This window comes from Pseudorca crassidens, chromosome 19, assembly GCF_039906515.1.
Source record: "Pseudorca crassidens isolate mPseCra1 chromosome 19, mPseCra1.hap1, whole genome shotgun sequence".
In the NCBI taxonomy this organism is placed as follows: domain Eukaryota; kingdom Metazoa; phylum Chordata; class Mammalia; order Artiodactyla; family Delphinidae; genus Pseudorca; species Pseudorca crassidens.
In genome coordinates this window covers 57,711,217-57,845,695 of record NC_090314.1, presented here as the reverse complement: position 1 = coordinate 57,845,695, position 134,479 = coordinate 57,711,217, and the positions used below count along the sequence as shown (strand labels likewise).

Sequence of the window (134,479 nt, the reverse complement as noted above, 5' to 3'; positions counted from 1 at the left end):
TAAACTCAGCAGGCTCCACCCGACGCCATTCACCCGCACTGACCCAGACTGGCCCCGAGGGCAGGCCAGTTCAAGGTGGGAGGCAGCCTTCTCTGTCTCGTTCCCTGCCGAGGCACTGGAGCCTCGTGCCATCGCGCCAGCGGCTCCTGGCTGTTCCCTCACCTGAGGCCAGAGAGATGACTGCGGGCTTATGGATGGGACAGATGGCGGGTGACAGGCCGGGAGGCACTGCCGAGTGGTGGGAGGTGGGCAGCGGGCACCTCGCCAGGCCCTCAGACACACACCTGTTCCCGCCAGATGGGGGCCAGGAGCGGCCTCAGCAATGGGAAGAGGCTACAGTCAGAGTGGGGGTGGGGCAGGGGCTGCCCCTACCTCATGGGGAACCAGCCCAGGGGAAGAGCCTGGTTGTGTGTGACACTGAGCCAGCGAAGGCTGAGGCCGTGCCTGTCTAGGGACCGGATCCCTGATCAGGGCTGACACCCGGCTCTTGCGCAACCAGCATCCAGAGCTGCACGAGGGAGCTTCACGATCCCTTCTCCCCGGGGCCTGGGGCTCACGGTGTCGATTGGAGAAAGGGGAAAGTGACATCTACTAGTGCCTGGTGTATGCGGGCACAGTGCTGGGCAGTTTCCACGTGGACCTTGGTGGCATAACTCGCGGGTTAAGAGCGTAGACCGAGAAGTCGGACTTGCCACTTGCAGGCAGCAAACCCCGTGCTCTCTCCTCCTGTCCTTTGTAACATGGGGAGGATAGCACCTGCATCACTGACCTGTATGGGGCTAAAGTCCTGAGTACCTGACACAGAAGTGTTCAATAAAGCTCTCAGGTACTGATGCCCAGCTCCCTTGTCCCTTGCCAGCCATACTGCACGTGTACCACATACCTCTAGACTGGTTGAAGACCCCTGGTTTGGGTCCTCACGCACCTAACCGGTTTCATAGCCTCCTGATGAGTCAAGTGGCTTCTTCTTAGCAACTGCCTGCCACAGTTCAGAAGTGGGAAATGGACTTGAATTCTTTAGGGCTTTGGGGAGGGGGTGGTCTCTGGTTCCCCAACATGCCCAGGAAACTGAAGGACAGCCTTCCTCCGTCACAGAGCCAGACTCAGGCCAGGCTGGGGAGTTTTGGAGCCAAGACTGAAGCTCAAGTATTGTAAGTGAGGGCATCGTGCCCCCTCCCCACACACGGGTGGTGTGGACCATGAACTCAGTAAAGACAGAGGAAGAAACACAGCGATGGCAGCAGTAGGAGGGAACGGGGAAAGACAGTAGGAATTTCTACTGCTGAGATGTGACCAAAGGCCTCTCCCTGTGTCCCACAAAAAAAAACCCAGCATTTGGGTGTCTGGTGTCTGGGTTCAGCTGGCTGTGCTACACTGTCACGCCCTTGTGTGTGATGACTGAACATCTGTGGCTTCACTCTCCCACACAGCTGGCTCCCTCCTCCCCTGCCAGGCTTTCTGTCCTCCCCTTGATAATGCAGGACCCTTCCTCGGTCCTCCCGCAGAGGGGCAGGAAGCATCCTTCCTGCCCCCACTCCCCATGGGACTCACTTCTCCTCAGAATACATTCTTAGAGAAGGAGCAAGGCGGCCAGGAGCCCGGCCCCAGGAGCAGGATTGGCCCCTTGTCAGAGCCAGTCAGAAGCAGGCTCAGCTCCACATGTGGTTCTTAATTATCTTTCCAGTTCTTGGTTATTAATGATCTTGGAGAGCGAGCAGAGAGCAGCCTGGCCCTCGCAACTCCTCCAGGCGTCACCTGCTGCAGCCTTCCGCCCAGCGCTGCGCACAGACCCTGACCCAGGGAGCTCAGGTCCAGGGGCTGGTGGCCAGCGGTTAACCCTCTCACCTCCAGTGGCTGCAACCAAGGTCAAGCTCCCTTCCGCGGCACTGGCCTCTAGCACCCCCCTTAGACTCACACTCACAACCTGTTTTTGAGCGCCCCCCCCCCATCCTGGACCTGGATCCGTGAAAATCCATGGGGCAGAGAATGTGAAATTGACTATAATGGGCTGGGGGGGCACACATTCTTGCGGTTGTCAGGCCCTCCAGCCAGGAACGGAGGGGTATTGGCAATTTCCGCCACTCTACCATTTCAGCGGCTCTCACCCCTAAAACTAAACAAAAAAACTTCCAGTTTTCATGGCTCCAGCCCCAGCAGTAGAATATTTGGAGACTGGAGAGGGGACCCAGCCTGCTGGGAGCCAACAAGGAGCCATGTGGGTAAGGGCACTGGGCCGTGGCCGCACGTGGTACTGGCATCCAGCACTGCCCTCCCCAGCCCCCTCCCTACTACATGGAGTTAAGTTTCTGCCCTGCTTCACCCAAATTGCCGGGGACAACAAGGCCTTGGACTTCACAGGCTCACAGTTAGAAAAGGCTCTAACGGCACCAATTATGCTCACCGTGTTTGCGGAATGGATGGAAGGAGGGCTGGCTTGCTTTAGTCATTGTGGGGCTAAATGTAACCACAGAGGTGAAAGCACTGAAAATGGTATGCAAGAGCCATCTTTTTAGATGGTTCACAGCCAGTGACATGTGACAGAGGAAGGAGGTGGGGCTGAGAGCCCCAGAGGGAGGACAGAGAACTGAGATGTGGGACAGATTCTCTGACCTGGAGGTCTTTCCCTCCCAAGGCTGAGCCGTGCCTGACCCCGGAAGCCACCCATGCCAGGCTTCCAGAGCCAGCAGGCAGTCCGAGCCCTGCACAGCCACCGCGGGGCGAACACAGCTGGCCAGGGCCCAAGAGAGCCCAGCAGGTTCCCCACAACAGACCTCCCTGCGTTTCCACCATAACATTGTCAGGCTCCCATGGGGGCCCCTGGCGGGGCAGAACCCCCAGAGCCCCTAGCACGAGCCCTTCTTTTCAAGGAGATTGAAGGATGAGCTCCATCCATCACCACCAGAGCCCCCGTGCTGAGCACATTTGTCTCATTTGGCACCAGAGCGGGCGGGAGCTGGCACTGAATACCAAGTGGCTTCTGCTGCCTGGAGCCCTCTCTCAGCCTTGCCTCCCGGATACTCCACAAAGGGAGCTGCCCACCTGCTCTAGGCAGACACCCCATCTGGGATACTCCCATGATGCTCCTGTTGCCTACCAGCTCTGGTGTGCCCCCTCCAGGGATGCAGAATGAGGCAGCCAGGACCAGTGGGCTGTAAAAGGTTTGTTTAATGTCCCAGCACTCTGAGGAGAAGAAACTCCAGCCAGCTGGAGCCAGGAGCAGGACCACCCTGCCCCAACACCGAGCTCCAGCCTCCATGCTCCCACACCAAGCCCCCAGAAGCCACGACCAGGGACTGGCTCACAGCAGGGCAGGGAGACCCCACTGCTCCCTGTGACTCCAGGCCAGGTGGGAAGGGATTTGCATAAGAAGATAGCAAAAGCCCAGCCCACACCAGGACCTGAGGCTGCTGAGGTCGCTGAGCTGACCATGGAAGACATCATCTGTCACTGGGTTCCCATGGCCAGGATTTCATGGCAGAAGCCAGAAAAGCCTGAGCCCACCTACCCCCCAACGCTGGCAGTGCCAGGCAGAGAGTCCAGCTGAGCAGAATAGCTGACACGTCACACTTCCGATTCCAAGCTGGAGATCCGCCTCCAGTTGCACGGTCGGGGGAAGCCGTGCATCCCACAGGCCACCCTACTGACCTCTTCCAGCCCCCCAGTGTCCCTGTATTCTGTGCTCAGCCCCAGAGTCCTGCCCCTGTGCCCCGGAGGCCCCCAAGCCCCAGGAAGCCAGGGGCCGTGGCTGACACAGGGTGGGAGGTGAGGGCAGACAGCCCCCCAGCAAAGCGGCAGGTGGGCATGGGCGTGGAGGCAGGCGTGCTGTCCATGCGGCCAGGGGGGGGCTCCTGCCCACACCCGCTCCTGGCAGGCCTCCCGGTAGGACGGCAGCCGCATCGACTGCGCCTGCGTCCAGCGCCCGCAGGCCGGGCGGGCACACCGGGAGGGCTCCGAGCTGGGCCGGGCGAAGGCCTCGGTCACCGAGCTGGGCAGGGAAGCGTGGCGCGGGCGCGAACCTCGGGCCCAGGCCGCGCGCAGGAGAGCCTCCCGCCGGGCCAGCTGCTCCGGCCCGAGCAGCGGCAGGTCCTCGGGCTCGGGGGTCTCCGGGAAGAGCGGAAGGAAGGGGCACCCTGACCGGTCGGCTCGAGGGAAGGAGCTGTAGTGACAGCGCTCGGGCGACTGAGGGCGCTCCGGGAGCGCGCGCCGCTCGGAGGCCGAGAGGTGCCGCCCGCCGCGCCCGGTCAGCGACGGCCACCGCGCCTCCCAGGCCGGCCGGCCGGACACCTGGGAGACGTCGGGTAGGGAGGACCCGGGCGTCGGGGGGCGGCCCGGGGGCTGCGGGGCCCTACGCCCTAGCGCGGTGCGGCCCCCGCCCGGCGGCCCGCAGCCCGTGGGGCTCGGCTCGGGGGTCGGGCCGGGGGTGGGCGGCCGCGGACTGGGGCAGGCGGGCGGCGGGGGCGCACGGCGGCCGCCGCCCCAGCTCTCGATGGTGCGCGTGGCGCGGTCCAGGGAGCTGCTCACGCCCGCCGTGGTCACGATGTCGCGCGCCGCCTGCAGCATCTTGAGCACGCTGACCTGGGCCGAGCCGGCGGTGAGGTCCGGGCTGGGCGGCCGCGCGGGGCTGGCCAGGCTCTGCACCCCGCTAAAGCAGCTGTAGATGCCCTGGGCGGGAGGCAGGAGACCGACACGGCGTGAGCGGTGCCCACCCTTCCGGGACTGCCCCACGCCCCACGCCCCACGCCCAGGTGGGAAGCATCAGCCCAGGTGTCTCTAAGTCCCAGGAAGTAACTAACATTTGTTAAGCTCCTACTGTGTGCTGCTGGGAGAGCTTACAGTGGAGCTCTCCGAGGCACCAAGAGGGTAACTCCTTCTCCTAAAGTCACACAGCTTGTAAATGGCAGTGAGGACTCGAACCCCGGTCAGCCCGGCTCCAAAGTCCTGCCCTGCCTGCTGGAAAAGGGCTCTGCTTCTCACCTGCTGTGTGATGCTGGCAGGCCATGCCACCTCTCCAGACCTCAGTTTTTACATCTGTAAATGGGGCCATGGCCAGCTCTGACTTAGCTGGGTTGCTGCCCCTGGAGCTGGGGCCTGTCTAGGGTGGAGTGGGCACCCACCCTGCTGAAGGCCAGCAGGAAGTCCAGCCGGGACGCGTTGGGCACCGAGTGGCGCAGCTTCCGGTAGACCAGATGCTCCCAGGCGAAGACCAGCAGGGCCAGCCCCATGGCCACGAGCAGCATGTAGAAGACGCCGGCCATGTTATCGATGTCTAGCTTGCTGCTCATCACCTCGTTCTTCTCGTTCTGGCAGATCCCCGAGAGCCACACCGTCTCCAGCTTCTGGGTCTCCCCTGGTGGGGGCGAGGCACACCTGGCTCAGGAAGGACCCTTCCAGTGCTCACCCAAGCCTGGAGTGAGGAGGGGTCTGGGGCCAGGGTACCACCCCCCTGTAGGACCACACGGGGATCCAGCCCGGCAGGGGAGGATGGGGGGAGGGGGTGTCAATGAGCAGGAAGGAAGGAGAGCAGAGTGGGAGCTGGGGGGGGATGCCAGCCTCTGACATGCCCACCTCCCACAAGCCCACACTCCACATGCCCAGCAAAGGCTTGTCGACTGCATAAATTTTATCATTCATTTATTCATGAAACACTTATTGACCACCTACACGCCAGGCATGGAGCTGGGCCCACAGAGACAAAAGGCCTCGGCCCCCAAGGAGGCTGCAGGCACCTTCATGTTATCACTCGCATTATTCTACGGCACTGATGGAAAACCAGACAGTTCTTTATCTCATACGGTTGGGACTCTAAATTCAAAGCTCTCTCTGGGTGTTGGGGCAGCCCAGCCGGACCGCTCGCACATGTGAGCCCCCGGGGTACCAAGGCACACCTGGGTTCTGGCTCTGGGATTAGGCAGGCTGTTGGCACTACCCCAGGTCATCTCAAGATGGCAATGGAGGGGAGGGGTCTTGGGGAAAAGTAAAGGAGTTCAGATGCCCCCAACCTCCACCGTGTGGCCTGAGCTCCTTCCTGTCTTCCCATCCTGCAAGGGCTCCCCAGCTAGTTCCTGCTCCCTCCCGGCAAACCAACCCCTCCCCACGTCTCCATCCAGCTGCTCCTAATACCCGCCACCCAGCCACTGCACCCACCTCTCACCCCCAGAGACCTCTCTCCATGCCCGCGGGCCCTGGGCACTCAGAGGACAGTGGTGGAGATGTTGACCAGCCGTCGGGCAGCTGTCCCGACCACGGGCTCTGTGGCCCACCTGGGACCCACCCCAGCCCCCATCAGCGGCTGCACCCACCGTCCCCCAGGAACTGCAGGAGCGCCAGGTCTATGGCCCGCTTCCAGTGGGAGTCCTTCTGCATGGCGATGCCGTAGCCAGTGGTGGCAAAGACCTTGCCAGAGCCAATGGTGACCAGCTTGCAGCCCTCGTCCTTGCCCGCCATGTAGTTGAGGACAGCAGCGTCATAGATGAAGGCATCCAGCTTCCTGGGGACAGGCTGAGCCCTCAGGCCAGGGATCAAGTGGGGTTCAGGGCACCAAACCTGGGGCCTGACAGGGGTCTGGGCCACGTGGGCCCACTGACCACCACCCAGGAGGGATGGATGGGCAGAGCCTTCTCTAGTTGTCTGGGGTCCTGGTGCAGAGAAGCCCCCTCCCGCAGCTTCAGAACCCTACCTACCCTCCTCCTCAGAGAGGCCAGGGGACACTCTGCTTCCAGAGGACACACCCTCTCTGCCCTCCAGGCCCCTAAAGATCCTAAGAAGGCGACAACCAACACCTGAGGGCACGGCTGAACCTTGGTCAATACCACAGCTGCGTCTCTGGGCTCTGGTGGGCGTCCTCAAGCTGCACTCTGCCCCAGGGCCTCCTCACCCCGTCCCCGGGGGTCCTACATGGCAACCCAGTCTCACCGTCCCACCTTGGGTCTCTCGGGGAGACACGTGGGTAGAGACAGTCAGGGGGTGGGTGCAGGACTGCGGACCCACCCCATCTTGAGGCTGCTAAGCGCGTCCTCCACTGAGCGCTGGTTGAACTTGACCATGTGGGTGTGCATGTCGCGGTAGTTGCTGCGAATGTTCCGCTCCGTGCTGCCGTTGGGCACGGTGCCGAAGCGGAAGGGCGGGTACTGATCCTGAGGCCGCTGGAACTGCGCGCAGAGGGCAGCGCCATTCATAACCCCTCCTCCGACCCTCCAGCCGACCCGGCCCCGACCCCATCCCCCCAGTCTGGACTTGAATAGCGAGCGCAGCATGGTCTTAGGGACTGTCCAGCCCACGCCTGTGTTTTACAAACGGGGAAACTGAGGCCGGGACAGGGAGAGACTTACTCAAGGCCACTTAGTCAGTGGACCTGAGCCGTCTCTCCCTGTCCCCGTCCCCAGCCCCCTCCTCCCCAGGCTCCCCCCCTTCTGCCTGCTCCCGCCTCCAGTTCAAATTCCACTGATTCCAACTGTCCTGTGTCCCACCCAAGGCCTGCCCCTGGCTGCGGCATCCCCCCCACCCTCCAACAGCACCCTCTGGGGCTCCAGAACCTTCTTGTCACTGAGGCCAGACACAGTGTCGATGTACTGCTCCTGAATCATGAAGGCGGCCAGGTTGGCGGTGTAGCTGGCGAGGAAGATGACGGCGAAGAAAGCCCAGACCAGGACCATGATCTTGCTGGTGGTGCCCCGGGGGTTCTCGATGGGCACCGAGTTGTTGAAGACCAGTGCCCAGAGAAGCCACACAGACTTGCCGATGGTGAAGGACGGGCCCCCAGACTCTGGGGGTGAAAGGGGGGACACTGGTGCTCCTCTTGCCCGGCACAGAGGGGGTCAGGTTCAACCCACCCAACTCCACGGCTCCCGTCTCTGCTCTGTCCTGGGTGGAGACCCCATCCCTGGCTGACCCCACCCCAGGGCACATCAACTCACCTTGCTTCTCTCTCTCTCTCATGTATCTGATTGGCCCCCTGCATATTGTCGGAAGGTCAGGGACCTCCCCCATGGGGCATTCTCTGAAGGGCCCCTCTGGCCCTGAGCCCACCCCTCCTGGGAGTGCCAGCCCTGCCCCTGCCCCCGGGCCCAGGTGGGAGCTGACTCTTGCCGCTGGTGAGGTTCTGGTTGTAGCTGACGGGGCTGAAGTACTCGAACATGAAGACGGTTATGGCCACCACGGTGAGGCACATGACAAACATCATTACCCACACAGCAGGGCTGTAGGGCTCTGGGGACAGAGGCAGGAGGTTCAGAGGAGGCGGCGCTGTGTCTCCCCCCAACAGCTCAGGCGTTCTGGGTGCAGACAGGTGGGTCCATGTGGTCATATCAGCCCCGTGGACTGAGCTCAGGGGTCTCTGACTCTCAGAGCAGTGGAGCCCCAGGAGAGACGCCATCCCCCAGGGAGGTCAGGCTCCCCAGCATTCTTGGTCTCTCCCCTCCATCTGCCCTGGGCCAGGGTCCCATCACCCATCACCCACCCTAGGAAACCTCCCTTTGATTCCACATCTCCCCTGGCTCTCATTCTCCCTCTTCCCCCCACTTCCTTTCACAAAAGAGGGCCAGCACCCCATGCTCTTTCCCTTTCCCCTCCCATCCCCCCGCCCCTGCCTGCAACCTCTTCCACCCCTCAGCCCCTGAGGGTGGCCCCTCAAAGCCACAGGAGCAATCTCAGGGAACTCCCTCTGCTTTCCTCCTCTCCTTCCTCGCCACCAGCACCGCTGCCCACGCTCCTGGGTCTGGAACTCCACCCCCGCCACACACACACCCCGGGCCCAGCGTGGGTGAGCTGCTTGGAATCAGAGCTCTGAAGCCAAGCCTTACCCCTCATCCTACTGACACAGAAACCGAGGCCTGAGGGGCTGGGGAGACCGACCTGAGGTTTCTGACAAAATCACTTCAGTCTCCCTGAGTGAGAAGTCATTACTACCCAAATCATTTGCTCCTTCGATACAATGCCCATCCTATGAAGTGGAGTTTGTTGCCTTCCCTGTGGCTGAGGAACCCTGCTCAGAGAGGTTCAGTGACTTGCCCAAGGTCACACAGCAGGAAGAGGCAGACCTGGGATTCTCTCTTCTGCTCCTGGTCGAGAGGCTCAGCTGTCCTCAGGGCTCTTTGAACCATCCCACACTGCAAGTCCCACCTGAACTTCTGACTAGGCGCTCTGGGCAGGCCAGGACTATGGCCAGATCCCAGCACCTGGCACAGGACCCGGCACAAGGGAGCTGCCCAAGAAATGCTGAATTTCTAATCAAGTCAGAAACTAGCCCGGCTTCCCGTGCTCTGGGTTGGCTCCTCCAACCCCCCCATGAATCTTCTCCCTTTGTCCCAACGGCCCAGCCCAGGAGTTCCCTGGCGGTCCAGTGGTTGGGACTCTGCGCTTTCACCGCTGAGGGTGCGGGTTCAATCCCTGCTCAGGGAACTAAGATCCCGCAAGCCACGAGGCCAAAAAATGAAACAAAAACCAATGTCGCAGCCCACGAGGCACCTCCTGAAGGCAGCCTGCCTCGCTGGTTGTCCTGTCCTTCACAATGGTGCCACCTTTTACCCCGCTCTCCCCATCCCCCGCCCTTACCGAGCACCCAGGCTCAGGACTGAACCTGGACGTCACCTCTTCCCTCTCCGTTCTACCCACCTATTATAGCTCAGGCCTCTGGCTAACCTCCAAGGACCCAAGGCTGCAGTGCTGCTCTCTGAGGGTGCACCCCAAGCTCCCCATCTCCACCCACGCTCCACACGTCCACTGCACTATCCCTGCCCACCCCGAGCCGCACCCAGGAAGGCCGAGGGGGAGACGGTGCCGTTGCTGCGAGCCACCATCACACTGATGCCCGTCTCCACGAAGGGCACAGAGAAGTCCACGATCTCGGAGCGCTCCTCATTGATGGTGAGGGAGCCAATGGCCATGTCTGCCCGCTTGTAGTACACCTGGGGGTCAGGCCCGGATCAGAGGAGGGGCTCCCGCAGGCTGGAGGACTCCCCCACTCCTCTCCCAGCCCCGCATCCAGCACCCACCAGCTGAGTCAGTTGTTCCCACTTGGGTCCTCAGAGCTCCACTTTCAGTACTGACCCGAGGGGTCATCATTGGTGCCAGCACAGTGCCCCTGCCAGTTCGGAGACCCTTAGGAGCTGGGCCTGGGTCCCACCCTGACTGATCCCCAGACCAGGAGGAAACACCTAAGGAATATCCGGGGGTGGCTGACGGATGGATGGGGCCCAGGGCAGCAGGCGGGCAGGTGGGCGGGCTCAGGTGGCCTGGGGGCGGGCCTACCTCCCCGATCATGCCGTTCCACACGCCGCGCACCCTCTTGCCATGCTTGCCGTTGGTCACCAGGTACAGGTCGTAGGAGAACTTGACCACCTTGGCCAGCTTCTTGAGGATGTCGATGCAGAAGCCCTTACAGCAAAGCTTGGTGTAGGGGGCCGTGTCACCACTGCTGCCACCAAGAGACCAGCAGGGGTCAGAGCCAGCGGCTCCTCCCAGCCTGGCTGGTGGACGCCCACCCCTATACCCAAGCATAAGGCACACACAACGCCCGCCGTCGCACGGCGGCACACGGCTCACACCGGGCCTCCCGGGTGTTCTCGCGGACCTGAAGGTGTGGTTGCCATGCCGGCGGCAGGGCACAGTGTTGGGCACGCAGCCGCCTGTGCCAGGGTCGGGGCTCTCCACGATGACAAAGGGTCGCTCTTCCAGCGTGGCCACCGTCAGGTGCCGGCTGTCCACCACGGGCTGCAGGGAAGCACTGTAGCGAGGCCACACCGGGTACTTCATGTGGAGGACACCATGGTCCCAGCGCCCCACCTGCAGAGGATGACCGGCCTCAGCCCGGGACCCTCAGCCCCACTAAGCCCACGCTATAGGTGGGGCCTCTGGGCGAGGCCTGCAGGACCAAGAATCCTCCCACCACACCTAAGGTCACTCGGGGCAGGACGAAGCAGGGCCTGGGGCGGGAGCACCTGGAGAACAGGAGAGTCGGGGCAAGGGGCTGGCCAAGGAGAGGGCTCCCTGCAGCCTCCCCGGCTTCTGGTCCCCCACTTTCCAGTCCAGCCTCCACACTGCTGCTGGCTCACGGCCTCTTCCTAAAGCCCAGACCTGAGCCTGTCACACCGCACTCATTCCCCCAAGCTTCACATAAAGTCCTTAGCCCAGCACTCAAGACCCTTCACAGGTCCAATTTATCTCCATCACCCTACCCTTCTTCCCCAGTCCCCACACCTCCAAACGCATCACTTAAAAATGCTCCAGGGGAATTCCCTGGCAGTCCAGTGGTTAAGACTCGGCACCTTCACTGCCATGGGCCCTGGTTCAATCCCTGGTCAGGGAACTAAGATCCCACAAGCTGCGTGGCATGGCAAAAACCAAAACCAAAACCAAAATAAAACAAAAAAACTCTAAACCCTCCTTCCCCTCAGTCTATACCAGGCTACTATCCCTTCCCGATGGGCTCCTACTCAACCATCCATAGCCCAGCCCAAATATCCCAACTTCTGTGAAGCCTTCCCCAGTTTCCTCCTTTGAAGGCAGAACTAATTTCTGCCCCTCCTCTCTATTCCCATAGTGCTTTGCAAACATTGTTTCTTAAGCACTGACCACCCCAAATTCTAGTTGTTTACATGTCCGTCTAGCCAGCATAGCTGTGGGTTACTCCTTCAGGGGCAGGACTGTGTAATAAGAGTGCTTGATAAGTTCTATAGTGAAGGGTGTTGTGGGAGCCCCGAGCAGGGCTGCCTCAGACCCCCGGGAGACCTGGAAGGCTTCTCAGTGGAAATGTTTCAGCTGAGACCTGAAGGATGAGGGGCTGGATGAGGGACAGAAGGGACTCTGCTCAGCTGTGGGACAAGAGGGGGGGATAAAATGAAAGGACACCGAGGGCCCCTGGGCTCACCCCCTTCTCACCATCTCCCAGAGGCGGTGCCGGTTGAGGGCGATCACCACCATGGTGGGCTGGACCAGGTACCCACCAGGACTGAAGGAGAAGTCCCGGCCCTCCCAGGTGACATTCAGTAGGTGCCTGCGAGGGGGGAGAAGCCAGGGTCCTCTTAGCCCTGACCAGGACCAGCTGTGCCCTCCCCCACCTTCTGCCTCATCACCGCCACCAACAGGTAGCATTTGTGTAATTATTGTTCTGTTTCCCTGTGTTGACCCCCGAGATCCTCACCACACCCTCACACCCTGCTCTTTTCTCAGATGAAGAAACAATGGCCCAGAGAAGTGAGGTCACTTGGCCCCAGGCACACACCTAGTGGGAGGTGTGATCAGTGAGCCCAAACTCATGGCCACTCGTGGCCATCCTATGCCCTGGGCAGGTGCCCACCTGTAGAAGGCCTTCCGGGCAGGGCTGACAGGCCCAGGGTGGCCGCGGCACTCCCCAGCCGGGGCGGGCAGGGTGCCGTGCTGGCGCCGGTAGCCGTGGGCGCCGAGGGCCAGGATGGCCACGCCGTCGCGGACTTTCTGGCGCAGGCTGAGGCGCCAGCTCTCGGTGACGACGCTGATGAGGCCCACGGGGAAGGCGGCGGGGGGCGCGTCGGTGCTGCCTAGCGCCAGGTTGGGCACCAGCCACACGTGACCGGGCCCCACCAGGCCGGCCTGGGCCGCCTCGGCAAAGAGCACCTCGGCCTCCTCGCGCGAGCAGTAGGCCACCAGCACCGGGGCGTCGATCTGGCGCAGCAGGCGCTGGGTGTGGGCGCGCGTCCCGCCGGGGCCCAGCTCCAGCGTGAGCACGTCCAGCAGCCGCCAGCCCACGTAGTTGGCGTCGGCGACGGCGCGCACGCTCTTGAGGAAGAGCGTGTGGCCCGGGTGCAGGCTGGTGATCACGGCGAACGCGCTCCAGTCGTACTCCTCCAGCACCTTGAACAGCACCTGCAGCTGCTGCTCCAGGGACACGCCCAGCTGCAGGAAGGCGGAGCCCGGCTCCTAGGGGGAGGGGTGGGGCCTGAGCGGGGGGTGGGGCGAGCCGAGTCCCGCCCCGCCCCAACTTCCACTCCCTCCGTCAACTCCCACACACCCTTGCGTCGGAAGGTGCTGAGTGTCCCGGGAGCCCTAGTCTCGCGATAACCTCCTTCCCGCCCGCGCGCCCCGCACGTGGTTCCCAGCCCCTGCCGCCCATTAGAATGCCCTGGAGAGATTTTTTTAAATATTCGTGCCTGACCAAGGCTGGACCGCAAACCAGCAGAAGCGTCAGCTGGGAGCTTGTAGGAAATGCAGATTCTCGGGCTCAGTGCTCACCTGCTGGATCAGAATCCCTGAGGATGGCGCCCGGGAATCTGTATTTCAACAAGCTCTTTAGGTGACTCTTGAGCCCGCTAGTCCAGACCAACTGAATGGGAATCTTAGACATGGTACACTGGGTGTCTGTATTTTTCTAAAGCACTGTGTGGGTGGAGAACCACTGTGCTGAGAGCTAATGTCAGGCCCACAGGTAACTGGGAAAGCACCATCCTCTATGCAGCCCTGGGGATGAGAATGTTCTTCCTCTCTACTGCCTCTGCCACCACAAACGCCCAGGACACTGCAAGATCGAGCCTGGGCTAGCGCAAGCCTCTCCTAGCTGTGGGTTCCCTGCTGCCACTGCAGCCCCTCCAAGATTTCACCACACTGCGACTGTCCCAATCTTTTAAAAAAGCAACTCCGAGAAAACTCTACAGGACAAGTAACCCAGTTCCTTCAACAAACAAATTTGCAAGGAAAAAAGAGAGAGATGGAGGAGGAGCCTTGAGAGGGAAGACTCGTAAGTCATCCCAGCCAATCGCCACGTGGGAACCTAATTTGGTTCCTGATTCAAGTCAACAGACATAAAAATAAACATTTATGAGACAACGCGGAAGATTTGAACACTGCCTGGATTCTTTATGATGTTAAGGAATTTTTATTATTTTTTAGATGTGATGATGTATGGTGGTTTTATTATTTTGTAAAGTCCTATCATCTAGAGATGTGTATTGAAGTATTTATGGATGGAATAAATATTGTGTCTGGGCCTTGCTTCAAAATAAAACAGAAGAGAAGTGGGTGGGGGTAAGGCTGAGGCACGGTTGGCCTGGGGTGGATAGGGGATACATGGGGTCATTATACTCTTCTACTTTTATGTATGCTCAAAATTCCCCATAGGGCTTCCCTGGTGGCGCAGTGGTTGAGAGTCCGCCTGCCGATGCAGGGGACGCGGGTTCGTGTCCCGGTCTGGGAGGATCCCACATGCCGCAGAGTGGCTGGGCCCATGAGCCATGGCTGCTGAGCCTGCGCGTCCGGAGCCTGCGCTCCGCAACGGGAGAGGCCACAACAGTGAGAGGCCCGCGTACAGCAAAAAACAAAACAAAACAAAAAAATTCCGCATAATAAAAATATAATCATAAAAGAAAGGCAAATCAGATCAGTCTTCCCTCAACACCTTCTTCAGCTCCTCACTTACTTAGAGTAAAACCCAAGTGTCCTCCCGTGTGGCTGGGACCTCGCCTCCCTCTCCAGGCTCCTCTCTGTTCCTCAGAAACTCTGTGCTTCTTCTCACCTCTGGGTGTTCACACCACCTGCTCCCTCCGCCTGGAACACTCTCCCCCAGTCCACCCCACACACACACCTTGTCACCCCCCCTCATCCTCCAGGTCCCGGCTTAGGTGTCATTTCTTAGGAGACCTTCTCTGATCAACCCCAGACCCAGAAGGGGTCCCACTGGACTCCCTCGGGGCATCCTGTGTTTTTCCTTCAGGACTAGGACCCCAGCTGTGATTGCTGGTGAATGTGTGTTTAGCGCTTTCTCCCCACAGGACAGCAAGGGCATGACCTGCCCTTGGATGTTCTCCACTGCAGGCCAGCTACATCAGATCCCACACCCAGCCTGGCCCTGCACCTCTGGGTCTGGAGCCTGACCACGGAAGGCCAGAAAACCAGGGAGAAGGTGGGCGAGCGCTGCCCCAGAACCAGAGGTGGGTTAGGTACCTGCCCATCCCTCATCCAAACACAAGTGTGAAAGCAGCTCAGAAAGCTTATCTTCTAGAACACAGGCGCATCATTCCCACAGCCTTCTCCTCCCTCACCCAGGCCTCCCTCCGCCCTCACCCCCTTGCTGGGCCCACCCAATCCCAGGTTCCCAGGACCTAAGTGTCTCCCTGGCCCAGACTCAGCCCCTCTCCCCCAGCCCCAGCCGGCTCCAGGCTCATGGGATGTAGGGACATGACTTTGAATGGGCACCTTGGGGGTGAGGACCACAGCAGAGCCCCCACTGATGCTGAGGATAGGCACGTGGGTCTGGAAGGAGATGAAGTCGAGGATCTGGGCCACGGCCTCGGTGTCCACGTTGTCCTCAAAGACGATGCCGTGGACTCGGGCAGTGCCCAGGAGCCCGCAGATCTGGGTGAGAAGGCTGCTGGGGTTGGTGTTGTTGACACCCACGGTGAGTGGCTGGATCTCCAGGGGCAGGTCCAGGAAGCTCTGGGGGGTGAGGCGGATACGGGCCTGGGCCTCCAGTGGCCCCGAGCTGCCAAACACCACGGCCACCGTCACAGCCTGCTCGCCCTGCCCCGGGCCCAGCCCTGCCCAGGCACCGAGGAGTGAGGTGAGTAGCAGGACCGGCCCCAGGGCCCCACCCATGTCCACTGGAGGGTCCTGCGGAGAGACCACGATAGGCACAGGGAGGGGACAGAGGCACGGAGAGAAAAGATGAATGACAGAGAGGAGGCAAAGGCCAGAGTCAGAGGGACACACACCCAGAGGATGAAAGAGAAGAGGGAGAAACCTCCCTCCACAAAGAGAGGCAGAGAGAGGGGGAGACAGACAGACACAGAGAGACAAAGAGAAAGAGACAGAGAAGTTAGCTGAGCGTCCAAGCGCAGCCCAGAGGGCAGGACCCGGGAAGAACGTGACCAGAATAGGTGCTCACTACTTCCATTCTACTGTTGAACATCAGGCTTGGCTAGAAAGGCCAGACCTTTGGAAACTCATCCATCTGGGTTCTGCCCCAGGAAGGTTCACAGCAAATGCTAATCTGGTGGGACTTCCCTGGTGGCGCAGTGCTTGGGAGTCTGCCTGCCAATGCAGGGGACACAGGTTCAAGCCCTGGTCAGGGAAGATCCCACATGCCGCAGAGCAACTAAGCCCGTGCACCACAACTACTGAGCCTGCGCTCTAGAGCCTGTGAGCCACAACTTCTGAGCCCACGTGCCACAACTACTGAAGCCCATGCGCCTAGAGCCTGTGCTCCGCAACAAGAGAAGCCACCGCAATGAGAAGCCCGCGCACTGCAACAAAGAGTAGCCCCCGCTCACCACAACTAGAGAAAGCCCGGGTGCAGCAACAAAGACCCAATTCAGCCAAAAATAAATAAATAAATTTATTTTTTTAAAAAATGCTAACCTGGTACCAAGTGCATGGATATGAGTCAGAGAGACCTGAGTTCAAGTCCCAGTTCTGCCACTTACTAACTGTGTGATCTTGGGGAAGTTGCTTAGTCTCTCTGAGCCATGATTTCTTGCCTGCAGTAATCACAGGACCTACTTCACAGCAGTGGGAGGGCTACCCACTGTTATCAGTATCCTCATCCTATAGGTGACAGCCCCACAGCCAGGTAAAGGAAGGCAGCTCTTGTAACACACACACACACACACACACACACACACACACACCCCTTCTCCATCCTAAACTGAATCTAACATCCTCAAGGGCCCTGCTCTTCATAATCCTACTTGGCACAAAGTCCCCTCCTCCTGGGCACTGGATATCCCTACTCTACCCTCTGTGGCCTCAATTAGTAGCAGCTCTTCCACAGCAGGAGTGTGTCACCACTGATTCGTTCAGGGCTCGGGGTATCTCACACATGACCTGCCACCCTAGGCCATCACTGGTGTGAGGGATTTTTTAACCTACCCCAAGGGCCTGACGTGTATCCCTGCGAAACAAACATCATTGCTCTTGGACAAACAGCCACACCGGTGAGTGGTGCCCACGGATACAGCTCTCCCTCCCAGCCGGCCATCGGCCACAGCTTTGCCACCCTCTCCATCTCCATGACATCCCCAGTGAAACTTCTGAACAGGGGAGAGCCAAATGGTGACCAGGCTGGGCTTGGTTTCATTTCAAAATGAGAAGACAGGATTTGGGGCAGGGGAGGGCACACTGTGCTCATTTTTGTGCCCTTGAAATCTCCCCCCGTGTATGGTTTCCCAGTACACTGACTTAGAACATCAGCCTGGAGGCGTGTGATTCTAGGGTGGGAACCTAAGCGTGCCGTGCCCACCATTACCTCCAATGAGGGATTTCAAATCACACCTGCAAAGAGCACTGTCGGGCTCATTTCTTCCTTTGCAATTCCTCTCTGTGCTCATCTCTGCCCACCTCTGTAGGTTCCCCATCCTCTGGGAAGCCCGAAGCTTCCCCCACTTATGCCTCCCAGCTCTGAGCTCTAGAACCGCGCCGTCAAATACGGCAGCCACCAGTCACGTATGACTACTGGGCACTTAAATGTGGCTTGTCCAACCTGAGGTATGCTGTGAAGTGTAATATGCACGCTGGAGAGTGAAGACTTTGTATTACAAAAAGAAAATCTCTCACTAATATTTTTATATGGATTACACGTTGAAGAAATATTTTAGCTACATTGAGTTAAACAATATAGTGTTAGAATTCATTTCACTTTTCTTTTTCCTTTTTCTAATGTGCCTACGTGTGGCTCTCATTTTGTTTCTTTTGGACCACGTGACTCTAGATGAAGGACCCAGGTCCTCCCTCAGCTCTGAGGGGGGACTGCCCCTAGAAACTCTCTGTGCTGGGAAGGTGTCCTACAGGACTGGAGATGAGGAGGGATTGCCGAATGCTCCTGGAGGGAGGGGCCCCAATCAGGCCAGTCTCTGAGCTTCAAACAGCAATGGGCAGATCCAGGCTCCAGAGTCCCAGCACCACGAGGCATCCAGCCTCCCCCGCAAGGCAGGAGGTCATCCCCGAGCCCTGGCCTCGTCCAATTTCCCACTTGCCTCCCCCTGGCCTCCCACCTCTCCGCCTCCCATCCACCCACCCCCGCCTGCCCCACTGGCCTGAAACAGTCCTCTGGCCACTGCACCCCTCCTCTAAGAGCACAGCTGCTCCCTGGTGCCCACAAATGAAGTCCAGACACCTGGGTCCCATGGACAGAGCCCCACGCACCCCAACTGTCCTCCCCTCCGTGCACCCCACACTCCCTCCGGTCTGGTGGCCAGACAGCTCCTGCTGTCATCATCTCCAGGCCTTTGCTCTGCTGTTCCCTCAGGTTACAATGTCCTCTTCCCACTGCCTCTCTCTTGTCTACAGGACAAATTCCAGAATTTTCAGAGCCCCACCTAAATCCCTCTCCCACAGAGCACCTGCCTTAGTGCCTGGCGGCTCTGGAAACACGGGTGAGAAGACAGAGGGTCTGGGTCTGGCTGTAAGCCAGCTGCCCTTCTCCCCCGCCCCCAGCACCCCCCCCCCAGGTTGGGGAGCTCCTGGCTATGCCTCTGCGATGTCTCCCTCATCATTTTGCCCCCTGTTGCAGGAATTTGCCCACTCCATGCTGCCCCTGCCCCATACTGGACTGCGGTCTTAAGGACCTCTGCCCACCCACTTGCCGTCCGCACCTTTCACAAACGTGCTGTTAATATTTGATGAACTCCCGGACCCCCCAAAAGCCCGGCGGAGAGTGGCAATGGTGACACTTCCGGGACACTCAGCATCACCTTGAACGGCCTGAGCACCTCCACGAGCTTAGGGCTCTTCTCTTCCCCCTGCTCCCCCAATCCCAGGCAGGCTCCCGCACACGGACGTGCACGCGCACTCACACCCCAGACATCTGATGGCCGCCCACCAACCGCGCTGTTTCCCGGGCGCCCAGGGACCCCGGCTGCGCGGCTCCTCTGGATCCACTGCCCTCCGAGTGAGCGGCCTCAGCTTTGCCGTCGGGTTTCCCTCCCTCCATTTTGCAGAGCTAAGACCTGAACCCAGGCGCCAGGGGAGAAGACCACCCCTCCACCTTGCCCCCACTGGCGCGGTCACCGAGGTCTCCCTCCTCCAAGACGAACCCGCCCCCCCCCCCAGCTGATTCCTCCCGGAACCCCCGGGGGAATCTCTTACACTCGGGCTGTGAAGTTCTGGGTATTTTTAGGCCAGCGATAAATAATTCATAGGGAACGTGGCATCGGGCTCCCCCCGCGGGAGGAGGGGGCGCGAGCGGCGAGGGCCACCGTCACCCGCGGCTCAAGGACACTCGCGATGCGGCGGCAGCAGCGGCGGCAACTCCGGGCGCGGGGACCCGCGCCACGCCTCCTGGCGGCCAAACTGGGCACCACGCACTCCGCGCCCCCCGCCTCACTGCCACCCTCTGAGGGGGTCCCAGCTCCCAGGTCCCCATCCCCACTGCCCCAAGCTGGGTCGCCACCCCAAGCCCCGCGGGTGGGGGGCGCCGAGTTCGCCTGGCAGGCGGGGCTGTAGGCGGGTACCAGCCCAGCCCTGCCCTAGCGAGAACCCAGGAGTCCGGTTCCCGACCTACCCAGTCCCCTTCACGCTCCTCTTCGAATTCCTAACGGGGTTTAGGAGCAGGTTGGAAACGGACTGGCGCAGCCAGAAACTAGACGGGCTCTGAGACTGAGCAGACGAGCTCCCGCCGCCCAAGTTCCTTTCCTCAGTTTCTCCATAGCCCGGGTCGGATCGAGCCGGGGCAGTGCCACTGTCAGAGGACTGGGGACTGGGCCCCAAGTCCCGACGGGTGAGCAGTAGGACAAGTGGGGTGAGCCTCAGGGCCCCGCGGGAATTCCCCCTTCGCTCACCCAGCAGGACCTTGGGATGGGTCGTGGGACGTACCCTTGGCGATTTTCTGGCCACTGGGTGCTTTTGCCTTCGTTTGGACCTCGTCCTGCCCACCTAGGCCTGGCACGAACCGCCTTCTGCCGCAGGAGGCTCAGTGGCTCCCCTTCCCCGCCGTCGGGGATCCTGGTCGAAGCCCCGGGGGACCAGAGCAACACGTTGGTGGGGCAGCCAGGGCCCAGCGCACCCAGGCTCTCGGCTCTCCCAGGTCCTCTTCGCCCACCCTTCCTTTCCCCTCCTCGGAGCCTGGGTCCGCCGGGCGCGGGTCCAGCATTTGGGAAGAGCCCACCACCCGGTGAAGACCACGCTGATTTCCTGAGGTCAGAGGAGGGAGCGCTCTACCGAAGGAAGAGCTGGGAGGGGAGGACCTGGGGGACTTACAGCCGGTGAAGGGGCGGGAGTGTGAAGGCAGATGCGCGCGGTAGGTGCTCAGCAGACCTCCGGGAGCAGGGGGCCGGGCTCCTGGAGCCACCGACAGCCCCCTTTCGTCCTCTCTGCTCCGTGCCCTCTCCAGCCCCCTCCGCTCTGGCCGAACCCAGCCACGGCCCCAGCTCCCAGCCCCGCTCCCCAGCCCCGCTCCCCAGCCCCCGCCCGGCTTCCAGCAGCAACAGTTGTGGGGCCCGCAGCCTAGACTCCCACGTCCCCACACCGCACCCTCCCCTGCGGTGCCGCGGTGCCGGGCGAAAGACCTGGAGGGCTCGGCGACCCAGGAGACGAACGTCTTGGGCGCCTCGCCCGCGCCCTTCCCTCGCGCCCGCCGCGCGCCTGTCACCTCGGCCTCTTCCTCACCTCTTCTCCGCCCGCCCGGGTCCAAACCCCAGGCCCGGTCCCCGAGGGTCCCGGTCCCCCGGCGCCCCCTTCCTGGGGTTCCCTGCGTCCACCAGACTCTCCCCGGTGCCGCGCCATCTGTCTCCGCTGTCCTTGCCCGCGCGGCGCCTGAGCCCAGCCCCAAGTTGGCGGCGAAGTTGGCGCCCCCGGCCCGGCGCCCGCCACTCACCGGGGGGAAGGGGCGCTGCGCCCGCGCCCAGAGCCCGCGCCGGCCGCCTCCCGCGCGCTGCATGTCCCCGCGCCTCGGTTCAGCGCGCTGGCGCGTGCTGTCCTAGCCCGGCGGGCGCCTGAGCTAGGGCGCCGCGGGGCCGGTGCCCGTGGCGCGGCCTGGCGCGCTGGACCGGGCCCGCCCCCCGGGCCCCTCTAGTGGCCCGCTCGGCGCCCGGCTCCGTCCCGGGCTGGGCAGCGCGCCGCGCCCAGGCTTCCAGGGTTCGGCGACCGGCTGTGGCGGAGCGCTTGCCGCCGCCGCCACCCGCGCGGGCCCGCCCCACCGGGGCCCGCAGCCTCCGCCCCGCCCCGGCCCGCCCCGGCCGGCCCTCCCCGCCGCCCGCTCCCGTGCTGTTCTAGGACTCTTGTTGCCCGCCCTCGCGTCCCTTCTCCCCTCTCCACGGCTGTGTCCCCAGACCCGACAGGACACTCGGGACCAAGTGCAACCTCGGAGAAAACAGCCTGCCCGGAACCCCGGGTTCGAGCCCGAAGCTCACTGGGTGTGTGACCTTGGGCCGGTTAATTCCGAGAAGCCCCCTGTCTATAAAGTGAGGCCAGCATCTTGGGGCCTGGTGTAAAAGACGGAGAACAGGCTACGGACATTGAGGTACTATTTTTTCAAGTCTTGTCAGTCTGGCTGGAAACCAACAAAGGCGGGAAGGACAGAGTGGGGGACCCGCCCCAGACAGAGGGGCCACAGGGAGCAGATGGGGCAAGCTGCTGCCCAGCTCTCTCTGTTCTTGTTTGGGTCATACTGGGGACTAACCAGGGAGGGGACCCAGCAGTAGGGCCAGCAGAGCAGGCAAGGTGCCTGCCGTGTGGGCAGAAGGCAGGTCGGCTGCCGCAGCAGGACCAAGCTGAGAAAAAGACGGTGGGTGCCAGCACTGGCTGCCAAAACCCCTCAAGCCCCCAGGAGGCCCCTGAACAGGGAGCTGGCTCTGCAGCGCCACCTGGTGACTGGAGGGGAGCTGCAGCTGGAAGGTGACCCCGGGCCCCAGAAGAAGTCGCACATCAACCACCGTCCCTCGGTTGCAGGTGTTTTATTTCCAGCATATTTCCGACCTGGTGACCCTCCAAAGTCCAGCAGGAGATAGGCAGGAGGGAGGAAGGTCAGCCTGCACCTGCACCCATCCCTAACTAAGGTTATCTCCTTGCTGAGAGTTACCCACAGTGGCAAGAGCGACTTTCTGGCACGAGGAAGTGCTCAGAGGCCCCTGGCAAAGGGGCAGCCGAGGCCCCACGCCAGGACGGCCAGGCGATGCAGCTGTGGTGCAGAGTCCTGCTCAGACTGACCCCGATCCCTCTCCCCCGCACAGCACTCCTCCCCTCCGTGCCTGCCTGGGATCTGGTCTCAGCGTCCCAGCAGCCGCAGCATCTCCTGAGGATCCAGCAGCTTCTCCCTGGGCTTCCCCGCACCCTGGCCCCGGGACACCTCCTCAGCGTCCAGCTTCTCCCAGTCCGAGAAAGAAACAGGCCAGACCCCTGCGGCAGAGGGAAGACGGGTCACTGCTTTCACCTCCTCCTCTCCCCCAGCCCAGAGCAGCCCCCTTCCAGACAGTGAAGGGCCCAGGGACCCCCCCACCCCACCTCCCAGGAGCTCACACGGGGCCCAGACCTCGGCAGCCGAGCAGGGCCTTGATGGCCGCATAGCCAGGCCTGGGGCCAGACGGCAGCAGCCCCGCTTTCAGGTCCTGCAGCAGAATCTGGCCGGTGACGAAGCTGTCAGTCATGGTAGTGGTGATGACACCTGTGGGCCCGCGCTTCACCCAGCCGCTGCAGTAGAGGCCTTGGAGAGGGGTAACAAAGGGGTAAGGAATGGGGAGTTGGCCGGACACCCCTGGCAAGCCTGGGCCTCAGCACACACACATGTACGCACGCCTCCATACACCCCACGGCCTCCCAGCATCCATCAGCTGGGCCCACTCTGGCCGCTGGCCCACTGCCCTCAATGCTTCCCAACCTGTATTTACCACGCCATCCCCCTTACACCTCAGTGTCCCTGTAGACCAGGAGCTCCCTGTAGGAGCTGGGTCCTGCCCACCTTGTTTCAACAGGCTCTCAGTAAACACTGAACGAATTAATGAATGACTAGACAGGTCTGTGGATATTAAATCAGGCTGGAAGCTCGCTGAGGCCAAGGGGCTGCTGCTTCGTCTCCAGTCCCAGCACTAGGCCTAGCCCAGAGCAGGCCTCAGTAAACTGAATGACTTAATAACCAGACATATGTGTGGGCATCTCAGCTAGACTGGGAGCTTCCTCTAGGGCCAATAGGAGGCTGAGGCAGGGCCAGGGTCTTGGGACAGGGCCTGGCTCAGAGCAGGTTCTCAATGCATGTCACCAGATGAATGAATGAATGTGAATGGCCCCGGGAGACACCAGCCTCCCTGCCCCCCACTGCACCCTCTCACCTGGCACATCCACAACCCGGCCCTCCATATTGGGGATGACCCCGAGTTTGGGGTCAAAGGGCACACTGGGGTCGATGGGGCGGCTCTTATAACCAATGCTGCTCAGTACCAGCCCACAGGGGAGGTCCTCCACGGCTCCAGTGGGCACTGCCCGGGTGGCCTCACCAACACCCTGTGGGGAGAGGGTGGGAAGCGCCAGGCTGGGGCTGGGGAGATTTGAGAATGGGGGTGTCTTTGGGTAACAGGAGACTCACCTCCAGTCTGGTGACTGCCAGGCGGATGCCTGCCGCTCGCCGCCCATCTGGCGAGGGCAGCACCTGCTGAGGGCTTCGGAAGAAGCGGAGGCCCCAGGCGCGGGAGGCCGATGCCCGGCGGGCAGCCTCTGCCACCCCTGGCTTCTCCGTGGCTGCTTGAAGCAGTAGTTCCGTCAGCCGCTTCCTCGGGCGAGGGACCTCTGTTAGCAACACAGAACATCTCAGGGCGGCGTCCGGGTTACAGCCCTCTCCCCTAATGCCCTCTCCCGAGCCCTCTCTGACCTAGACCATCCCCTCCCTAGTGAGCCGGGGGGCCGGGCCAGGGCCCCTCACCCTTGATTCTGTCCTGAAGGCCCAAGAAATCCGCAGGATCCAAAATGGGCCGAGTTCCTGGTAACTGAATCATCTCCCGAAGTTCCTTGGCGGTGTGGGCGGGGAGTGGGGGAGGAGTCAGGCCCAGAGCACTGTCCACTCCTGAGCCCACCCCAGAGCCCAGCCCAGGTGGGAGACATCACCAGCTCCCACCAGCACACAAGGCACTGGGCCCCAGGGGGGGCCCTGCCTGGCTCTCCCTCTTCCACCCCAGGCAGCTCTGCCCTGCCACACCCCCCAAGGAGCAGACCATCTACTTGGGACCCTGGCCCCTCTCCCTCAGGCCCCAGCACCTTAATGGTGAAGGCCACTTGCAGGGGTCCACGTCGGCCCACTATCCACACCGTCTTCACCTGACTCTGTCTCAGTGCCCCCAGGGCAGCCTCCGTGATATCCGTTTTCTGGCACAAAAGGAGGACCTTAAAGTCGTTGGACACTGACAGCAGAAGGGGGACCTCTCCATTGGCTGGGCGGTGAGAAGGTTGGCAGCCTGAAGTGGCACCGCTGCCCATCCCCCCGGTGGCCGGATGGAGCACTGCTGCCAATTCTGCGAATGGCTCCAATTAGTAGCAAACCAGGCCCACGCTCTTCATTCAACAAGTGTTTACTGAGTGTTTACCACGTGCCAGGCACTGTGCAAAGGGCATGGATGGGGGGTGTCAATGTTGAGCAAAAGAGACGTGGTACTGGCCTTCACAGAGCTTCTGATCTGGTGGAGAGAGAGACTTATCGAATATTCAATAAAAAGTATAAAATCGCAGTGGTGACAACATGCTTTGAAACAGAAGTAGCCAAGTCTATGGGAGGAGAGTATTACAGGGAAATGGACCTATTCAGGTCTATGGAGGCTTCCTGGAGGAAGGGAGAACTGAACCAAGAACTAAAAGATGCAAACAGGTTAACGGGCAGGAGGGGAGCTGAGAGGGTTCTGAGCAAGAGGAATGGTGTGTGTATACTGAAAACTTGTTTTAAAAAAGCCTATGGGGGCTTCCCTGGTGGCGCAGTGGTTGAGAGTCCTCCTGCCGATGCAGGGGACGCGGGTTCGTGCCCCGGTCCGGGAAGATCCCACATGCCGCGGAGTGGCTGGGCCCGTGAGCCATGGCCGCTGAGCCTGCGCGTCCAGAGCCTGTGCTCCGCAACGGGAGAGGCCACGACAGTGAGAGGCCCGCGTACAGCGGAAAAAAAAAAAAAAGCCTATGTAGCTGCAGAATGTGAAGGGGGAAATGGTATGAGACGAAGCTCACGGGCTGCCTTCTAGAAGGCCTCTGCCCAGCACCAAGGGGAAACAGAGGCTCAGCGTGGAGGCACGAGGCCCAAACCCTGCAGGCAGGGGCACCCTCTCCTTGGTGTGACCCCCGCTCCACCCCTCCGGCCCTTGACCTACCCACTCACCTCCAGGTACTCAGGTGGCGTCAGCAGGATCCGGGCCACATCCAGAGCCACATTCCCCTGCCCCAGAACCACGGCCGTGTCACAGCTCAGGTCCGGCGCCAGCTGGAGGACAGAGGTCTGGATAGGGGTCCCCTAACTTCGGCCCCAGTCAGGCTAATCTCAGCCTCACGCCCAGTCCCCGGCCGCACCCTCAGGCTCCCCTACTCTCGGAAAGTCCACCCGCCCAGAGCTTCAGCTCAGGTCCCTCCACCCCGACCCGGCGCCCCCTCTTCCCAGGGGCCTCGCCCCTCGGCCAGCCTGATGTTTCACATCTCATCTCACTGCGCGCTTCCCAGGCCTGTGGCTTCCTCTTCCCCGAGCTGCGGCAGCCAAGAGCTGCCCCTGGCCCCGGTGGAGGAGTGGGGAGGAAGAGGCCAGGGGAGCGCTCCCCAAACTCACCTTCCGGTTCTCAGGAAGCCCATTGTACCAGCCCACAAAGGCCCGGGCTGAGAGCACGCCCGGCAGCTCCTCTCCGGGGATCTCCAGACCCCGATGGTCCTCCGCCCCGTAGCTCTGAGGAAAGACCCAGAGGCCTCAGCAGCGGCTAAGGGGCCAGGCAGCCCCCGCCGGGCTCCCAGCGGCCTCCTTCCGGCTCCTCCTCCACAGCCTCCGCCATGGCCCTCACCCCTAGGTCTTCCACCCGCTGCCACCAACCACTGCAGCGGCCCTGCCCCCTCCCCGTCTGCGCTCACCAGCACCACGGCGTGGTAGGCGTCCCGCAGCTCCTGCACGGTCACATCCCTGCCCACCACCACGTTGCCGTGGAAGGCACAGCGGTCAGAGTGGGCCGTCCGGGTAAAAGTGTTGATGACATTCTGCCGGGGCCCGGAGTGGGAGGGGTTAGAGGGTGGGGCAGCTCCAGGGCCCGTGGCTATGCCACCCTCACCCCACAATGTCCCGCATGGCATCCCCCCAGAGGGCCTGGGGTCAAGTCTCCAAAGCCCTGCTCTGAGCCCAGAGAGACCCACCTTCACCTCGGGGTGGTCGGGCGCCACGCCAAAGCGCACCAGGCCGAAGGGCACCAGCTGCTTCTCGTAGATGTCCACGTGGGCCCGGGAGTGGTGCTGGGGGAGAAGGCAATGGCTGTGGGGCCGAGGGGGGCCCCTGTGGGTCCTGCCCTTCCCAGGACAAAGCAGGAGAGCCCAGTTCAGTGGGCTAACAAGGTGGCCTTGACCCTCTGCAAGGAGAGAGAAAGGCCCACGACTCCCCACCTGCCTAGAGAGCCGGGCTACAGGAGTGGGCAGCACAGGGCCAGGCAGCCAAGGCCAGACTTCAAGGACTGCCAGCCCACTGAGATGGCGAGAACTCTGGCCAACCAAGGAAGATGGCAGCTTTCCCTCCACTGGAGTCGTATCAGGGGAGCTTCTTCGTCTACTTGGGTCAGACGTGACACACAGCCCTGCCCTAGAACCCGCGGACACTTCTAGAAATGCCCAGCCCACAGATGACCTGAGAACCACCCTTGGAAACTCACACCTGCTTTAGCTCTAGCGTCCGAGACCATCCTGTTGGAAAGCGGACCAGCAGGACAGAGACTTAGAGGCACAGCTGCGGCATGAGGGGAGCAGAGGGGATGGAAGTGGCCCTACTCCTAGTCTTAGAAAAAACAATCTCACTCGTATGTCGGTTCCACATTGCCTGCCTCCCACCCCGGGGCACCCAGAGGGGCCGTGGGGAAGGCTCAGGTTTGGGGGTCGGGCAGACAAGTGTGGTGTAGCTCTGCCACCAAACAGCGCATGGCCCCGGCAAGTCCCAGCGTCCGCCTGGGTCTCAGTCTCTTCCTCTGTAAACCAGGACAGATGACACGCCCCTCAGGGTTGTTGGGAAACATCCCGGAGGCCAGGACGGTGAGACTCTGGGCCACAAGCAGGTTCAGGGTCAAGCAGCTGGGGCTCCCATGGGTGACACTACCCTGCCTCGTGCCCGATCAGGCTGTGGCGCGATTCCACACTCCCGATTCAGTGGGACTCGAGGCAAATGAGCTCCTGCCCTCCAGCAGCCCTCAGCCCAACAAAGCCTCCCGCTCAGCTCCTTGCCTCTGTCCACATCCCACTGCCTGCACCCAAGTCCCAGCCCCCCACGCGCCCATCGTGCCTCCCGACTCTCCCCACCCCCCTCAAGCCCCGCTGACGTCGCTGTGCCCTTGAAGAGCTGCAGCTCTGAAGTCAACAGCCGCGGGGCCAACCCAGCCCCACCGCTATCTGACTCTGTGCCGCCGGAATGTTCCTTACTGGACCACAGAACATTCCTTCCGGCGTGGGCTTCTGGATGAAATGAGCAAAGCCTACACCCTTAGCCCAGGGAGTGACCTGCTGTGGGTGTTCAATCAAAAGCTGTCATTACCGTCACACCACCTTGCTCACAAACCTTCCCTGGCTGTCCTGCCACGGGACAAAGTTCAAACTGCTGAGCCTGGAGGTCAATACCGGACGCTATCCACCTTTCCATCTTATCTTCCCTTCTTTCCAGCTGTGGAGCCTTCCCTCCAGCTCACAGCGCTCTCTCCAAGGCCACCTCCATAAGGCTCAACCCGCTGGACCTATTTACTGGTTCTCTCACAGGACTGGCCTCATCTTCCAGGATGCCCCTCCTCCCTAGCTCTCACAGGTCCCTGGCTGTCCCTCTGGCTGTTCTTTTCCAGGCCCCTATTTCTCCGTCCCCCGTCTAACAAGAATATTCTCTGAGGTTCTTCCAATCTGAGACACCCCCCTTCCCTTGCCCCCGCACACATTCCCTGGGGAATTGTCATCCGCTCCCTCCTGTGACCTCAAATTCCCGTGGACTTACTGATGACATTCTACTCTCTCTCTTCTGCCCAGACCCCCCACCAAGCCTGAGACCCCTGAACAGCTCACCCCTGACACCTCACACCCATTGGGATGAAAGTCAGTCCTCCCCTCCCCCAAACCTCTCCCCCTCTGCTCCGGGGTCGGAAGCTGGGGCTCCTCCCTGACTCCCCTCTACCCTGTCCAATCAGACCCCCATCCTCCCCACCGCTCTTTCGGCCACTAGCCCTGCCTCTCGCTCTGCAGGCAGAGAGAGGGCACCAGATCAAAAACGGGGTGCTTTCAGTCCCTTGCCTAAAACCCTTCACTGAAGCCAACCACCTATAGCAGCAGGCAGGGGGTTGTTTTCAAATGTTGATTCCTGGGCCCCAGACACAGTTTGATTAGGTGGGAACTAGGCTCAGAAATGTGTATTTTCACAAGTCCCCCAGAGGTCTCTGATGGAGGGAAGGGGGGGACAGCACCAAGAGAAACTGCATGAGTCCAAGCTGGTCAGTGGCTTCCCAGCCACAAGGATCTGGGCCCGCCTACCTCCTCCAGCCTCTGCTCTCACCCCTCCACCCTCACTGCACACGCCCACCTTCCTGAACTCAACGGTCCCCAAACCCGCATTCTCTTTCCTCTGGGTCTTTGTCACACGGTTCTCTGTGCCTGGGGCCCTCTGGCCTCTTACTCATTCCCCTGCCCCACCGGGCTTGTCCTTCTGTCCTTGAGACAGTAATCTGGACGTCACCTCCTCCAGGCTGGGTTAGGTACCCCTCCTGTACACGCGCCCCCCCCCCACATCAGAGCCCTAGAATACCGCATAAACCCTCTTCCCACCACTCCACAACCCCCCACAGTAGACTGTCAGGTCCTTGAGCATGGGGACCACGTCTGTCCTGCTCGCACCCATGTTCCCAGTGCCAAGCTGTGCCTGGATCATGTCAGTGTCCAGTGGTTGGTTACTGAATGGCCCAGCGTGGAGCTTAAGAGTGGGCTCTGCCATCGGAGTGCCCACGCTCAGAACCCAGGCCTTCCCTGCTTAGAGGTGGGGCCTTGGGCAGCCTCGCTCAGTTCTCATCTGTGAAGCAACAGTCATGCCACCTGCTTCGCAACTTGTCTTGGGGATGCGATGAGATGCTGTACACACGGTGCCTGACTCGGCTAAGTGCCACTGTCCCAAGTGTGCTGCGCGTGTCCCTGCCGCGGGAGCACAGCCAGTCGCTTGGAGCTCCCAGTGGGCCAGGACCAGCCTGTAACTGGCCTCGGTGCCCATCCCCCAGCACCTTCCCCAGGGAAAGTATGTGCAGGCCAGAGCCTTTGTTCACACTGGGGACATTGAGAATCCTGCCTGGGAGGCCTACCCTCCTCCCTCTCCAAACTTCAGGCTCCGCTCGCACAGTGCCCCTTACACAGAGCCCTCCAGGACCTCCCCAGCCCCTGGGAGATCCCTGGTCTTCCTGCCAGCGCCCGTGCGGGAGGCCCTCTCCAGAGCCTGAGACCTCCTTCAACGCACTTCTCCAGGAAGCACTTTCTGACTGACCCCACCCAACTGGGCTCACGCTGGTCACTTCATCGTAATTAGCTCTTTCCCCTGTGCTGCTTGGAAGCCGTGCTCAGGTCACTTTTTGGCAGGGTGACCGACTCATCCTGGCCTCCCCAAGACCCTCCCAGTTTAACACTGAAAGCCTTACATCCTGGGCAAGCTGAGGAGGTTGATCGCCCTACTTTTTAAGTATTAATATCTGCATATGTGTGTGTGTGTGTGTGCATGTAATTAGTATATTCATCCTTTCTCCTCTCTCTCCACAGCAAGGTCATCGTCCTATGTCTCAGTCAGCCTAGGTCTCCCGCACGCCTCCCCCACCCCAGCCCACCGCCACCAACTCACGCCAACCCATGATTCTCCCTCCCTCCTCCCTCCCGCCAAGGTCTGCCGAGGTTTCAAGGGTGACCAGCAACCTTGGGGCCCTGCCCACCAAGGCTAATACTATAAACCTTGAGACCCCGGCCATGGGGTGGGGGGAAGGCGTGGAATGGAGGGTGGAGAGCATGCTGGAAGACCAGCATGGCAAGGGGAGGGCTGGAGCTATTGGCGAGGAGAGTGCAGCGAGGGGCCTAAAGTTACAGAAATCCCTGAGCAGAGGGCGTGGCCTCAAGATGCAGGATGTTCGGGACAGAGTGGAGACAGAGGAGAAAGAAGGGAAGACGAGGGGCAGAACAAAGTCATCACGCAGGTCTGCATAAGCTCCCTGGAGTACTTGGCCAAGAAGGCATAGCCGACCGTCTGCCACAGACCCCTGACCATCACCCATGAGGCAAACACACTTCTCTTCTAGCTGAGAACCTAGAGTGGGGAACCCCAGGTGACAAAGCATGCAGGAAATGTCCCGTCTAGATGGGCTGGGAGCCCCTTCCCCTTCAGGGACCCAGGAGTGCTTTTAAAACCCGAAGGAGTGGAGCTTGCCCTTAAGATTGGAGCAGCAGGTGAATCATGGGAAAAGGAACCAGGAGGAAGCGGCTTACCTTTAGCAGGTGTTGGGCGGTGTAAAAGCCAGCTGGGCCACTGCCCACCACACAGATCTGGGGGGTCTGCTCCTGTGTGGAGAACTGCTGGTGGAAGCCTAGGGCAGGGGGGACCGGGGAGGAAGGTCAGTTCAAGACTCCCTCCCGGGACTTCCCTGGTGGTACAGTGGTTAAGAATCCGCCTGCCAATGCAGGGGACGCGGGTTCGAGCCCTGGTCTGGGAAGATCCCACATGCTGCAGAGCAACTAAGCCTGTGCGCCACAACTACTGAGCCTGCGCTCTACAGCCCGCGAGCCACAACTACTGATGCCCACGGGCCACAGCTACTGAAGCCTGTGCTCCTAGAGCCCGTGCTCCGCAACAAGAGAAGCCCCAGCAATAAGAAGCCCGCGCACCGCAGTGAAGAGTAGCCCCCACCAGCCGCGACTTAGAGAAAGCCTGCGCTCAGCAACGAAGACCCAACACAGCCATAAATAAATAAAATAAAATAAAATAAATAAAATTTAAAAAATTAAAAAAAAAGACTCCCTCCCCATCCCAAGCCCCAACTTCAGTGTCCAACAGAAAACGGGGTTTCCCAGGCTTCACCCTCATCTGCGCACTCCTTCTCTTTTTCCTCAAAGCTTTGGCGTTTGCAGGGTCCCTTACTTCATCTGAATTCCCAAAGGCTGTGTCTCCATCCAGAGCCCTCATCTCACCCATGAACTTACTATGACGCTGAAGATGGCCTACTCGACAATCCCCATCACCCCTGAAGCTTCCCTGCTCAGCACTTCTTAATTTTTCTCACCGGGTTCCCAACCCACCCAGCTAGAATACCACATCCTTCCAACAGACCCCATATCGCCACTGTGGATCTCCCCACAAGGCCCCATTTTACCTCTTCTTACCTCTCTCTCCACAGAGCCCTCTATTGCCCATAGAGGCCCCTGTTTCGCCTCAGACTTCCCTCTCGCCCCACAGACCTCCTTATCACCCCGCATTCACTCCTTCTCACTTCTGTGGACATCATGGTCTCCCCTTCTCACTTTTGTTGACCCCTGTCTCACCCCAGGAGCCTCACATATTACCGCACAGGCCGCCACCTGCCCCTGTACACCACCCCCATCTCATCTGCATGAGTGGACCCGTCCAGTCTAGCCCCTGGTCCCCTCTCTCTGCCCTCTCCAGCCCTGAACCAGCTCGGCTCTTACTCCTATACTTAGCGCTCGCAGGCCTCCCCGCGCTCCCATTCAGCCCTACAGGTGCCCTGCTCCTACTCTGGGTGCTTTCGGAAGGAGGCGGCCGGGTCCGAGGCCATGCCGTCCAGGGCCACCAGCGCCAACAGCGCGGAGCCATGCCTGGAAAAAGCAACTAGACAGCGGACCCGACCCCGCCCTGATCTCCCGCGCCGGCTCCGGCCCCGCCCTCGTCCTTCTTGGGACCCCGCCCACAATTGCGGCCCCGCCCCAAATCCCGCCTCCCACGCTCCAGGAAAGCACAGCGTGGCGGCTCCACCCCCACACACGAAAGAATCCCGCCGCCCTAATGAAAAGCCCGCCCCCCTGGTCCACCCCTTTCCGCTGAGGGCCCGCCCCCCAGGACTCCCGGACCGTATGTGACTCAATAAATTGCTCCGTAATCTTTACCCTCCCTCCAATTATCTGGAGCCTAGAGTTGGAGGAGAGCAAATCCCCACTGCTGTTTCAATCCCGCCTGAAAGAAGGAACCAATTAGAAAGGAACTTACTTTACTTACCCACCCCCGGAAGCTGTCGTCGCTTGCTGATGACGCGACGCCTGTCCCATTTGATAACGTACCCCGGCTCGTTTCCATATCAGCCAATCACAAGCCAAGTTCAAGCGAGCCTCCCCGCTCATTGGGTAATAACCACAGAGTCCGGAAGTCTGGAAAAAGGGTCTCCAGGCAGGACTTCGGGCATTCCTTTCACCGGCGCCGGGCGTTACACAGGTTTGACCCCGATAAGTAAGATGCTGTCCAGGTTGGGCCAGGGAGAATTTTAAACCTTGGAGATCTTGTTGCTTAATCGTCCTCCCCTTTACAAAGGTGAGGGAACAGAGAGGAGCGTCTTGCCCTCTGTACCAAGGGCAGAGCCAGATCTCCCACCCTTGTCCAGCAGGCTGGAATAGGATGAGGCGAATGAGGCAATGGCCTGGAGTACAAAATTTAAGGGGGCGCCAAAAACCTCAGTAATCAAAGTAATAATCTTGTAATGCAGTGTTTCAGAAGATCAAAATTAAGGCAAAAAAATCCACAAGCAACAAGATGTATTTTTTAATTTATTTTTTATACGGCAGGTTCTTATTAGTTATCTATTTTATACATATCAGTGTATATATGTCAATCCCAATCTCTCAATTCATCCCACCACCACCACTATCCCCCCCCCCCGACTTTCCCCCCTTGGTGTTTGTTCTCCACATCTGTGTCTCTATTTCTGCCTCGCAAACTGGTTCACCTATACCATTTTTCTAGATTCCACATACATGCGTTAATATACGATATTTGTTTTTCTCTTTCTGACTTACTTCACTCTGTATGACAGTGTCTAGGTCCATCCACGACTCTACAAATGACCCAATTTTGTTCCTTTTTATGGCTGAGTAATATTCCATTGTATATATGTATCACACCTTCTTTATCCATTCGTCTGTTAGTGGGCATTTAGGTTGCTTCCGAGACCTGGCTATTGTAAATAGTGCTGCAGTGAACGTTGGGGTGCATGTGTCTTTTTGAATTATGGTTTTCTCTGGGTATATGCCCAGTAGTGGGATTGCTGGATCATAACGAGATGTATTTTTAAATGACAGGTCCGTAGTCACATCTGACCCAGTGATTCTGATGCTGCCTCCCCCACCCTTCCCCCAAGGGCCTTCTTGTGAAGCACATCCTTGGAGAAGCCTTTCCTGACCCATCCTCTCCCAAGCTGGGTTAGGGCCCCTTTTTGTCCCTGCAGCACTCCAGCCCATCATTACCTATTACACTGCTTTATCATTCTTTTTTTTTTAATAAATTTTTAAATTTTTAATTATTTATTTATTTTTGGCTGCATTGGGTCTTCGTTGCTGCACGCGGGCTTTCTCTAGTTGTGGCAAGCAGGGGCTACTATTCGTTGCGGTGCACGGGCTTCTCATTGCAGTGGCTTCTCTTGTTGCGGTGTACGGGCTCTAGGCACGTGGGCTTCAGTAGTTGTGGCTCACGGGCTCAGAAGTTGTGGCTCGCGGGCTCTAGAGCTCAGACTCAGTAGTTGTGGCGCACGGGCTTAGTTGCTCCGCGGCATGTGGGATCTTCCCAGACCAGGGCTCGAACCCGTGTCCCCTTCATTGGCAGGCGGATTCTTAACCACTGCACCACCAGGGAAGTCCCTATCATTCTTGAATTATTTTTTTTATTGAAGTTGTCGACTAAAAGAAAAATGCACAATGTACACATTGTGAGTTCAGTTTTATTCCGGGACCTTACTGAAGACTGTAGCCTAGGAGACAGCCTCTCAGATTACTCTGAGAAACTACTCCAAAGAGGTAGGGGAGGAGCCAGGATATATATGAACTTTTTTTGCTGGGAAAAACATGTAGTCAAGCAAAAAAAGAGTATTGCTCATCACAAAGAACAGACATCTCGAGTTAATGCTTTTACTGCTTTTCCATGTAAGATGCAAGAATATGGGGTCACTGAAATTTTTCCTTAGATATATAAATGAACTATCTAGGGACCAGTATATCCAAAGCACAGAATGCTTCCTGGTTTTCCCCATCCTGAATTCCCCTTTGGGATCATTGCCAGTGGGTGACTGCAGTAGCTAATGGCTTGATTCTTGTAGAACTGGAATGGCAGGCAACATTTTTTTCTTTACAAAGTACAATGAACAGAAAAGTGCACAAACCATAAGTGTACTATTTGATGAGTCACCACGAAATATAACCATGTAACCACCACTCAGATCAAGTAGAACGTGGCCAGCACCCCCAGGAATTCCTTGTGCCCCTTCTAGTCACTTCCCCTCCCTGGTACTCAGAGGTAAATACTGCTCTGATTTCTAATAAGTCATTGTGTTTTGTGCTCATCCCACTAGACCAGGAGTAGGCAAACTACTGTTTGCAGCCCAAATCCTGCCCACCACCTGTTTTTGTATTTGTATTTTTTGTATTTTTTTTGTATTTTTGTTTTGTATTTGTTTTGTATTTTGTAAGTTCATGGCTGTTACATTCTTAAATAGTTTTTCTAAAACTGTAAAGAATAATGTTCTGTGACATGTGAAAACTACATAAAATAAAAAAAAAATTCTTTTAAGGACCTCCCTGGCGGGCCAGTGGTTAGGACTCAGCGCTTCCACTGCCGGGGCCCGGGTTCGATCCTTGGTTGGGGAGCTAAGATCCTGCAAGCCTCGCGGCATGGCCAAAAATATATATATTATATTAGAACACAGTGATGCTTATTTCTTTACATATTGTCTCTGGCTGTTTTTGCACTTTGACGGCACAGTTGAGTAGTTGTGACAGAGACCATATCATCCACAAAGCCCAAAATATTTACCATTTTGCCTTTTACTGAAAAAGTTTGTCAATTCCTGCACTAGACGGTAAGCTCCAGGAGATTGGGGCCCAATCTCATTCACTCTTTTATCCCCAGAGCTTTGCACAGTGCCTGGCACATAATGGATGTTCGTAAAGAGTTTGTCTTAATGATCCGTTTATTAAGACGGCAGGAAGAGAAGGACATTCAGGATCTGACACCCCAGCAAGCCCTATAGGGCTCCCTACCCAGAGGTAGTATGTCTGGTGGTTAAGAGCAGGAATTCTGGAGTTGGACACACCAGGTTTGAATCTTTCTTCCTCCACTTGCTAGCTATATGATATTGATAAGTTTAATCTCTTTAAGGCTTATCTTCACAATATGTAACGTGAGGGGAAAATAGTACCAATTTCTTGTAAAGATTAAAGTTAGATAGCATAGGGGAAAATGTGCTGTAAGTTCTGAATTGATGTTAGCTATCATCATCATCATTGTAAACATTATCACCTCCGATACACCTCTGTTAATTAGACCATAGGTGTCTGCAGAGCCCTAGAGGGGCTTCATTCACTCCTGTCATCTCCCCTCATTTCTCAAGCCCCACGCAAACCCAGCCACAATCCCAGTGCAACAGAAAATCAAGCTTCAAAGTGATGGAGTGTTCTTGGGTGCTTCTTGTACAGCCAAGTCTGGTACCAGGGCCTCCAGCTGCAGCGCATTCCCCACTCAGGCCCAGATCAATAACAATGAGTCACTGATTGTATTAGGATGGTTTTATTTTTATTTTTTTAATAAATTTATTTATTTAGTTTTTGGCTGCATTGGGTCTTCGCTGCTGCACACAGGTTTTCTCTAGTTGCTGAGAGCTGAGGCTACTCTTTGTTGCGGTGCACAGGCTTCTCATTGCGGTGGCTTCTCGTTGCAGAGCACGGGCTCTAGGCGCGCGGGCTTCAGTAGTTGTGGCTCGCGGGCTCTAGAGCGCAGGCTTAGTCGTTGTGGCGCACGGGCTTAGTTGCTCAGTGGCATGTGGGATCTTCCCAGACCAGGGCTCGAACCCGTGTCCCCTGCGTTGGCAGGCGGATTCTTAACCACTGCGCCACCAGGGAAGCGCTAGGATGGTTTTAATCATTAGCCAGGACTGTGCAATGGGGCCTTTTCTGATGTTGCATTTTTCTTGTGGAGAATAAGCAGTTTGATTAATCGCATTCCCAGTCCTTAAGGCCTCATCTGAGTCGCTAATGCATTTCAAAAGAGCAGCGATAACATATAGCAAAGCAGTAAGGGGGGGGGGGGTGCTGCCAAGCCTGCCTCGTTCCAAGAGGGCTGCTTGGATCCAAACCTCTGCTCTATCAGTCAGCCTCCCAGCAGGAAACAGACAGTGTGCTCAGAGGGGCTGACTGAAGAGAGTTTAATGAAGGAACTCTGTGCAGAGGTGTAGCAGGATGCAGGGTGTGGTGAAGTCCCTCCAGGGCTAGCAATAGCTGGAAGCCACTACCAGCCCAGGCCCGGAAGGAGCAAAAGGAGGGACTGTTTCAGAAGTAGTGAGAGCTGGAGCTGTAGGAGAGGGCGCCGGACAGGAGGTGTGGGCTTCGGGACAGGAGCACAGGGTGGAGGAGAAGGTAATGGCTCTGGACGGGCAAGTGGCAGCTGCCCAGCAGAGCCACCTAAGGCCACACCAGAGCTAGGCTCCCTAATAGGACCCGGCTTAGAGAATGCCTTCACCTGCCCTCTGACCCCTCAGCGCATCCCATTTGCTGGCATTCAGCCTCCCCATCTTCAGGGTCACCACACCCTTCACCTGGTCCAAGGACTTCACTGAAAAACAAGGCAATTGTGTGCTCAGAATAGACTTGCGTGTCCTCGACCAGAGATGATTTCTGCCCCCAGGGGACATTTGGCAGTGCCTGCAGATATTTTTGATGGTCACAACTTGGGTTCCTGGAACCTAGTGGACAGAAGCTGGGGATGCTGCTAAACACCTACAATGCACAGGACAGGCCCCCAGCGACGGCACTATCTGGCCAAAACGTCATGGTGCTGAGGTGAGAAACCGTATTTTAAACTAACTGCTCTGGCTCCTGTCACAGGCTGGGCCTCCCTCTCTGTTCCTCCATCAGCCTCCAGCTGGGCCCTTCCTCCCACCCCTAATCCAGCCTCCAGCCAGGGCAGCTCCCAGCCCTCTCGCAAATCAAGGCTGCGCGCTTTGGGCTGAATCTCAGTGGTGTCCCCATACCTGGACCTCTTCCTGCGGCTGGCACCAGTAGTTCTCTTATATTCCCATCTCGCTCCCAGGCTGCAGACCATCCTTTCACAGCCGAGCCGAGCCCTGGACCCCCAGCTCGTGTATCCGCACCCCCCACACACTCTCCTTCCCCTCCTTCCTCTCCTCTCTAAGGCCATCTGACCTCCAGACCCTGTTCCCGGAACCCCTCTCCAGCCTCAGCGACCCTCCCAGTAATTTTCTCTCTCTTCCAATTGAGAATTCTTCCACCCCTTGTAAACATGGAACAAAGCAGACTTCTAGAGCTAGCCAAGGTCACGCTCAAAGCTATTCATACCCTTTCTCCCCTTATTTCGCCGGGAGTGCCCTCCCCACAAAACACACACTCTGATCTCACAGATGCTGTGGGTCTCGGGAGCTGCTGAGCCACTGTCTTGCACAGGCTTCCGGGCTGAAAGCTTAGGAAGGTCTCTGCCAAAGGTAACCTCTCCTCGTGGTCCCTGGGGAGAGGGCTCCATAGGGGCCAGAATCTCAAGGGCACAGGAAGCAGCAGTGGCCAAGTGTGGGGCTCCCTGGCACCAGGGAGTGGACCCTTCTCTCCCGGTGTCCCCGCCTAGCCCGCCCCCTCCATAGGGCCCCTCCTTACCCCCGTCCTGTAACCCTACCAAGGCTCAGAGTGAGCAGGGGAGGAATCCGGCTGTTCAGTCCTGAGATGAAGTTGGCTGAGGTCCAGACTGACCGGAATGCCCAGCCACCTTTATTCCTTCCCTCAAGGTATTCCTCAAAACCCGGAAAAGCAAGCAGGGCAGGTGGCCCCCGGGCCCCCAGCATGAGCTCCCCGTCTCACTGCCCACCCCAGGCAACCTAGCCGCACCCACTGGGCAAGGGCCCGCGCCCTCCCAGCCCCGGGGGTGGGCCCGGAAGGGAGAGCGGGGTGACTGCGCCGGCCCGCCCCTCACTGCAGCCCCACCAGCTCTGTGATGGGGGGGGTCTGCACCATGAGCTCCTCGTAGTGGTGGAGAAACAGCCAGAAGCGAGCCAGGTAGGAGTCCTCGTTGTACGGCAGCTGCTTCTCACGGAGGAACTGGGACACCACGGGCTTCACCTGCCAGAAGGTGGGCGGGAGGAGGGGCCGCTGAGCCGGGGTTGTGGGCAGGCCCATCCCCACTGGGACCCTTCCTCTGCCCAGCCCCCACCCCCACCCCCCGCCCCCCGCTCCTGTCTGTTTTGTCCCATGATGCTCCGGAGGAGCTGAGGGGCTTGGAGAATTACCGCCTCCCATTTCCAGCAGGCAAGGGAAAGGGAGGGCTTCTCCCCAGCACCCTTCTCTGGAGCTCCCGAATCTGTGACAGTCCTCCTTTGCGTAGGGGGATAAACCACAACTCCTTTTCACCAAACACCTACGGAGGGCCCAACATTTCAGATCCATTTCTTCATTTCATCCTCAAAGCCTGTCAGCGTAAGCACTACTTAGTCCCATTTTACAGATGAGGAAGCCGAGGCTCAGAGACATTCAGTTAACTTGCCCAGAGCCACACGGCTAGTAAGAAAACCAGGTGTCTCTGGTCAGAAACCCACACTGCTGCCTGTACCTAGGACTGACCTTCCTGGGAACCTCTGACCAGGCCAGTTGGTTAGAGAACCCCGAAGGTGACTCCCCCTCCACCCTGAGATAGTTTCTTCATCCAAGCGTCCCCAGCCCGACCCTCATCTACCTTCAGGCACATGTTGTCGGAGAGCCTGGGGAAGAGGTGGTGCTCCACGTGGCAGCTGATGAGGGAGTGGCCGAACGCCCAGTCCAGCACGGGCAGCCGGGGCAGGTTAAGCACCCCCAGGCTCATCATGTGAATCCGTTGTGGCTTCTTGTCCCGGGAGAACATGGGCAGCCCGATGTGCTGTGACAGACACAAGCGTCACGCCCTGGGGCTGGGCTGGGCAGCCCTGTGCCTCCCCACCCTGCCTCAGGCATCCTCAGCTAGCATCCGGGGACCCGTGGGTCCTGCCGCCTTCCTCACCTCCCACTCCAGCAGGACCCAGTAGAGGCGTGAGGAAGCTGAGGTCCTCCACCCAGCTGCGATGCGACCCTGTCTGTGCCCCTCGCTGAGTCTCACCCGTCTCTGGGTCCCTCTCCTTATCTGTGCAATGAAGGGCTTGGCCTGGGTGCCTCTCGGATCTCGTGGTCCTCTAAGCCCACGACTGCCCACCGACGTCCCTCATGTCCCTGTGCCTGCATCCCAAAGAGACCCTTCTCTGCTTTTTTTCACCAAAATCCTGCTCATGGTTCAAGATCAAGTTTGCGCATCCTTGTGTATTTTGTCATTCAACAAGGATGTATAGGGCTTCCCTGGTGGCACAGTGGTTAAGAATCCGCCTGCCAACGCAGGAGACACAGGTTTGAGCCCTGGTCCGGGATGATCCCACATGCTGCGGAGCAACTAAGCCCGTGAGCCACAACTACTGAGCCCGCGTGCCTAGAGCTCGTGCTACAACAAGAGAAGCCACCACAATGAGAAGCCGGTGCACCACAACAAAGAGTAGCCCCCTCTCGCCGCAACTAGAGAAAGCCCGTGCGCAGCAACAAGGACCCAACGCAGCCAAAAATAAATAAATAAATAAATGCATTTTTTTTAAAAAAACAAAGATGTATAAACGCCTGCTCTGCCAGGCACTGTCCTCGGTCTAGAGGATGTGGAAGTGAACGGGAGCTTCTGCTCTAGCAGGACAAGCAGATGGGACACAACTATGGGATTATGTCATGGGATTCAGTCATTAATGGCAGCGTGGTAAGTGCTGGGATGGTCATATGCAGGAGGCTCTAACCTGGGGTCTTCACTTGTCCCGGGAGCAGGGAGCTGACCATCCCTGGAAATGGCCCAGAAATGAGTGCTGAGCTGCTGGCCCCCCACGAAGACCTTCGTCTCCAGCTCCTGCATCCGCCTGCCTCGACACGTGTGTGCTGGGACCTCTGCGATGGCCCTTGGGCTTATCACAGTAAGAGCCCTGGAGGCAGGAGCTGGGGTCCTATTCACTTGTGTCCCCACAGAGCTTAGTCTAGTAACCTACACATAGAAGCTTCTTAATAAATCTCTGATCTGTGTGTGAAGGGCAGCCGGTGTTGAAGAGAAGCTCCTTACCTGGGACCAAAACTCTCTGTGATGACCCACAGAGAGAAAGGAAGAGAGAGGGTGGGCAGGGGAGGTGGAGGGATGCTTCCTCAGGTGGCCTCTCTCTCCCCCCGGAACCTAGGGTCCAGCCTGCGCCAGGCACCCTGGAGAGTGATCCCTGTAGCCCCCCAGCACTCAGGGTAGGGGAGGCCTCACCTGGAAGATGTTGACATGAAGGTAAGGGTGGGCCAGCAGGGATCTGGTGATGAGCATGCAGACCAGGGCTGAGCTGGGGCTCTGGAAGCCAGACACATTCAGCAGCAGCCAGTAGTGAGAATAAAGGCCCAGGGAAATCAGGCCAAGCGTCCGCAGGGCTGTCCCGAGCTCCACCTCTCTCAGCCGTTCTGCCAGAAGGGGCAAGAGATAGAGGGAGGGGTCGGCGAGGTTCCGATCCGACGTGAGTTGGCTCCCTGGTGGCTCAATAGTGCCAACTAGGGTGACCTAGGTGTTCAGCTCATCCATACACAGCCCTGAAAAGTAGGTTCGCCCATTTTCTTTTCTTTTCTTTTTTTTTTTTTTTTGGCCGCGCGGCTTGCAGGATTCTTAGTTCCCTGACCAGGGATCAAACTCGGGCCCCAGCAGTGAAAGCACCGAGTCCTAACCACTGGGCCTCCAGGGAATTCCCTTTTGTATTTTTGTTGTTGTTGTTCTCACCCATTTAATGGATGAGAAAACGGAGCAGTAAGCAACCTGACCAAGGTCAGTCTGATAGTAAGTGGTGGCCTGGGACTTGAGCCCAGGTCTGGCTGTCCCCTCGCCCCTGCTCTTTCCACCGTATGATATTGCTCCTGTGATACTAAAAATTATAACATGCAATAGAGTGTGAGGCATTTAGAAAGCATTTTTATATCTATGACCTCATTATGCTTTCACACCATCCTTTTTTTTTTTTTTTAGAAAAAAAGATATTTAGTAAACAATAACACAAGTGAATGTTTATAACATGATCAGGGATTATTAAATAGACAACAAGATGATGGTAAATGAGGCTTGTATATCAAATATAAAGAGTAAAGGTTATTCATTTATTTATTTAGGCATTTGATGCCTTCCCATGCAACTTTCTAGTCTTCTCAGATAGCTACAGCGTTTTTTAAATTTTTATTTTATTTTACTGTGGTAAGAACACTTAACATGAGATTTATCCTCATAGGTTTTAAAGTGTGCGGTACAGTACTGTTGTCTCTGGGCACAGTGTTAGACAGCAAATCTCTGGAATTTATTCATTTTGCAAACCTGAAACTTCACGCTCATTGAACAGGGACTTTCCATTTTCCCCTCCCCTCAGCCCCTGGTGCCACCATTCTATTCTTTGCTTCAATGAGTTTGACTACTTTAGATCCCTCATATAATACGTGGAATTGTTTCACACCCTCTTTGAGGAGCAGGTAAGAACCTGAGGTTCAGAGAGGTTAGGTTACCTGCCTGTGGTCACCAGCCAGTAAGTGGCAGAGCCAGACTTGGCCCCAGGACCAAGGTTCTCTCCACCCTGCCTGGCTGTCTCAGAAAGTTTCTGTCTGGTCTTAACTCAGGGCTTCTCACTTCTTCCATGAAGCCAGGAGAGGAAGGAAGGAAAGGGGGAACCAGATCTTTGCAGGGCCCAGCCCTGGCATACTCACCAACAGCCACCAGTGGGGTTATGATGGGGATCAAGAGAGGAGCGAGGAACATGTAGACGTAGCGGTTGAGGCAAGGCAGCCTCCATGTGCTTGAGTCCCCCAGGCCCAGCACGTTGGTGTAGCCATGGTGCATCTTGACGTGTCCGTACTTGGCGTGCTCTGCAGTGAAGGACGTGCATACCTAGAGGAGGGAGCCAGAAAGGGCGCTGGGGTCTGTATCAGGCACAGGCGAGCAAAGCAGGATCTTCGGAGCCTTGAAAACACCCTCCCTCCCCAGACCACGCATTTCCAGGGCCTTCCTGCCTTCCACCCACAGCTCATCAGCCTTGAACATCAACTCTCAGGGATCCACGACCACAGAGTGGCAGCCAGTCAAAGCAACTGCGTCCACTTGGCGTGCAAATCAGTTGGCGTGCACAGCCCCCCGTGACTGCAGCCTGCAAGCCTGAGGATCGGACACACTGCAGGTAAAACTCCTGGCATGTGTTGCCATTTATTTTGTGAGGGTTTATCTTTGAAATGTCTGTACCTTCATAACACTGCTTTGCATTCGGGGCCCACAGCAGTGGGGGCAGGAGTGGCCTGGGGGCGAAGAAAGGCCATCTTCTGAACTGTCCATGAGGGTGCCCCGGTGAGGACCAAGAGTTCACTTCTTCCTAGGGGTGACTCTTCCCTGGCGTGACCCACTGTGGGATTCTCTGAAGCTGGCAGTGAGCGGCAGCAGCTCAGACTCCAAGAGCAGTCATTCTGAATGTAAAAGAGGCGCTAAGGTGTTTCTTATGCAAATATATGCAAATGAACATGCAGCCATCAGCCTCTTCCAGTATTTTATCCAAGCCAGAAGATGTTGCTAATTTTATTGAAGATGCTGCCTGCCTGTTTCCAGGAGGACGTGAAGGGTTTCCCAATGCCAGTCACTGTGAGCCCCATACAGACAGCAGAACACACTCAGTTGAGTGTTCAGCATTCTGCACATTACACATGTAACTCATTAATCTTAAGCCTGGCAGGGTGTGGGGGGGTTATTATTATTATTATTATTATCAGTGCTGTTATTATTCACAGCTGACAGAAGCAGAAACTGAGATAGAGGCCACATGCCCACCCCAGCTCACTCAGCTAAGTAGGTGGCAGAAGTGGGATTTGAACCCTGGTTCCATCCAAGATAAGGCATAAAACCCCTGGGGTGAGTCACTGCAACAGAGCATGAACCCAGGCTTAGAGTCCAGGCAGAAGAGACAAAACTGCGAGAAGACAGATAAGGAACGACACTGTCTTCCCACTGTCTGCAGAGACTCTCTCCCTTGGAACGAAATGAAGCCGAAAAGTAGGATATGATGTCACAACAGCAGTTCCATAACAGACAGGGGAAGACAGTCAAAGCAACACAGTACGGGCCCCTCTCAAGGCAGAGGACGTGAAGGTAAATGCTGATTCAGCGGCGGTGTGGAGTTCACAAAAACAGGAGAGGCGCTTTGCTCCCAGATGATGGAACCCGCAGAGGGGTGGGTTTTATCTCTGGTTTCGGAACCTTGCAAAGGGACAGAACCTGGGGGAGGCTGCAGAAGGTGGGCAGGTAGCCTGTCAGTTAAAGTGATGTCTCTTCCAGGCCTGCTGGTCTGGAAGGACCTGCTGCTCAAGAGGGCCAGGCAGTTGGTTCAACAAAGGGGCCTCCGCTGGGGTCTGCCAGGACCTCATCAGAGGCCAGCCTGCCTCTCTCCAAGGCCTGCAAGTGTGTTTTGAATCTCACGGTTCTGTAACCAGAAGAAGCGACTGTTTTTAACTGCTCCTTCCTCATACTTCTGCTCTGAGGGCCGATCCTGTCTGCTTCTTTCTTCAAGAAATGTCAGCTGAATGCAGCGATCTGCTCTCCCCTCTGGCCCAAGCTCCACATCTCCTCGTTGACCGCACTTTGAGTAGCAAGGCCAGAAACGACCTGGGGCCTGAACCCTACCAAGCCTGGTAAGAACTTGACCCTCAGGGGCCTGGTAGGGCCAGGTGCTCAGCCACGTGCCCAGACCTGGGAATGGGGTCCGGGGCGGGGATGGGCCACCTGTGTGGTCTGACGTAACACATGATTTGTGACTCAGCACAGGCTTCCAGAGTCTGTGTGCTTTGCCTTTTTATATAACTAAGAAGAGATCTGAGGCTGTTTCTGTGAGACTGGAATTCTCCCTCCCATCTAGATGTTCTTTCCAGAAGAAGAAGGAACGCGGTGGGTTTGGGAGAAGGAGAGATTGGACACGGACTGCGGTGTGTCTCACTTGCACCCATCAAGGGACGGGAGGAGGTAGCCACGGGCCACAGATGATCCCGCCGCACAGGATTATTCACAGGTCTCACCCACGAGGATTTCCCATCCAGACCCAGAGAAAGTTCCAGAAGCTTCTTGATATTGCTACCCTCTGTACCCTCAGGAAGACTTAAGAGCCTAGACCTCTTAGCCGCACTCAGGCTCTGCAAGTGGCCAGAGTGTGTGCGGGGCGGATGTCGGTATGATGCCTCTGGACATCCCCTCTCAGCTAAAATCAGAGGCCCAGGCCTCTCATTCACTCATTTAGTTGTTTTTTCACTTAAGCATCCTCAGACCTCTGCCAGCAGCCAAAGGTCGTTATCTAATATTCTCCTCTTTTATCTTTTACACAAACAATACTTTGCAGGATTAAAAACCATCATTATAAGATTATGACACAAACTTGGGTTTCAAATAGGTCACTTTACTGGATTGGAAGGGGAGGGGCAGGACGAGGCAGGTGACGGCCGGAGGCTGTAGGTGTGGCCACTGGGGGAGGTGAGGAGTGGGCGGAGGAGGAGGCATCAACACAAGGGCCAAGCTTCCAGCTCAAGGCCCGGCGCAGGGTGGGGTCACTCCAGAGATGGGGCAGGAGAAGAGGGCCACAGGCATGGACCAGCTGAGAAAGAGGGGCTGGGGGTCGTCACAGCGGCAGCATCCCTCAGGCAGGAGGGACTCCAGGTTGGAGTCTGCCCAGCTTCCATCCCTCCCTCCAGACCCTCTCTCACTGATCCCAGGGCTGAGCAACCCCTTCACACTGGCTTCAGAGTTTGCGGGGTCGTGGGGTGCTTCTGAGGCTCCACAGGCCTCAGCGATTGGTTGGTCAGATAAAGTATAGGGCACCCACATAAATTAGAATCTCAGATAAACAACCAATCATTTTTTATAGACATATATCCCAAACACTGCCTGCATTTCTTGTTTATCTGAAGACTAAAGTTCACTGGGCATCCTGGATTTTTTTTTTTTTTTTTTGACTGTGTTGGGTCTTCATGGCTGTGCACGGGCTTTATGTAGTTGTGGCGAATGGGGGCTACTCTTTGTTGAGGTGCACGGGCTTCTCATTGTGGTGGCTTCTCTTTGTTGCACAGCATGGGCTCTAGGCACACAGGCTTCAGTAGTTGTGGCACACGGGCTCAGTAGTTGTGGCTCGCGGGCTCAGTAGTTGTGGCTCGCGGGCTCAGTAGTTGTAGCTCGTGGGCACAGTAGTTGTGGCTCGCGGGCTCTAGAGCACAGGCTCGGTAGTTGTGGTGCATGGGCTTAGTTGCTCCACAGCATGTGGGATCTTCCCGGCCCAGGGCTCTAACCCATGGTCCCCTGCATCGGCCAGCGGATTCTTAACCACTGCGCCACCAGGGAAGTCCCGCATCCTGGATTTTTATTTGCTACATCTGGCAGCCCTACTCAGTGAGAACACAAGTCCCTGAGCGCGAGTCCTCGGGTACCACGCGGGCTCTCCCGCTAACAGTGATGTGTTAGCACCTTCGGATAACAGAGGGGCCGCAGTGAGGGCGGAAGCCAGAGGAGCCTGGAGTGCCTCATCCTGCTGGGAGCGGCCTGGATGTGGTCGGGTCTGATCCTATCAAGCGGCTCTCATGAAATTCTTTCCCTTTTCAGGCCTCGTCCCTAGAAGCTCCCAGCTCCTCTGCTTGGCCCATGGGCCTCCTTTTCCCCTTTTCTCCAGAGTCCCCATGAGATTCTAGTGACTCCAGGTTTCTGTGGGTCCCTCATGCACTATGCTCTTCCCAGATCCATGCCTTTATCTGTACCTCTGCTCAGCCTGCAGCCACCTTCCTGCTTCTGGGCCTGGGATCAGGAGCCCTGTCCTGGCAGTGTCTCCCCTGGACACTCTCACCAGGGGTTCTCGGCACTATTGACATTTGGGACCAACACTGTCTCAGCCCCCAAAGCTCCGCAGCAAACCCAGCCTCCCTCCAATCTCCCCTCCCAACTGGGCAGGCACTGGGCCCCTGGGAGCAGCCCCACCCTTTTCTCTCCAAGCCCCTCCCCCAGGGACACTCCTCAGACTAAGTGCTGCCCCCCACAGACGACCACCTGATCTGCTCCTGGGTCCTTGGCCTCTGGGGGCCAGTGGGCAAGCCCACCCAGAAGCAGGCTTTTAGAGACCCTCAGGAGTTGGCATCACCACAAGAACCCTTAAAAGTACATTTTGCAAATCTGCACATGTGATAAAATGGCACAAACACACACACATACACCAATGTCAACGTCCTGGGTTTGCTGTTGAATGACATTTACATAAATGGAACTATTGGGGGAAACTGGGTGAGGGATCCACTGGACCTCTGTCCTCTCTGATCTATTTTTGCAATGTCCTATGAATCTATAATTTTTTCAAAAATAAAAAGGTTTTATTTTTTTTAAGTATATTTTGTACTGCAGATCTGAGTTTGCCTGCTAAATAATTCTTTTAATTAAAAAACTTAAAAATCACATCGGTGCAAACTCAGATTACCACCTCTCGGGGGGCGGGAGGGGCCAAACAAAGATTAGAGGCAGCCCAGAGGATAAGAGCCACCCTGAATTCGTGGCAAGGGAGCGTTTAAGCATCATGACTAGGCTGGGGGTTCTCGGCTTTGTTTCCACCACCACCACACGGGACTGGAACGAAGGTGACCGCGTTTCCCTGGGTGACACCCCTCCCCCAGGGCAGAGCTGGCCTGTGCTCTCTGTGGACCATCTGTGACTCCACCCCCGTAGCAGAAAGCTGACTTCAGAAGGAGGGTTTGAAGTTGAGACACAGTGGAGCTTAGTAACTGGTACAGCCTGTTCCCTCCTACTCAGGGGAACATCTTGATAGTGAGTGACTTGCAAGGGAGTCCCTAAAGCCCTCTTGACTGCAGGAGTTAATCTTTCCCAACTAAAAATAGAGTTGTCATATGATCCTGCAATCCCATTCCTGGGCATGTGTCTGGAGAAAACTATAATTCGAAAAGATACATGCACTCCAATGTTCATTGCAGCACTATTTACAATAGTCAAAACAGGGTAGCAACCTAAATGCCCAGTGACACATGAATGGATAAAGAAGACGTGGTATATATATACTATGAAATACTACTCAGCCATAAAAAAGAATGAAATAACGCCATTTGCAGCTACATGGATGGACCTAGAGATTATCATACTAAGTGAAGTAAGTCAGAACGAGAAAAAAATAACCATATGATATCATTTATATGTAGAATCTAAAATGTGACACAAATGAACTTATCTGCGAAACAGAAACAGACTCACAGACATAGAGGACAGACTTGTGGTTGCCAAGGGGGAGGGGGGAATGAGGGAAGGATAGATTGGGAGTTAGGGATTAACAGATGCAAACTATTATACATAGCATGGATAAACAACAAGGTCCTACTGTATAGCACTGGGAACTGTATCCAATATCCTGTGATAAACCAGAATGGAAAAGAATATGAAAAAGAATCTGTGTGTGTGTACATATATGTATATATGGAAAACTGAATCACTTTGCTGTATAGTAGAAATTAACATTGTATATCAACTATACTTCAATAAAATAAATTTTAAAAAAATCTTTCCCAAGCTTCAGTACTTAAAACATGGGGGCCTGCCCGCCCCAGCCTGCCCCCCACATTCCTGTGGCCTTTGACTGGCAGTCCCCAAGGATATGACTGACAGTCCCCGAGAATATAACTAGTAGTCCCTATGACGTAGCCCAGGCCAGGGTGATCAGTGGGCAAGGTAGAGAGTCAGAAGTACACTAGTAGGGGAAATGGAACATTCTGGTGTAGACTGGAAATGGGTCCAGAGGGAAGTTCATCCTGGTGTGGGTGAACTTCCTGGTGTATGATTTGGGATACTTTTGCAGAGAAACAACAGCAACCTGGATGTCAGCCACCCCGTCCATCCTGCCAGCTCCTCCCCTCAGATCTGATGGGTCACAGTGACCTGTCTCACCCCCAGCCCTTGACAGCAGACCTTCAGACGAACCAGGCAAAAGCTGGCTGCCCCAGGAAAGGCAGTGACATTCAGCTGACACCTGAGGCTGCAACTAGCGGACTAGATTCTTCTATAGTGATGCTGCCTCCGAGGGTCACGGTTTGGGAAAAGCACAGGCAGCCAACAAGAGGAGGATTACAGGGAGACAACAGGACGTGGCAGACAGGGAGAGCCAGGGATCCAAGAGGGTCCCAGGTCGTCCGCTGAGATGCTGCATGTCGCGAGCTGGTCCTTTGCGTGATGCAAAGGACAGGTGGTGGTCCAGGGCCTGAACAAACAGCCCCCTCAACACACACACACACACACACACACACACACAGACACACACACACACACACACACACACACACACACGTCCACTGAGCTTTGCATAAGTTGGTCAACCTTTCAGTTAAAAATAAACCGCTAACAGAGAAAACAAAACAAATAACGACAAAAATCACTAACCCTGGGACGAGCCTGGTGGTCCAGTGGGTAAGACTCCGCGCTCCCAATGCAGGGGGCCCGGGTTCAATCCCTGGTCGGGGAACTAGATCCTGCAGGCCGCAACTAAGAGTCCGCATGCTTCAACTAAGATCCCGAGTGCCACAACTAAGACCCCGCACAGCCAAAATAAATAAATAAATAAATTTTTCTTTTAAATTACTAACCCTTTCCTTGCAGTTGACTGTGTTCCCTCCAGAGGGAAAAAAAAAAAAAGAAACTTGTTACTTCGAAGCAAACATTGAAGAGTCAGGCCCAAACCCTAAATGAAGATCTAGGATGTCTCGTTTAATCCTCATGCTGGCTTCATGAGGGAGGAAACGTTATTCTCATTTATTAGGTGAGGAAACTAACACTTAGATGCTGGTCCAAAGGCAGCCACCGTGTCCAAAGTGCCCCTGACGCTGTCCCCTGCCTGGCGGACAAGACCCAGGCCTCCACTCGCCCCGCCATGCCATGGGCTGAGGAGGTGGAGCCACCCCTCCTTCTCACTGGGAGCTGGATCTTCCCCAGAGGGTGGCCAGGGCCATGCCTTGATGGGGGCGTGGAAGAGTGGAGGCCTCCCACTCAGGTTGGCCATCTGAGAAATCTGTGACCTGCCCACAGCTGATTGCAGCATAACAGCCTCTGTCACAACACGGGGGTGGCAGCCAAGCCCCCCCCCACCATGGGGGGGCTCACCCACCTCTAGGCTGTGACCCTCCAGCAGCTGGCTTTTCCCTGGACCTTGTCCCCCCATCACCTGCAGGGTCATCATCAACAAATACTGAGTTCAGCCCTGTGCCAGGCGCTAAAGGGGCAAGGAGGCAAAGATGAGGCCACTGCCCTGGGTCCCAGGGGACAAGAGGAGGTGCAGCCACCAGGCTGCCTGGGTCTTTCAGGGTGGGCCACGCGCTCTGGTTCGCCTGGAGCCCTCCTGCTGGGGAGCCTGGGAAGACTCCTCCTTCTTAGCTGCCCCCAGGCCCCTGGGACTCAGCACAGCTTTGTCAAATCCACACAGAGCTAACCCTCCCTCTCGTGTCCCATGTGACTGCCTAACATGCCCGGTTCCTCCCCTGCCTGTGATGACAAACTCAGGGGGCATCTGACCCTGGCACACGGTTGGGCCTGCACCTTAGAGTCTGGCTGGGACCAGTGCCCAGGGGTCCCCGGGAAGGAGAGTGTCTTGAAATGGACCCTGAGGACCCATTGGTTCCCCCTTGTCCTTGGCACTTCAGAAATGTGTGCAAGGGACTTCCCTGGTGGTCCAGTGGCTAAGACTCCGCGCTCCCAATGCAGGGGGCCCGGGTTCAATCCCTGGTCAGGGAACTAGATCCCACACGCCGCAACTAATAGGAGTTCCCATGCCTCGACTAAAAAAAAAAGAGATCCTGCAAGCGGCAACTAAGACCCGTGCAGCCAAGTAAATAAATAAATACTAAAAAAAGAAAAGAAAAGAAAAGAAAAGAAAAAGAAATGTGTGCAGGTGGAAGAGATGGGTTTGGGGAAAATGAGGGCAATGGAGAGTTCTGGGTAGGAAATGCTTCCTCTCACCCAACCGATGCAGTGTAATTTTATAAAACGTCGTGTGTGTGTATGTGTGTGTGTGTGTGTGTATGTACAGTTACGTAGAGTTTTATAAAGTTATATGACTTTATTAAGAGTTAATAACTGAGGGACTTCCCTGGCGGTCCAGTGGTTAAGACTCCACACTTCCACTGCAGGGGGCACGGGTTCGATCCCTACTCGGGGAACTAAGACCCCGCATGCCACGAGGCGCGGCCAATAAATAAATAAAAGCTCTTTAAAAAAGTTAATAATTGAGTTAATTGGCCGTGGTAACCAGTTCCTGGCGAAAAAGGGCTGTTTCTGGCACCAGCTTTCATATAGTTCATAAGGGACCTGGGTGGCCACGGGAGAGGCCGCCTGGAAAGGAGGGAAGGGGCTCTCAGAAGAACTGGAAGGCCTGACACCAGTCCAGAGAGAAGGGCAACCTGGCCAGAAACCTTTGCCTTCCTGACCGTGCCCATAGGTTGAGGCAGCATGGGGAGGCAGTGGAAGCAGGGGGCCCAAGGGTCAGGAAAGAGAAGGCGCCTTCCTGGTACAGCCCTGGGGAAACAGGGGGCTTCTAGGATGGCTTGGCCATTGTCAGGTGTCCTGAGATGGCAGAGCTGGGGTGCTGTGACACCAGTCCCCTGCTTCCCTGCCCTTTGGTCTGTGGTTCACATCCTAAACGCTGATTGCAAAACCAGGAGGCCCCGAAGGTGTAGCCAGGACCTGCCAACCACAGGCATCCTGGTGGGAGGAGGAAGCTCTACCACCCTTGGCCCAGGGCTGCAGAGAGGCGAGCCGGTGCCCCCAGGAGAAACGGGTGCTCAGACCACATTGGCTGCCACAGTTAAATACTCATCATTCCTCATGCAGCCCTCTACCCTCTCAAGGGCTTGGGGACGTGCACACACACAGACACACACCCACCATAGTGAAGGCTGTACACTTGGGCCCACAGACCACAGCTGCAGCTGCCGGCCCTCGAGGGCACACACAGCTGCACACTCCTAGATTCTCACACACAGTACCAGCAGCTGCTCCCACCCAGTCCCAGGCTCACCTCCACAAAGAAAAGCACCCAGATCTTGCTCCAGCGTTTGGACTCGGTGAGAGCACCATGAGTGGCAAGGTGGCTGCCCTTGACAGTGAGCGTGTAGTGGCACACACCCAGGATGGTGACGCCCAGGGCAAAGACCAGGAGATTCTCAGAGCGCAGGCAAAGGAACCCTGCATGGAGAAGGGAGAATTGGTGTTAAGGGGAGCGGTAAGGGCAGGGCCTTTCTCTGGTTCTTGGAGATCTGGGCCCAAACAACCCAGCCCGCATCCCTGGGAGCCCAGGCCAAAGCGGGCCCAGTCCTGAGGACTGCCACAGACAGCGGTGAGGCAGGTCCCATGATGGCCTGAGGGGCATGGGTTGGCTCTCTCTACCGGATTTGGGACAAAACAGCCCCACTCACTCACCAAGGAGACGCTGGGAGTCTTGATTCTGCGCCCCAGCCAGAGGAGTGATGGCGTGGAGGGCATGGTGGGGGGTCCAGGCCAGAAGTGCAGGGAACGCTCCCATCCTCCCTCTCACTCCCCTCACCCCATCCCTGGTGTCCCCTTGGAGCACCCTCTCCTTCCCCAGGCCACCTCATTCTTCCCTGCCTCTCCTTGACTCGGCTTAACTTTCTCCTCCACTGCCCTTCGCGCCATCAGGGCTCCTCTGGGGACACAGGCAGGACACCCCAACTAGACTTTCGGGGTTGACCCTCTGTCCCGGGGTCCCGGGCACGCGCCATCTACCCCACCCCGCCGCCCCCCAGCCCTCTCCGTCTCCCTCCCCCGCCTCCCACCGCCCCCATCCCAGCCGGGCCCCTGATCGCCCTGGCCCCGTGTCCCTCACCGGGTGGCAAGGCGAGGAGGCTGAGCGCGAGGATGGCGCAGTCCACGCCGTGGCGCTCCCACCACGAGCTCACCCTCACCACGTCCTGGACCCGCACCTCCAGCTCGCCCAGCAGCGACTCGGCCCCGCCGCTCGCACGGAGCTCGCCCCGCGCCGGTTCCATGGGCTCCGCGCGGCGGGCTCGGCGCCCGCGGAGGACTCGGAAGACCCAGAGCGGCTGCGGCCCCGGGCGGGCTAAGCGCAGAGCGCGAGCCGGACGGGCCGGGGCGGAGTCACGCGCGCGGCTGGGATCCCCGCCCCCCGGTAAGGGCGCGTGCCGGGCGCCAGGGCTCCAGCTGCCGAGCGCGGCGGCCACCCGGCCCGGGGCCACCCTCCCGGCGGGCAGGACCAGAATCGCCGCAGGACGAGCGCGCAGATGTGCGGGGGTGGGGAGGCCATCCGGAGCCAGAAGCAGCTCGCGGTCCAGCGGCCCCGGCGGGGGCGGGGCGGGGGCACAGAGACCCCAGGGGAGACCCCCCGAGGGCCTTCCCTGTTTGCCTGATCTCAAATAACTCCCTCGCGTTCTCCCGGACCCCGCACCCCGCTCGGGTTTGTGGTACCATTTTTATCCCATAGCTTAAGTATTTTTCTCAGTAGCACTTAGCGGACTCTCCCACACAAGACACGGACATTTGTTCCCTGTTTCCACCGACAGACTGGGCGCAGGTGCCGACAGGCCTCACTTTGCCGATTTTGCTCAAGCTGTATCTTCGGTACCTTAAACAGTGCACGAAAATATTTTTGAATTCATGGGACAGAAAATTTGAGGCTTCACTCTACCCAGACCAGTGGGGGAGTGGGGGCGCCCCTTTGAATCCGGCTTTAGCAGCGGTGACCCGTGGAGGGTTGGCTTCCCAGCCCAGTGGCTTTGGGGGTGAGAAGGGATAACTATAGGGAAAAAACGTTCAGAGCTCAGCATTCCAGGTGGGGTCCCTCTGCAGTGCCGCTCACTCGGGGGCGGTGCCCGGGTCTGAAAGCCAAGGCAAACAGCACCCGTCCTAGCCCTTCCCATCAGCTCAGGCCCCAACCCAGCGCTGCTGGAGGTCGGCCTTGGCCCCAGGAGCACAAGCCACTGTGTTCTGCAAACACCCTTCTCGGCTCCTGAGGGTCCTTTCTCCTTTTTCTTTTTTAACTTTCCCCCTGGTTTTGTACTGAAGTCCCTTTAAAAATGAGGTCTGGTGGGCTTCCCTGGTGGCGCAGTGGTTGAGAGTCCGCCTGCCGATGCAGGGGACACGGGTTTGTGCCCCGGTCCGGGAGGATCCCACATGCCGCGGAGCGGCTGGGCCCGTGAGCCATGGCCGCTGAGCCTGCGCGTCCGGAGCCTGTGCTCCGCAACGGGAGAGGCCGCAACAGTGAGAGGCCCGCGTACCAAAAAAAAAAAAAAAAAAAAAAAAAAAAAATGAGGTCTGGGATGGTGAGGACAGCAGCACTGGCCTCAGGAGACCTTTGGAGAGGGGGAGGGGGAGGGGGAGGGGAGGAGAGGGGGAGGGGGAGGGGAGGAGAGGGGGAGGGGGAGGGGAGGAGAGGGGAGGGGAGGAGAGGGGAGGGGAAGGGGAGGGGGAAGAGGGGAAGGTGGCAGGAGGGAAGAGATGGAGGAGAAGTCTATGAAAGAGGGTCAGGTACACTTAAGACTGATTCCTCGGTCTTCCTTGGCGTTTTCCTTCACTATTTCTTATGAGTTTATCCCTCCAGTTTTTTATAAAAGGGCAAGATTTCTTTACCAGGTTGCTATTCAGAAGGGCTTACGATTTAATAGGCCAGTTCTCACCACACACACGTCTGGCTCCGTACAGTTTACCACTGACTTCCAGGTACTTATTAGGCTTGGTGTATCCCCCACAACTCTGTGAGGATGACGTCATCCCCATTTAATTGATGGGGGCCCGGATCTGCCCACAGCCACCCCACAGTTATTAAATGGCAAAACCAGCACTCAAATCCAGGAAGTCTCTAAGTCCAATCACCCTTTGTTTTTATCAGAGATTCTTCCTTCTCAAACATACTAGCATTTTCAGGGAGGGGATACCCACAATTATTTTTTAATTAATTAATTTTATTTATTTATTTTTGGCTGCACTGGGTCTTTGTTGCCGTGTGCGGGTTTTCTCTAGTTGTGGCGAGCAGGGGCTACTCTTCGTTGCGGTGTGCAGCCTTCTCATTGTGCTGGCTTCTCTTGTCGCGGAGCACGGACTCTAGGAGCACGGGCTTCAGTAGTTGTAGTGTGCAGGCTCGGTAGTTGTGGCACGTGGGCTCAGTAGTTGTGGCACACAGGCTTAGTTGCTCCACGGCATGTGCGATCTTCCTGGACCAGGGCTAGAACCCGTGTTCCCTGCACTGGCAGGCGGATTCTTAACCACTGCGCCACCAGGGAAGCCCGATACCTACAATTTTTAAAAGGATATTTGATATTAACATGCAACATTGTAATTCTATAAGGGCGAAATTCTACTGCTTTCATTCTATAGACTGGGGAACTTCCTGGTACCAGGAAGCCCCTCTCCAGGCCTGGGCTGCCCTCTGGACCTCTAAGTGGTGCTGGAAGGAGGCAAATGCTGTGTCGAACAGGAGCAGAGGTGGACGAGTATTAGAGGAGCTCAGAGGAGCAAAGAATCCCCATGGGCTGGGGCTGACTGGTAGCCTTCTTGGAGAGAAGCAGACTTAATTTAGAGCAGAGTTAAAACAAGAGGGTACTTTGGGTGTAGATGGCAGGGGAAGGGGCTGTGGGTTGGGAGATGGGGGGAAAAACAAAAATCCGAAAGACTTGAATAGACAGTTCACCAAAGAAAATGTACAAATGGCCAATAAACCCATGAAAAGAGGCTCCATGTCATTAGTCCGTAGGGAAATGCAAATTAAAATCCGAATGAGAAAGCCCTTCAGACAGCGAGTATGGCTGGAAATAAATAGCGGGGCAGCGCTAAGCATTGGCAAGGGGATGTGGGGTAACTGACCTCTCATTCGCTGTTGATGTGAGCAGAAAGTGGTACAAACCCTTTGGAAAACAGTGTGGCAGTCTCTTTTAAGGTAATATACACTTACCCTATGACCCAGCAATTCAGCTCCCTGGTATTCACCCAACAGGAATGAAAACGAGTCCATGTAAACACGTGAACCTGAACAATCATCGCAGCATTATTCGTTATAGCCAAGCTGGAAACAGAGAATGGAGAATGGACACAGCAGCTATGATACACTCACACAACCTACACGATAAAAAGGAGGAGTTGGCGCAGGCAACAGTGTAGATGAGCTGATAGATGTAATCTCACAGACATTATGTGGAGGGTAAGAAGACACAGTTACTTTCTATGATCCCTTTTATAACTTCAAGAACAGGCGGAACTAATATATAGTGATAGAAATCAAATCAGGGACTTCCCTGGTGCCGCAGTAATTAAGAATCCGCCTGCCAACGCAGGGGACACGGGTTTGAGCCCTGGTCTGGGAAGATCCCACGTGCTGCAGAGCAACTAAGCCCATGCGCCACAACTACTGAGCCCGCACGCCTCAACCAGAGGGCCCGTGAGCGGCAAATAAGACCCGATGCAGCCAAATAAATAAATATTAAAAAAAAGAAGGAAATAAAATCAGTCCTTGCCTAGGGAGGAGTGGGTGGGGGACATTAATTACAAAGGGACATGAGGAAACTTTCTAGGAGGAGGGAAATGATCTGTATCTTGATTGTGGTGGTGTTTACGTGGATGCAGACATCTGTCAAAAGTCACTGACACGCACACTCAAAAATGGGTGCATTTTATTATAGTTAATTACACCTCAATAAAGTCAACTAAAGCAACAACAAAACAGCAAAGCAGATTTCCCTTTAAAATTCAATGAGCTGAACACTTCCTAGGTACATACTCAACAAATGCAAAGAAACATACAAAAACATTCATAGCAACAATACTCAAAACAGGCGAAAACTGGGGACAACTCAAATGTCCCCCAACAGGAGAAGAATAAATAAAATATGGGGAATTGCCTGGGGGTCCAGTGGTTAGAGCTCTGCGCTTTCACTGCCATGGGCCCTGGTTCAATCCCTGGTCGGGGAACTAAGATCCTGCAAGCACACAGCACGACCCCTGCCAAAAAAAGTGGTCTATGCCTGCCATGGAGTACCATTCAGCCCATACCTAACGTTTAACAAGATAAACCAGACGCAGCCGAGCCCAGCCTCTGTTTCATTCCATTCATATAAAGTTCAAAAACAGGCTTAGGGTGGCCGTTACTGATGAGGGGTAGCGACCAGAAGGGCATACAAGGGATTTCTGGGGACTGGTACACGTTTTGTTTCTTGATCTGATGTTAGTTATCCTTGACTGTGTTCAGTTTATAAAAATTCATCCTGCTATACTGTAATGATATGTGCATTTTTCTGTATGTGTGTGATACTTCAATTAAAACATTTGCTTTAATTTAGAAAACAAATTTATGGTTACCAAAGGGGAGAGGGATCAGGGAGAGGGATAAATTAGCAGTATGGGATTAACAGATACAAATTACTATACATAAAATAGATAGGCAACAAGGATTTACTGTACAACACAGGGAACTATATTCAATATTTTGTAATAACCTATAATGGAAAATAATCTGAAATGTATATATGTATATATGTGTATATATATATATATATAATATATATAAAACTGAATCACTTTGTTGTACACCTGAAACTAACACAATATTGTAAATCAACTAGTACTTCAAACTTTTTTTTGATTTTTAAAATTGGAATGTTTTTTTTTAAGAGGTATTAATCAGCAGGTAGACGGCACCCATAAATCCAGAACAGTAAAGGATGGGAAAGCAGGGTGGGGCTGGCATCTGTGTTGCCTTGGCCAGGGGGGCTGGCAGCTGAGTGTGTGGTGGTGGCGGGGGGGGGGGGCGCAGAGCGGCTGATTTACCAAACTCTTCTCCATTCCTCTCTGTCAGCCCATTCTGAGCTCTCAGCTCCTGGTCGTCTGCCTCCCACTCCCAGCAAAGGTGAGAATGACTTGTGAGAACAAAGCCTGGCGTGAAAGGCTCTGGGTGGTTGGCCAGGCAGCCCTGCTCCCATCAAGGCTCTCTGCTTGGCTTCTCACAACAGGTTCTGGGGGGCAGGTCTGGGCAGGCTCCTTGCCCTCTGCCCACAATGAGCTGCTAACCTGCTGCTAAGAAAGAGACAGCCAGGGCTAGGGGCTGTCTACACCTCCCAGCCACCCTTCTCTAGACCTGCCTCTGCTCCCACTCAACCTCTCACCTGTCCACACAAGACTCAGTCAGCGTACATGAAGAGCATAGCTTTAGAGTCTGGGATGCTTACTAGCTGTGTGACCTTGGGTAAGTCACTCAACCTCTCTGAGCCTTAGTATCTTCATATACACTAAAAAAGGAGTGAGATAAATATCAACAGGAGTTTTAATATTTTCTTTCTGTACCCCAATAGACTGTGTGCATACCCCACTTTGGAGACGACTAGACCATAGCCTAAATTCTAGATGCTCAGCTTAGTCTTTGAGGGCCTCCAAGTTCTAGCTCCACCTCTGACTACTCTCCTGCTTGGGCTAGAGTGACTGCTCCCTGACCTCTGACCCCTGGATGGGTATTGCCCTTTCTCACTTCTCTGTCTTTATTCCCAGGGAAATGGTTTCTGCTCTCACCCCCCGTCCAAGCCCCACCCGTCCTCTGGGGCTCTGGTGACATCAGCCACCCCTGCAAAGTTTTTCCAGTGTTCTCATATATTCCACTCATTCAACCCATTTTATTGAGCATCTACGGTATGACAGGCGCTCCAGCTCTGTGTCTTTCCCTTCCTCTGACCTCGGCATCTCCAAGCTTGCATTATTATTTATTTTTTTTTTTTGGCCATGCGTGGCATGCGGGATCTTAGTTCCCTGACCAGGGACCAGACCCATGCCCCCTGCAGCAGAAGCGCAGAGTCTTAACCACTGGACCACCAGGGAAGTCCTCCCGGCTTGCATTAGGCATCAGCTGTCATGTACTTCCGGCAATGATCCCCCCTCACACCATGATCTGGACACAAGATCCGGTGTGCTCTGCTGTAACAAATAACCCCAAATATCTCAGTGGCTAAACACAATACGGGTTTATTTCTTGCTCACATCACTGTCCGCTATGGGTCAGGTGGGGACTTGGGGATTCAGGCTCCTTCCACCCTGTGATGCCTCCATCTCCAACACAGGCCGCCATGACTGCCATGGGAGTGAAACTTCCAGTCTAAAGGGGCTGGGGCCCTAAAAACAGATAACAGGTGGGAGGAGGAGCCTAAAACAGACTCTAGACAAAGTCACGGGGCCTCTGTGTGTGCTCACACACTCACATGCACACACACGCCCACACACCTCTCCTCTGGGAAACTTGGAAACCCCGAAGTAAAGATAAATGAGCAAAACTACAGAGACACACAAGCACACTCAGGCTCACAAGTACATACAAGCTTCACAGGAAGCTTTGGGTCCGCTACGCCCACCCCATGCATCACGGATACACATCAGGGTCCTCGCCACATCACACACACGCACACACAGACACACACACGCACACACACACGCCAACACAGGCACAGAGCAGTCAGTGGTACAGCTGAGAGGCTGAGCAGGAGACAACAAGAACGGAGGAAGAAGACGCAGTGAGCGCCACCTGCCCCCATCCCACCTCCCCAGACCCGGCCAGCTGAGCCCCTGTTCTGACCTGGGGAGCCCCTGAGCCGCCCTTGTGCAGGGTGAGCGCCGGGGGAGGCGGCACAGTGAATGGGGGAGGCTGGGGCCGCCACGGAGAGTTTGGGGTGCGAATCCCACAGCCCTGACACTTCTGCACTCCGAGGCTTGGAGAAATGACTTAACCTGCCTGAGTCCCGGTTTCCTTACCCGTGAGGCAGGGCAATGGTACCGTTCTCATGGGTTTGCTGTGCCCGGTATGTAGAAAGTGCTAGATACGTGTTCTGAGAAGGCAGCTGGCCGCGTACAGCAGTGCGAATGGCCCAGACTAGCCATCCTGGCTTATGCAGTTGCTAGCAGGTCACTGCCCCCCTGAACCTGGAGCTTGTAAATAATACCTTCCTGCCCTCGCCCTGCTCAGATGGCTGTTGTGAGACTTGAAGAGACAGTGCTGTGAGGGGCAGTTTGATTCTGTGGATAAAGAGAGCCCCCGTGGGGCAGTGAGGTCAGGGGCCAGACTCCACTGGTAGCTGCTGTTGCTCCCGAGAAAGCCCCCTCCCCTGACCACCCGTTACTGTTCAGGGTCCAGTGGGGCAACCTCCCAGATGTGTGTACATCCAGAGCAGGGAGAGGGTCCCGCAGCCCTCAGAACACCTGCCCATGCAGACCTTCCTGCCTGTGGAATAAAGAAGTCGGAGTAGATGAAGGTAGGAATAGTGCCCGGGGGACTTTCAGCTTCCCAGGGCTCACCACACTGCATGCCCCAAGAGCTTTCTCGAAAGACCAAGCATTTGGGGCTCTGAATGGACTTGCCAGAAGTTTCCCCACCTCGGGCTCCAAATCCCACAGGAGTTAAGTCATCCAGCGACAGAAACCCAGGGAGGGCTCACTGCCCTCAACCTTCCTGGAGGAAATGGGGTGATGAGAAGCAGCCCGTCCAGGGTCAGACAGACGACGAGTCAGGCCCTGTTTGTGCTCTTACTGGCTCTGTGACCTGAGCAACGACGTGGTGGCTTGGAGTCTCGGTTTTCTCCTCTGTCAGATGGGTTTAATAATCCCCTGTCATTATTCAATGAGGCTGTCATGAGGATTCACCAAAATCACAGATGTCAGGTGCTGACATACAGCAGGCGCTCAATAAATGCCCTCCATCGTGATGAGACACGGCACAGCGGGAGCCAGCCTGACTAGGTTTGAGACAGCTTGGTTACAAATTCGGGGGTTCCCACAACCCACCACCTCAGGTTCGATAATTTGCTAGAACAGCTCACGGAGCTCAGAAAAGCACTCTCCTTACATTTACTGGTTTATCATAAAGGTTATACGTGAACAGCCAGATGGAGATACACAGGGTACAGGAAGGTCCCAAGTGCAGGAACCTCTGTACCCAACTCCACGTGGAGTCGGCATGTGGATGCGTTCACCAGCTCAGAAGCTCTCCGAACCCTGTCGTTTAGGGATTTTTACGGAAGCTTCATCACGATCAATTATTAACTCAACCTCCAGCCCCTCTCCCCCACCCCACAAAAGATGGGGGGTGGCACTGAAAGTTTCAAGCTTCTAATCGTGGCCTGGTCTTTCTGGTGACCAGTCCCCATCCTGAAGCCGTCAAAGAGCCCACCCAGAGTCACTCCATTAGAACAAAAGATGCTCCTGTCATCCCAGGAAATTCCAAGGGATTTAGGAGCTCTGTGTCAGGAGCCAGGAGCAGAGACCAGTTATCTATTTCTGATTATGCCACAGACACCAAGAGAGACTGAGGCCTGGGGAGATGAGATAATAGAAAGAGGGGGAGAGAGGGGGACACCAGGAGTCCCAGTGTCACAGGGAGAAATGGGACCAAGAGACAAGAAGACAAAAAGAAAGCAGACAGACTCTCTGGGAGGGAATACTTCTGCAGGCCTGCTCCCCCATCTCGGCAGGCTTGAGACACAAAGCTTTTACCCTCCCACACTGTCCCCCAGTATCCTGTCCGGTGGCCCCATGACCCGACCTGCCCTCTCTCAGCCCAGCTCCCCCCAGGGCAGGTGAGCGCTGTGTCTCAGACCATGTGCTTGGGCTGCTGAATCTGCCAGCATGTCCCCACCCCACCTCAGGCTGAGTCTGGCACCTGCTCAGGACCAGGCATGCCCAGGTCAAGGGGACCCAAGATCAAGGACAACCCCCATCAAAGGGTACAGTACGAGTGCTTGGGGGCCTACAGCACCATGGTTAGGCCCGCAGGTTTCAGTATCACGGACATTTGTCCTTGAGGCCTAGGTCACCACCTAATAGCTCTGTGACTTTGGGCAAGTCATATCACCGCTCTGACCCTCTGGTTTCCCACCTGTAAAAGGGGATAACAATCACAATATGTTCCTTGTTTTATAGGGTTGTGATTTTATTGTGGGGGTGAACGTATATAAAGTGCTTAACATAAGCACCTGACACCTTACAAGCTCTCAACAATTGATAGTAAAAACACAGGGGTGGCATAGGGGTGACAGAAGGGACAAAGGTCAGGGATCCTGAACTTTTCTTAATTTGCTGGGACCTTGGGCACATCAGAAAACCTTTCTGATACTCAATATCTTCACCTATGAAGGCTAAAACTCCTCACTTGCCTTGGTCAAGTTCAGACAGTAGCATGAGGTGGGCCCAGGCCAGTGGGCATGCGACTCCCCCTCCGTAAAAGACACCCAGCTCCTCGGGCACCTCAGGAACAGCTCTGGCTCCTCCCTGGGTCCTTCCACTAGATGGTGGCTAGCTGACTATTTCTTAACCGCTGGCTGGATTGTCAACACCCCCTGCTGGTCAGATGAGGACGCCCGCAGAGCCATCTCCAGGAGCTAGTGTGATTGGTGCCGGGTTCACTCTTATATAGGGGTCAGAAAAGCAGGACTGCTCCCTGGAACTGCCTAGGACTCACCTACCGGGTGGCTGGGACCACAGATGCAAGGAGTGCCCCAGGGGCCTGTTTCAGAACACCAATAACTGTGATCATTGGTAACTGATGTGCGGTAAATATCAGGCAGCACGTTAAGTGCTTTCCATGCGTCATCATTTCACCCTCCTAATGACCTGCGGGGTTAACACTTATTGATATATTATAATAAACTGTAATACCTATTTTGCAGATGAGGAAACAGACTCCGAGAGACTGGGTAACTTGCCCAAGGCAACACAACTAAAAAGGGGCAGAGCCCCAGTTTTGCTGCCCAGATCAGGCTGTCTCCTGAGCATGGCCACCTCCCGTACAACCCAGGCTTGTCTCAGAGAAGGTGCTGGGAGGACAGGGGTATAGTGCTGTCCAGGACTGGTCTAACTTGGGGACAGGAGGCAGCTGGCACCATGGGAAGCATCATGAGACCTAGTGTCACTTTGCTCACTTGACTGCTCTGTTGCCATGCGGCCCCTGTTACTTCATCTGTAAAATGAGAAGTCTGTGGGACTTCCCCGGCGGTCCAGTGGTTAAGACTCCGCGCTTCCACAGCAGGGGGCAGGAGTTCGATCCCTGGCCGGGGAACTAAGATCCCGCATGCTGCCCAGAGCAGACAAAAAACAAAAGAGAGAGAGAGAGAGAGAAGTCTGTGCCACATACCCCGGAGGTCCTTCCTGCCTCTGATTCATTTCACCACTCCCACCTCCATCAAATCGGTAATCTCACTGATGATGTAACTTCACAGCAGTCTAACTAATGCTTCTTAACCTGGGGTCCCCGGACCTCTCCGCACTTCAGGAGCTGCATTTTCCCAGGGCAAGTGTCCATATTGGCACCAGATTCTAATCCCCAAAAGCGAAGAATCATTCATTATTCTAGCTTTTTAGAATTTCCCTAACCTCCATCTAAATTTTTAGGGGGACGAGTAGAGAAAGCTGAGTCCCTACCGTGTAAAGTTCTTCCCTTCACTGTGTCTAAAGTACCCTCAGGCTTCCTGCAGCCACACCTGCTCCTGCACCCCAGTCTTCTACCCTCCAGCCACACTGACCCGTGGAAGCTCCAGCCCCCACTGCTTCCGGTTAGTCTCTGCCTCCACGCTGAGGTTCCGACCTCCTCTATCTTGTCTTTGCGAGTCCTCACCCCCATGTCCTTCCCTGAACCAGCGGCGCCAGGAGACTGGTCTTTCGTGAGGTAGCTGCAGTGACCAGGACGGCCAGTAGGGGTCGCAGGACGGAGGAACCACGAGGAGCGTCCGAGGGCAGGATCTCGCGTCTTTACTGGCCCCCTTGGCAGCCTGGAGGTGAGGAAAGCATGGCAGCAGTCAGGAGGCCTGTGTTCTGGGTCTGGACTTTCCCCTCCATAGGGCTCAGGTTTTCCATCTGTAAAGTGGAGGGAGGTGGCCTAGAATCACTAGACGGTTGCCGGGCAATCTTGCTGCACCAACGTCCTGTGGACATTTCTGATGATGCTGGAGGGAAGAGGCTGTCTTGAAGTGCCCTTGGCAGAAGCACTTGGCCCAGCAGCCTTAGCGAATGAAACAAAATGACTTCAGTGCCCCTTCCCAGACTTGACTAAGAAAACAAGAGCCCATTGTCCTGCAGCTTAAGGGGAAGCCTTACCCCTGGGAGAAAGGACGGCTCTAAATAGGGCTGCCACATGAACTGCCTGGGGTGATGAGGGAAATGGAGACCCCACTGGAGGCCTCCCAGGGGTGGGCTGGGGCCTTGAGATGGGGGTTCATGGGACCTTGGTGATAGGTGACAGCCTCCTAGTGTACAGCGTCTGCCCATGTCTGGAGAAGCTCAGGGGGACCTGCTGGGAAGGCAGGAAGTGTTGACCTGCCCTCAGCAGCTGCAGCGGACAGGCCTGGACCATCCTCCTGACTCAGCTGCTGGGGGGGGTCTCCTGTCCCAGTTCTTCTGAACCCTCCCTCTCCATCAGCTCTAAATTCTGGGTCCAGAGAGAGAGCAAGGTGAAGACTCGAGGATGAGGGAGGGCCCTGCAGAGATGCATGGGGTGGGGGAGTGCCCTACCATCTACCCCAGGACCCCCTCCAAGGAAGAGGACCAAGTCCTCATAGGCACAAAAAGACCCTCTCCCTCTCCCACCTCCAACCTCTTGCTTTTTTCACCCTACCCGTCTCCCACCCCCAAATGATTAAAACAAGACACAGGCATGACAAGGATGGAGAAGGTTCTCTACAAAAATTATAATGAGCCTGAGGGAGGGGTACTTTGTACAGTGGTGGGAATCTGGGAGCCCGCCCCACCCCAGCACTGAGAGAACAGGGAGGGGGCTGAGGCCGTACACAGACAGGGAACAGGAGAGAAAGGGCAGCACCTGGGGCTCCAGGAAAGTCAAGTCGGCACTTGGGGGTGGCCCCAGGCCCAGAGAACGGGGAGCAGGACTGCAGTGGGCTCAGAGTGGCAGTGGCAGGCGACCAGGCCTTCAGTGTGGGAACAGGGACCACCTCCATCACGCCCCCAGCTCTGAGCAGGTGTGTGCCTGGGGACCCACGCTCAGACAGACACACCAGAGGGAGGCCTGTGGCGTTTTGGGGGGGTTCTCTGTCCCCTGCACCAGCCAAGGGGCCCAGGAAGGAGCTGGGGGCTGTGGCAATGCTCCCGGTAGGAGCTGCTTCCTAAGCTGAAGGTCAGGGGCGGGGGCACCATTGTTGACAGAGGAGGAAGGGCACATCTGCATGCGGTGTATATGTGCACACCGTGGGGGCTCCTGAGTGACCCTCCCACATCCGTGACCTTGGTCTGAGGACCCTCTGAGTCTGGCCTTTCCCCTGGTCTCACCAGCATCACAGAGCAGGGACCCGTGCAGAACTCTCCCCTACCCGCTACCCATACAGAATCAGGCAGCCACCCAGCTGCTTCCAGACCCTTTGCCCGGAGCCCTGGGAACCTGGGGGCAATCAGCAGTTTAGACTGTCCACATTCTCAGGCTCCCGTGTCCACATGGCAGGACTCGCCCACGTGTGGCTGGACACCCAGCCACAACCAGTCTCTGCCTGGTTTGGGCCTGGGAGACTCTGAGCCAGTTGGCAGATGCCTTTCCCCAGCCCAGAGATGCCCGCCGAGCCTCGAGGCCATAATACTGTAGCCAGTCGCTCTAGCACCTTGGATCTGTTGCCCTGACCCTCTGGGGTCCCTGGGGTTGGGGGCACCGGGCTGCACAACGAAGGAGAGAGTGAGTGGAGAAGGACAGGGCGGGGAGGGTGGAGTCAGGCTGGGCCCCACCCCGGGGTAGGCTGGAAGGGCACCGGTCACCCCCACCCCAGCCCAGCCTGGCACTCCAACTCCCCAGCATGGCCAGTGGGAGAAGGAGAAGGGGACCAGCCGTGCTTGGGGCGGGGTGGGGACTAAAGCTGGGGTGTTTGGCTGAAGAGTCTAGCGGGGAACCTCCTCTCTGGGGTGTACAGGGGGAGGGGAGGCAGCCCAAACTCTTCCTGCACAAAGATGTAGGAGAGTCTCCAGACTGAGCAGACCACAGGACCCGTAGAGGAGGGGTGGGGACAGACAACGGCCCCGGGGCAAGCCACGCCCACTCGCACCACACGCTCCCATCCAGCTCTGACGGGCTGATCATCTAGTGGCCCCCGCCCTGGCACTGGGGCTGGCCTTCCACGAATGCACACGTGCTTTAGAGCCACTCAGAGAGAGGTGGCTTAGGGGCCTCGGGACCCCTCAGAATTGATGTTCTGAGTCACTCTCTTGGCCTTCCAGGTGCCTCCAGGCCATACCCTCTGCGGCAGAGCGGGGACAGGCTTTCAAGGGAGATGACCGCATGGTCCTTGCTCCCGGGAAGCAGCTGGGGAGCTGCAGGGCTGGCAACTGTGAGGACCTCGTGGTCCCACCGTGGGTGTGGCAACTTGCAACTCTTTTTGGTATGGGGATAGGAGCCCCTGTTATCTGTGGAGAGAGAAACAGAAACAGACCTCAGATAAGGGCCTTCGCACACAGCATTTTAAGTCAGGACCAAATATTCTGACCACTTACCCTCTCTAGGCAGACCGATGATCAGGGATGGGGACGCCGGCCCCAAACTCTAGACCAGACTTCCTCCCAAACCCACCCCTGCCCAGTCATGCAGGGTAAAGGCCATAGATACCAAAAGGGGGCCGCCGTGTTTGCTGGGCTCGTGGGATGCCAGGATGCAGAGTCAGGGCAGGGATGGGCCAACAGCGTTGCCAGTTTGACAGCAGCCTTGGGCTCCCCATGATGGCTTTTTGAACGTGACAGCTCTGCCCTCAAGGCCACTGTTGGCCCTGTTGAGAGTATCTGCTCGTTTCTGGTTACAAGGTTCAGGGACCAGTAGGTAAGACATCTGTCTTGAGGGCCTGGGCATTTGGTGAGATGACTGGCTGCCACACCCTCCACCCCACGGGAGTCACCTTGCCCTCCCTAGCTCTAGAGCCTCACAGACCAGGGATCAGGCCCAGCTCTGCACTGAGCGGCGGCAGGACCATGGGTGAGCTACTCGAAGCCTCTGAACCTCCACTTGCTCACCTGTAAAATGGGGGTGATACAGCCCCTGCACATGAGAGGACTTGTGCAAGGGCAACTCCAGTACCCAGGCGATGGGAGGGCTCAAAACGTCCCAGCCGTGGTTACTATGACTACTGGGTCTCATCCATACGAAGACACCCATTTTCCTGCGTTCTGACTTCTTCAAAATTGAGGTGCATTTGACACCAGCAAAGTACACAGGCAGCTTCTTTTTCCGAATTGGGGGTGAATACGCGGGGCCTCTTGGAATTGACGGCAACCTAGTTATTATCCCCCACCCGAAAAGGCAGACAGATCCACGCCCACCCCAGGGCCTTCCAAGCCCTATCTTCCCATCCCCACCGAGGCTCTGGGCACTCACAACTCTGTGTCCTCCAGGGCCGGCGGGCGCTCCAGCGCCTGCCTCCGCCTCCGCACGGCCCCCATGATCTTCTTGCGGGGTCCCAGGGGGACGTTGATGCTGCGGAGGTCGAGGTCCGAGCACAGCATGAGTGCCTCGAGGTCGATCTTCTCCTGCCGCAGGATGGTGGTGAAGGCCTCCATGTGCAGGGAGGCCAGGAACGTCTCCAGCGGGCTCGTCTCGGGCTCCAGGTCTTCATCCAGGCCCAAGTCCAGCTCGTCCCAGGGCAGCTCCTCCCCGCAGCTGCGGTCCTGCAGGCTGTTGGCACTGCCCAGGCTGTCGTCGTCGAGGCTGGGGGAGCTCTGAAGCCGACCCCGCGGCGTGCCCGCGCCGTCCAGCGCCGCGTCCTCGCGGCCCAGGCCGTGCAGCCCGCTGCTCAGGTAGTTCCTGCGGAACACCATGGTGCCCAGGCCCGGGCGGGTAAACAGGGAGTCGTGGCCTGAGTCGGTGCTGACCTCCGAGCGCGCAGGCTCGGCCGCCAGTGTGGCACGGGAGACGCTGTCCTCGTCGGAGAGGAACATGTCCCTGAGCGGGGCGCGGCCCCACTCCTTGGGGTTGGCGTAGGTGCCCTGGCGCACAAACATCACGTCACTGCCCAGCTGCAGGCCCGAGAGCGAGCGCACGCTCTTGCGGCCGTCCTCGGAGATCTTGAAGGTGCCTTCGCCGCCCTGCTTGCGCCGCTCCAGCTTCTTCTGGATCTTGGTCTTGCCCTTGGCGGTGCCGTGCAGCGTGGCCTGCGAGTAGGGCAGGTGGCTGCCGAGCGCCAGATGATGCAGACGGCGGCTCAGGGTGCTGGACGTGATGCTGGAGAAGCTGAGTGTGTCCGAGCGCTCGGCCAGCTCGCGCCGGTAACGCCGTTCCATGCGCTCGTGGTGCTTGCGCTGCATCTTGGCGCACTCGCGGATGCGCCGCTCCGCCTCGCGGAAGGCCTTGTCCTTCAGCTTGCCCACCAGCTTGGGGTTGAGGCTGCTCTGCTTGGCCGCGATGGAGTCCAGGTAGCGCACGCATTCCATGTGGCCCTTCATGGCGGCCATGTCCAGCGGCGTGTGGTAATCGTTGTCCAGGCACCAGATGTTGGCCCCGAAGGACACCAGGAAGGAGAGGCAGTGCAGGTGGCCATTGGAAGCTGCCAGGTGCAGGGGCGTGTTGCCCCAGATGTCACACTTGTCCGGGTCACCCCTGCAGGGAGGACACGCGGGGAGGGGTGACGAGCCATCGCAAGGTCAGGCAGGCAGTCGGCAGCGGCTGCCGGTGGGGGGAGCGCCCAGCCTGGATGAGCTTCCCCACAGGCACACCAGAGGGACTCGACGGCCTGAGACCTCTCCTCTGACTCCGGGAGACACGCCGCCGGGAGCCACCGGGCGCAGCTCGAGCGAGCCCAGGATTAAAGATGGCTCCAGGCTCGCAGTGGGTGGGGCGACAAAGAAGGCGGGGCCGGGGCGGGGCCTTCCCCAAGAGAACTGAGGGCTGGGAATCTCAGGGGATAAATATTTAATGTCCAGAGAGAAAGGAGTGAATTATTCATGGAGCCCGGCGGGGAGCTGGCCCAGAGAGGTGGTGGGCCAGGGCCGAGTCTGGGTCTCTAGGCAGGCACGGCGGTGAGTGGGGCTGCCAGTGCAGGAGTGACCGAAAAAGAGGACGAGAGGGTCGTGTGTGCTGGGCCTGAGCCCTGGGGGAGTGTGTGAGGGTGCGTGCCTGCGTGTCGCCGGGCACGGCCACGTCTGCAGGGAGCAGGGCCAGGCCTGGCAAGGCCGCGTGTGAGAGCAGGTGTCGGGTCTTGGCCTGGGCCAGGAGGGGAGCATGGGGGCAGCCAGGACTGGAGGGGAGGGGAAGGGCAGCCTGCAGCCTGGGCCCAGCTGCCCTCCCCTCCCGGGGCGGCCCCATCTTCGGGAGCGCTGTGAGGCGGCTGGCTCGGGCAGGTCCAAGGGACCCACGCAGCCCCCTCCAACACCCTCCGCGCCAGACTGTGCCCCCCTTGGGCACCCTCCCCCTGGCTCCTCCAAGCTTGCGCCTCCCTCAGGGACCTAGCTCAGGCCCTCTGCCCCACTCTAATGAGGGGGCCACCCCGCAGGGCTGAAGGAAGAATCACTTCATTGTCTCAGCAGCTCCTGCCCACACTCCCCAGTCCCCAACCCCCCGCATTCCCCTCCCCACTTCCCTCACTGGTCTTCAAGTCCTTCTAGACAGGAGCTACTGGGCATCTGGCCCACACCCCATCAAGCACCAGCCCTCACCCTCTGTAGGAGCTGGGGGGGGTTGGTGCACCAAGGGGGGCCCCCCAGTCCCCTCCTCCCACGAATCTCTCCAGGGGGGAGCAGAATGGCAGATCACTGTGCGCCCTCTTCGCATGGACAGGGGCCAGGCTCGGCGTCTCGGGGCATGGTTCAGCTGCCTGATCTCAGGGGCTGCTTCCACCTGTTGCTGGGCCCGGGGAGCAGCTGTGGAGGGAGGGCAAAGGCGGGTTCCCCACCTACCCCATGCTCAAACCACAGGCCAGCTCCTGGCGCCAGGCCAGCCGGGCCCCTTTCCCTCCACCAGGATTTCCCAGGGCCTGAGATGTTCATGTTAACCCTCCTGGGGCACCTCGTACATCCCTCTTCCTTGTCCAGGCCTCCCTGGTCCCCAGGTCAACCTGACTTCTCTTTATTAAACCGCTGGGGCTGGCAAGTTGTCCACAGGGTCATTCAGCCGTAGGGAGCCCATGTCAGTGGCCCCGGACGCCACATTCCTCAACTGCTACTTCCTAACCCCTTCCCTGGCCCTGACACCTGGATTCAATGCCCACTCCTCCCCGTAGACAACTCCAAAGGGAGGGTGATGGAGCCCGTGGTGGGGGAGGGGCACAGAGGGAGTTCATGGGGTGGCTGAACCGAGTGACATTTGGCGCTGTGGACAGTGCCCACAAGTCTCAGGGACGAGCAGGGAGAGAGCTGTGTGGAATCCAGTGTGTGGGGAGGTGTGGGCGCCGGCTGGACCCCTTGGACCACAGGCTGGGGGTGGGCAGTGAAGAGCTTCTCCTTTCCCAGCCCCCCTTCCGGCCCCTCTGAGGCTTCTGCTCTTTCTCTCCCAGTCTCACTATGCCCTTCACTCTTGCTTCCTGGTGCTACCCACCCAGGAGATCCCTCCCACCTTCTCCTCACTCTGAAGCCCCTCCCACAACCATGGACCCCCAAGTCCCAGTCCCTCTCCTCCTAGCCCCGCATCCAGGTCACAAATGTCACAGGCCTCAGTTTGTTTCCTCCTCCCACGACTGTCAATCTCCAAGGTTCCACCTTAGGGTCTGTCCTAGGGAAGAGGGTGGCACAGCGGAGGTGGGGGGGGAGATGCCATGGAGTTGAGAGGGGGTGTCTCAGGGGCCTAGAGCGGCCCTGAGACTCTCAGTCCTCCCTGGCGGGGCTTGGGCGGGGACAGTAGGATACTCACCCTCGACTCACGATGAGGCGCAGTGACTCCAGGTTGCCGTGGTAAGCAGCCCAGAGGGTGGGGGTCATGCCATCCTCGTCGGGGGCGTTCAGCTCCTTCCTGGTGGCCTCCTTGAGAAGTTCCAGGTAGCCGTCCCGAGCCGCCCGGTGGTACTGGTCGTTCATGGCGCCTGACTTGGACGGGACGGGCAGGGGACACGGGGAAATGCCCCCCGCGGGGGAGGGCGGCGGGGTTAGAGCTGAGGCATGGGGTTGGGGGAGGGGGTCGGGCAGGGGCCGGGGCCGCCAGCGCCCGCCGCCGCAAACAGAAGATGCGGAGCGCCAGAGCCGCCGCTACTCGGACATCTGAGCCGCTCAGCGGGCGGGGAAGGTGGGGGGAGGATCTCCCGCTGCCCAGAGGGCCGCCCCGGGCTGCCCCTGGGTCCTAAACTCCCTGCTCCCGAGCAAACCGGGCCCGGCCTCTCTCCAAAACGCTGCCCACCCCAGCGTCCCGCCCCGTGAGGCCCAGTCTGGGGACAGTCCGAGGTCTGTCTTCACTAGAGCCACGGCGATGCGGCCCCCGAAGTCTCTAAGCGTCAAGGGAACGGGCCAAGGGCTGGGGAGGGATGTCTGAGGGCAGTCCTGACCCCTTGGACAATGGGCCTAAGAGAGTTATGAGGACCGACCGCCAGACCGTCAGCGATCGGGACACGGCTGTCCCGGCGGCCAGTTTCGCGCGAGGTGGGCCAGCCGCGCTCCAGCAGGAGGCGCTGCAAGACTGGCCGAGCACTTCGTACGCAAGTCCGACTCGGCAGCATCCTGCGCAGCAGGGACCAGGGGAAGGGAGAGAGGAAGAGGGAACTTCGATCACTGCGAGAGTGTCGGGGAAGGGGCGGTAGGGTCCCGATCTTGGGGCAGCAACAGATGAGCCCAAAGGTACAGGGCCGCGGGGCATGAGGGCGTCGGGGTGCCTGCGGGCCCTTGGGGCGTTTGTTGAGCGTCAGCTCTCAGGACTCTGGGCGTCAGGAGACAGGGGCGCCAGGGCGCGCTGGGCGCCGGGGGCGGGGTGCCCGCTGGGTGCCGCAGTGCCGGGCCGCGCCCGAGGCTGGCTGCGCCGAGGTGACAGGGAGGCGGGGGAGGGGGCGCCTCTTAACGGGTAAATATAAATCATACCTTGTCTGCCTCCGCACGCTCTTCATTAAATTCAGCCCAGGAAAAAGATGGATCATGTGAGTGGGACTGAGAGGTTTATGGAGCTGAGCTCCCGCGGCTGTAAATCACCCTGCCCTCCCCGGTATAAAGCGCCCGTCCATCCCGGCGTTAGAGAGAGGACACACTCGCCGCCCCCTGACCCCCAGCTCAGCGCGGGCTCCCGGCCCAGCCAGGTGGGTGCCCCTGGCTAGCCGGCCGACGGATTTGGGGAGTGGGAACCTTGGACGGGGTCCGACGGGGCTGCAGCCGCTTCTCTTTTCCTCCCGTCGAGCGCGAGACCGGCACAGTGGGCTTTTCTCTCCCCCTTCCCAGCGCTTCCTTCACCCCCCGCAGCCCCCGCCCCTCGGGTCCCCAAATCTAGGGATAAGATGGAGGAAGGAGAGCTCTCGAGGCTGACCTGGGGTCCTGTCCGCTCCGCCCCGACAGTGACCCCTCCAGCCTCCTCCAGTCGCCTCTGCCATGTCCGAGGAGCTGCCCGCGGGCCCCAAGGAGAGCCCGCCGGCACCGCGGGCAGCCCCCCGCGAGGTGTGGAAGAAGGGCGGCCGCCTGCTGTCCGTGCTGCTGGCCGTGAACGTGCTGCTCCTCGCCTGCACGCTTATCAGCGGCGGCGCCTTCAACAAGGTGGCGGTGTACGACACCGACGTGTTCGCCCTGCTCACCACCATGATGCTGCTGGCTGTGCTCTGGATCCTCTTCTACCTCCTTCGCACCGTGCGCTGCCCCGACACCGACGCCGTCCCCTACCGGGACGCGCACGCGGGCCCCATCTGGCTCCGAGGTGCCAGGGGAGGTGTGGGCGGAGGTGGGGTGGCCCAGGCGGGGAGCTGGAGGCTGGGGCTCCCGCAGGAATTGCTGGGTTCCCTTCGAGATAGACCGATGAGAAGTCCCCACTCCCCAAGGCTAGATGTGTCTGAGGGTGAGGTGGGCTGTGTCTGAGGCAGAAGAGGAAGGGAAAGAGTCCTGGAAGAGGGATGAAGAGAGGGATGGAGTGGAACTTCTCTGCCCTTTCTAAAGATTGAAAGAGGGTGGCCATGGAAGAGACTTTGATGGAGAGCAGAAAACAGATGACAGCTGCAGTTGACAGAGCCTCTCTAGGGTCCTTTCCCTTATCTATGCAGCCCCAAAGGGATGGGGGCTCAACAGGACATCCATCCATCTACCCACTCAATCACACACCCATCCTTCCATCCATCTTCTCACTTACCCTATTCATCCATCCATCCACCCAATCATCCAACTATTTGGCCATCCATCCTCAAATCTGTAATCATTTTCTCCTGCCTCTCTGATCCACCCCCCACCCTCCTTCCCAGGTGGGCTGGTGCTGTTTGGGATCTGCACTCTCGTCATGGATGTCTTCAAGACCGGCTACTACTCCAGTTCCTTTGAGTGCCAGTCAGCCATCAAGATCCTGTACCCTCTCACCCAGGCTGTGTTTGTCATTGTGCAGGTGGGTGGGAGGAGTGTCCCTGAGTGTGGTGGAAGAGAGCCAACATGTGGCATGGAGTCAGGAGATCTGAGCTCCACTCCACTTCCACGCTGAGCAATCGATTAGGGTGGGGATAGGACTGTAGTGCAGATCACATGAGTCCGTAAATCTGGAAGCACTTGGTAATGACGTAATATCCAAATGTGAGTGCCTACTTAGGGGCCCTGCGATTTCATTTCACCTTAAGCAGAGCCAGTAGTTAACACCTAGGAGGTGTCAGTTGTGGCAGCTGCTCTGTCTCCTGGAACCTGACCTGCCCTCCTTGGGTGCCCATAAAGGGCATCAGTCTCAGCTCAGCGTCCTGCTGTGGGCATGGCCAGTTGGGCCTCAGCCATGTCCCCTATATTCTGTATTTTTTCAGGAAGTAGGGTAGCCTGTATATGGGATTTTTCAAACAAGTTCACTTTTTTATTTCTTGCACGAATAACACGGGAAAAGATCTTCTGATTGAGCTGAGGCAGGACTGGTCTTAACGTGGGACCCAAACCCTCCTCAGCCCAGAATGACCACGTGTATGGTTCCCTCTCTTGAAACACCATCCCTACTGCCCAGGTTTCCACAATTTAACACATTTACGACTTTGGCATTTATATAGTTTTAATTTTACATTTTCTGACTTTAAAGAATACTCAGGCAAAATGGAAATACAGGCACCCCAACATCAATAAACACCACAGCAAGGATTTGTGGGCAGCCAGGTGAGAGCAAGGACTTGCAGGGAAGCAAAGGATGAGGATGAGGCAGGGACAGTGCCAGAGAGAGCTGTGAGGCCGCTTAGGTTCTTTCCGAGGCTGGCCTCACTCCCAGGAATACATAACTAGGCAGTCAAAACTCCACCCTACAAAGAAACAGAAAACAAACACCAAGCCCAGAGAGTTTACAGGTGGCATTTTGCAAACTTCTAAAGAACAGAGGACTATTTTGTACAAATCGCTCCAGAGAATAGAAAGAGAGAAAAGCTCACGTCTCCCTTTGCAAAGCTGAAAGAAACTCGATCACATAGTAGGAGGGCTCTTGAGGCGGTAAGCGCATGGTGCCGGGCATGGACCTGGGCACTCCGGGCTGAGCCCGTCTGCAGAGTAGATGACCCCACCACTCTCTCTCAACACAGACTTACTTTCTCTGCATCTCCGCTAAAGATTGTGTTCACAGCCACCTGGACCTGACTCGGTGAGTGCCTGCTCCATGCCCATGGCTCAGTGTCCATGCACAGGGGCTGGGCTCACCTGGCATGAGATGAGCGCTTCCCAACCTGGGGCGTGGGTCCTCTTTCTGCCCCCAGGTGGGGTTTCAGCCAAGGCCCCCTGGCTTTGTCAGCCTGATTTCCACCACCCTCTGCTGGGGGTACGGGGGACGTGCTTGGTGAGATGGCGTGTGTAATGTACAAATGTACTTTCCCCAAAGAGAGGGAGCAGCCGTGGCCTGAACCCCACGACACCCCCAGCCCTCTTTTGGGAGGCATCTCAGCCAGGCTAAGTGTTCCTTCCAAACTCAGCTTCCCTGTTCACACAGGGGTCTGCCTGCTTTCTTGCTTCTCAGCACCATCTCCCAGGAGAGCATCCCCAGCTCTCCACCACGCCGGGGACCCAATGTGAGCCACAGACTCTCACTGGCCTCTTTGCTCTCCCTCCCCAAACAGATGTGGTCTCATGTTCACGCTCACCACCAACCTGGCCATCTGGATGGCAACCGTGGTGGATGAATCGGTGCACCAGGCCCATTCCCTCGGCAGTCTTCACAGCAACACCAGCCATACCCGCCTCGCTCTGGAATGTGAGTGCCCACTTCAGATTCACCCTGGTCCCGTGGCAGCCAGGCCTCGGGCTGGGTGCTCTGTGGACTCGTAGAGGGCATGGAGGCAAAGGTGGCTGCCCCAGGCTATGCTTCTGAAGAAGTTTAGATGTGGGTGACCCAGGAGGAAGAGTACAGGGGAGCATTTTTTCATCCTGGACAGTACAGCCTTGGTCCCACTGTCCAGGTCTCCGTCCCACCAAAGAAGGGATTCATGCTCCAGGAAGAAAGGGCAAGAGTGATCAAGGTAGAAAGAGGGGAAGGGGGGCAGGGTGGCTCAATGGTGGAAGCGTGGGATCAGAAGGGAGTGCCTGACAAGGAGGAGAATGTAGAAGTAATAATCGCAATAACGATAGTGACAGTTCTCTGAGCTCTATATGTCAGGCACTGTGCCAAGTGTCTCAAGCACCATCTCACTTAACCCTAGCAACCTCCCTGTGAGATGGGTACTATTAGCATTCCCACGTTATGGATGCAGAAACTAAGGCATAGAGAGGTTAAGTAGCTTACCCAAGGTCACAGAGCTTGAAATTGGAGAACTAGGGTTGAGATCCATCTTTGCTTTGAACCAATATGCTACGCTGAAGAAGAATGAGCCCACAGTCCCCCTGGTCCTGGTTCTCTGGACTTCTCTAGCCCCCCCACCCCGCCACCAGCCAGGATCAGACTAGATGACCAAGTCCACCTGGACATTACCTGAATACACACGCACACTCAGTATGGGAGGGTCCAGGAATGGAAAGCATGGATCCAGGCCTACAGGAGATCCCAGCCCAGCAGGACTGAAAAGGGCCACTCTCCACATACAGAGGGGTCCTGAGGATGGTTAAACCCAGCCCAGGGAGGTGGGCGACCTTACGTGCTAGGGCTGCAGGGTGCAGAGGGGTACCTGCCTCAGGGGTGAGAGTCACGTCATTGGTGTCAGTTCTGCCATCGCAAGCCACTTTCTCTGAGTGAACCTCAGTTCCTTCTTCTGCAAAACCAGCTGAGATAGTTCTGGGGATCAAAAGAGCTGTCTGCCAAGGCCCAAGGGATCCTGCAGAGCAGAGCACGTGCTGGATGCAGGGTGAGATTCCTATCAGTGTGGTACAAACCAAAGTGACAGCAGGTCACGGTCGAGACCTGGGCACAGCAGCTTCTTTCTGGCTGAAGCAGATGCTGGCAAGAGCGGCGAGGCAGTTTGAATTTTAGGGGTTTCCAAGCGGGCCACCTTCTATTAGGACCAGAGTCTTGCCTATCTTGGGCAGCCAGGGGTCATTACCGGTGGGGAAGGGTTGGAAGTGTTCTTCTGCAGGAATGGGACAGGATGAAGCGGGCAACTCTGCGGCTCGGAATTTTTTTTTCTTAATCGAGCCCTGGCTCCCATAGTTTCTGGGACATAGTAGATGCTCAATAAATATCTGTGGCATGAACGGACGTGCCAAGCCCTGTGTAGGCATTTGGAATACGGTGGTGACGGATAGCAACCCTGCCCTTCCAAAGGTCACAGTCTAGGGGTGAGGTTCTTCAGGTGGGGGCCTCCAGGAAGGTGGGAGGGCAGTGCAGCTCCGCGCCCCCCTCTCCACAGCGGAACGTGCGGGCGGCCCAGTCGGAGAAGACTGCTCCTGCAACACGGACGTCTGCCAGATCTTCCAGCAGGGCTACTTCTACCTGTACCCCTTCAACATCGAGTACAGCCTCTTTGCTTCCACCATGCTCTACGTCATGTGGAAGAACGTGGGCAGGCTGATGGCCTCCTCTACCCGCGGCCACAGCCACGCCCCATCCCTGCTCAGCCTCTTCCGGGAGACCTTTTTTGCCGGCCCGATCCTGGGCCTGATGCTTTTCGTCGTGGGGCTGGCCGTCTTCATCATCTACGAGGTCCAAGTGAGTGGGGAGAGGAGCCGCACCCAGCAGGCCCTGGTCATGTACTACAGCTTCAACATCGTCTGTCTGGGGCTCATGACCTTGGTCAGCCTGAGTGGCTCAGTCATCTACCGTTTTGACCGCCGGGCCATGGACCACCGTAAGAACCCCACTCGCAGCCTGGACATGGCTCTGCTGGTGGGTGCTGCCCTGGGCCAGTACGCCATCTCCTACTACTCTATCGTGGCTGTAGTGGCGGGCACACCCAGGGAGCTGCTGGCGGGGCTCAGCCTGGCCCACGCTCTGCTCATGATCACCCAGCACACCTTCCAGAACGTTTTCATCATTGAGAGCCTCCACCGGGTTCCCCCCGGGGCTGAGCCTCATGGTACTCCCCCCAAGGAGCCCTGCCACGGCCTCACCTTTGCCAACCTGGACACCCTCCACACCTTGCCTGCCTGCCCACCCACCCCCAGGCTGGTTGGCCCCAGCCCAGCAGGACCTCAGGGAGCAGTGAGCATCACCTTGGCCCCCAGGGGCCACTGGAGATACCGGTGCTTGAAGGACATTTCTCTGTTTCTCCTGCTCTGCAACATCATCGTGAGTAACTGGGGAGAGACGGGGGTGGGCTGGGAGGAAGAGAAGGCCGAGGAAAGATGCTCTTTCGGGTTTGTTCACTTGGCCCTCTGTCTGGCCCCCAGCCCACTCGAGCATCGTCTGGCTCTCTAGGAAAGGAGCAGGTTCAGGGAGAGTCAGGTGCAGCCCCGGGGGCGAACAGCATCTCAGGGCGCACGGGGAGAATGAGATCCCGGCATTCTGGCATCTAGGCAGAGCTGGAGGGGTCTTAGGGGATGCTGGCGTGAGGGCTGGGAGGAGGTGAGACGGAGCTGAGTGGGGGGCCCTTGCTCCCAGGTGGGAGGTGTGACTCTTCCCGGGACCTTGTGACCAACCTGCTTCTTAGAATAATCGCAGCAGTGACAGGAGGTGGCAGAGACCAGCATGAGCGTGAGGGGTCTGTCAGCAGAGTGCCGTGGCGGGCTGGCCGGGAGGGGGGCAGCCACAACAGTCGCCCCTCCCCGGCGACTCAGCAAAGCCGCTTTCCAAGAGAAACTCCTCTGTAGAGCAGCAGACTTCACCCGATACAAATATACATCCTGTACAAGAACACTCTTTGTGAAGGTGCATCCCAACAGAGAAATACTCCTAGTGTAGCTCCAACCTAATAGAGAAAGGCCCCAGTGTAGGTATAATCCCCAGGAGGGAAATCGCTAACAGAGAAGCCTGGACCCCTGTGAGTACATCCCAAAGACAGAGCACACCTCAGTGAAGTTTTGCTCAATGTAAAGACAGTCCTTTTAGCTATAACCTCTGATAGAAAATACCCCTAATATAGAAAACAGCCTTAATGTGGGTATATCCCGATATAGAACACATCTCCAGAGGGATTCCACCCCAGTGGGTCTATCTGAAATACACGCCCAAATTGAGGTGCATTCTTGAAGTCCCCACTGTCAATATTGCCCCTCCTACAGGTAAATAAAAGAGTAGTCACCCATCTCTGACCTACCAGTAGAAGCAATAAAGCTCAAAACCTCCTCCTGTCTTGGGTCATCTTTGGTGTGGCTCCCAGCCTCGGCCCCCCCTCACCTTCTCCCAAGGCCTACAGGCTGGGAGCCTACAGGCTGGGAGTCACCTGGGAGGCCGCTTTTGCTCCAGGTATCTGAGCCTGGATCAGCTCTGAGGGCATCATCTCCAACTCCTTCATTTTATAGGATAGAAGCGGGCTCAGATTTGGGCTGTGATGTGTCCAAGGATGTGATACATTTGCGGTGGGGAGAGGGGGGTTAGTCTAGAAGCCTTTATTCTTTGCCTCACACCCCATACATGAACTATCTGAGCTCATAGCCAGGGATGAAGCAGGATTCCAGCTTCAGCCGCCTCCCAGACCTGGGAAGGGGGTGGGGTGCGGGGCCAGAGCTGGAGAGCAGAGCTCCTAGCGGGCAGGGCTGGGGGAGCCTTCCGGCAGGATCCTGAACCCCTGCCCTGGGCCTGTCTGATTCTACCATCACCACCGTACACACATCTCTCCAGGAGAGAGCTACCGATTTAGCCATTTATTCCAAATTCTCACAGCATCTATTGAGACTTCTCCCCTTCCCCAGTCCCACAGGTGGGCCGTACTGAGGGTGGGAGATGTGATCGCAGGCGGAGCCCTAGGCTGGGGGGCAGGCAAGTTCAGTTGGGCACATTTACTGAGCTCCTTAGTGAGTGCCAGGCCCCGCCCAAGATGCTCGAGGTCCCCCCTCAGCAACACTCAGCCCTCGCTGTCCACAAAGCCAGAGGGCTGGGACCCCCATCCTGCCCCCGCCCCACCCAGCAGAGCCCACGGAATGACCCACTGGCACGAGTCCGGGCCAGGTCCTGACACCCCTTTGTCCCCACAGCTGTGGATCATGCCCGCCTTCGGGGCCCGCCCCCACTTCAGCAACACCGTGGAGGTGGACTTCTATGGCTACTCCCTCTGGGCAGCCATCGTCAACATCTGCCTGCCCTTCGGCATCTTCTACCGCATGCATGCTGTCTCCAGCCTGCTGGAGGTCTACATGCTGTCCTGAAGCCCCACTAGAGACGTGGGGAGGAGGGGCTCAGCTCATGCACCCACCCAGAGACCCCCGCGGAATGAATCCCAGGCTGGCAGTCACTATGCCACGTAACTACCCATTCCCCCGCTGGCCTCAGAGTGGAATTTTCACAAAAGTTATTTTTCCAGGATGAGTTTTTAAATCACAATCAGGACATGCATATCCCTGGGGCATGGGTCAAGCAGTGGTGGGGGCGGGGAGGAGGACCTCTCCCTGCACCCTTCCTAGGACCAGGCAAGATCTGGAAGTGTCCTAGCCTCTAGCTCCACCCCTACCCCCGCCCCGTGTCCTGGCCAATGCTGCCGCCTGGAGCTGGAAACCAATAAACCTGCTCTTCTCCCTGCCCCACCCTGTGCCCACTTCATGTCTCAGCAGCCACATCTAAGATGATCACAGGAGGGGGTCTTGGGGTCGGAGCTGCAAAGGCCCCTGGAGATATTCAGGTCTCAGGCTTTTCTGTGGGTGAGCCAAGTCTGAGTCACAGACTAGTTACAGACTCGTACCTGGGCGGCTGGGAGGGGCTGGGTGGAGTACCCAGGCTGCCACCTTCCTCTTCGCCTTATCCTCAAGTGACATATACATTTTTTAATGTGTTCCATGACACATGAAAGGTTAGGAAGGACTCACCTAATCCAACTACAATTTTACAAAGAAGAAAACTGAGGCCCAGAGAGGTAAAGTGACTTGCCCACAGTCACACAGCGAAAGGGAGCCAGTGCCTTTCTACTAAGAATAATAATTTTCAAACTTTTTTCATGCATCAGAGCTTTTGTTTTCCCCTCAAATGAAACATTTCAGGAATGCAACTTCAATTCATAGACTGTTATAACATAATTTATAACAGGGCTGTTATAGCTAAACAGGGCTTTGGTGGCACAGATTCTCACCCCCTGGGCCTCCTCTTACCCACAACCCCACTCCCTGCGGTCCCTGAGGCTCCTCTCCAAAGCCCTCTGGCTCCTACTCTACAAGAGATATAGAGACGGGGCAACTGTGAAGCTGGGGAGGTCCTGGCAGGGCAGAGGGTGTGGGATCTCACTGTTTTCCCAGCCCTTCGACCGTCTCCGAAGCCCCTCAATAAAATGGTTTGATCCAAAAGAAGGTGGGGAGGGGGGATATAGAGATGGACTCAGAGAGACTGAGGAAGTCAGACCGTGCAGAGAGAGATTGAAAAAGAGGCACCAACAGCTAGAAGAGGAGGCGGAATTGGTGGCCAGCGAGTCAGGAGAAGGGGGACAGGCTGGGGTGGGGACTGGGGTGGGAGGAGATGGCTTTTGTGCAGGAGAGTGGGAGCAGCCGCACCTGGGGCACAGGACACTTTAGAGGAAAATGTGCCAGGACCGCACCAGCACGACGAGGTGGGCAGGTCTCAGAGGCTGCAGGAAGAGCTGAGGAGGGCCGCAGGGGGCGCCTCCTGCCGTGTCAGAACCGGGTCTCTTTCGCCCCAAGTTCACGTTTGCCTTAGGGAGAGAGAGCTTGCGTCAGGGCCGGGTCTGGTGCTACATGGGGTACAAGAGAAGGTGACCCCGGATCTGTGGGGGAGGGTCCATTCCCTGCTGGGCCGCCAGAGGCAAGTGTGGCCTGAACCCTACACGGCCTCTGTTGCGGCCTAAGGACATTGCACCCCGACCTACCCCGGAAGCGGGCCTGCTCGTGGGTCCCCTGACCCAGAGCCCCAGGCATGCACCGCCTCCGGCCCCGCCCGCCTGTCCAGCCGCCTCGTTATTGGCTGAGCTGTCCGGGGAGCCCCCGGCGGGGTAATTAACGAAGGATTGATTAATGAGAGCCCCAAAGTCAACAGAAAAATCAATGGGCCGCGGAGCCCGAGAGGCGGCTGCGCAGTCCCGCGTAGGGAGGGCGTCGGAGGCATCGGTCCGGCGCAGGGGCCTCACCCGGACAGACGATCCGCGCTGCGGTGGTCAGCCGGCGGCGATGCCTGCCCAGGCCTCAGGTAAGGCTCCCCGGCGGCGCCGTTACGGCCGGGAGCGCCCTCTGACCCCTGGAGGAACATTCCCGAGAGCCCATCCTCGACACTCACACCTACTCCGCTCCCAAAGCGAGGGTCAGAGACCGGGGGCTGCAGGGACTGGGGCGGGAGGGCGAGATGACGGGAGGAAGGTCAACCCTTGGTGACCCGAACGGCGGCCCCCCTCTGCCCCCACCCCGGCTCTGCACCCCGTCTCCTTTCCGCGGGCGGGGTGCGCGCAGGGGTTAGCAGGGCACCCCCCCTCCCCGCGCCTTAGCCGGGTCCGAGCGCGCACAGCGGAAAGAGAGCGCCGAAGCCGGGAAGAAGCTAAAAGCCCGGACGGCTGGAAAAAGGGGTGTGGGGCTGGGTTGCCGGGATGCCCAGTCAGAGGCACCCGTGTGGTGCCTGTCCAGGCCTCGCAGTCCCTCGAGTAGCTCGGAAAGAAATCCCGTAGCTCTGCCACCAGTGCTTAGCAGCATCCGTCGGATCCGGCCAGGCGCCGCGCCCCGACGGCTCTGCAGTTTTCATCACTGGCTCTAATCGCGACCCACAAACCAGTTTGGTGTCCGGGCCCTCCCCTGAACTGCCGTCGCGCGGAGGGGCGAGCCAGAGGATGGCGGATTCCTCCTTGTCAGTCAGGGAGCCCTCACCCTCTTCCCGCGACCCCTGCTTGCCCATCCCCGCACCCTCCCCAGCGGAGGACCCTATCCTCCACTTTGAGCGCTCCCTCTAGCGGCCGAGGGAGGGTTGGACCCTGGGGGTGGGGGCGGGGAAGATAGTGAAGGTGAGGATCCTGGAGGACAGGAGCTTGTCCTCCAGGGTCCTCTCTAGGCCTGCAGTCCAATCAAAACCTGCCCCTGTAATTCACCAATAATCTCGACCGTTCCGGCCTCTCCAGGACCTGGACAGAACAGGAAGGAAATGCATAAACAGCTAACACTGAGAGCATTCTCTATGCCAGGCATGTCTCTACATGCAGTTACATGTGTTAAATCATTTAATTTTGAAAAATCCCCATCAGGTAGGTATTATGCCTTAATTCCTTCATTTATTCATTCAAGAAATCTTTATTGAACATCTACTATGTAACGGGTACTATTCCATAGTCGTGTATCTGTTTACAGATGAGGAAACTGAGGCACCAAGAGTCTAAGTAGCTTGACCAAGATCACACAGGTAGTAAGCGCCAGGATTCAGCACTAGGCTGTCCTTCTGCCTTGGGGAAGATTCTGGGAAGGCGAGATGGGGCAGTCAGGTCTGGGAGAAAAGGAGCAGGGAGGTGTCCCTGTAAGCTTCAGATGTGCTCAACCTGGGTGGGGGAGCCTGGGAAGAAAGACCAAGATCATCTGGAAAGTCGCCTCCACTGGGCCAGGATGGATGCAAAGGGTTTGATGGGAAGGGTTTCTGTCCATGACTCTGGTGCTGAAATGTCCCCAGAAAATGCCAGAGTCAGTCAGCTAATATTGGTTCAGTGTCCTCCCTGTGCCATATGTGGGGGATGAGGTAAGCAGGAGCTGGTCGCTGCCCACCAGGCACACTCACAGCAGTGCACACCTGCTCTCGATAGATGTCTGGGCAAAGGGAGAAGTCTTCCCAGGAGAAGTGCTTAAGATGGGTGGTGAGGATGGGCAAGAGCCGTTGGTGGAGGGTAGTGGGAGAGGCAGAAGGAAGAACAGGCTGCAGGAGTGACGCGGCGGGGGGGGGGGGGCACAAGACTACATGAGACATGGGGAGTACTCTGGCCGGGCCTGGATGAATGTGGGGAGGAGGTGCCTAGAGTGTGACAAGGGGGCTGGACAAGGAGGGGACAGAACTGGAGCAAGAATGATGTGGAAGACTGGGAAGGGGGGAATCATTGGTAGAATCTTTAAAAGAGTACCAAGTTTTATTATTCTATTTGCCCCAGAAGAGGACCTTAGGAGGTATAAACATTGGGCAGGTTGCACATTGGAGAATGGGGGCCTGAAGAGGCTGCATGTTAGAGCCACGTGTGCCGAGGGTCTTCTGGTAGTTACACAGGGGGATAGTCTAAAGGTCAGAGTCCAAAGGGAGACACAGAGCAAAGCACAGCTAATTAAAATAGAGCATGAACACTGATGTGTATAAAATTGATGACTAATAAGAACCTGCTGTATAAAAAAAAGTAAATTAAAAAATTTAAAAAATAAATAAAATAGAGCATGATATGGGACTTCCCTGGTGGTCCAGCGGCTAAGGCTCCGCACTCCGAATTCAGGGAACCCAGGTTCGATCCCTGGTCAGGGAACTAGATCCCATGTGCCGCAACTAAGAGTTTGCGTGGCGCAATTTAAAAAAAAAGATCCCGCATGCTGCAACTAAGGACCCGGCGCAGCCTAATTAATTAATTAAAAAGAAGTAAACTTAAAAAACATCACATAAAATAGAGCATGGTAGGGGATGCTTCAGCAACAAGCATGGGTGCAGTGAGGGTGCCAAGAGGGGCACCTAGTCCAGCCTTGGCAAGGGGGTTCAGGGAAGGCTTCCTAGAGGAGGTGGGGCTCCACTGAGTCCTGAGGACACAACCGCAGTCATCCAAGGGGCAAGTGGGTGGGCACCATGGGCAAAGGGTAGGGTGTGGGCAAAGACAGGGAAGTGAGTAAAAGCAGGGGCATTCTAGGAACTAGGCATCAGGATGGCATATGGCCCGTGGGCAAGGGAGTGGGGGTCTGAACACAGGGCTAGAGAGGAAAGTTAAGACCAGACCAGGAAGCAACAGCGGCTACCCTGCCTTGATCACCTTGTGCACCCCAAGCCCATACTAAACATACGCTGCCTTGTTTCATTTTGAAAGGCCAGGCAGGCCATGCTAGATAGTTTGGACTCTATAGTGAGAACAGTGGTTGCCTTTGCAGGGGAAGTAGGGGAGAGGCGCAGTGGGTAGGGAGACCAGTCCAGGAGAGAGAAGAGGGAGCCATGGACCAGGGTAGTGCTTGTGGTAAAGAAAAATCTCAGAGCAGTCCTTGAGCTGGAATGCACAAGGATGAGGGGAGAGGCAAGGCAGACACTTGGTTCCCTGCTGGGAGACATGGGGATGGAGTCTCCGCTTGCTGAGACAGTGAATTAGAAAGCAGGCCTCCTGCAGCCTGGACAAGGGGGAGCACCTAGGACCCTGAGCCCCTAGGACCCTGAGCCCAGAGCACCAGGGATGCCAGGGCAGCAGCGGGACCAAGGGAGAGCACCTGGGACAGCAGGGGGTGGTGAAGGAACCTTCCCACCAGGACAGCACCCAGACCAGTGGGGCATCCCTGCACTCCAGTGCAGCGTTATGAGTACTCAAAGGGCCCACGGGAGAAGTGTGCTGGACTCCAGGAAGGGGTCCTGAGCTGCAGGCATGGGGTGACCCAAGATCTGGGTCCAAGTGAAGGGTAACAAAGGGGTCGGCCTGAATGAAAGCTCGGGGCAAGTGAGAAAGTAGCAGGAGACACTCAGGGAAAGAGAAGGGTCAGGATGGTGTTCCCCATGTTGAGCTGTACGTTCATGAGACTTCAAGGAGTTGAGGGAGGGGACAGATGGAAGTCAGTTCTATCAAAGTCAAGGGTATGGGACTTCCCCTGGCAGTCCAGCGGTTAGGACTCTGCGCTTTCACTGACGAGGGCACGGGTTCAATCCCTGGTCAGGGAACTAAGATCCCACAAGCTGTGCGTCACAGCCAAAGAAAAAAGAAAGTCAAGGTCATGGCATTCATGCTCATCCCAACGTGTCCCATGCTCATGGCAGACATTGTCATTCAATCTCAGAACTTTTTCCTTAAACCTTTAATGTGCTTTAAAATTAACTTTAATTACATAAGTAATGTTTGTTTGTTTATTTTTTGGCTGCGTTGGGTCTTCATTGCTGCACATGGGCTTTCTCTAGTTGTGGCGAGCAGGGGCTACTCTTTGTTGCGGTGCGCGGGCTTCTCATTGCGGTGGCTTCTCTTGTTGAGGAGCACGGGCTCTAGGCACTCGGGCTTCAGTAGTTGTGGCACGTGGGCTCAGTAGTTGTTGGTCACGGGCTCTAGAGCACAGGCTCAGTAGTTGTGGCGCACGGGCTTAGTTGCTCTGTGGCATATGGGATCTTCCTGGGCCAGGGCTCGAACCCATGTCCCCTGCATTGGCAGGCGGATTCTTAACGACTGCACCACCAGGGAAGTCCCACTAATGTTTTTTTTTTAAGAAAAAAAAAAAAACTAGAACATTAAACTTCTCCCAATTCTAGTGCCCTCCTCCTTTCCCCAGACGAAACTCCTGTTGTGAACTTGATGGGTGTCTTCTAGATCTTTTAAAAGTAATTTTAGGGACTTCCCTGGCAGTCCAGTGCTTAAGACTTTGCCTTCCAATGCAGGGGGTGTGGGTTCGATCCCTGGTCAGGGAGCTAAGAGCCCACATGCCCCGCAGTCAAAAATCAAAAAACATAAAACAGAAGCAATATTGTAACAAGTTCAATAAAAAGACTTCTTTAAAAAGTGATTTTATATACACCCATATGTACGCAAAATAGAGTATTATCTCAGATCACAGCATTCTTTCTCACCAAGCCCACGCTCAGCCTCAGGGTCCTTCTCAACCCAACACTCTAGGCAACCATTGCCCAACTAATCAGAGTCGGAACAAGAGAGGACACCTACTCGCTCTCCCTGACTTGAGGAGTGAATTTCCTTCCAGAAGACAGAGGGCACAAACTGCGTTTTGGTGGTGAAACGTCACAGCCCTGGAAACTGCCCAGTGGCCAAGCACTGTGCAGATACCCCTGGCTGCCTTGACAGACATCATTACTCCACCTTAAGATCAAGCACTGATGCAGGAGGGTAGGGGTGGGGGGAAGGCGGTCCTCAAGCCAGTCGAAATAAACCCTATGTTTATGTGGAGCACAAAGGGCTTCCATATCCCCTGGTCTGTTTGAATCTTCTCGGGTCCCGTAAGGCAGATGGGGCAGCTGCTTTTATTTCCAACGTCCTGACCAGAGAGGTTGCTTAGCTCGCCTAGGTCCCACAGCGCTTAGAGGCAGAAGCGGAATTGAGCCCAGGACGGCTTGGCAGCCAACCGGAACCCTGTGTCCCTCCCCAGCCCCTACTGAGGCTCCACCCATGGCCTCTCCAGAAGCACAGGAGACTGGAGAGACCTCGGCCAAGGAGAACCACGCGGCCACGGGGGCTGAGCAGACAAGGGCCCCCGCCTCGTCCCTCAGCAGGTCCTGGCTGGTGCGGCACTTCTCACTGCTGCTGCGCCGGGACCGGCAGGCCCAGAAGGCCGGGCAGCTCTTCTCGGGGCTCCTGGCCCTCAACATGGTGTTCCTGGGCGGAGCCTTCATCTGCAGCATGATCTTCAACAACGTGGCCATCACGCTGGGGGATGTGTGGATCCTGCTGGCGACGCTGAAGGCCCTGGCCCTCCTTTGGCTTCTCTACTACACCGCCAGGACCACCCGCCGGCCGCAAGCCGTGCTCCACCGGGACCCGCACGCAGGACCCGCTTGGGTGCGCGGTGAGTGTCGGGGCGCCTGGGTGGATGCAGAGGGGTGGGGAGGGAGGGCTCTTTCCAGGGGAGGTGCCAACGGCCCCCTGGCCCGGCCAGGCTCCCTGGTGCTCTTTGGTAGCTGCGCCATCTGCCTCAACGTCTTCCGCGTGGGCTACGGCATGAGCCACATCCGCTGTAAGTCACAGCTGGAGCTCATCTTCCCGGCCGTCGAGATCATCTTCATTGGCATCCAGGTGACCCGCCTCTCGCACCCCCTCGCCGCGTGCGTACGCGCCCCGGCCTATGCCTAGAAACAGGCACGTCAGCAAATACCCACACGGCCCAGAGTCTGTACACACGCACCACAGCGCCCCTCCACGTGCCTCTGTGTGCCCACACCCATGCTACCTACATGTGTCAGCATCACACACACACTGCGCCACTGAAACGCAGGCACCTATAGGTACATTTGCCTGTACGTACCTGTGTGTACCTAACTCTACACCCCCGGATATACTGTGCTACTCTTTTTTTTTTTTTAATACAATTTATTTATATTTTTGGTCGAGCGGCATGTGGGATCTTAGTTCCCCGACCAAGGGGCCCCCTGTATTGGAAGCATGGAGTCTTAATCACTGGACCACCAGGGAAGCCCTACAGAGCTACTTTTTTTTTTTTAAAGAAGGTTTTTAAATTAATTTATTAATTTATTTATTTATTTATTTTGGGCTGCATTGGGTCTTCGTTGCTGCGCGCAGGCTTTCTCTAGTTGCGGTGAGCGGGGGCTGCTCTTTGTTGCGGTGTGCGGGCTTCTCGTTGCGGTGGCTTCTCTTGTTGCGGAGCACAAGCTCTAGGGGCGCGGGCTTCAGGAGTTGTGGCACACGGGCTCGGTAGTTGCGGCTCGCGGGCTCTAGAGCACAGGCTCAGTAGTTGTGGTGCACGAGCTTAGTTGCTCTGCAGCATGTGGGATCTTCCTGGATCAGGGCTCAAACCCGTGTCCCCTGCATTGGCAGGTGGATTCTTAATGCCACCAGGGAAGTCCCCAGAGCTACTCTTCATGAATCTCCAAGTCCCTCCTGAGTTCCTGATCTGTAGGCATTGTGCTCTGTGTTTTGTTTGCATCATCCTTTTTATTGCCCCAATAAGTAGGCTTTCCCCTGATGGACATTTTAGTCCTATTTTAGAGCCAAGGAGACTAAGGCTCAGAGATGTTTTTCCACTGGCCCAAGACCACACAGCAAGGAAACCCTGGAGCCACAAATCCAACCCAGGCTTCCTCACTGTCCCTTCCATTGTAAATACACACGTGCAACTGGAACACATGCCCCATAGTCCCACCACCAACCTTCGCCCCACCCCTAGCCCCTGGGCTCAAGGCCCTTTCTCTTTCAGACCTGGGTGCTCTGGAAGCACTCTAAGGACTGCGTTCAGATCCAGACCAACTTCACTAGGTAAGATGCGGGCATCTTCTCTCCTTCCAACAACTCCTGGGATACCCCTGTCCCCCACTCATGCTGGCCCCCCAACAGCTTCCCTGGACAGGGTGGCCCTGGGGCTATCGGTTAGTCTGGGAATGGGTCCCGGGTGGCCCCTAGGGCTGCCCCTCCTGAAGTTCTAATGGCAGATGGCATCTGGCTTTGGGAGAGAGTGGTCACCCCAAAGGCAGTGATGGTGAACGTGGGGCACCCGGGAAGCCGGCTAGGCTGTGTGGCAGAGTATAGCACCTCCTCCAGGTGTGGCTTGATGCTGACGCTGGCCACGAATCTGCTGCTGTGGCTTCTGGCCGTCACCAACGACTCCATGCACCATGAGATCGAGACCGAGCTCAGCGCCCTCATGGAAAAGTTCTCAGGTACAGAGGAGACCATGACTGCCCCCCAATCGCTGAATGTACACACACACACACACACACACACACACACATGCGTGCACGCTACACTCCCTCCAACAGGTGAGGCTCAATGACTCTGCAGAGTTGGGAGAAAGCTCTAGAGACCAGATCACGACTAAACGGAAACTGACATTTGCCAATGCTACCCATCCTGCCCCCATTCTGGGCCTGCCCCATCAGGTGCTGGCACTCTGCAAGCCCGCTCCAGGCATCCGTTTAGCTATCAGTAAGCTAACCACTAATCCTGGCTGAGCTATTCACTGATAAGCCCAGGTATGCACTCTACCCCTGGTATTTGCATTTTACTTGCAAGAAACTAAAAAGCCTTCAAGACTGAAAGGAATGTCTTCCTAACACAGTTGTAGGTACCTGGACATATAAGGAAGAACAGAAGGTTTCTGGGCAGAAAGAACTCCCTGGACTGTTCCATGTACCCAGTGCCCTACCTGTCAGTCTGCCCTTAGAGGCCATGTCCCCTAAACCGACATGGGAACATTTCCGTCTGTGGGATTCAGCCACACCTGTAGGTATCCACCTCCCCCCGCCCCGGGTGGCATCACCATCCTGACCTGTGTACAGCCAAGCCTTCCCAGCAGACTCATGCATTCACACATCCATTGCGTAAATCTCAGCATGCCTGTATACCGTGGGCATTCTTTATGCTCCAGATCCATTTTTCAGAAGACCTGTGCAAAGAGAATTTTCGGCAAGTGACATCATGGATTGTTTATTATTAAACAATTCAAGCATACAGATGAGTAGGAGAACAGGACATACCCATCACCTAGATGTAAGAATTATTAACATTTTGCCATATTCATTCCAATATTTTTGCTGAATTACGTTGCAGAAATACTGGCATTTCATCTCAGAATATTTCAGTATGCACGTCTTTAAAATCATATCGTTCCCTACATTAGCACACATGCCATTGTAATTTCTAACAAAATGCCTTAACTTCATCTCCATCCTCTGTATCAATCTATGTTCGACTTTCTCCCATCAGCCCATGAAATGTCTTTTAAAGATGGTTTGTTCAAACGTGCAGTACCTTTGGTGGCTCAGTTCAGTCTCTTTTCCCCTAATGACATTGAGATTTGTCAGGTTGCTTCCTCGTGGTGGCATTTGACTTGTTCCCAAATCCCCTGCTTTTCCTAGAAACAGGAAGTATGGACCAAAGTGTTGATTAGATTTGGGTTGAGCATTTTGGACACCAACATTCCACAGGGGATACTGTGCGCTCTGCAGGGCTCTGCAGGGCGCCTCATCACAAGGCGAGATGTCTGCCCCACAGTGGACGCTGCTGATGGTCGTGGTGTGTCAGCCAGATCCCCCCAGTATAAGGTTACAGGCTTCCCCCTGTGCTCAGCAAGTAATCTGTAGAGGTGCCAAAGACATCATGTGTCAAATTTGGCGCCAAAGACATCATGTGTCAAATGCTTTACCCAAGCTTGGCACTTGAGGTCTAGAATCCCTTTGTCAAGGAATGACCATCCTGGGGACTTCCCTGGTGGTCCAGTGGTTAAGACGCCACGCTTCCACTGCAGGGGGCATGGATTCGATCCCCGGTCGGGGAACTAAGGTCCCACAAAAAAAAAAAAAAAAAGAAGGACCATCCTGTGATTTCTGACTTCTCTCTGTTGGCCTCAGTTTCCACATCTGTAAAATGGGTGGCTGGGTCCCTTCCGCCTCTGCCATAACCCAGGAGGTGAACAGATTGATTTGTGCATCTGGTTTCCTCAGAGCAAGGCCCACCTGAACGTCCCCTCCTGCCCTGCCCCCTCCCAGGCAACAACACCAACACCTGTCTGTGCCTCAACGTCACCGCGTGTGAGGTCTTCCAGAAGGGCTACCTGATGCTCTACCCCTTCAGCACCGAGTACTCCCTCATCTGCTGTGGCATGCTCTTCGTCATGTGGAAGAACGTGGGCCGCCGCCTGACACCCCACACGGGCTCCCACCCCAGCACCCCGCCCTTCCACCTGCACGGGGCCATCGTAGGGCCGGTGCTGGGCCTGCTGGTCCTGGTGGCAGGCACGTGCGTCTTCGTGCTCTTCCAGATCCAAGCAAGTGGCCCTGCCATCGCGCGCCAGTACTTCACCATCTACTACGGCTTCCATGCAGCCGCACTGCCCACTATGAGCCTGGCGTGCCTGGCGGGCATGGCCATCCATGGGCTGGAGGAGCGAGAGCTAGACACGCTCAAGAACCCCACCCGCAGCCTGGACGTGGTGCTGCTGATGGGCGCGGCGCTGGGCCAGATGGGCATCTCCTACTTCTCTATCGTGGCCATCGTGGCCACTCGCCCCCACGAGCTACTCAACCACCTCATCCTGGCCTATTCGCTGCTTCTCATCCTGCAGCACATAGCCCAGAACCTCTTCATCATCGAGGGCCTGCACCGGCGCCCACTCTGGGAAGCAGCTCCCGAGAGCCTGGCGGGGAAGTGGGAGGCTGAGCCTCCCCGCAGGGGCTCCCTGCTGGAGCTGGGCCAGGACCTGCGGCAGGCCTCGCTGGCCTACATCCACTCCTACAGCCACTTCAACTGGAAGCGGCGGGCCCTCAAGGAGATCTCACTCTTCCTCATCCTCTGCAACATCACAGTGAGTGGCGGGGCTGGGAGGCACGGGAGTGGAGCCGGCAAGGAGGCCCCAGAAATCCTCACTCAGGAAGGGATGGATCAAGGGATTGTGCATTGACTGTCCCGAGGGCGACTGGCTTGTCCCTTTGATTGTCAAGGACACAGGCCCCTTTCCAACTAGCTTGATGCTGCCTGAGAGTAGGGAGTGTCCCCCAGCTCCCTGCAAGGTGCCTGGCATGAATGAATGTGCCAAGCATGTAGCTAAGTGCTATGTACAAACATACATATAGGATTTCTACCCTCGGGGAGCTTAGCTGAGGAGACACAGGGGGCCCAGTTAGAGAATTACCAAATCATTAATGATCTGCTGACTTGAGTCAAAGGAAGAGATCAGAAGGTGCCTGGTTATCTAAAGCATCTCTAGGGGGAGGTATTGACGATGACTGCTCGGTGCCCGGCGGCCGCTAAGTTCCAAGTCCACCTTCCCGTGCATCTCTCTGAATCGTCACACTCACTCCATGCAACAGGCACTATTACTGTCCCTATTTAACAGATGAGCAAACTGAGCCTTATGTTTGACCTGCCGTGTTCCCACAAGCCTGCAAGTGGCAGTCCCGGGACAACTCCAGGTGGTTTTAGCCCATGATGGTAATAGCTGTGCTGGAAACACCTCAGAGGGTGAAAGCCTCTGGTCCAGACAGAGCATAAGTAATAAATTGGCCCCAAAGTGTGGTCGTAGCTCAGAGAAGGAAGTGTGGGCCCAGGTGGCCAAGGAAGGCTTTGTGAAAGTTTGATCTGGGCCTTGAGAAACGGGCAGAATTTGGACAGGAGGCAGGGTCGGGGTGGAGCGGGCAGAGAGTCATGACAGCGGAAGAATGAACCCAGAGCAGAAAAAGGTGATGGAAATGAGGGCCCAGGGGAGCCCAGGTGGAGCAGGTTGTACCGTGGTGGTGGCAGCCTGGGGTCTCAGGATCCAGCTGGAGTTTAGGCTGGCCCCAGGCAGGCCAAGGAGGGGGCTGAGGCCTTCTGTGGGATGGGGTGAGGGGGATATAGGGGGAGAGGGGCTGGTTCTGAAAGCCTAAGGGTGAGGGGATGCTAGGGTGGGGGGTATGCTGCAGGAGCTGCAGGTTCTGGGGCCTCCCATGATCTGAGGGCCTTGGGGGACGGGAGAGCCCCTCCCCCACTCAACAACGCCCTCTCCTCCCCAGCTGTGGATGATGCCTGCTTTCGGCATACACCCCGAGTTCGAGAACGGGCTGGAAAAGGATTTCTATGGCTACCGGACATGGTTCACCATCGTCAACTTCGGCCTGCCTCTGGGCGTCTTCTACCGTATGCACTCCGTCGGGGTGCTGGTGGAGGTCTACTTGGGGGCCTGAGAGCGCCCAAGAAACCCACCCCCTGCACACCCCCGAAGTGCCAAGGCTGGGGAGAACGTAACCCAGATGCCCCATTCCAGGGGGACCTAGACCAGCCTGGATTCCCCAAAGCCTCCTCTTCCCCAGATCCTCACTGGGGTGGGCGGTCACGGCAGCCCAAGGCCAAGGGCAGGACCTGGACACTGAACTGTTAAGGCCCACACCCAGGACTGAGCACACACCTGCCCCCTGCTCGCCACCACAATCAGCGCAGCCCCGGGAAGCCCACACAGCTACTCTCGGGGACGGTCAGCCCTAAATGATTCCGGGGAGTTTGGGGAGGGGCACCCCTACCCGGCCAGGCCTTGGGGGTCTGCCTCCTGCATGGTCCAAGCTCAGCCCAGGACATCTGGAAGCTTGCAGCTGGGCAGGCAGCCCTGCCCTTCTCTCCCCACACACCCTGTCTCCTAATGAGCTGGTTAATTAGCTGCTAGGCAGGGGTCAACAGCTCTCTCCCGCTGACATAAACCCTGTTTGTTTGATCGATTCGGGCTTCGTGGCATTTGCTCCCGGGGACAGAGAGGACACTCTGTGTACATGGTGGGAAGGGACAGTCCTCCTGGGCGGGGCTGTAGGGCTGGGACAGTCCTATTTCTGGGCCACGAGGGGTCTCAACCCTTTGTCTGGTCCTCCCCCTGTCTGATGCACGGGAGGAGGTGGGAAGAGAGGAGCCGGGGCTCTCGCATCCCCCCACCCCTCGCCAGCACACCTTCTCCCCAGGACGGAGCCCCCGGTGACTTTCTGTAGCCGCTCACCCCAGGCCTGCCGATCCTCTGAGCCATCGGGTGGGGAGGGCAGGCACTGACAGCCCATCCATCTCCCTGAGCCCAGCGCAAACAGTGAACCGTGCCCAGGGTGAGGCCCAGGGTGAGGCGCAGGGTGAGGCGCAGGGACGGCGGCCCCGGACCCTGCAGGCCAGGCTTGTACCCCTTGCAGCTGGGTGCTGGACCCCCAGCGCTGTCTCACTGGCTGCCTGGGGGCCGTGCAGGAGGCTGGGAGGCAGGCCCCTTGCCTCTCCTGTGTGGGCTCTTTCTGTCGGGGGGGCCACAGCCTGGGGCGTCCAACCCTCCACTTCCCCACCCAAGAAAGTGACAAACGCTGGTTCCCAGGTGCGCACCGAGGGCCCTCTGGGGCCTGATTCTGGGAGGCAGAGTCCCCAGCTTCCCTGAAAACAAGAGCCATGGCCTGACCCCCTCCCCTCCAAGCACAAAGACGCAGGGCATGGAGAGGGGGTTTTATTGTGTAAAGAGGCCGATTGTACAGAGCAAAGATTGTACGGACACAGGTGGGGTGAGGGAGACCAAGAAGCCGGAATCAGGAGGATGGGGCGTTGGTATCCTGGTCCCCCTCCCCGCAAGTCATCAGGTGGTGGGCAGGGGCAGGGAGGACTGATCAGCTGTCCCCTGCCCCCATTCCCTCGCCCCCATTACTGTACAAGAGCCAGCCAGGCTATATTCACTGACCCAGAAGAATATAGCAGGAGACCCTCAACACCCCACTCCAAATCCCTAAAATGCGCGAGGTCCCCTCGTCTGGCTTTCGATGCCTGTCAGCCCCCAGCCTCCTCCACAAGCAGCCTGGTCACCCTCCTTCTTCCCGGGGTCCTGGCAGCGAGCCGGGCCTGGACCAGGTGGTTTCAGGTGAGGAGGATTGGAAAGGCTCCCCTCCCCCTGCCCAGGTGCCTCAAGGGGCCGCCCAAGACTCCCTCTTGGGCAGCCCACTAGGGCAGAGGGCTGGGCAGCTCAGGAGCCAGGCGGGCACTGAGGGTCAGCACAGAAACGGGTCCCGAAGGGGAGCCAGAGTGAGGCGGGCCCCTGGTGGAGGGCTGCAGCCCTGGAGACAGAAAGTTCCTCTCAATCCAGCCTGGAGGCAGGGGGGCCCCCCACCATCCCAGCCACAAGGGGCCTCCTGGCTCTGCCACTCAGGACTCAGCCACTCAAGCCCCCAGCCCTGACCGTAGTAATTTAAAGCTCAGAATGGTGGGTCGGGGGGAACATCGGGGGACCAGGGTCCCCGCCTTCCCCTGGTCCCTGCCCCTTGCAGGCTTCCATCTTCACACCCGCTGGATCTCAAACAGCTTCACATCTGTGTCGTACCAGACAGGTGGGTCCACGTTCCTGCAGAGGGAGTGGGCCGTCACCCAGGTGCCGGGAGGCCTTGCAGGAAAGACTGGGGAGGAACGAGGCTGTCGTCCTCCCACCCTGATGTTCTCTGCCCCCTGCCCCTGGGGAAGTGGGTGCCCACCCTCCACCAGACAAGACCACCCTGGCTGACTGTCTTGACATGAACCCCACTACCCTAGTGGGGCACAGCCCCACTGAGCTGACCCTCGGGTGGATGCCAGACCCACCCAGGCCGGTAACGGCACCACCCCCAAGGGGCCCACCTCAGATAGATGACGCCCCACATGTAGGTGCGGAACCACATGGCCGTGCCTGAGTTGGCCTGGTACTTGCGGATGAGGATGGGGTGGGGCACGGGCAGCAGCCCCACCAGGGTGCCATGTTGCAGGAACCGCAGGATCTCTGACTCGTCCGTCAGGCCCCTGCCAGGGAGAGGAGGGTCTCCAATGTGCCCACTCTGAAGGTCAAGGGGAGCAGAGGGCTCACCCTGGACCCCCGAGGCCCGTGCTCCCGGCCACACCCCCAGCGCAGCCTGGGCTGGCCCCTCAGAGCCCAGCCCGCCCAGCCCCGTCCCCAGCCTCACTTGTCAATGCAGATCTTCTCCACCTGGGGAACCAGCACCTGCAGCAGTCTCATGATGGTCTGCAGCGGCAGCTTCGACTTCCAGGAGAGGACCTGGGGGAGGGACTGGGGTTCCTGGGCTGGCAAGACAGCCCCCAGGGGCTGTGGCATAGGCTTGACCCCTGACCTGAAACCATGGACTCCCCAAGGCAGAAGGCATCCCCGCTCATCACAGCAAGGGCCTGGCACGGGGCAGTGCCCGTGCACAGTGACTGCTCTTCATGGGAGGAGCCGGGGCTCTCCCTGAGCAGGTCCTGTGTGCCAGAAAGTATCCCCTTTGATCCTCACAACGGCACGATGAAGTAGGGACCTTTATTATCCCCGTGCAAATGCAATTAGTGGTGATCTCAGGAATCATGTAAGGGAGTGGGCAAGTGATTTGGGGAAGGAAGTTGGAAAGGGTGATTTACTAAGAAAGGGCTGTGGACAACTGAAGCTTAACCCTGCTGGGGAACAAACTCTGGGACAGTGTAGACAGAGGAAGCCAGAGAAGCCAAGGTCATGAGACAGGACTGACCCCTAACCTGACCCGGGCCAGCGCTTGGATTTGAACCCATTCCCATCCAAGCCTCTCCTGAGCTGTTCCCAGGGCCAGGAGCCCCGGACCCACCCCCGCACCTTGTACCATCTGTCCCACCCTCACCCACTCCGACGTCGGGCTCCACTGCCCACCGGCTGATGCGCTGGACAGTCGCCGCTGCTCCCGCCACGCCTGGCTGGGCTCCTGGTCCCGGGGAAGGAATAAGAGAGAGGGATGTGGGGAGAGGGTGCAGGGGGGTGGGGAGGGCAATGAGGTCTCCCCATTGGCCCATGTTGCAGGGAGGGGGCTCACTCCCAAAGCAGGGGATAGCCCAGCCCAGCACCTTTGCCCTGGGCCCCAGGCCCTGCCTGACCCTGCCCAGCCCAGTGACAGGTTTAGGGCCAGGAGCTGACTGAGCAGACCGGGTAAAGGCCAGCCCAGCCTAGATAAGGCTGACGGGTGAGGAGTCTCAAGGCCAAGGGATTGAGCCCGTGACCAATAAACAAGGGAGGGGTCTGTGAAAGGCCCCCCATCCCCAGAGAGTCATCAGTGCCAAGCCTGACGCCCTGGGCACTGGGTACCTGCCCCTCTGCTGCACAGTGCTCCGGCCCGGCCTACACCTTGGAGGCCAGGGAGAAAGGGGAAGCCCAGCCTCGCCACCCAGCCCCGCCAGGAGTCCCCGCACCGACCTCCGAGGCTGGGCTGCACTCTGCCGAGTTCTGCTGGGGTGCAGGCTCCAGGGATCGCAAGGTACCATCCTCTGACACCTGGGACTTCTCCGTCAGCTTCTCGATGCCTGGGCGGTGGGGTGGGGAGCCGTGAGGACTCCTGCCACAGTGCTCCTCCTAGAAAGCCTCTGCCTGGGGCCGGCCCCGAAAGTCTCCAACTTCCCCCCACTTCACAGATGCTGTGCCAGACCCCCCAGCGCTCAGCCCCAAGGCCCAGTCCCCCCACCAAGCTGCCCCGCCCGGGCCCCCGTACCTCCACCCCCACCCTTGTCGCCACTGCACAGCACCCTGCCCCTCGCCAGCACCGGACCTGGGGTGGCCACCAGGCTGGCCTTGAGGGTGCCCGGTCCCCCCACCAAGCTGCCCCGCCCGGGTCCCCGTACCTCCACCCCCACCCTTGCCGCCACTGCACAGCACCCTGCCCCTCGCCAGCACCGGACCTGGGGTGGCCACCAGGCTGGCCTTGAGGGTGCCCGGCTCGGCGGGGGCAGCGGGGTGGGAGCCCTCCATAGACATGCCCTCCTGTGAGCTGGTGCGGGACAAGGCCTCGGGAGCCCGGCGGCGCCGCTGCAGCGCCTTGTGGATGGTGGGCGGGTCAGTGGGCAGGTTGGCCAGCTGGTGGAAGACGCTGCGCTTTCGGATGATGGCGTAGACCAGGTTGGAGTTGCCTGTGGGGAGGAAGCGTGTCTCAGGGAGGCCCCCTCGCCACCCCCTTCACCTGGGCGTCTTCCTGGGAGGGGGAGTTTGGAGGACAGGAGGGTGTCTACCGCAGGGGGAGGCGACAGCACAGGGCACAGATGAGAGGAGCCAGGCAGGGCTGGCGCCGGGCGGCATCTGTGGTCTGAGGCTACACCGGGATGCTACCTTTCGGGGAAAAAAGCTTCTGGGCTGAGCTCCGCCCCTGCCCCTCCCTGGTACCTTCCGGACCCTCTCACCACCCAGCACTAAGGGGTAACAGCTGGCAGAGTGGGGTGGGCCCAGCGTGTCAGTGTCCCACCAAGCCAGCTGTTCAATATTTTGACTGTCCCCCAAGTCAGGTCACCGGGAAGAAGGACGATATGGCGTGCGCCTGTGCTCTGTCGCCCACACTGAACGCCCTTGGCTCCCGGGGAGATAAAAGACGCTTTTATGGGCCTTCAATGCCCCGTCCACCGCTCTGGTCCCTGCCTCTCACCACCCTGCTCTGCTTCCACTTCAACACATCTCACCCCAGGGCCTTTGCACACATTGTGCTCCCCCCATGTTCTTCTACCCCTCCCCACCCCCATTCACCCCTCATAGATCAGTGCAAATATTACTTATTTGGGAAATAATAACTGCTGACATTTCGTTCACCAGGCAAGTGCTAAGTGCTTTTCTGGGATTATTTTACTTAATCTTCTCGATATCCTCTGAGATGGAGACTGGGAATTATCATTATGACCATCTTACAGATGAAGAAACTGAGGCTCAGAGAGGTTATGTGCACACAGTCACAGAGCTAAGTGGCAAGGCCCTAACTGACACCAGGCAGCCCAGCATCTGTGACACCCAGCAGGACCATGCCACTCTACACTTCCCTCTCAACAGACTTAAGATGGCCTGTTTGTCTGGGTGACCATCTGTTTGAAGTCCCGCTCCGTGCTCCCTCCCTAGCTATGAGCCTCACGGGGCAGAGGGCACTCTGCTTTGTTCCCCAGTGAATCCCCTGCACCAGGCACAGGGTTTGGTATGCAGTAGGTGCTCAATAAATGCACGCTGGACAAACAAACACGGGGGTGGAGGGCTGTGCCCTCCTCAGATGGGGAGGTGTCCTCGCCCACTGCCCACTCTGGTTCCTGCCCCCGAGGCCAGGCCAGGGGCTTGGACCGGTGCCTCACCATCAAACTGGTACTGGATGATGTTGTTGAAGACCTCCAGGAGGAAGAAGACCAGGTGGTGGTTCTGGGCGGCAGAGAAGAGGAACCAGGTGGTGGAGAAGGCCTCCAGCAGGTGCAGCAGCTTGTTGGCGGCCACCATGGACAGGCTCTTGAGGTAGGGGGACACTGCAGGGGAGGGGTCGGCTCACTCCTGGGGCCCCCGCCAACCACCCCAGCACATCCTGGGCCTGGGTGGGACACGATGCTACTGATCCCACACCCTCCCTGCCCCCTGCCTGTGAAGTCCCCCGAAAAGTCAGGAAGACCAAGCGCCAGCGGCTAAGGCCACACTGGCCATGCCTCCTGCAGAGCCCCAGGGCTCCACCCCGGCCCCTCCCCTGTGGACAGCCGCCGCCATTTACAAAGCCACTCACACACTCCATCTCCCCGACTCCTCCCCGCATCTGAGAGGGAGGTGGACAGAGAGGAGACCGTCCCCATTTTACAGATGAGGAAACTGAGGCTCAGAGAGGTTCATAAACTTGTCCAAAGTTCTCCAGTTATAAAATGATTGGGCAGGGATACAAACACAGGATCTTTAACTCTTTCTAGAACATCAAGCTGGGAATTCCTTGGCGATCCAGTGGTTAGGACTCCGAGCTTCCACTGCAGGGGGCCCAGATTCGATCCCTGGTCAGGGAACTAAGATCCCACAAGCTGCACAGTGCCGCCCAGAACTAAAAATATTATTTAAAAGGATTTGAATAGAATGTCAAGCTGATATTCCATATATAATGAGATAGAGATTTTCTGCACAGCCTGTGAAGGGGGAGTCGGAGATGCGAGGCTGCACACGGCTTGAAGTCACAGACTGATCTGTGTGTTTCCTTGCCCTGTGCCTTTCTCCCTCAGGATGGGGCAGGGCTGGTGGCTACCTTGTTCACAAATGCATTCTCAGTGAAGATTTGTGGGGTGGAGCCAATGATGGAAGGTGAGATTCTGGCCCCAGAACTCACAGTCCAACAATGCATCTAGAGGTCGCCAAGGCCCTACAACATCCCACCCACCCTGGAGTCCAAACCGGACCACGGAGAAGTCAGCCCCTCCCATTTAGGACCTTCCTCTCCAAAAAGCAGCCACGCGGAAGTCATGCCGCCCCAGCCCTGGGCCCCGACCTTGCTGGGTCCCGTGCCCCTGTCAGCCTGAGCCCGCCCCCAGCTCGGAGGCAGCCACCTACAGCCCTTGCTTGTGGGCGGGGCCCTCATCCAAACCTGCGCAGTCCAATACCTCGGCCACAAGCCACACGTGGCCATCAAGTGCTAGAAACGTAGTCCTAATGGATGTGTGCTGCACGCATGGAACACACACACACGATTTGGAAGACTGCATTCAAAAACGAATGTAGAACATCTCAATAATTTTGTATTCTGGTTACATACTGAGATGATGGTATTTTGGATACTACAGATTAAATTCAATATATAATAAAATTATTGTCACCTCTCTTTTTCTTTCCTTCTTCCTTTTTAATATGGCTACTAGAAAACTGACCAGTACATACTTGGCTGCCCTAATATTTCTATTGTACCCAGCCGGTTTGAACCAGGGAGCCAGCGGCAGGTCAGCCTGTGGCCTGGCGCCCCCTGGTGGTGAGAATGGGGAAGGCGGGCTCTGGGGCCCCCTACCGTTGACGACGATGGTGAGCAGACAATCGAAGAGGGGCTGCAGCCGCTGGTGCCCGCTGGTGATGATCTTGTGGAAAACCTGTGCAGGGAGGCAGAGGAGCAGCCATGGGGTCCCTGGCGCCTCCAGACTCAGCCGAGGGGACGTTACACCACACCCCCAGGTCCTGACGGGAGCTCCCTCACCACAATGAGCAGGTCGGCGTGGGTGCCGGTGAAGACCGGGATGTCCATAGGCACGCGCACTGAGTAGGGCTTGTTCAGCCGCACCCCGAAGTTCCGTTCGCCGCTCAGAAGCAGCAGGATGAAGACGCCGATGTGCATCAGGCCCACCCGAGCTGCGGCACGTGGCATGGGAGGGGTCACCACGCTGGGTGGGGAGGGGAGGAAAGGAGCCCAGGGCAGGGACCCATCTTGGGGGTAAAGGGAGAAGCCCTTCCCGGGAGGTCGGGGCACCAGGCCTGAGCTGCTGGGAGGCAGGACAGACTGGCCGAAACTGCCCCTCCGCGAGGAACCCCCCAGGGATCCTCAGCCCACCCCACCCTTACACTGATCTGCTCGGGCATCGTTGAGGAAGTAGAGGATGGGCACCAGGATATCCAGCACATCACTGCTCTTCAGCACAAAGAAGAGGAATTTCTGGGGGGAGGCCGAGACAGATGGGCAGAGTCAGGGGGAGGGGCAGCTCTGCCCCACCCTCTCCCTCTGCCGGGAGCCTCCCCAGACGCTGTCCCCATCACTGAGGCAGACCACTGCCCGCCAGCCTGGGCCCCCGAGGCCGGCCCACCTTGTTGAAGTCGCAGAGCTTCCAGAAGAGGACCAGCAACTCCTGGTGAAACTGGATCTTCTTGGTGGAGTTGGGCAGGTAGGTCTGGAGCAGGGGGTTGGAGAGCAGCCGGGCTATGCCCTTGAGGATGAACTGGAAGTCCTGGGTGGGAGAAGGGCAGGGGCCTGTCCAGTCCGGCTCCCTACAATCCAGGCTTCCTGGCCAGGCCTCCCACAAATGCCTCCGAGCCCCCCAGGGCCTGATCCCACCTCTAGAGCCTGAGGGGCCCAGATGCCAGTGTCATCAACAGCTGTCCTGGGGGCAGCCCCTCAGAAGCTGGGTCCAGGGCAGGTCTAGAGAGCACCCCGCCCCTCCACCAGACCACAGGCTCCCCATCTGCTCTTAGTGACCTCCTCACGTGCACACTGGACTCCTGCCCACCTGGACTCCTTGTTGACAGGTGACATCCTTCCACCCCTCCCCATCGCCCTGTGACATGTGAGGAGCATTCTATCCTCAGAGAGCTGTCATTCACTGAGCACCTGCTGCCTGCTGGCCTGTGCTCTCAACCAATCCTCACTACAAGGCAAGGGCACAGTTACTGTCCCCATGTCATAGCTGCAGAGGTTAGAGCTCTGGGAGCACAGGAACCTCCCCCAACGTCACAAGACACAGGAACTTAGGTGTGACTGGCCTTTCCATCCACTGTCATTCCCCCACCAAACCTGACGTCAGAGCCACCTCCTCCTGGAAGTCTTCCCGGCTGCCCTCACCCAGTTGAGGCCATCAGCCCTTTTCTGAGTCTCGAGACCCTCGCGGTCCTGCCATCACTACTTCACCTGTGGTGGCCTGAGTCCACGGGGACCGTGGTTCCTTCATATAGGGGTCAGGACTCTCCCTACCCCCATCTCATCTGCATTCCCTCACACCCTGCAAGGCCACAACCTTTGTGGAGGGTGGGCAATCAAGAACCCACAAGAGCAAGAGCATCGTTGGACTCACCTCCTCGCGATGGATGCGGGACAGGTAGTTCACAAACAGATTCTCGGGCCCTGGAGGCTGTGGAGGGCGGAGCCTGGGGTGAGCAGGTGCCTTCACCCCCTGCCCCTACGCCAGGCCTAGGCAGTGCAGCAGTACCCCCTCTGACCCCAGATACCCCCACGAGGTGCCCACTGGATATCCCTTGCCCAGCTCCGCTAGAGGGGGTGCCACCCGCCCACAGCCTGGCAGGGCGGGCTGCCCTCCCTCTCCCGTCCTTACGTCAGCATCATCCATGGCCGTGCCTGTGGTGGTACCGTCCACGGTGGGCGTGGCGCCGTCATGGTCCAAGCTGACAATGAGCACTTGGGCAGCTTCCTCCACCAGGGGTTCCCGGTGGTCAGAGAAGAGCAGGTGGTTGTAGGGGATCCCGTAGCCCACAGGGTCATAGGCACACACGGTGTTGAGGAGGGAGGTGAAGAGGGGCAGGGCGTGTCTGCGGCAGGAGAGGAGGGGCGGGGCTTCAGAGACCCCACCCACCAGCCCAGCCCTCCCTCCGCCCCCAGCCGTGGCCAGGTGGGAGGGTCAGCCAGGCCAGCCCCCTCATTCCACAAGGGTTTCAGTGCCAGGCCGCCATCTTCGGGCCAGGGAGCAGAACCAGGAGTTCATCCCTTCCCACGAAGGAGAGACCCCTCCTCATCCTTGCCTGCATCTGGGACCCAGGCCAGGCTGGGCCAAGGCCAGAAGGAATTTATTAGCAAGAGTGGGATGGCCAGTCCTGAGGGGCTCTTTGTAGGATAGCGTGCCCACACCCCTTAGATTTTCACCCCCAGGGGTTGAAGCCTATTGTTTTTTTTAACTAATTTTAAAATTTATTTATTATTTATTTATTTATGGCTGCATTGGGTCTTCGTTGCTGCGCGTGGGCTTTCTCTAGTTGCAGTGAGCGGGGGCTACTCTTCGTTGCAGTGCGCGGGCTTCTCATTGTCGTGGCTTCTCTTGCAGAGCACAGGCTCTAGGTGTGCGAGCTTCAGTAGTTGTGGCTCGCGGGCTCTAGAGCGCAGGCTCAGGAGTTGTGGCTCGCGGGCCTAGTTGCTCTGCGGCGTGTGGGATCTTCCCGGGCCAGGGCTCGAACCTGTGTCCCTTGCATTGGCAGGCAGATTCTTAACCACTGCGCCACCAGGGAAGCCCTTTAATTATTTTTTTAAATACTTTTTAGAGCAGTTTTAGGTTCACAGCAAAATTGAGAGGAAGGCACAGAGATTTCCCCCGTGAAACCTCTGCCCCAACACGTGCACAGTCTTCCCCACTATCAACATCCCCCACCAGGGTGGTACACTTCTTACAGCTGTAGGCCCTACATCGACATATCATTTTCACCCAAAGTCCACAGCTTACATCAGGATTCACTCTTTTTTTTTTTTTTTCGGCCACACCACAGCTTGTGGGATCTTAGTTCCCCGATCAGGGATCGAACCTGGGCCCTCAGCAGTGAAAGCACTGAGTCCTAACCACTGGACCGCCAGGGAAGTCCCCAGGGTTCACTCTTGACGCTGTATGATCTACAGGGTTGGGCAAATGTATAAAGGACATGCCTCTGACGTTTTTGAGGGGCAGGTACCCTTCCTTGGGGCTTCAGAGAAGGGCTGGAGGGCCCACAGGGAAGGCGGGCTTCCCCTTGGGAGGCAAAGCATGTGCCCCATGCCCCAGCCCCCAGGCCACAGAATGACTCCGTTCAGAGATTTGTAAGATATCAGAGGTCAAGCTCCTCATCTTACAGATGAGGAAACTGAGACCCAAGGGGGTTAATCAAGTGGCAAAGTGGTCATTTGCCCCATAATGCTGGTGAGAAAGAAAACTCTGGCCAGCTTTTGACCGTGCCTGGTGGAGGGAGTCACCTGGGTTCTCGCCCCTTCTGGGAGCGGGGGGCTGAGGTGGGGGAAAGGGGCAGCCAGCCAGCAAAACCTGAAGGATGAGGCCTGCCATGTGGGAATCAGAGTCTAGAAGAGGGTGAATCATGACACTGAGGAGCACTAACCCCTGTGCAGCCAGCGCACAGCTGGAGCTGCACAGCTGGAGCACGTGTACCTGCTCTAAATACTCAATCCAGCCATGGGACACCTCCATGTGCTCCTATGCCCCCCACTGCCCATAAATGCCCCCATGTGGGCGGGGCTTCCCCACCCTTCAGGGTATTTATCACGCCCCCTCTCCACCCACTGAATAAACTGCACAGCCCAGGGAATTCCCTGGCGGCCCAGTGGTTAGGACCCGGTGTTGTCACTGCCGAGGGCCCGGATTCAATCCCTGGTTGGGGAACTAAGATCCCGCAAGCCCCACGGTGCGGCCAAAAAAAAATAAAATAAATTACACTGCCCAATACAAGCTACATGTAGCTATGGAGAGCTTAAAATGTGGCTGGTCTGAAGTGAGATGTGCTGTGAATGTAAACTAAACACTTGATTTTGAAAACTCACTATGAAAAGGGAATGCAAAACATTTCAATAGTTTTGTATAGTGATTACATGTTAAATGCTAATATTTCAGATATATTGGGTTAAATGAAATACATTATTAAAATTAATGTCACCTATTTCTTTTTTATTTTTAAAGGTCTCTACTAGAAATGTTTAAGTTGCATGTGTGGTTCACATTATATTTCTACTGGATAGCAGGGCTCTAGATGGAGGACGCAGGCATGGGTCATCCAGGGCCCCCCAATGGGACGTGGGACAGAGCTGGCGTAAGGTGTGACTGTTCTTATAGGTCATCACCACGAGGGGGCAGCACATCCCCTCAAATAAGACTCACAGGGCTGGCAAACGGCCTCAGCGCCGGGCTGCCTGGAACCAAGAGGAGGAGAAATGGAAAGAAAGGCCAGGGGCCCCTCACCTGTTCTCTGTGGAACAAAAAAACTGCACCCATGGATTGAGGCTGCTGCTGTCTGGAGCTGGGGGCAGGTACATGGCCTCAGAAAAGCACGTCAGCAGCAGTTTCAGCAGCTCCATCCTTGGGCAGGGAGGACAGAGGAGAGGGTTCAGTACTTGAGGACCGCAGTTCTCCTGTAGGAGGGCGCGCCCACCCTGCCCCGCCCCAGCTCAGGTCCCTGAAAAGAAATGACTCCATTTTATCCCTGTGAGGCTGAAGTTGGGTCACGAGCGGGCAGGGTCTCCTTGGAAGACCCCACGCGTGGTTCCCTCTCTGAACTGTGCAGGGGGCCAGGCCCGGGGTCCAGCTACTTCCTCAGCAAGCTCACCGGTTCATGTCGTGGTTGTAGTTGGGCTGGGGGGAGTGAGCAAAGCCCACACCAGCCTCCCAGATGTATTCACAGCTGTCCAGAGAGTGGATGTCCTCCGCCGAGTCCTGGGGACAGGGTCAGAGAGAAATCAGGCCAACCCAAGCCCCCCGCTATCCTTGGGGGCAAAGACCCTCATATTCTCCTAAAGACAGACCCTCAAAATGCCCCAGGTGCTAATGCACACGGGAAGAAATGAATGTTCTCAACCTCTTGAAAGCTCCTTTTCCTTCAGTCTGGTACTTGCTCAATCCAGTTTGAGACAGGGAGAGAGAGACAGGGAGGGAGCAGAACGGAATCAGGTGCCCCTGGTGGTGCGTGGGAGTGGGGGACGGAGAACGGTCAAGGTCCAGTCCACGGGTCCACGGGCAGTGAGAGGGCCAGGGCTCCTGTGTGTAAGCCCCACTCCTCCACCCACGGCCCAGGCCAAGACAATGGGTGCCTGTGCCCGATCTCCTGGATGCAGCGGGCAGGGCCGGGCACCAGCTGGCTCCCCTCCAGCCGTGCCAGCCACCGCCCCCTCCCCGGGACCATGCGTGCCAGGCAGCCCCACCTTCCTGGAGCAGCCCCTGCCCAAGGGAATTTCAAGCGGCCCCAACCTGGGACCAGAGCCCTCCTCGGCCCGGGGGGGCGGGGATTGGGGGGCTCTCACCACGGTGCTCCGCCGGTGGCTCTGGACGGTGAAATCTGGGCAGAAGAGCAGATCAGCGACGGCCAGGAGCAGGGACTCGGCCAGGGGCCGCGCGTTCTCGTCATCGTCCTCTCCCTGCTTGGGACACAGCGCCTATAGGCCCCCTCAGTCGTAGCTGGCTAAGGAGAGGTGGCCCCAGGACTTGGAGGGGGGATGGGAGGAGGACGGGGTCTGGGCCCAGGCAGACACTCGCGGGCAGAGGGATGGAGGAAGAGGTGGGAGAAGGAACAGGAAGTAGACCCCTAATCACCCCAAACCTCCCAAGGCAGAAGCGGGACAGAGTGGGGAGCGGGGCTGGGACCAGTGAGGAGACCTTCCCACTGACTGGGAGGGGACAGGTGAGTCCCCTAAACTCTAGCGCCTCAGCCCTGCTGGGAATCACTGCCCACCTCCCCACCCCCCTGCCAGTTGCTTGGACAGAAAGTCAGGGAGGGGGTGGGGCAGCCGGGGGGAGGGCCCAGCTGCCCTGCCCCCATCTCTGCCCAGCTGTAGAGGCAGAGACCCCCATGGGAGAGAAAGCGGGGGCTCAAGGAGGAAGAGCTGGCCCCCCTCCTCAGCAGCACCCGCACTGCCCCTACATCTGCCCTTCCCAAACCCCAGAAGAGGTCTGGAGGAATGTGGCCGGCCCTGAAGGGGTTCCTTCCCTGTCACCACAACTCCACCTCCCGCCCAGCCCCGGCCAGGTCCACAGACCGCTCCTCGCCCGGCCCCGGGCACTGTGGACCAGAAGAAGCCCCTCCAGTCAGGGTCCTCAAAGATGTAGGGCAGCACGCGGGTGAGCAGCCGGCTGCAGTTCAGGACAATCTGCTTCTCCTTCTCCGAATGGCAGCCGCTCTCAGCTCCCTGCACCAGCTTCTCAACAGCCTGCGAGGATGGGCAGAGAGGCACGCTGGCAGGATAGGGAGTGGGGCCCTGGCACTTGGGGTCAGGCTGGGCACCCCAGGCTTCAGAGGGGGAGAGACAGTGGGGCCACCCTACCGGACCGCCTCTCCAGACAGGGTCAGCCAGCCCAGGAGGATGGGACATGGGCCAGGGAGCAGCTTAGAGAATCCTGGGAGCGAGACCCAGCCCACCACTCACTGGCTGAGATCTTGCTAAGTGACCAGCCATCTGGCCCTCAGTTTCCTCATCTGTAAAATGGCGACATTGACAGGACCAACCACACAGGTGAGCTACATGAGCTGACCTATGGACAGTGTCACCCACAGGCAGCCCTCACAGGTGGCACTGGCACCATCACTTCCCCCAGAGCCCAGCCAGGGGGAGAAGTGAGTGAAGACTTGGGACCACTCCAACCTGGGTGGAGGATTTCCTGGGTGCCTTCCCTCTCGGACCACAGGGCTGGGCCAGCTCCAGCCTCCCTGGGAGGGTGGGAAATGCTCAGGTGGGAGTGGCAGTGAGGGCCAGAGCACCCTTCACCTTGTAGCACAGAGTGGCCAGGTTGGAGGGCGACTCCTCTCGCACTGCCCGGATCTCCGCTGCCGGCACCAGTGCAAAGACATCCTGAACCGAGGTGGCCGTGTCTGCCCAGAACTGGTCCCAAAAGGCGTCATCAGTGGCTTCCACGGGCTGTGGGGAGATACGGTATCCAGAGCTGCACGGTCTCTTGCCAGCAGGTCCACAGTTTGCCCACCCTGTAGCCAAGGGAGCCCCCGAAAGGGAAGCCCCCTACTCCATCCCTGCTGGTGCCAGGAGCCTTCCCACATGGGAGACATCCTTCAGCCACCATGAGCCCCGGGTGGCACAGGCAGGCTGGGGACACTTGACACAGATGGTCAGGGGCCAGCTGGACACTGAATCCAGTAGCCAAAGCCCAGCCCAGTCCCTGAGGGACTGTGTGACCCTGAGTAACTCACCATCCCCCTCTGGCAGGCCCTCCCCACCTGGGGGCCTCCCCAGGCCACATCCCTAAATCAAGCGCCCAGGGAGGAGAGCCAGGCTGTGCCCCTCCCCCTAGGAAGAAGCCCCTCCCCCTAGGAAGAAGCCCCTCCCCCTAGGAAGAAGACAAGGGGACATATGCTCATTTCCATTCACCCAGGCTGCCCCCTTGGCCCCAGCCTCCACCCTCTGCTGGTACACCCAACAGATGCCAAATCTAAAGGCGTCATCCCGCGGCTCTCTGACAACACCTGTCCTCTCGGTACCCACCACCTGTGCTGCAGTTCAGGCCCCTCTTGCCAGGGCCCCACCTCCAAATTCACCCCCTCAATCCCACCTCCACGCTGTCCCCAACATGCTTTCAAACACAGCACCAGGGCTTCCCTGGTGGCGCAGTGGTTGAGAGTCCGCCTGCCGATGCAGGGGATGCGGGTTCGTGCCCCGGTCCGGGAAGGTCCCACATGCCGCGGAGCGGCTGGGCCCGTGAGCCATGGCCGCTGAGCCTGCACGTCCGGAGCCTGTGCCCCGCAACGGGAGAGGCCACAACAGTGAGAGGCCCACGTATCGCAAAAAAAAAAAAAAAACAACACAGCACCAAAGGCATTGTTCCCTCAACAAAGATCTTAGGGCTCCCCACTGCCTGCGGAGTCCAGACCTCGGCCAGAGAGTCAGCCAAGATCACACCTAAACACACATACAAGCCACACACGTGCATGTACACATACATGGACACATGCACATACACAAGTGTGCACAGGTATGTGTGTGCACACACACCTGTATTTACTATCCCAACAACACAACCCTGCTATATTTTCTCTTTGCCTTTGCTCAGACTGTCCCCTCTTCCCAGCACGCCCGCCCCTTCTAACACATCCCAAAGTCCCACCGGTCCTATCAAGGCAACATGCCTTCAACACACGTATGCCTTTTAAGTTATATAGTCGGTCATATAGACAACCAATTTGAATCATGGACTCCACTTCTAGAAATCTTTCCTGAGGAAATGGTCTGAGAAGTGCAGGTATGAGGATGTTTACTGAAGGGTTGATAACAGTGAAAAGTTGGAATCAACCTAAATAACCAACAACTGGGGAAATGCTTGAAAAGTTAAGGCACCCGCATACAGTGGAATATTACACAGCCATCGGAATCACGTCTTCAAAGAATATGAATGAATGGAAAATGCTCACAGTACAATGTTATATGAAAAAGGCAAGATATAAAACTAACTATAGGGGACTTCCCTGGTGGCGCAGTGGTTAAGAATCCGCCGGCCAATGCAGGGGACACGGGTTCGAGCCCTGGTCCGGGAAGATCCCACATGCCGCGGAGCAACGAAGCCCATGCGCCACAACTACTGAGCCCACGTGCCACAACTACTGAAGCTCGCATGCCTAGAGCCCGTGCCCCACAACAAGAGAAGCCACTGCAAGGAGAAGCCCGTGCACCACAACGATGAGTAGCCCCCGCTAGCCGCAACTAGAGAAAGCCTGCGCACAGCAACGAAGACCCCACGCAGCCATAAATAAATAAATAAATTTATTTAAAAAACCTAACTATAGGATGATCACAATTTTGTGTTAAATTATACAGGAATAAAAGCCTAGAAGAAAATGACAGAATGTCAACAGCAATTATCTCACGGGGTGGTTATTCTTTTCTTTATATTTTTCTGTAAGCGCATGTATTACTATTTTTTCCATTTGAATGTTCATCTGTTTGAGGCGCGTCCAAGACACTCTTACCCTTCTGAATAGCACTTCCTGCAAGAGATCTTCCTGGGTTGCTCCAATCAACCTAGACTTTTGCCTTCTCTGAAAGGGCTGATAATGGGGCCCTGCTACCCCACCACAAACCCGCATGCGATATGCATCAGTCTTACCATCAGAAAAAAATATGAATCTTGTTAAAAAATAATTCTGTTCTCCGAAGCCGCTTCTTCCAAGAAGTCTCCCAGAGCTTGGACCAGCGGGCTCCCTCCCACCTTGGAACCCCCCTCAGTCACTCACAGTCCCCAACAGGGCTGGGTGCGCTTGCCGGAGGCCCCGCTAGTCCATCAGCCCTTCGTCCCTGACCGTGCACTTGAGGCCTATGGCAGACACTCAGCCAAAGCCTGGAATTAGTCCTAGAGAGAGATCCCTTCAGCCCCGCCACGGGGCAGAGCTGAGCACCAGTGGGGCTGCCCGAACTCAGGCCTGGCCACAAGCCTCCCAGGGTCCAGGTTTACCCTAGCCCACCCCCCAAACAATGCCCCCCTCTGAGGTACAGGGCAGCATGTGGCCATGGCCTTCAGGGCAGGCCCGGCACCAGGACATGCTCAGTTCCAGAACTGGTAGAGCGAGTTAGCCGGGTAGAGAGGAACAAAGACCAAAGGAGGGTCCCTGGGGCTGGGGTTTGCTGGCCCACATGCCCTCAGTCCAGACAGCTCTCTGACACTCACTGTGTGGGTGGCCGGGGTGGGAGTGGGGAAGGAACATCCCAGAAAACATGCAGAGCCCCCCACCATCTGGGAACACCTCTGGGATGCCACCTTCCCCACCTCCTACATAGCCACTACCCCCTTAAAGGGGCAGACACTCATCAAGTGGAGTTGACCTCTGACCGAGTTCATCAGGTAAGTGTCACCTGGGGATTGAATTCAAAATGAGGAGAGAGCCTTGGGAGGGAACTTGGGAGGCCCCAGGGCAGCCCAGACCTGAAGCAGATGAAAGTCCCAGCTCTGGGAGCTGGCCTTGAACTTCAGGAGTGAAGACTTTCACCTCCCCCATCCCCACCTTGGGCCTCCCCACCTGGTCCCAGCTGCGGCTCAGACACTTCAGTTTGGTGACCATTACCTGACCATACCAGGCTAGCCTGATGCTACAGGTACTGCCAGGGTCACTGGAACTTTTGTTGGAGGGGGGACATGGCTTAGCCCCTGCCTCAGTTACCCCAGCTGGGCTCCACCCAACGCAAGGAAGCTTCTAAAATCCAAGCCAGTTTCTTTGCTGGAGGTGGGCAGCCCCATGCTGCCAGGGGCACTGAGCTACCCTGGTGGGAAACCAGATATTCTTAGCATAGCTTTACCAGGACCTGCTCAGACCAAAGCCCCTGCCAGCCTGGGGGACCAGCTGCATCTTTTGAACCTCTCTGGTGGTGGGGAGAAGGGAAGGACCAGCAATGCTCTAGCCTGCTAAGGGTGACCTGTACCGGAGGACTGTGTCACAACGGCATCCACACACACGTACATGTGCACACATGTAAACATGGACCCACCCGGTATCATCTGACCTATGGCAAACAACCTCCAAATGGGCAGGATCTAGGAGAGGGTCCCAGGTCCAGGAATGTGCCCCCGCCAGGGCCCCACCCACACCAGGAAAGGCTCCGGAAACACAGCCAAAGCTGCTGGCCCTCAGGACCAGGGTCAGGCCTAGCCCGAGGCAGGAAGAAAACAGGATGCAGCACAGGAAGGCAGGGAAGGCCCAGCGGTGGCAGCTCCGGCCAAGGCCACGGGAAAAGGTGCTGGGTCTGTTTGTCTGCTGCCCAGAGCAAAAATCTGTGTTCACAGCACAGCCTCTGAAGGCCTGGGACAGGAAGACACCTTGTGGACACAGCTGGCCTGAATCTCCTTGGGGACACCGAGTGGCAAGGTCTGGAAACGCCATCTCGGATCTGGTCCCGTCTCTTGAGCTGCTCAAGCCGGGTCACTACATAGGGCAGGTGGCCTCATTCCTGAGGCCCCCTCCCACCTGCAGGGCCCAGGGCCCTCCAGAGGGAGACCCAGGCTGGTCTCTGGCTCCAGTCCTGTCCCAAGCCAACTCACTGTCCCCAGCTGGGAAACGAGACAGCACCATCTCAGTCAGCCCTGTCACAGGGCCACAGCCAGGGAAAGATGGAGACGCACTGTATTTTGGGGAGGGGACCGGAGCATGTAGGAATCTTGTCCACGCAGATCCTTTGGGACGTGGCCCTGCTGGCCTGGCAAAGGACCCTGGCTGCTGAGGCTACAGCCCATACCTCGTTCCTCCAACAAGGTGTTCCCCCCCCCCAGGTAGGTAAACATGGAGGCCTCCCTCCCTTCCTCTCCCTATGGCCCCACACTGAGAGGCTGGCCCACCTGCCACCCTCAGATCCAAGCGCCAGAAATAACCAGGAGCCATGGGGGAAGTGGCGAGAAGCAAGGCCTGTTTTCCATCAAACGCCTCTCAGCTGGGGCTGGACTCTCCAGCCGGGCTGTTTGCCGGGCTCCTGACCTCTCTCTTGTGGGATTGAGAGAGTGTGGGACCAGAGGTCTCTGCAGCTGTGACCAGCTTGCTGTGGGGAAATGGCTCCCCTGAACCCACTCTAATTGCCTAGAGCCAGAGACAGCCCTGGGGGCGGGCGTAGGAGGAAAGTCCCAGATGGTGGCAGGTCCTGACTCCCTTGAAAGCGGGGGATCTGAGGAGTGAGAGCTGGGCATCTCTGTGGCCAGAGCAGCCTGGCTCCAAGAGTGAGGAGAGAGGGGTGGGCAGGGAAGAAGCCTTGCTGGGGCCAGGTCCTTGCGCTGGGGGCAAGGAGGTGGCCTCTGTGCCACTTGTGGACTCAGGGGAGTGTGCAAGCATGGCCTAGGGTGAAAGATACCCTCAGGTATCAAGGGCAGCCTAGACTGTTCTTAGCCCTGACCCAGAAAACAGAGGGTACCTGCAAACACAGCCAACCCCACCGCTGGGCCTCAAAGGGGGAGCCCCCTGGAGCAGTGGTCCCCAGCTGGGAACCTGGATTCCATAGAGCTGGGAGCAGGTCCCCTTGCCAGGCTGCAGCACTGCCCGCCACTCTGCGTGTTCCCAGCAAGACCTGGGCCTTCCCTGGCCGTGGGCATCGACCTGGGCCCAGCGAGGCCGCTGCCGCTGCCGCGAACCAGCTGTTTCGCGGATCCGGGAGGGCGCCGGCCGGCTTTGTTTGCATTGAGTCAGCCGGGTCTGTGCCTCCGGCACCCGCGGGCACCGAGGGGCAGGGAGGAGAGCAGGGAAGTGTTTTGGGGCGGGGGAGGAGGCTGGAGATGCGAGGCTGGAGGGGCTTGAGGGGGGGTGGACAGAGGGGCGGACAGCGGCGACGCCGGCTTGGAGAGTAGACACACGTCAGCCTAAGGTGGCAGCAGCAGCTGCGGGAAAAGGGATGTTCCCGGGAGAGAAGGCCGGGGGTGGGGGCTAGGGGATGGAGCCCTGGGATACAGGCCAAGGGGTCTCGCTCCGGCCCTGGCCTCAGCGTCACCCTCCTGGCCATCTGGTCCCCCTATCTCCCGGCAAGCCAAGTTCTTGCAGCCCCCCAGCCCTGCCCAGCCCCCAGCCCGGCAGGTGGGTGGGGAGGCCGGGGGCCCCGGGCGCACCTGCGTCTTGGTGGTGAGCTGGATCACCGCCTTTCGGAAGTTCAGCTTGGAGTCCGCCGACCCCATATCGCTGGAGCCCGCTCCGGCTCGGCCCTGGCCCTGACTCCCGCCCGGGCCCCGGCTCGGTATCCAGCTCCAGCTCCGCGGGCCCAGCTGCTCTCGCAGGAGCGGACCGGCGCACCCCACCCGCTCGCCCGGCGTCGACCCCGCCCCCTCCTGGCTCCTCCTCTCCGGGCTCCGCCCCCCGCACCTGCCGCTCCCCGCACCGCCCATTCCCGGCTCCCGGGGTCTGCCCCTCCGATCCACTGCTGCCCCACTCCCCGGGTCTTTCCCAGCCGGACCGGTTGCCTCTGCGACCTTTCTTCTGCGTGGCAGCGTTAGCCCCCCTCGGTCTCTCCCATTTCCACCCAGCCCCCGGGGCCCGCCACCCTCCCAGCCTCCCGTCCCCTGCCCCCATCCTCACCATTGGTCCCCACGCCATCACTGGGCCCACACTTTCAAAGCCAGCCCTCTCCCGTTTCTTCCTTGTCAGTCCCTGTACTCGCATTCTGAGCATCCTCTCTTTTAGTTCCCCTTTTTCTGGCCTGTCAAACCCACATGTCCAGACGGCCCGGCTGTTATTGCAGTCACAAGCCCTCAGCCTTCCGTTCTGTGGAAGAGAAGCCCTGATTCAGTGCCCCTGCTCCAAGAAAGCAGCTCTGCGGTCTAATGAGAGCAAGAGGTCCCTCCGGGTCCCACAACTCCTTTCTGGCCACCTGTGTTCCCTGAGAACCCTTTTAGGTTCATCCATTTCAACAAATAGGTTGAGGGACTAGTATTTACCCACACTGTCAGGGGCGGGGGCAGAGGGGGCTTAAGTAACAGGGTCTGCCCTTTAAGAGCAATTAGCTAAGGAGAGAAACAAGGAACGAATTAGCCATGGTTCAGCCCAGTGAGGCTTTGATAGAGGCAAATTAATAATAATAATAGTGACAACAACATCTCTTACACAACAAAAACCTACCTCTGAGATAGGTATTATACCCATTTTACACTAGGGGAAACTGAGGCTTAAAGCAGTTTAAGTTGTCCAAAGTCACATAACTGGTAAGGAACAAAGCCAAAAAAGCAAATTCAACTCTGGCCCCAAAAGAGGCTGCATTTTTTCAATAATATCGTCTTGCATGGTGTGTCTGGAAGCTTCTAGAAATCCTAGCTGCTTCAAAAGGAGGTGACATTTAGCTTAAACTGGAACTCCACGAGTAAAAAATGAAGGGTGCACCGTCTAGGCACAAAGGCAGGGTAGGACAGGTGTGGAGGTAGGGAGGAGGGAGACAGGGATATCACCATGTCACTGAATGAGCAGACTGGACAGGATAGCTCTGTCCTTGCTCCAGAGGTGGGTTTTCCTGCCCTGGATGAAAATCTTGGACACGCTCCATGGCTTTTCTAATCACTTCAAGATAACAAATGAATAGTACCTTTATTTGGCGTTAAAAAAAAAAAAAATCAAGTCCACCCTACAAATCACCAGCCCCAGTCCAGGCCAGAGTGACATTAAAAACTCTGAATCTTATTCATTAGGGAGATGCAAACTGAAGCCACAATACAATAACGATTACATAACTATTAGAATAGGTTAAAAACCAAAACAAAACCTGAGGATACAAATACTGGTGAGGATGGGGAGCATTTATATTTTCTTATAAAGTTAAATATAGGGACTTCCCGGGCAGTCCAGTGGTTAAGACTCCGCCTTTCAAATGCAGGGGGCATGGGTTCGATCCCCGGTCGGGGAACTAAGATCCCGAGGCCAAAAATAAAAATAAAAATAAAGTTAAATATACAATTACTATACAACCCAATAATCCCACTTTTGGTATCTCCCGAGGAGAAATGAAAACATATATCCACACAAAAAGCCTGTGCAATGCATATAACAATTTCATTCATAATCAGCAAAACCTGGAAACAACCCAAATGTCCATCATCTGGTGAATCAACAGATTGTGGTTCATCCATAAATGGGACTAGTACTCAGCAATAAAAAGAAACAAACTACGGGTACAGGTAGCAAGAATGTGGTGAATCTCAAAATCGCTGTGTCCGGGGCTTCCCTGGTGGCGCAGTGGTTGAGAATCTATCTGCCAATGCAGGAGACACGGGTTCAAGCCCTGGTCTGGGAAGATCCCACATGCCGCGGAGCAGCTAGGCCCGTGAGCCACAACTACTGAGCCTGCGGGTCTGGAGCCTGTGCTCCGCAACAAGAGAGGCCGCGATGGTGAGAGGCCCACGCACCGCGATGAAGAATGGCCCCTGCTTGCAGCAACTAGAGAGAGCCCTCGCACAGAAATGAAGACCCAACACAGCCAAAAATAAGTAAATTTTTAAAAATTAAAAAAAAATACCAGAGTCCATGTATTTAAAAAAAAAAAAAGCGCTGTGTCAGACACAGAAGGCAGCATACTGTGTTATATCATTTATATGATATTCTGGAAAAGGCAAAATATAGGGACAGAGAAGAGATCAGTGGTTTGCCGTGGGCTGGAGCAGGCTGAGGGGACTGACCGTTGAGAGGGTATGAGGAGACTTTGTGGAGTGATGAAAACATTCTATGGTTTGATTGTGGTGCTGGTTCCATGACTGTATATGTTTGTCAAATTCATATAACTACACACCTAAAAGGGATGAATTTTACTGTATGTAAATTACACTTCAATAAAAAATACAAACACCAAGAGCAGGTGCTAACCGACCATTCCAAGGGATGAATTGTGAACGCTTTGGTCTTGCCCATTGTTCCGAGCCATTCCTGTGGTTTGCAACGAGCAACTCCAGGTGGCACTGACATATTATTGGTCACCCATGGACAAGCGGACAGATTAGCCAAATTGAGTTTAATCAAGGGGTGATTTAGGGAAAATTCCCTGGTATCCAGTGGTTAGGACTCTGCGCTTCCACTGCAGGGGCGCGGGTTCGATCTCTGGTCAGGGAACTGAGATCCCAGATGTTGTGTGGTGCAACCAATAAATAAATAAATAAATAATTTTCAAGGGTGTCCCTCGAGAAAGAGGAGGAAGCTGCATGGCCATTTGGTACCCAGCCTGGGAATAATACATAGAGTCACTTCTACCATACTCTATTGGTAAAGCAATCAAAAGCCTTCCAGATTCAAGGGGAGGGGACCCACCTCCCCATGGCGCCATGTTTGAAACTGCCACATTGTGGGCAGTTCTATCCTCCACACTTCCTCCTCCCAAGCCCAATCCATCTCTCTCCTAACGTTTGTCTTTAAGTCTTCTCATCTCAGTAAATGGCATCTCCCACGTTCTCAAACAAGAAATCCAGTGTCAGCCTGATGCTTCTCCTCTTGTCAACCCCTCCTCCAGCCCATCACCAAGACTCAATGATGTCATCCCCCAGACGTATATATCACAAGTTCTACCTCCCTCATCTCTGCCGCCCTCACCTTTGCCAGGGCCCCCACCATCTCCTGTCTACCACAACCACCACTCCTGCCTCGCCTAATCTATTCTCTGCAGAGCAGCCTGAGGAATTGTAAACTGCAGCTCACAACGCTCCCCCCCTGAAAACACCTCAGAGCCCATTGTTAGGGTCAATTCTCTCTGGGTCCCACTGTGACCTCCAAGGCCCTGCATGATCTGGGCCCTGCTCCCCCTCCCCCAAGCCCCCAGGTTCCGCCCACACTGGTCTTCCTTTATTTCCTCAGACCCTCTAAGCTCTTTCTTCCCGGGATCTCTGTACAAGTTGTTCCTTCTGACTGAGACATCACTCGTCCCACTCTTCACGCGGCTGTCCCCTTCTCATGCTTTAGGGTCCTATCTTAAAAGTCTCGTTCCCTGAGAGATTTCCCATCCCCAGCTGTTGTTAGTTCATCCTTCAGTGTGTTTCCTAAAACTTTTACCACCATCTTAAATGTTTTTGTCTTTTTCCTTGATTTAGGTCTGCCTCTCCTACTGAGATGCAAGCTTCATGAGAGCCAGGGCTGGGTCTGTCTTATTCTCTACATCCCCAGCACCTAGCACTGGCCTAGCACACAGTGGATAACTGAATAAAGAGAACTCCTGGGCGATCACAGAAGATGGAACCACTTTGGGAATCCACTTCAGTCAATAGGAAAGGCACATTTTCACCCACTGTTTTTCAGATTCATTTTTTAGTGCCTTTAGGAGCCTTTCAGGTAGGGCAAGCGGATCTGTTCTGGGGTGGAGATGGATAAAGAAGGAGGGCCAAGGAATATGATTCTGCCACTGGCTTTAGAGCATCCATTTGTTCCTTCATCAGGCACCTGCTATGTGCTGGCTGGAGTGCCTGCCCTCAAGGAGCTTTTAGTCTGCTGGGAGCGAGATGGATCCCACACAGTGGACCGAGTGCTGTGTTGCAGTGGGAGCCCAGGCAGCCAGCAGTGAGCAAATGTGCCTGGAGCTTCTCCCCAGCTCTCTTAGGCCTGTGTCTCAGGCCTGACCCCCCACCAGGAAGGTAAAGTCCCTGGACAGTCTCCCCAGCACCCCCGTCAGGAGCCCCGCCAGAAGAGGGGTAGTGACAGGCAAGGAGTGGATCCTCCAGGTAAAAAAGTTACAATAATAATGATGCTAAGAGCAAACACTGAATAGTGTTCATATGGCCCAGTCACTGTTCTAAGCCCTTGGCCTGTGTTAACTCAGACCAAGAGTTTATAGCCCCTCCCAACAACCCCATGAGGAGGTATCAAAGGAGGAAAAGTAAGAATGACCCCACAGGAGGGACACCCTCAGCATAAGCATCCTAACGGTCACTGCTGATGACAGGCCTGGAGGGTTTAAACTGCAGGGATTTGGGGTAGACACACAGAAGCACTTCCTGACCGCAAGGACTTGTGAGACTCTAACATAATTCCCCTTTCAGAACAGACATTGTCTGGGACGCACTCCGATGGTGTACGGGGGGGAAAGGGGGTTGGACTCCAGATGACTTCGCTCATTGAAATGTACTGAGTGCCTTTCCCTGCCAGGCGCTGACCTCAGAATGGTGGAGAGGACAGATGGGGCAAGATCATTCAGTGCACTGTAAGCCCAGCGCTAAAATCACGGGTCTGGGGACAGGGAGGGGAGCGCGGCCTGCAGGGGTGGCAGCACCCAAGATGCGCAGCGTGTGGTGTCAGTGGATGCCCCGACGGCCCAGAGGCGCGGGCTGGGCACCCTGCCCCTCCCCCAGGGTGACCCGTGTGACTGGGAGCGCCGGGACTCTCTAACGTCAGCGCTGCCTGCGCACGCGCCGTCATTTCCGGTGGGCTGGGCTGGGCTGGGCTGGGGGTGGAGGGGGCAGCGCTCACGCTCTTCGGGGAGGGCGGTTACATCTTCAAGTCCCGGATCCTAGCTCTCCCGGGGTTCCGTACCTGTGCTTTGGTCCCAAATCCAGCATCTGGGCTTGCATTTCTCGGGAGCTCGGGTGAGAGCTCGGGGAGCGCTCCTGGTCGCCCGAGTGTGAAACTGACCCCAGGGGAATCATAGTGCCCAAGGCTGAGGGGACATCGAATCCACCGAGGCTCTGACCATCAGCCTCGAGTCTTGATGCCCCTGACAAGGAACACCACGAAATAGGTCTGCTTGACACGCAGATGAGGTACCATGCTCTGGGGGTTACCAAGGTCGGGTAGTTTATACTTCCCACCCCTGGGCTTGACTCTGCCCTGCTTAGAGGAAAGGCCAGAAATGGATCCCAGGGCGTGTTGGCTGGTAGTTCAGGGAAGCTGAGGAATTTCCTTCTTCAGAGGTAGATCTGGGGCTTCCCTGGTGGCGCAGTGGTTGAGAGTCCGCCTGCCGATGCAGGGGACGCGGGTTCGTGCCCCGGTCCGGGAAGATCCCGCATGCCGCGGAGCGGCTGGGCCCGTGAGCCATGGCCACTGAGCCTGCGCGTCCGGAGCCTGCGCGTCCGGAGCCTGTGCTCTGCAACGGGAGAGGCCACAACAGTGAGAGGCCCGCGTACCGCAAAAAATAAAAGGTAGATCTGTTTTCCTCCTCGTGGCACAGTTTAGGAAATACCAAGTCTGCCCTGAAGGCACTGGGAGTGGTCCCACTGGGCACCACTGGTGAACCAACCCAGGCAAAGGGCCCAGCACAGGCCTGGCAGATAGCAGGCACCACAGCCCTCAGCCACCCAGCCTCTACCCTCTGTCCCCTGCAGAGGGGACAGGGAGGTTCCACCAACCTGGCAGAGCCGGTTGCCCAGCTTCAGCTCACTCCCACCCCACACCAGCCTCATGAGATCCAGGGACTCCAGCCTGAATCACTCCACCCTGTGCTCAGGCAGCAATAAGAATTCAGCCTTTGTGACATTTATTTATCCCTGCCAGGCAATGCTTCTGTGGTTGGGGCAGGGAGAGGGTGTCCACAGGGAGGGAGGGTATTTTGGTCATGCTGAGGGTGTGGTCAGTGTGGTAAAGGCCAAAAGCTGAGAGATGACCCAGGAGCTGGATGTTTTCAAACATGGGGGTCTTCTAAGGCATCGCTGAAACCATCCTTAGCTGTAGGCGTTGGCGGTGACTTTTCAGGTTGAAGGGTTGCCTTTCATTGCTATCATCCTCGCTGCACAGGACGTGGCCCTCAGCCCTTTGCCTCTTCTCTCCTCTGGGGACTCCTTAAACTCCCTGGCTCCTGTGGGTACATTTCCACACAGCTGCAGAATGATGAAATGAACGAATGGGAAGGGATTTGGTGGTTTTGGAATGTGACCAGATCCCTGTGGGACAGCCACCCAACCTGTTCGTCCCTTAGATTCATTTCGTCCCCATCTCAGTAAATGGCATCACTGTCACCCAGTTACTGAAGCCAGACGTCTAAGGCATCACTCTGATTCTTCAGTCAATTCATCTGCACATCTTAGTTCTACACCTCAAATATTTCTCATCTCGCTCCATTTCCACTACCACCAGCCTTGCGCATCACACTGTTACCTCCCTTCTAGATGATTGCAAAAGCCTCCAAACTGGTCTTCTTGTTTCCACTCTTGCCCCCCCTCCAATCCATGCTCCAAAATTGCTAGTGATATTTCACAACTGAAAACGAAAAGCCTTTTATTGGTTCTCTCTGTGTACTTGGGAACAAAAAAAAATCCCAACTCCTTCCCATGGGCCTAACTCCAGTTCATCTGTCTTCTATCCTCTCCACTCCAGCTATGCTGGGCTTGCATCAGTTTCTAACATATGTCGAGCTCTTAGGGCCTTTGATCTTGCTGTCTCCTCTGCCTGGAACATCCTCCCCACAGAGCTTGGCATGGCTGGCACCATCTTATCCTTTAGGTATCAGCTTAGATGTCACCTTCTAAGGGAAGTCTTTCCTGAACCTTCCCCCCAGACTCTCTCACAGAAGCCTGTTAATTTCCTTCACAGCACATTGCAGGTTGTAATCACTTATTTATCCCCACTAGAATGTAAGCTACACGAGAGCAGAAACTACCTGTGTCTTAGCCATAGGGTGTTTTTTTCCTTCTTCTTGAGTAAACTATTAAAGTATAACATTCAGAGAAGTGCACGTAAGTATACAGGTCAATGATTTTCACAAATGAACACACCTGTGTGTAACCAACACCCAGATGAGGAAATAAAACACTCCTGGCCCCTCAGAGTTCCCCCACGTCTCCCCAAGGCCAAATACTATCCTGATTAGATTTGTTTTGCCAATTTTGAACTTTGTGTAAATGGAATCCTGATCCCCAAAGATGTCCATAACCTAATCCCCAGAATCTTTGAATATGTTACTTCACATGGCAAAAGGAATTTTGCAGATGTGGTTAAATTAAGGATCTTGAGATGGGAGAATTATGCTGGATTATCCAGGTGGGCCCAGTGTAATCACAGGGTCTTTAAAAGTGGAAGAAGGTGGCAGGACAAGTCAGAGTGATCCAGTGTGAGAAGGGTCACCTGCTGTTGATGGCGTTCAAGATGGGAAAAGGGAGTCATGAGCCATGCAACGTGGGCAGCCTCTCTCAAAGTTGGAAGAGGCAAGGAAAGAGACCCTTCCCTGGAGACTCCAGAAGGGAACAAAGCCTTGCAAACAACTAGATTTCAGTCTTCAAGAGCCATGTCAATCTTCTAACTTACAAAACTGTAAGATAATAAGTGTGTGTTGTTTCAAGCCACTAAATTTGGGGTAATTTGTTACAGAAACAACCGTGGCTCCTTCTCAAGAATTTCAACAACTTGTCACATGTTGATTGGGTCACTTTGGTCATTTGTGAAGTGTTGGTCAAGTCTTTTACCCACTTTTCTACTGGGCTGTTTTTCTTTTTCTTGTGGATTCGCAGGTGTTCTTTCTATATTCTGGATACAAGTCCTTTGTTTGATGTATTTGCCACATAGATTCAGAGTCGGTTATACTCAGGGTGCTTCAACAGTACCAGCACATGGTGGGGCCTAATAAAAGTGAGTTACATGTATACCTGAGTCTGAAAACTCCTTTAAGGAAAGAATGCTCGGATAAGTGACACTTATATAGTTTAATGGGTATAGTTGGGTATAGGATATGAATCCCAGGGAGAGGGAAACAGGACCTCAAAGGGAAAGGCCCAGAATGGAGGTAACAGTCAAAGTTCACCACTCCTGGAGTGAGGTTTCAGGCCACAGGCATTTAAACACAATTTCTTAAAGGTAATTTTTGATTAATTTTCATTCATTCAAAGAGTGTCCGTGGAAGGTAGCAGTAGGTCAGCCTGCTCTAGGCACTGAAGAGCCCAGCTGTGAACAAGAGTGACAAGATCCTTGCTTTCAGGAGATCTACGGGGAGAGAGAGACAACAATAGGTAAACAAAATAAAATGATTTTAGGCATTGAGATGTAAACTGGAGGCGACTGTGAAGGGAAGGTGGGGTTGGTTCAGCAGCCGCCGAACCTCAACGCTGCGGAGATACCGCCCTCGGCCCCGCCTCCAGTTTTGCATACGTCTCCTGATTGGCCATCGGCGGTTGGCCCCACCCCGCGGAGCGGGCGGCTCGGGAAGCGCGGGGCGGACCCCGCCAAGATGCAGCGGCGGCTCCTGGTGTCGCCGGGAGGGCGGGGGGCAGCGCTGGCCGGAGTCGGGCAGGGGGCGCCCGCCGCGGCACCCGCTCGCTCCTAGCGCCCCAGACCTGTCGGCCGGGCTTGGGCCCTCCTTGCCGCCGTCCCGCCCGCCGTCCCCGCCCCTCCACCCTTTGTGCAGCCGCCGCCCGGTGCCCCGGGCTCTGCAGGACCCCAGCCGGGCCAGACCGCGGCAGCGAGCCAGCCCCCTGTGGGCGCCAGGCCGACGGCCGATGGCGAGGGGGCGCGGCGCGGGCGGGGGCACTGCAGCCCGAGTCCGCGACGCGGGAGGCTCGGCCCGCCTCCGCCGCATTGTCCCGGGCCCCGCGCCCCGGCCCTGAGCCGCGCCGCCGCAGCGCCCAATTGCAGCCCGCCGCCTGCGGGGCCATGCGGAGGGCCGCCAGGATGGAGGACTTCACCGCAGAGGAAGAGGAGCCCTGGTACGACCAGCAGGACCTGGAGCAGGGTGAGCAAAGGGGGCAGGAAAGCGGGGTGCGCCCCGCGACCCCTGTCCGCTTCTCCATTGTTGGGCGGTATCACCCCGGGGCGGGCTGGGCTGCACCCGGCGTGCCGGACTGAGAGAGGAGATGCGTCTGGAGAATGGGGACGTGGAGAGAGGGGGCGCTGCCCGGGAAGACCCGAACCAAACACGTGAAGACCTGCAAAACTGGGGGGAGCGGTCTTCCTCTTTGCCCGAACAACAGGGGCATACTTCAGCCAGTTCGCCCACCCCGTCTTAGAGGCAGGAACTGCCCAGGCGCCCCGGGTATTGTTGGGGGGGTCTGAGAGTACTGGCTGGAAGTCTTTGGAGGTCAGGAGGTGGCTCCTTGGTTGCTTTGCTGAGAGGGGTTTTGGGGGGCCGAGGGGGGAGGAAGTTATCCCCATTCCAAATCCAGCAGCACACTTCCCTGCCAGGATTCCTGAGCTCCTAGAAAGTTTCCCCAACTCCCTTCCCCTCTACCCAGGGAGGTGATGGGGGTGCCGGCACCTTGCCGATGGAGAAGCGGAGGCTACTAGGAGTCCAATCTGCCTTCCAGAGGGAGGAGTCCCCTGGTCCTTCCCCTGCTGGCCTTCTCCCAAATGGCTCAAGGTTTGGAGGGGATCAGATTTGGGAATTCTGAGCAGTGCCCCAGATCAGAGCCTGAGTAAACAGGGAGTCACTTTCCCCTCTCTCCCATCTGAGGGCAGAGAGGGCGACTGGAAAGGGGTTGATGAGGTGGCCGAGGTGACGTCACTCCAAGTAGGGGGTGGGGCTGTTAGGACAGGAAGGAGGAGGAGGCCTAAGAGGGTCGGGGCCAGGGCCTGCTGGAGTGAGATCAAACCCAACCTCTCCTCCCAAGAAAAGTGCCTCATTCTTGGATGGTCAGAATTGGAGGCGCTAGGAAACATGTTCTAGAAGTGACCACAGTCACCCAGCAAGCCTGGTGGGTGTGGACACAGTCTGGTTCAGTGTGTGCGGACACCCTCTGCTCTGGGTCTCCATCCATGGGGCCCAGACGCCTGCCTTTGCCCTCATGTGAGGCATCTAGCCAGGTCCTGGAGCCTTTGTTTTCCGGCCCTGACCCACATCCCCACATGGCCACATTTGCTGGTAGATGAGGCGCTGCCCTTGTGTTCAGGACCGTGGGTTAATCAGAGCCGCTGCGGGACCAGTGTAGGACGGGGGGGTGGGGTGGGGGTGCTGGGCTGGACCGCACCTCTGTGTCCTAGAGGCTACCCTCAGCCTCCCTGCCTGGAGTGAAATGCCCCGTCCTGGCTGCAACAACCCCCTTCCCCATCCTGGGCAGCTACCCCCAAAACCTCACATTACACAAACACATATCAGCCTCCACTTAAATGTCAGACACTATCCTGGGAGCTGGGAGTAGTCCCAGCCCTGGCCTCCTGGGTGCACCTGAGTAGGTGGAGTTGGGCTTGGAACTGAGTGGGAGTGACAGGATGCGGTGAGAGGGCTTCATGGAAGAGGCGGGCCTAGAAGGAAAGATTGGAAGCTGAGTGCCTGGGAAGATGGCCTCTTCGGAGGCAGATGCTGATGTTGTTGCTGTCTCGTTTCATTCCCGCACCCCTAAAGGAGTCTCTGGCACTGCGCCCGGCCCAGATGTGGGAGGAAGGAGCTAGGGAGTAGGGGTGGGAGATGTGCTGCATCCGGAGAGGGAGAGAGATGTCGAGATTCCAGCTGGGCCGGGCAGCCATGCTTTGGGTCTGGGGTCGGGAATGGGCCCCACAGGCCCCTGCTTTTCTGGCCTTACTGGTCTGCAGCAGTCAGCCTTGCCTCGTAGCCTGAGTAGCAGGCAGAGCCCAGGAACGAGGAGGGAAACCAGAAATGAGACAGTCTCAGAAGACACTGGAGCTTTCCACCAGAAGCCAAACGTCTGCTTGCCGTGGGCCAGGTGCTGTGCTGAGCCTGGGACGTGATCTCCACCCTCGCAGTCTCCACAGTCCAGCAGAGGAGGCAGAAATGGGATCAGAGTAGCACCTGTGACGGAGCGACAGGGGTTCTGCAGCAGTGAGCCCCTGCGGACAGTGAGAACAGAAGTGAGGGTCTTCTGCTGCGAGACGCGTAAAGGCTTACACACCCCTCCGAGCTGTAGGGTGAAGAGGGCCCTCCCGCCCCGCCCCGGCAGAGGAAGCAGGCCGGCAGTCTAAGTGGAGGGGGTGCCTGTACCGAGGCACAGAGCCATGCGAAAAGACCACGCATAACTGCAAAGTAGGAATTATCTGGAGTGCCGGGGTGGGAGTCAGAGGAAGTCCCAGGCACAGCTGCTGCGGCACCCCATGGGGACCGGCACGGAAGGCTGGATGGTAGGGTGAACGCGGACCAAAGGCCAGACACGTGGGGGATCGGGTGCCTGTTCCTTCCCCCTTCCCCACACCCGCTCCCCAAATTCTCTCCCGCCCAGCTGCCCCCCTCTGAGTGTCCCAAGACATGGTTTTTCTCAGCTAGCCCCAACTCCCCTGAGGACGGGCCCCAACTTTACTTTCAGATGCTTGGCCATCAAGCTCCTGGTTGACTTTGATGCTGCTCCGTCCCAGTGGAGGCAGGCATCTGGGACAAACAGGGTCCTCCTTTCTCACTGTGTTCCCTCTGCCCACTGTCACGAGCACCAGTAAAAATAGAAAAAAACATTAATTATTAAGCACTGGCACTCTCTCTCTGCCTGCCTCCCTCCCCCACCTTGGACGAGGTGTGGCCGGCCCTGTGGGTACCTCTTTCCAGGCTGAGAGATGACTGCTGAGTCACAGAATTGAGGTCCTGGGCTCCTGACCTTGAGTCTCAGCCTCAGGGGAGAACTCTGACATGGCGAGGGGAGGGAGGTGACCGGACCCCAATTCTGCGCACCCAGGGTTCCTGACGTTGGTGCCCCGGAGGTTGTGAACAGGACCCTTGCAGCCCTGCCAGGTGGTAGCTGGCCTCCTTCTGCCCCCTTTGTCTTTGTCTTTTCTTCCCTATGTCTGTCCTCTGTCCTTTCCCTACCTCTCTTCTCTGGAGTCTAGGGGGTTCCACCCTGACCCCAACCAGGAGGGGCAGTAGGATTTCAGGATTTCTCTTCAAAGACATCCCCTGGCTCCCAGCCATTTTCTCTAGGGCTCTGGGGCATTGCTGCTGGGCGACACCTCTGCTGGCATTCAGAGGGCAAAACTGCTGCAGCCCACTGCAGGAGACCCCAGAAAATGCTGGGGTCCAGGCAGAGGAGATGCCAGTTCAGACTCAGTACCTTCCCTGGCCTGGTCCAGTGTAACCATTAATCTGGCTGTGACAGGCTGTTCATTACTCCAGATTCCACTTCTGGCTTAGCCAGCTCTCCCGTCCGCCCACTCCCAAGACTCCCTCCCCCTCTGGTCCAGAGGGAGCTGCACCCTCCCCGAAGCCAAAGCCGTGCCCAGCCCTCATCTAGCTGGTGTCCGTTCCCCAGCACTTGGCTCTACTCAGCTCCCTGCCCTGCAGCTTCTAGACTTCTCTCATGATCCCTCCTGGCAGCTCGGACCAGCTTAGCTTGCATTTGTGATCCCATTTCCCTGAGACAGTCTCTGGGATTCTCCCCAAGCCGCTTCTATTGTGTTCCCTTCCTGCTGCCCGGGTCACATTCGCTGCCTTCAATATCCCCGGTTTACAGTATGACTTGCAGTATGACAGCTGCCTCAGCCCAACCCACTGGCAGTAGGAATACACACACAGCTCAGATGCTCACCTGGAAGGAAGAGCATAAAGTGCAGTTGTTCTTGGCCTTTCCTCACTCTGCCTCTGACCTTGGACTCAAGGTTAAGTTTCAGGGCCTTCATGCAGGCCACCCACAGAGCCTGTCCTCCCACGCCAGTGCAGGAGGCAGCATCCCTAGCAGCGGCCTCGTCACAGACGACCTGACAGTTCCCAAGGGTAAAAAAAAAGTTAGCGTGACCGTCTGTTCTTTTTCACGTATACATGAATTACTGGATAGCGTTTGTGGATGAGCCAAATGTCCGCCCTCCCATTACAGGGAGCAGGAAGCTGGCGTGCCTCCCTCGTCACGAACTAGGGGTGGTCTTGCTGAATTTCCACCAAGCACACAACCTAAGTTGATCTGACCTCCTCTTTGAGACCACAATCTGATCCTAGGCTTCCCTTAGACATATATTTATATATTTAAATATAAATAATAATATATTTACAAACATATTAAAAATTTTTTTCTTTTTTAAATTTTTATTGGCGTATAGTTGATTGACAATGTTGTGTTAGTTTCTGCTCTACAACAAAGTGAATCAGTTATACATGTGCATATATCCACTCTTTTTTAGATTCTTTTCCCATATAGGTCATTACAGAGTATTGCATAGAGTTCCCTGTGCTATACGGTAGGTCCTTATTAGTTATCTATTTTATATATTACCCTTTGCTTCTAAAAGGAGTTAGGCCTATGTATGGGGAAATATCCACCCCAAATGTCTAGGTACCCTCGACCAACTTCAGACCCACTGAGAGAATTTTTAGGGATGCCAGCACCTGCCATTCCCTTCTAACCCCTCCCCTTCCCCACGATACAGCCCCCTAAAGACAGGCCAGGTTCCCTCCCGACCTCTCTGATAGGTGTTCATTTACCTTTGGCTGGGATTGGGGAGAGGAGGTTCCGGTCCCACAGGGTACAAGAATCGGGGCTACTGGGGGAAGAGGTTGGTTTTGCTGCCCAGGGAAAGGAGAAGGTTTTGGAGAGGGGCGTGTGTCACTAGGACCAAATGGTACCCAACTGGGGTGAGGAGATGTGAATTCTGCTTCCAATGTGGCTATAACCCAGGTAATGAAACCTCGGGTTTCATTCTTTCCTCTTCAACCTGTCATCCATAGAATAAGGAGGTTGGGCCAGAGCTTTTTTTTTAATATTTATTTTTATTGCACCATTTTTTACTTTCCTGTTTTCTCTCTCTCTCTTTTTTTTTTTTAATATATTTATTTATTGGCTGCGTTGGGTCTTCGTTGCTGCGCGCAAGCTTTCTCCAGTTGCAAGCAGGGGCTACTCTTTGTTGCGGTGCGCGGGCTTCTCATTGCATTGGCTTCTCTTGCTGCGGAACACAGGCTCTAGGTGCGCAGGCTTCAGTAGTTGTGGCATGTGGGCTCGGTAGTTGTGGCTCGCTGACTCTAGAGCGCAGGCTCAGTAGTTGTGGCACGTGGACTTAGTTGCTCCGGGGCATGTGGGATCTTCCCAGTCAAGGGATCGAACCCGTGTCCCCTGCATTGGCAGGCGGATTAACCACTGTGCCACCCGGGGAGTCCTGGGCCAAAGAGCCCTGAAGCCATGTCCAGTTCTAACACCCAGCAAGCCCTTCTGCCCCTCCCCCTCTCAGTAAGCTCCAGCCGCCCTTCCAAACCCAACTCCAAGGCTGCTCATTGCCTGAGATTCCCACTGTCCCCTGCGTGAACTCTCCTTTACCTATCATCCCAGGGCACTTTGCCCCTACGTCTGCTGATGCTCTTATCACATTCCACTCACTCATTCTTTCAGAAAAGATTTCTTATTCACCTGCTCTATGCCAGGTATTGTTCTAGGTCCTGGGAATATCAGTGACCGAAACAGGCAGGATCCCTGCCCTGTACGCTTACGATTTAGTCAAGGGAGACGAACAAGATAAGGGTCCAAACTGTTTGGTAAATTGGTGGTGATATGAGCTCAGCAGAAAAATGAAGCAGGGAGGGAGTGGGGCGTGGGGGAGGGTGCAGTTTTGAGGTCAGTGAGGTCAATGTCTGAGGAAGGCCTCCTGGAGAAGGTGACATTAAAGGCAGAGAGGGGTGAGCCCTGGGAGTGTCTGGGGAGAGGACATTCCAGGCAGAAGTGACAGCCAATGCACAGGCTTAGCTTGTGGCTTACATCCCCTTCCAGGCCTGGAGTCTCCCCAGGGGTGGCCCCTGGGTCCTGGTTCTCTCAGGGTCCCCAGAGGCCCAGCCCAGAATGAGTGCTCAGAACAGGAATGGCGGGGGTCCTCCAACTTCATTCTCAGCTGCTCATATCCCCCCCCACCGCCCCCTCCCCCCCAAGACTTGCACTTAGCTGCGGAGCTGGGGAAGACGCTGCTGGAGAGGAACAAGGAGCTGGAGCAGTCTCTGCAGCAGATGTACTCCACCAACGAGGAGCAAGTGCAGGAGATTGAGGTGAGGGGCCACACGGGCCCTGCACATGCTCCGCCACCCATCAAGGACCTGTTGGCCCGTGTGTACCTTTGTGCAGCTTAGGAAAAGGTGCCCTCTTAGCAGGCCCAGGCTTGGCCCAACAGCCTTGTGCAGTTCACAACCTGCACAACTGTCCCAGGCAGCCCTATTGCACCACCATCTTGACACCTCCCTCTGCTGCAGACGAATACCCCAAAGCAAACCTGTTCCTAGAAGTGGGAGGAGGGCCCAGGCGGAGACATTTTCCCCAACCCAGTTCTGAAAGGTTACTCACCCACCCCCACCCCCAGTACCTGACCAAACAGCTGGACACGCTGCGGCACGTAAATGATCAGCACGCCAAAGTGTACGAACAGCTGGACCTGGCGGCCCGAGACCTGGAGCTGACCAACCAGAAGCTGGTGCTGGAGAGTAAGGCTGCCCAGCAGAAGATCCATGGGTGAGGGCCGGGTGGAGGGCTGGGAGCCGGGGGCTGGGGATGGCCAAGGAGAGGCCCAGGGCTGGGTGTACATGTGTGCCTATTGACCAGTGGGTGTGACTCAGTCTCCTTCTTTCAGAAGCCCCGGTCTGGGAACCCGGGATGGTAGTGAGTTTGTCCTTGTCGATTTGGGCTGGCTTAACATTCAGGACACAAACCTTCTTTAAGCACGAGCTACACACCAGGCTCTGTTTTAGGCACTGGGGAATACAGTGATGGGGATGCAAAGACACTGTCCCGCCCTCTGGGAGGGAAGGCAGACACGTAAATATTTTATTGCAAAATATTTTATTTTATAGGGTGATAAGTGATTAGATGGGTGTACAAGGAACCGAGGAGACACGGAGGAGAAATGGTCAGCTCGGCCTGGTCACCTCGGGAGGTGGGGGAAAAGAGTGGGTCCTTGGGCGTACGTACAAGGAGTTCCCTGTCTGACCTCAACACCGGGCAGCATGGCTCAAGGTCACCTGTTTGTCCCCCACCCCCAAGTCCCCCTAGGGCTGCAGTGAGGAGGGCTGGCCCCGTCCCCTTAAAGTCCCTCCCATGCGTGTGTCCCCCACCCCATCCCCAGGCTGACAGAGACCATCGAGCGCCTGCAGACCCAGGTGGAGGAGCTGCAGGCCCAGGTGGAGCAGCTGCGGGACCTGGAGCAACTGCGAGTGCGGCGGGAGAAGCGAGAGCGCCGGCGCACCATCCACACCTTCCCCTGCCTCAAGGAGCTGTGCGCCAGCCCCCGGTAGGTGAGGGTAGGTGAGGTGGACCCTGGACCGTGTCTCCGAGTGCCCGGGGCTGCCAACCACGGCAGGGAAGGGCGGGGAGGCGCCCCGCAGCAGGTGGGAAGGAGAGCTGCCGCATTGTCCAGGCTATTGGAGGGGCTGCTCCCGTTGCTACGACAGTCAGCAGCTGGCTCCTGTGAGCACTGGCCGTGTGCCCACCGCTCTGCTAAGTGATTTAATTCTCACGGCAGTACCTTAAGGTGTGATTTATCGTCCCCACTACTCAGAGGAGGAAATTGAAACTCCGAGATCATGTGTCTTATCCAAGGTCACCTGTTTGTTTAGTAAGCCAGAATTCTCACCCAGGAGGGGTTAACAACTCTACCTTTCAGTTCTCATTAAGTCTTTTGAGTAGGATGACTCCCTAATGTAAGAATACTGTACACACGGTGTATTTAGTGGGTGTTTCAATAAAGGTCCTGGCAAGAGACAGATAGCCTCCGCCCAGAGTAACTGAGCAGTGCTTAATAAAGAGGTGTGGGCAAGGTGCGGGGAAACCAGGGGGACACTGCAGCACCCTGGGATTGCAGTAGCAAGGAGCTGTTACCATCCTGAGGCCTGAAGGGACCAGGAGAAGGGAGGTTACTGGAACCTAGAAGGCAGGGAGAGCGCTGTCTGGCCTGCAGTAACCAGGGAAGGAGCCCAGGGGAAGACATTCCCCGTGACCTCCCTCTGCCCCCATCCCCCTGGCCCTCCTGCCAGTGCCTCCCATTGGCTGAACCCAAGAGAGAGCCAGGAAACCTGGCGGAAGCTAAGGGCAACCTCCCAGGGCAGAGAACAGGGGTAGAAAGGCTGAGAGCGACTCTAGGTGGGGCAGCCTATCCAACCCCGTCGGGGAGAGAGATGCGGCTGGGCTCCCGGGGCCTTGGCCGTGCCCACCGCCCTCTGCCCACCTGCCCCTGCTCCCTCCCAGGTGCGAGGATGCCTTCCGCCTGCACAGTTCCTCCCTGGAGCTGGGCCCGCGGCCGCTGGAGCAGGAGAACGAGCGGCTGCAGACCTTGGTGGGAGTGCTGCGCTCCCAGGTGAGCCAGGAGCGGCAGCGCCAGCAGCGGGCTGAGCACGAGTACGCGGTGGTGCTGCAGGAGTACTCAGAGCTGGAGCGGCGGCTGTGCGAGATGGAGGGCTGCCGCCTCCGTGTGCAGGAGCTGGAGGCCGAGTTGCTGGAGCTGCAGCAGATGAAGCAGGCGAAGACCTACCTGCTGGGCCGGGAGGACCACCTGGCCGAGGCCCTGCTGGCGCCCCTCACCCAGGCGCCTGAAGCCGACGACCCCCAGCCGGGCAGCGGGGACGACTCGGGCACCCAGGACGGGGTCTCCTCTCCGGCCGCGTCCCCGGGCCACACCGTGCGCAAGAGCTGCAGCGACACGGCACTCAACGCCATCGTGGCCAAAGACCCGGCCGGCCGGCACGTGGGCAACCTCACGCTGCACGCCAACAGCGTGCGCAAGCGGGGCATGTCCATCCTGCGCGAGGTGGATGAGCAGTACCACGCGCTGCTGGAGAAGTACGAGGAGCTGCTGAGCAAGTGCCGGCAGCACGGGGCGGGGGTGCGGCACGCGGGCGTGCAGACCTCGCGGCCCATCTCCCGGGACAGCTCGTGGAAGGACCTGCGGGGCAGCGAGGAGGGCCAGGGGGAGGCCAAGGTGGGCGAGAAGAGCCTGAGCCAGCACGTGGAGGCCGTGGACAAGCGGCTGGAGCAGAGCCAGCCTGAGTACAAGGCGCTCTTCAAGGAGATCTTCTCCAGGATCCAGAAGACCAAGGCCGACATCAACGCCACCAAAGTCAAGACGCACAGCGGCAAGTGAAGGTTCCCCGGCCAGTGGCCTCCCCCAGGATCAGGCCGTGGGGTCCCTCTCACCTGGGCTGTGCAGCCTCTGGTGAGAGAGGGAGCCCTTTAGCAGCAATACACCCCAGAGGGAGGCTGCTCTCTGACCCAGGGAGCATGCGGGGGACACCCGTTCCCTGCTGACGGGGGAGGCGGTCAACACCTCTTGCCTCCCAGGACCCTCCACCACCCCGCGCCAGCCCAAAGGCACAGCCGAGAGTCTGCAAGCCAAATGTCCCCACTGCCCGCTCTCCCAGCCCCCACTCCCCGCTCTCCCCGACCCTCTGACCCTGGGCCTTGCTCTCAGATTTGTAGCCAGGCTTCTGAAAGCCATTCTGGACCAGTTGGCTTTCTTTTTTCAAAGTTCCATTATTTTTATTTTTTTGAGAGTTTTTTTTGCAAGGCAGGGTCTCCCTGACCCCTCGCCACAACTGAAAACACTTGAAGGGGGACCCCAGAGCCAGCTGTTGCAGGTTCCAGGGGTCTCCTGGACCATCCACTGCTTCTCCAGCTGTGACACACTGTTATTCCCTTAGCACCAGCTGTCCCACCTCGAGGGTCCTGACCAGGTCAGAGACAGCCCCTGCCATGCAGAGCAGAAAGCCTGAGCCAGGCCCGAGTGGCCTGACTCCAGCCCTGGTGAGGGCGGGCTTCTCCCTGGAGATCCTCAGCCCACTGCAGATCTGTAGCCAATCAACTCAGAGCCAGCCTCCCCGGGTTCCAGCCCTGGAAATGCCTTCTGGGTATCAAGCCTTCCAGGGGTCTGGGCAGTGGGAGCCCCCTATCTCTGCATGCCTCCTCTGACTCACCGAGCTTGGCCTCTGCCTGTCCCCATCTCAGGGACCATGATGTGTCTCATTCACTCCCCTGCTCCCCCCAGGCCCACCCCACCGCAGGTCATGCCTGCCACCCCCAGAATGTCCTGGATGTGTGCCACCAGCCCATGGTCCCAGCGTCCTCCCCTGGCCCCCTTTACTGGGGCCTGCCCAAGAGTCTCACCCCACACTGGGAAATGGGACCAGATGGGGAACATGTCTCCTCCTTCCCATACAATGCCTGCTTTTGAGGACCCAGCTGGGTCAGGGGTTTAGTCTTTTGTTAAGGCTTCAGAAGGTCCAGCTTCAGCTAAGAGCTTCAGCTAAGAGATGCCCAGGTCCCCCGTTTGCCCTGAGAAATTCTTCAGGGCTCCCAGTTCCTTCTTCCTGAGACCCTAGAAATCAGAGGAGCCATACAACGCAGTGGAAGTCAGTAGCCCCGGCCTCTGTGCTGGGAGCCCAGTGGGGAACCTTCATGCCTTACTTGTTTCTAAGGGGTAAAGGGGTTTTCTTAACAAGCCTGCCCAACCCCCCTGGAGGCGCCACCCTGCTTTCCAGGCGGCACTGTGATGAAAGTTGTCAGCTGGTCCTTCCATTCACACATCTTGGAACCTTTGGTCCGTTGGAGCTGGGCAGCTCCCAGCCATCCGTGTGTCTCCGGCACCTAGGGTGGAGGGGGTGGGGTGGGATGGGACGGGTGGGGGAAGCGCTTCTGCCTGTTTGCTCCCCGGTTCTGTAGCTGCTGACCAGCGTCATCTTCGAAGTATACATGAGAGAAATATATTTACAAATGCTTTATTCTCTTCTTTAATAAAAAACGCACCAGTAATCTAAAGCCAGAAATGGAGCCATGGTCCTGTCTCTGTGCACCTCATACACCCGCCTCCCATCACACAGCTATCTATGGGGGGGAGGGGCACAGCCTGAGCTTCACCACCCCCGTGATTGGCAGCCAAACAGCTCTAAGTAGCAGGCTCTTGGAAGTTTCCATATTTGTTGAGTACCAGCTAGGCCGGTCACGTGGCCTTGCAGGGTACCCCGTGGGGTGGACCCTCCTTGCTGTAGTGATGTTGAAATCCCTCCTCCCAACCCACACCTGCTTTGTGGTTCACCAGCTTTGTTGCTCTGCGGCATGTGGGATCTTCCAGGACCAGGGCTCGAACCCGTGTCCCCTGCATCGGCAGGCGGATTCTTAACCACTGTGCCAACAGGGAAGCCTTCCTTTGCCTTTTAAATGACCCAGGCCTTCAGCAACCTCATGAGGCAGCGGTAAAATCTCTGTTTTACTGATAGGGATCCTGAGGCTTAGAGGTTAAGTTAGTAATTCAAAATCACATAGAGGGGCTTCCCTGGTGGCGCAGTGGTTGAGAGTCCGCCTGCCGATGCAGGGGACGCGGGTTCGTGCCCCGGTCCGGGAAGATCCCACATGCCGCGGAGCGGCTAGGACCGTGAGCCATGGCCGCTGAGCCTGCGCGTCCGGAGTCTGTGCACCGCAATGGGAGAGGCCACAGCAGTGAGAGGCCCGCGTACCAAAAAAAAAAAAAATCACATAGAAATAGTCGAACCCAGACCTGATCAATCCCATTGTGTGATACTGCATGTTCCCTACCTCCACGTAATGTTGAGTTTTAAGAGCTAGTCTGACCTAGGGCACTCCAGAAAAGAAGAAAGGAAAATCCTGTGGACCCCCTCTACATGGGGGTGGTACCCCAACTCACAGCTATAGAGAAGGCCTGGTGTCTGCAAGCTCCTCAGCTACCAGAAATGGCTTGATGATCCTTTATCTTTTCTTCCCCTCTTCTCGCCCCATGCGTGTCCCCTTCCTGAAGCACCCATTCAACCTATGGAGAACCAGAAAAGAGAAGAAGGCTGGCCTCAGCCTTCAGTGCCCCCTTTTTAAGGGAACAGGTGGCACCTCTCAGGACTGTTTCTCCCAGAAGGGCCTCTGTGCTGGATGGTTC

At 57.2% G+C, this 134,479-nt stretch overlaps 8 protein-coding genes and 2 long non-coding RNA genes across 36 annotated transcripts; 4 read left to right on the top strand and 6 right to left on the bottom strand.

The window, feature by feature from the left end:
• Nucleotides 1-3,150: 3,150 nt before the first annotated feature.
• Nucleotides 3,151-20,925, bottom strand: GRIN2C (glutamate ionotropic receptor NMDA type subunit 2C). 8 transcript variants are annotated; one of them, XM_067716866.1, is made up of 13 exons: nucleotides 20,771-20,925; nucleotides 15,160-15,573; nucleotides 12,293-12,891; nucleotides 11,875-11,989; nucleotides 10,568-10,779; nucleotides 10,246-10,411; nucleotides 9,749-9,902; nucleotides 8,080-8,205; nucleotides 7,533-7,762; nucleotides 6,988-7,148; nucleotides 6,300-6,487; nucleotides 5,115-5,347; nucleotides 3,151-4,662 (listed from the first exon to the last, which is right to left on the bottom strand). In XM_067716866.1, the coding sequence occupies exons 1-13, from the start codon at nucleotides 20,831-20,833 to the stop codon at nucleotides 3,562-3,564; spliced, it is 3,762 nt and encodes a 1,253-aa protein (XP_067572967.1). In that variant the 5' UTR covers nucleotides 20,834-20,925; the 3' UTR covers nucleotides 3,151-3,561. The 8 variants fall into 8 exon arrangements, 7 of the variants coding, with proteins under 7 accessions (XP_067572967.1, XP_067572965.1, XP_067572966.1 ...); XM_067716864.1 differs by lacking the exon at nucleotides 20,771-20,925 and adding an exon at nucleotides 20,563-20,733; XM_067716865.1 differs by lacking the exon at nucleotides 20,771-20,925 and adding an exon at nucleotides 20,563-20,732 and having other exon boundaries at nucleotides 10,246-10,408.
• A 906-nt stretch (nucleotides 20,926-21,831) lies between these two features.
• FDXR (ferredoxin reductase) lies at nucleotides 21,832-31,986 on the bottom strand. Of its 7 annotated transcripts, XM_067716877.1 has the most exons (13): nucleotides 31,828-31,928; nucleotides 31,118-31,236; nucleotides 30,568-30,639; nucleotides 26,242-26,337; nucleotides 25,966-26,088; nucleotides 25,673-25,786; nucleotides 25,235-25,336; nucleotides 24,136-24,243; nucleotides 23,804-23,888; nucleotides 23,471-23,670; nucleotides 23,217-23,388; nucleotides 22,424-22,594; nucleotides 21,832-22,290 (listed from the first exon to the last, which is right to left on the bottom strand). In XM_067716877.1, the coding sequence occupies exons 1-13, from the start codon at nucleotides 31,904-31,906 to the stop codon at nucleotides 22,160-22,162; spliced, it is 1,572 nt and encodes a 523-aa protein (XP_067572978.1). In that variant the 5' UTR covers nucleotides 31,907-31,928; the 3' UTR covers nucleotides 21,832-22,159. The 7 variants fall into 7 exon arrangements, with proteins under 7 accessions (XP_067572978.1, XP_067572972.1, XP_067572974.1 ...); XM_067716871.1 differs by lacking the exon at nucleotides 31,118-31,236 and having other exon boundaries at nucleotides 26,242-26,450; nucleotides 30,568-30,665; nucleotides 31,828-31,986; XM_067716873.1 differs by lacking the exon at nucleotides 31,118-31,236 and having other exon boundaries at nucleotides 30,568-30,665; nucleotides 31,828-31,986.
• Nucleotides 31,987-32,430: 444 nt separating this feature from the next.
• Nucleotides 32,431-47,941, top strand: LOC137212834 (uncharacterized). Of its 6 annotated transcripts, XR_010937649.1 has the most exons (6): nucleotides 32,431-32,518; nucleotides 40,150-40,292; nucleotides 42,401-42,551; nucleotides 43,377-43,507; nucleotides 43,926-44,046; nucleotides 44,271-47,941. It is a non-coding gene; the product is annotated as an uncharacterized lncRNA (long non-coding RNA). The 6 variants fall into 6 exon arrangements; XR_010937648.1 differs by having other exon boundaries at nucleotides 43,926-47,941; XR_010937647.1 differs by having other exon boundaries at nucleotides 43,694-47,941.
• On the bottom strand, nucleotides 35,839-52,511 carry FADS6 (fatty acid desaturase 6). The gene is made up of 6 exons (XM_067716797.1): nucleotides 52,263-52,511; nucleotides 51,438-51,604; nucleotides 42,085-42,265; nucleotides 40,622-40,809; nucleotides 39,017-39,196; nucleotides 35,839-38,406 (listed from the first exon to the last, which is right to left on the bottom strand). Exons 1-6 carry the CDS (start codon nucleotides 52,423-52,425, stop codon nucleotides 38,257-38,259), a joined length of 1,029 nt encoding a protein of 342 aa, XP_067572898.1. The 5' UTR covers nucleotides 52,426-52,511; the 3' UTR covers nucleotides 35,839-38,256.
• Nucleotides 52,512-65,659: 13,148 nt separating this feature from the next.
• Nucleotides 65,660-70,929, bottom strand: USH1G (USH1 protein network component sans). Of its 2 annotated transcripts, XM_067717290.1 has the most exons (3): nucleotides 70,221-70,928; nucleotides 66,759-67,976; nucleotides 65,660-65,800 (listed from the first exon to the last, which is right to left on the bottom strand). In XM_067717290.1, the coding sequence occupies exons 1-3, from the start codon at nucleotides 70,382-70,384 to the stop codon at nucleotides 65,797-65,799; spliced, it is 1,386 nt and encodes a 461-aa protein (XP_067573391.1). In that variant the 5' UTR covers nucleotides 70,385-70,928; the 3' UTR covers nucleotides 65,660-65,796. The 2 variants fall into 2 exon arrangements, with proteins under 2 accessions (XP_067573391.1, XP_067573392.1); XM_067717291.1 differs by lacking the exon at nucleotides 65,660-65,800 and having other exon boundaries at nucleotides 66,755-67,976; nucleotides 70,221-70,929.
• OTOP2 (otopetrin 2) lies at nucleotides 67,971-79,820 on the top strand. 3 transcript variants are annotated; one of them, XM_067717288.1, is made up of 8 exons: nucleotides 67,971-68,395; nucleotides 71,407-71,583; nucleotides 71,837-72,188; nucleotides 72,724-72,860; nucleotides 74,011-74,069; nucleotides 74,539-74,672; nucleotides 76,258-77,135; nucleotides 78,980-79,820. In XM_067717288.1, exons 3-8 carry the CDS (start codon nucleotides 71,870-71,872, stop codon nucleotides 79,148-79,150), a joined length of 1,698 nt encoding a protein of 565 aa, XP_067573389.1. In that variant the 5' UTR covers nucleotides 67,971-68,395; nucleotides 71,407-71,583; nucleotides 71,837-71,869; the 3' UTR covers nucleotides 79,151-79,820. The 3 variants fall into 3 exon arrangements, with proteins under 3 accessions (XP_067573389.1, XP_067573388.1, XP_067573390.1); XM_067717287.1 differs by lacking the exon at nucleotides 67,971-68,395 and adding an exon at nucleotides 70,089-70,261; XM_067717289.1 differs by lacking the exon at nucleotides 67,971-68,395 and adding an exon at nucleotides 70,496-71,134.
• A 2,565-nt stretch (nucleotides 79,821-82,385) lies between these two features.
• Nucleotides 82,386-92,850, top strand: OTOP3 (otopetrin 3). Its single transcript, XM_067714243.1, has 7 exons — nucleotides 82,386-82,430; nucleotides 86,107-86,626; nucleotides 86,717-86,853; nucleotides 87,992-88,050; nucleotides 88,333-88,451; nucleotides 90,279-91,093; nucleotides 92,280-92,850. The coding sequence occupies exons 1-7, from the start codon at nucleotides 82,386-82,388 to the stop codon at nucleotides 92,448-92,450; spliced, it is 1,866 nt and encodes a 621-aa protein (XP_067570344.1). The 3' UTR covers nucleotides 92,451-92,850.
• Nucleotides 92,851-93,708: 858 nt separating this feature from the next.
• On the bottom strand, nucleotides 93,709-113,455 carry HID1 (HID1 domain containing). 3 transcript variants are annotated; one of them, XM_067717242.1, is made up of 19 exons: nucleotides 113,423-113,455; nucleotides 107,151-107,300; nucleotides 106,425-106,595; nucleotides 105,693-105,806; nucleotides 105,002-105,108; nucleotides 104,638-104,754; nucleotides 102,028-102,241; nucleotides 101,770-101,826; nucleotides 100,789-100,929; nucleotides 100,550-100,640; nucleotides 100,188-100,339; nucleotides 100,005-100,083; nucleotides 98,341-98,505; nucleotides 96,922-97,149; nucleotides 96,443-96,549; nucleotides 95,877-95,957; nucleotides 95,196-95,287; nucleotides 94,876-95,034; nucleotides 93,709-94,606 (listed from the first exon to the last, which is right to left on the bottom strand). In XM_067717242.1, exons 1-19 carry the CDS (start codon nucleotides 113,438-113,440, stop codon nucleotides 94,543-94,545), a joined length of 2,307 nt encoding a protein of 768 aa, XP_067573343.1. In that variant the 5' UTR covers nucleotides 113,441-113,455; the 3' UTR covers nucleotides 93,709-94,542. The 3 variants fall into 3 exon arrangements, with proteins under 3 accessions (XP_067573343.1, XP_067573344.1, XP_067573345.1); XM_067717243.1 differs by having other exon boundaries at nucleotides 105,696-105,806; XM_067717244.1 differs by lacking the exon at nucleotides 113,423-113,455 and adding an exon at nucleotides 112,960-113,156.
• A 7,957-nt stretch (nucleotides 113,456-121,412) lies between these two features.
• On the bottom strand, nucleotides 121,413-123,442 carry LOC137212974 (uncharacterized). Its single transcript, XR_010937735.1, has 2 exons — nucleotides 122,976-123,442; nucleotides 121,413-121,708 (listed from the first exon to the last, which is right to left on the bottom strand). It is a non-coding gene; the product is annotated as an uncharacterized lncRNA (long non-coding RNA).
• On the top strand, nucleotides 121,958-133,361 carry CDR2L (cerebellar degeneration related protein 2 like). 4 transcript variants are annotated; one of them, XM_067717223.1, is made up of 6 exons: nucleotides 121,958-122,453; nucleotides 127,702-127,803; nucleotides 128,494-128,606; nucleotides 128,915-129,063; nucleotides 129,674-129,838; nucleotides 130,792-133,361. In XM_067717223.1, exons 3-6 carry the CDS (start codon nucleotides 128,568-128,570, stop codon nucleotides 131,681-131,683), a joined length of 1,245 nt encoding a protein of 414 aa, XP_067573324.1. In that variant the 5' UTR covers nucleotides 121,958-122,453; nucleotides 127,702-127,803; nucleotides 128,494-128,567; the 3' UTR covers nucleotides 131,684-133,361. The 4 variants fall into 4 exon arrangements, with proteins under 4 accessions (XP_067573324.1, XP_067573322.1, XP_067573323.1 ...); XM_067717221.1 differs by lacking the exon at nucleotides 127,702-127,803; XM_067717222.1 differs by lacking the exons at nucleotides 121,958-122,453; nucleotides 127,702-127,803 and adding an exon at nucleotides 122,465-123,077.
• Nucleotides 133,362-134,479: the final 1,118 nt, after the last annotated feature.

Bases quoted from the DNA above. Each gene is read 5' to 3' on its own strand.
- OTOP3 (XM_067714243.1), top strand. From the start codon at position 82,386: ATGGGGCAGTCAGGTCTGGGAGAAAAGGAGCAGGGAGGTGTCCCT. The intron at 86,854-87,991 runs GTGACCCGCCTC...TTTCTCTTTCAG, and splicing joins TCATCTTCATTGGCATCCAG to ACCTGGGTGCTCTGGAAGCA. The intron at 91,094-92,279 runs GTGAGTGGCGGG...TCTCCTCCCCAG, and splicing joins TCATCCTCTGCAACATCACA to CTGTGGATGATGCCTGCTTT.
- CDR2L (XM_067717221.1), top strand. From the start codon at position 122,375: ATGCGGAGGGCCGCCAGGATGGAGGACTTCACCGCAGAGGAAGAGGAG. The intron at 122,454-128,493 runs GTGAGCAAAGGG...CTCCCCCCCAAG, and splicing joins CCAGCAGGACCTGGAGCAGG to ACTTGCACTTAGCTGCGGAG. The intron at 129,064-129,673 runs GTGAGGGCCGGG...CCCCATCCCCAG, and splicing joins GCCCAGCAGAAGATCCATGG to GCTGACAGAGACCATCGAGC.
- FDXR (XM_067716877.1), bottom strand. From the start codon at position 31,906: ATGGCTCCGCGCTGTTGGCGCTGGTGGCCCTGGACGGCATGGCCTCGG. The intron at 25,787-25,965 runs GTGAGCGCAGAC...GTCTTTCCTCAG, and splicing joins CCTACCACGCCGTGGTGCTG to AGCTACGGGGCGGAGGACCA. The intron at 25,337-25,672 runs GTGAGTTTGGGG...TCTGTCCTCCAG, and splicing joins GGCTTCCTGAGAACCGGAAG to CTGGCGCCGGACCTGAGCTG.
- USH1G (XM_067717291.1), bottom strand. From the start codon at position 70,384: ATGAACGACCAGTACCACCGGGCGGCTCGGGACGGCTACCTGGAACTT. The intron at 67,977-70,220 runs GTGAGTATCCTA...TCCTCCCTGCAG, and splicing joins CGCCTCATCGTGAGTCGAGG to GGGTGACCCGGACAAGTGTG.
- HID1 (XM_067717244.1), bottom strand. From the start codon at position 113,025: ATGGGGTCGGCGGACTCCAAGCTGAACTTCCGAAAGGCGGTGATCCAG. The intron at 100,084-100,187 runs GTGAGGGAGCTC...CTCCCTGCACAG, and splicing joins ACGCCGACCTGCTCATTGTG to GTTTTCCACAAGATCATCAC. The intron at 96,550-96,921 runs GTCCGGTGCTGG...CCCACCGCCCAG, and splicing joins CAGCCTGGTGGCCACCCCAG to GCATCGAGAAGCTGACGGAG.
- FADS6 (XM_067716797.1), bottom strand. From the start codon at position 52,425: ATGGAACCGGCGCGGGGCGAGCTCCGTGCGAGCGGCGGGGCCGAGTCG. The intron at 39,197-40,621 runs GTGAGGCCTCCC...TGTCTGTCACAG, and splicing joins TTCATGTCAACATCTTCCAG to CACATCGGGCTGCCCATGTT. The intron at 38,407-39,016 runs GTAGATGAGGGT...ACCTTCTGGCAG, and splicing joins CCGACAACATGTGCCTGAAG to GTGAAGCCCGTGGTGTCCCA.
- GRIN2C (XM_067716864.1), bottom strand. From the start codon at position 20,679: ATGGCGCGGCACCGGGGAGAGTCTGGTGGACGCAGGGAACCCCAGGAA. The intron at 7,149-7,532 runs GTTCTGGAGCCC...CTCTGCGCGCAG, and splicing joins CTGGCCTCAGTGACAAGAAG to TTCCAGCGGCCTCAGGATCA. The intron at 4,663-5,114 runs GTGGGTGCCCAC...CCTCCCGCCCAG, and splicing joins TCCTGCTGGCCTTCAGCAGG to GGCATCTACAGCTGCTTTAG.
- OTOP2 (XM_067717288.1), top strand. From the start codon at position 71,870: ATGTCCGAGGAGCTGCCCGCGGGCCCCAAGGAGAGCCCGCCGGCACCG. The intron at 72,861-74,010 runs GTGGGTGGGAGG...CTCTCAACACAG, and splicing joins CTGTGTTTGTCATTGTGCAG to ACTTACTTTCTCTGCATCTC. The intron at 77,136-78,979 runs GTGAGTAACTGG...TTGTCCCCACAG, and splicing joins TCCTGCTCTGCAACATCATC to CTGTGGATCATGCCCGCCTT.